Genomic DNA, 144,179 nt, shown 5'->3' on the forward strand with positions numbered 1-144,179 from the left:
GGAACCCAATCAGAAAAGTTCAGATTGTTAATGGACTCTTTGAGAGCACCTGAGAGCATCCTAAGTTTCAAGTGGGCTTCGTTTTGCTAAGTCTTTGGTTCCCTATATTGTTTGATGTAATGTTGTTTGTCTGTTTGTCCTATTCTCCTTTTTTTGTTATGGTGATATTAGTTTAATTTCGACTGATGAGTTTCAGTTTCTCTTTTGTATCTTTTGTCTGTCTATTGAAATAACCGAACCGAATGAAGAAACAAAAACCAAGTTTCACGCAAAATGTTATTTTATTTTGAGAACATTCATTTAGAAATTTTAGCACAATTTATTTGTTTTACAAATTAATTAAATGGTTCACATTTCTTAAGATAAATATGCACAATTGTAATGTATAACAACATATTCTACACACACAAGTATTTAATCTAATACATCCTAGAAATAGCTTTATTGTGAAATCTTAAATATTCAAACATCACTGGTATTAAAGAGATAATCGTAAAGTTCTGGAATTACGACTATCCCAATATGGCGACGGCAGATATAGGTCGAATCGTTACAGTCATTTTACTCAAATATAGCATGTTTTTGTCAATAGTTACTCAGCTGCAAGGTTTTTCTATACCACTACATAATAATTGAATCATCCCGGATTTTTCAACGGCTATTTTCAAAGCGCTTAGACAATTCCAGTGCACCGTTACGATTCAAATATGATGTAATAGTATAGAGAAACTTTGCAGCTGAGTAACTATTGACAAAAACATTAGATTTTTCATATTAAGCTACTCGCTTGAGATGGAAAATTATCACTAGAAACTAAGGAGCCACGTAACGTCGTTATAGGTAAAATAGCGATAAACAGAATGATTATCATTCGTCATCTCAACTCGATTGATTTCCTGACCTGCTCAAGTGAGAAAATCTATGTCGTTGAGATAACCAACGATAATCTATAAATATACAGTCCATTTATATCAATATCAGGGAAAAGATAAAAATATAAAGCCGACCTTTTAGTTTACTGCCTTGTTCACTGGGACATATGAGATGCAAGCACTCACTAAAAAAAGATTGTCGAGAGACAGGACGTCATTCATACATCTGAAGTAACGAACACGAATAATTAGTACACACGATAGTGTTACAGTATCGATCTATAAACCTAAACAAATGTTGTATTTCAAGTTGTCCATCGCTTGATGATATCATCGGTGTATTTGTGTTTACATGTTTCATTCTAGACAAATTGCCGAGTTTTATTTCTGGACAAGACTTACTTTCATACGATATTGCATTATAATATTTGAATTCTTGATTAAATCAACGATTACTGTTACTTAAAACATGGTTACTTTTTCGTTAGGTATATTTGATTTAAGAGTAGGAAAAGAACATGTCTTTACTTTTAGGATCACAAAATCTACAAAAATGCCATTTGACATAATTATTGCACATTTTGATGATGACTGGAATTTGACCTATACTGATTTACTTTTATAAATTATGATTTGGGTGGACAGTTGTCTCATTGACACTGATACCACTATCTTATATAGATTCATTACACTAAATACAATTACCTTTCATTCCCAAAAATAAGATTCAAAATGACCTAATCACAGAAATGTACCATCAACAGCCAGTCATTGACCAATAAATATGTTAAAAGCTAACTAGTAACTCCTTTTTATCCATAAATACATACAAATTGGTTTTCCTCTTTGAATGGTCTACATTAGTCATTTTTGGTATCCTTTATAGTAAGGTTAAGTGTGAGCCAAGGGTCTGTGTTGAGGGCCATACTTTGACCTATAATGGTTTACCTTTACAAATTGCGACTTAGATGGAGAGTTGTGTAACTGGCACTAATACTACATTTGTTATATCTATAAAATATGACTTTTTCAGTACATTACATCTCTTAATACAGCAAGCTCAAATTGTCTCAGTCACTACCTGACCAGCGTTGTATAGTCTTGAAAGTGAGATATAAACCACTCTATAACCAGATGCTCCACAGGGCGCAGCTTTATACATTGAATATTAATCCTCTCAAAAATGTTTGAAGAATTGTTTTTTTTTATTTATGAAATCTGAAATGAGAAAATTGAAAGCATCCCCCCCCCCCCGCCAATTTTTTTTTACATCCCCCTTTCCTTTATTCCAAAACTGATCTCCATTTAAATTTCTAATGGAGTTTGCAACAATAACTACTCATCTAAATACATCATAAAATACATCATAAAATATTAAAATATAAAAAAAGTGCTTGTTATCACTGAATGGTAAATATTTTTTTAATTCATCAGTTGGAAGTAAAAGTGAATGTACATTGTATGTTGTATAAAACAATGATTTAAGTTGATTCAACTACTATTCTGGACAAAGAAAGATAACTCCAATTGAAATGTCTTGCTATTGTACAATATGGTGCAATTAGATATTTCATGCTATTCTGCAATATTGTGCAATTGAAAATACGTGCTATTGCACAATACTGTGCAATTGAAAATTTCTTGCTATTGAACAATACTGAGCAATTGAAAATTTCCTGCTATTGCTGAATACTGTGCAATTGAAAATTTCTTGCTATTGCTGAATACTGTGCAATTGAAAATTTCTTGCTATTGAACAATACTTAATATAATAATTTATTAAATTATTTAATTTTTGTTGAAATCAAACAAAGTTTAACTATGGACCATTTGTGGCCCATATTCCTAAACTGTTGGGACCAAAACTCCCAAAATCAATCTAAACATTCCTTTTATGGTCATAAACCTTGTGTTTAAATTTCATAGATTTCTTTTCACTTATACTAAAGTTATGGTGCGAAAACCAAGAAAAATGCTTATTTGGGCCACTTTTTGGCCTCTAATTCCTGAACTGTTCAGACCTCAACTCCCAAAATCAATCCCAACCTTTCTTTTGTGGTAATAAACCTTGTGTTTAAATTTCATTGATTTCTATTTACTTATAATTAAGTTATTGTGCGAAAAACCAAGAATAATGCTTATTTGGGCCCTTTTTGGCCCCTTATTCCTAAACAGTTGGGACCCAAACTCCTAAAATTAATCCCAACCTTCTTTTTGTATTCATAAATCTTGTGTAAAAATTTTGCAGTTTTTTATTGACTTAAACTAGAGTTATAGTGTGAAAACCAGAAAAATGCTTATTTGGGCCCTTTTTGGCCCCTAATTCCTAAACTGTTCGGAACAAAACTTCCAAAATCAATCCCAACCTTCCTTTTATGGTCTTTAACCTTGTGTTTAAATTGTATAGATTTCTATTGACTCAAACTAAAAGTATTCGGACGACACAGAGGACGATGCCAACGTGATACCAATATACAACCAAACATTTTTCAATTTTTGCAGTCCTATAAAAATTAACAACATTCAATTGGTTTATCGTTTATTAATATCTCAGCAACAAAAAACAAAGGTATATTAAAAAGATTCTGATAAATAAACTATAAACTGTAACTTCAGAAATTATTGAAAAGTTTTTATTGATTTAAAAAATAACATAGCAACAGGTTCACAACAATAAATTGTGTCCATAAATTCTAAAATAATTAACTTTCATCAAAGTTTGGTAATTGCATGATTTTCATTTTATGATTTTGCCAGCGGTCAAGGATTTTTCAATAATAAATACACACATTCTTTTCTGAAATTACAGTTACTGTATAACCATATGTAATATAAATATATTTTTTTTTATGTGATTTGTTACATAAAACAAGGAATTGAACATTATAGATGATGATTTTTATTAAAAATATGAAAATGTATTTAAATTATATAAATCTTACTGAAACAAAATAAAAATGTATATCAGACCAATATTTAAATAATTGGTAAGAAACGGGGAAGCAATAAAATAAAAATATCATTTGAATTAAAAGATTGTAAAGATTGCATTAAAATTTAAGGGCAAACTATACAGTTTTGATCCTGTATTTACCTTTTGATTAAAATTTCCCTAAAGACCTTTTTTTACCTAAATAATCAAATATGTAACTAAAATTTTTTTTCATGAGCCACTTTTGAAGTAAAATGAGGTTGAAATTGTATATTTGCCCTCAAATTTCGGATTTGTGGCCGTATTTTCCTTTTGAAAGAAAGCCATAACTTTTTTGAATAAAAAGATAAACACAAATTGTTTTTTGTTAAATAATTTGTAATTTCTGTATTTTATAAGTATTTTAAAACTTTATACATTTTTTGTTCAGAAATAACTCATATTTATCAAATATTCATGAATGTAGAAAAACACAATTTTTTGCTGTATATTTATCAAATTAAACGATAAAAATCAGTAGAAAACTGAATCTTTTCCCGATAAGTTATAGTTTGATGTTGCGAAAATAAAAGTTTACTGTAGCAACGTCATTACCTCCCCTGTAACTGTATTGTATGCCCTTAAGGAGTAGATCTGTGTCATAGGATATATTCCCAAAAATCGGTAACGTGAATGTTTGAAACATGCTATTGATATAATAAGAGGCAGGTGGTACTTGATGAGCTTTGACAGATTATTTATGCCTGTTTGTTTTATTTATCATCAACATACTTTTTGTTAATCAAATATACAAATTTGAAAGATACCCTTTGAAAAGTGGAACATTTTATGAAAAATTTGTAAAAAGGACGAAAAAGGGATCAGGTTTAACCAACCATCATGTTATTGAGTATTTCAGTTTCTTATAGGTATGAAGTAAATCCACTTTTTAAATGTTTTGAGGGCATATAGTCTACGTTACATAGAATCACATATTAAAGATGGCATCAATTTTACTCCACAATATGTCCATTTAGATCACAAAAGTCCCATCAGTGATGCTCCAAGCTTAAACAACAAGACAGATCTTGAGTTTTAAAATTCTGTAATAATCCCCAATTTTACAGTGTATGCTTGCTGAGAACCACTTATATATCACATTAAATTTGTAATCATTATATACCAGGTAATTTTGATAGTATTTTTTCAAAAGAATAATTTTTGAAATGCAAATCAACAGTACTACTGTAAATTCAGAAATTATTGCAAGGTTTTTTTTATTGTGAAAATCGCGACAGAGTTATAAACACAATAATTCAAACTCGCAATTTAAAATATTTTATATGAATTAAGCAGGATTTTTCCAAAAATCGTAAAAATTAAAATGGCATTTAAGTCTAAAATAACAAAATCTCAATAATCAATGCACGCAATAGTTTCTGAATTTTACTTCCAATCCCCAAACTAAATGAATAGGAGTTTATAATACAATGGTAGGAATGGAGATGGCAGAGCATAGCTTAGAGAATTTTTAAACATGTAAAATACTGGCATTTTTATATGGACACATTACATACAATTTTATTTACAATCCTTCAAATTATAATTGACTTTCCTGAACAATAATCTAAAAGCTTATATACTTTACAATCTATTCAATAATTGGCTGTTTCAGAATCTAAAGCATCATGGGTAATTTCATTGTTCGTACCCCAAAGCGAAAATAATGTTATGTCACAGGTTGAATATCTGTTGTTTATAACGTTTTAAACCAATCACAACGCTTTGGGTGTACACTTTTGAAAATATTTCCCAGGATGCATTAGATTCTGAAACAGCTAATTGACTAAAAACTAACGTGTTCACCAGAAACATGAAATATGATAATAGTTTATTTGCACATGAGAATTTTAACATAACTCTTAAGTTCAGATGAAGTTCCGATACTCTTTTGCTTTCAAAAATAAAACATGATATAGATATATCAAAATAAGAAGAATATTTATGTATTGATGTCATATTAAAATTTTTTTATTAAAAATTAACAATATGTAGTTTATTCAACTGAAGATTACCTCAACTTCTAGTACTAATAAAACGTGGACCTTCACTAAGATAGCTATGTCAGTAGAGTTATTGTTGATAGAGTGTGCAATAAGAAGTTCTTGCATAATGGTTGCACTTGGACCTCAAATATATACACCTATCTTTATTTTTATCAACATTGGACACACAACATTAAACAGCTGACCAGGATTGTTTGCATTTGTATCAATACAGCTATGATAATAGAATAATTGGTGGCTTGTCCAGTAGCAAATATAACATATTATATGTAAATATATAATGAAAAACATGACAACAAGAAAAAAATAAAATTAAATAAACACAAATAAGGTCTATCTTTAACAAATATAGCACTTTCATTAACATATTAGCTACATTACAATAATTAAAGTTTATAGATATAAAAAGATATGGTATAAATTGCAATAAGAAAACTCTCCATTATAACTATTTTCTAAATTTTCTTTTAATTGTTCTTTCTGTATACATTGCAACTTCCATCTCATGCTACTCCAGTGATACAACTTTTCCTCAATGGAGTAGAAAGAGAATGTATAACCTCATCTATTTCTGACATTTATTTTGTTGAGTAAAACAATGTATTACAGATAATCAATTCGCCTTTCAAACTCAAGGATGCTTCTTGGCTACATCAGAAACACCATCTTGCTACACAGCTACTTTTGCATAGGTACTATTTCATGTATTTCTGTACTAAAAAAATGCAGTACTGGAAATTTACTTTTAATATCTAGTACTGTTTCTTTACTTAAAAACTATTGTAATATTTAGGTACTTGTATTTTACAGTACTTGATTTGTACTAAATATTTTGGTACAGAAATAATTCAATATTCAATGTTTGAAAATCATAACTTTAAGAGATTTGAAATAGAAAAACTTTCAAATGTTGAAAACGTAACAGTAGTAACCAAAAATCTGTAGTAACCTAAATTTCAAGTACAAATAAAGTACTGTAAAATACAGGTACCTAAATATTACAATAATTTTAGTGTAACAAAATAGTACTGAAATATTAAAAGTAGATTTCCAGTACTACAAATTTTTAGTACAGAAATAGTACCTATGCAAAAATGGCTGTGTAAGAAAAACTATTAATTTATAACTATCTACACAAAGTTATCTAATAAAATAACTATTGACCATAAATACAATTATTTACATCATATACAAACTCATAAACATAATAACTCTTCTGATCTTTAATTAGTAGCTAAATATATAGTGTATATCAAAACAAACTACAGTCATACGACACAAGTGAGTTCTCACTCCAAAAATGACCTATCAATTCAACTAAAATCAGTATTTTTCAAAAAATTATTACCAAGTAAATCTATGAGCGAGTTTTATAAAATAGATACCATGAGATGCAGAAATGTCTAAAGTTTTTTTTGTTTATTTGGCAATAATTTTGGTGAGGTTTGGTTTCATTATATAATGGGTTAAACACAAATGTAAATTTTTACGATTTTAATATGACTAAAATACATATATAGTAAACTTTTCAAGAAATATTTTTGTAGAAGTATGTGAAAAATCTATGACAAAACTATATGTATTAGTATTAGGGCTGATTTAGAAAGACATTTATGTTAAAGGAATGGATAAATGAACATCATTATTTTCAGCATTGTTGATTTAAAAAAGATTATAACACATACCAATATGAAAATCTTCTAGAATCTTACACCACTATTGACAAAAAATAACTAAAAATACTTCAATCTAAAGAAATTATAATTAGTGAGCATATCTTTGGTTTGATAAAACATTGAACAGTTTGCTCGATATCAACTCTACATTTCAATAAATGATGCCACAAAACAGCTAAAAAGAAGGTGGGACATTTTTTTTAGTCTGAAAATTCTTTATTAAGGAGACTGCAATATATATCTCACAAAAAAGAGGAATATACAACAGGCTCACAAAAAGCAATTTGTCCAACAAATAGACCTCAAAAGGTTTATCAACAGTCAGTAAAACACTTCTCAAAAATATAAAGATACAAGAGACCATACAAATCATGAGTTTCTTTCTAAGAAGTTCCTGTAAGAAGTCAGCCTCATAAAAATAAAGAAACAAAAATGTCCATTGGCAAATTTTCGATGCATTAACGATAAAAGATATATTATATTACTATTAGTTCAATATTACAGACAAATTTATGGTGTTTGATCCTTAAGAATAAATCAAGTGGTACATTGAGGTAAAAATGTTTTTATAACAGAAACTACTATCAGAAATGAATCTGTTTAATAACCTCAATCTGGAGATTTCAAAACATTGATTCTTTGTACAAATGTAGAATGAAAAACCAAATTTGAAATTTGATTTATAATTTAAAAATATCTTTCAATTTTTCTTTCTCACATCAATTGGACCAAGAGAGAAATTTAAACAACATACAAATGTATACCAAAATAATCTGACTTTTGGACTGGAAAGTTGTTGCCTTGACAATAAACTTGATTTGTTGCTATAATATGTACAAATGTTATGTTCTATGGGTCTTTGTCTTCCTTGTATCAGTCCCTACTTGGTGCTTTTAACTCAGTTTAGACATCATTCACTGGACTAACATACGATCTGTAATGAAATATAACAATAAAAAATCTTAAAAGTTCCAACAGACGAAGAAATTGATGATTAAGATTGAAATAAATTCATAAAACACATTTAACCCATAGAAGTTGTTATTGTTGGCATCTGTTTTTGAAGAATCAATGGAAGTATTTTCTTAATGCTAACAGTATTGAAGACTTGCTCATTTTGAGAATCACTAGTCTTAATTTCACACGTTCAGATATCGATAGTCGGTAAGATAATTTGTTACATATTGTGCTAGTGATGTAATACGGTATAAATGTGGTCAGTAAATTCCATGTGGGGATTCCAGCTTCACTCTCACCTCATATGGAATTTACTGACCACATATATACCGTATTACATCACTAGCACAATATGTAACTAATAGTATTGTTCAAAGTTAAGTGAACTGTTAGCCCCTTAGGGTATCACCGGGCTATACCAGAAGACAGTACTTCTTAACCGGCATGAAATTCAAATACAGTCAAGTTTTCCCTTTTGAATGGTTTTACACTAGTAATTTTGAGGTCCTTTATAGCTTGTTGTTCCGTGTGAGCCAAGGCTCCGTGTTGAAGGCGGATCATTGACCTATAATGGTTTACTTTTTTTAAAATTGTTATTTGGATGGAGAGTTGTCTGGCATTGGCACTCACACCACATCTTCCTATATCCAAACCTGTATTCAAGGGAGAAAGCAAAAGTGGTCTCTTTATACAGGTGATCTTTAAATCCAGGTTTCACAATTTCAATAGAAGGAAGTTTTTATGTACATTATAACTTTGGAACATACTAGTGTAAGTAAACAATTCTGTATTGGTCTCGTTTGTATATTGACGATGATTTACTGTTGTCTGTTCTATGGTTGGGTTGTTGTTGCTTTGACACATTTTCCATTTCCTTTCTCAATTTTATATTTCTAATGCATATTCATAAAGATATTACACCAGTTCAGCAGATACCATCAAAACAGTAAACCTTTATTCTTTCAATTCCAGTTCGTCCACAAATGGTTTAGACAAAGACATTTAACTGTTGAACTCTTTTGTCATGTTTGTTGTATAGACGTGCCATCTTTTTTTATCATTTAAGATATCAAATAAACAATACCTTGGAACATTCATTTAATTTTTTTTACAAGTTTTGGTTTATATGTGTGCAGATAGATAAAAAAAATTAAGTTAAAATGTGCACTCCACTTACTGAAATGTTTGAACTAATTCTGAAAAACTTGGCCGTTGATTTGGTTCCATTTGCCAACAATTTTTCATCAGTAGATATACATGATCAGGGCATTGTTCTGGCTTTTCTAAATGACATCCCTTATTTATAATGAACTCTGCAATTTTATTCATCTCTGTGTCTGTTTTACAAATGTTTGGATGTTTCCCGTACGAAAATATCTCCCACAAAACAATCCCATAGCTCCATATATCTGACTGAGTCGAGAGTTTTCTTTCTTGAAAAAATTCTGGAGAGCACCTATGGAAAGAATATAAATGATTTACGAAATACATTAGTAAAACAAAATATGAAAAAAAATACAGTTAAATAAAAAAAATAATGTTGATTCAGAGATATGTCTTGCCTGTGTGTAACTTTGCAAAAGTATGCTTTTACATGTAACCACACATGGATTAACAGATGTATTGGAAGTTGATGTGACTGTCATACAAGTGAGAGGTTAAGCCAGCTATAAAACTTGGTTCAATCCACCATTTTCTACATATTAAGAAAATACCAGTACCAAGTCAGGAATATGGCAGTTGTTATCCATTAGTTTGATGTGTTTGAGCTTTTTATTTTGCCATTTGATTGTTGACTTTCCTTTTTCAATTTTCATCTGAGTTCAGTATTTTTATGAGTTTACTTTTTTTAATATTCATTTGCATAATGTAAATTGCTATCAAACGCAGCTTATATTTTAAACATCTACTTGTATTCATAATACATGTAATAAATTATGATACATAATTCTATCATTGTGTATCAATATAAATATAACTTCATACCAGTGTTTGTATTCATAAGACATGTAATAAATTATGGTTCAGAATTCTATCATCTTGTATCAATATAATATATAACTTCATACCAGTGTTTGTATTCATAATACATGTAATAAATTATGAAACAGAATTCTATCATCGTGTTTCAATATAATATAACTTCCTACCAGTGAACATTCATTTTCTTATCGCCTGATCGTCTGTAATAAGCCTTCTCCTGCAGTAGTTTGGCCAAACCAAAGTCCGATATCTTGGTTGTTAGATCATTGGTCAATAACACATTTCTCCCAGCTAAATCACAATGGATAATGCTTCTCTCAGCTAAATACTTCATGCCCTGCAAAATAAAAATCTTAGATGTTAATCAATATAAAATATGGGTCTCATTGGGATCAAAGCGTGATATGGGATTGCCGATTTTTTGTAAGTGTGAAATGTGAAAGTCAAATTAATGAGCCGTAAAAACGTAGAATAAAGTCTAGCAGGACAGCAGAAACTCTTAAAAAGGGCAATCTAACAAAAACAAATAGCGGGATATGGGATCAGAGCCCCCCTATGAGACTCCCTTAGAAGAATAGAAGTTTAGCCAACATAGCTACAACAAATCCAGCTCAAATTAACTTTTGTATGCGTTTACTTTTCAACATTGGCTAGAGGTATAGGGGAGGGTTGAGGTCTCATAAACATGTTTTACTCGATACATTTTTGCACCTGTCCCAAGTCAGGAGCCTCTGGTCTTTGTTAGTCTGGTATTATTTTAATTTTGGGTTTCTTGTGTACAATTTTGAAATTAGTATGGCATTCATTATCACTGAAATAGTATATATTTGTTTAGGGGCCTGCTGAATGAAGATTCCGGGTGCACAAATTTCTTGTTACATTGAAGACCTGTTGGTGACCTTCTGCTGTTGTTTTTTCTATGGTCGGGTTGTTGTCTCTTAGATACATTCCATATTTCCACAATTTTATTTCATTTTTGATAATCACTTAAAACTGTTAAACAAAAACATATATTTTTTTTTATTAAAAAACTCTTCATTCTAAAAATGTATGCTAATGTCAACCATGTCAACCCTATTGCAACTCTTTAAAATTACAAAAAAGAAGCATTCAATACTTATAATTTCATTTTTTCACTAGAATCATGAAATTTTTTTTTCTTTAAAGTGTTTCTTTTATTTACCTGTGCACTTTATTTTTGAAGCTTGTGTAATCATAAATGTAACATTTCGCTTTGATATGAATATCAAAGTCAGAATGACGCAAGATTGCTGTTAGTCAATCAAAATAAAGTATTATAATAAAACATACATCTGATGTAATTATTGAACCTTACCTCAGCGACACCGAGACATAAATTTAGAAGTTTTTTTGTTTCCAAATCTTTTTGCTCAAATTTACATTTCTGTAAATATTTAACGAGTGTTCCATTATCCACCAGTTCCATCACGAGTAAACAGTCTGTCCTGCAGAACCCATAAAACTTGACGATATTTGGGTGGTCAAGATCCTCTAATATTTTAACTTCTGTCTCGATTTCTTCCTTGCTATTGACACTCTTTTCTTTTAAAGTTTTTATTGCTACGTTTATGTCCCGACCATTCTTCCTTAAAGTTCCTTTGAACACCACACCAAAATTTCCCTATAAAAAAATATTATTACCATCATCATTTTAAACAATGCAACAGTCTAACAGACTTTTAAATATTAATTTATGTTTTATTAGCAGAATGACATGAATTATCATTGATATAGTTATATTAATAAATTGACAGATGTGTTCGATAAGGTCCTAAAATGGCCCCCTTTTTTAGCGTAAATTTCAAATTCGGATTTATCGACCAATATCACGATAAATTATAGCTAATACATTGACTGGCTAGGATATAAACCATTTTGTTGAAAATTTTACGTTTCTGCGTTTCATTATGACGAGAAAATCAATGAAAATGGGGTGAATTTCTATAGATTATTGGACAGGAAACATCATGAACATAGAGCGCATACGTCGACAACAAAGATCTTTTAAAATAATGTTTGTGAAGACATTTCACATGTCTTTTTTTAATCTTATGCTGGTTGACGCCTGCGCTCTATGTTTCCTGGTCGGTTATTTTCGCTAATTTAGCTAATTTTGTCAAATTTCACCAAAATCCCTTATTTTGACCTTTTTTGGATGTAAAAATCAACGTGTTAGAATTAAACTTTGACAAATACAGTTCTGTTTAACTTTCTAACATGTCTTTAAGGCAACTTAAAACATTTATTTTCTTATAACTATGAACTTTATAATTGGGGCCATATTAGCCAAATATGGCCCTTACCGAACTTACTCCTTTAGAATTATTGAAATACTAAGGCTTTTTTTTCTACCTCAGGCATACATTACCTTAGCTGGATTTGGCAAAACTTTTAGGAATTTTGGTGCTCCGTGCTATTCAACTTCGTACTGTATTTGGTCTTTTGAACTTTTTTGGATTTTAGCGTCACTAATGAGTGTTTGTAGACGAAACACGCTCCAGGCATATATGAAATTTAGTCCTGGTATCTATGATGAGTTTAAATAACTTATAAGTAATTTTTTTTAATGGAATTTGTTTTCAATATGCTGCACTAGTATGAAGATTACTGTATTGTATTTTAAGCTTGGCCTTGGTAAAGCTTGATTTAAGTGTCACAAATACCCATCAACTTAGCTCACAATGAGTCGCTGGGTAAACTCAATTTGCCAAAAAATTTACATTTGATGAAGGCCAAGCTTAAAGTACAATAAAGTTATCTCAGGATTATCAATCATATGCATTGATGGACAAACAGATTTAAACTGGGGGCAAGGAGACAAGTTACAACAGGGCTCTTCACAATTAGTTTGGCAAAATTGGATAGGGGGCATATTTTCATTATAGGGGTAAAAATGGTATAAAATTACGGGAAAACATCATTAAATCAGAGCAGTTGCTTGGAAATATGCATAGGATTTCCCATACTTTCATACTGTTTCCACCCCTTTCAAAAAAATCTGCCCCCCATTCCAATATGGCCAAACTAACCATGAAGAGCCCTATTCTCTCCTATATATAGAATACAGATACATAACAAAGGTAACTTCTATCAAAAAAAATCCTTGACAGTCTTGACAGGTCCCTATCTTATTAATTACCTGGCCTTGAAGTCATAAAACTTTTGAGTCAGTTTTTTGTACTCATACCCCAAAAATCAACCAATCAAAATATTGGTTTTCATGTTTCTATCCTGATTTTTGGGCTCCAAGCACTAAGTAAAATATTATGACCTCAACCCCAGGTCTACAATTACTGTTACATTTTAAATGTTGGCGTTCAATTCAAATGTCTATAAGAATAATTTTGTGTAGATCTGACCCAGACTGTTAGCTCTATCTACAGGTTTCACTGTAAATACCTATATTGTATACTTACAGCACCAAGTAAGTTATGATCATTGTAGTGAATACATTTTTTTTCCAATAAATAGTTGAGAGGAATGGTGGCTGGCGGCATCAGTACCAGTGGTGTTGGTGGCAATGATGTTCCTACCACGCCAGTATGGTGGCCTGCAACTGTTGGTCTTGGTGGACTTTGGCTAGAACTAGCAGGTCCAGTCTGATGGCTAGGTGTTGCTGAGTTTGGAATACTAAGACTGAGTGGTGCTTTAGAATTATGAGTCACAGTCCTTGTTTTAGTTTCTGGTGAGCAAGTTATGGGTCCTGGTATTTTTTCATCAGAACTGTTGGTGTCTTTTGGTGCATTGTCAATTGGCTTTTTATTTAAAAGTTTTGCTTGACTTGATAAGTTATGAACAGTTTCCTGTTTTTTGTCTTTATGTTCCAAATTCACTTCCTTTGCTTCTGAGAGTTCTTCTGATTGGTTGGAAGAATCAGACACAACTCTCTGAGAGCTTCTATCTGATTGGCTTGAATTAGATTCTGTGTTTCGAGAAGATGACTGTGACTGATTATTTGAGGACACTGAAAAGATATATGAATACTGTTTAAACATTTATTTTCGTGGGGTTAAAATTTCATGGTTTTGTATCCAAAAGTGAAATCGTGGGGATTAATTTTCCTGGTTTTTAAATTTTTGAAAACAATCATGAAAATGTCACTTTATAATTGACAATACTCAATAAAACTGATCATATACAATCACTATCAGAAAATGTCATTCTAACATCAGAATGATATGTTGTGAAAGATTTTAAGCACTTTCAAGGAAGTTTTAGGCTATGAAACTGAAACTTATTTTTCAAGTGACAATTTATAAAAAAGAAAACATTAAATAACATATATACGTCAGTAAAAAATTGTTCAAATACAGAAAATTCTTGCTTGTCTATGTGTGAGGACTTTTAAGAAAATGAAACAATGTAGTGTTTTCAAAGTCCACTTCCACAACTTTTATTTTGGACGAGACAAAACGTAACTTAATTTATTACCACCACTTGGTCCATGCCTCTGCTGGTGGACTTATTAGTCCCCAAGGGTATCACAATCCCAGTAGCCAGTACTTCAGTACTAGCATGACCATACCGATTTTTTGTGTTATTAAAATTTGCTGTTACAAAATATTAGAAATTATTATAAATTAAGGAACGTATCTCCCTCATGCAAAGCTCTGATTCCTTTCACGTATTTGGCTATACTTTTAGGACCTCTTGGATTATAGCTCTTCATCTTTTATATAAGCTTTGGATTTCAAATAATTTGGCCATGAGCATCACTGAAAAGACATGTATTGTCGAAATGCGCATCTGGCGCAGGAAAATTGGTACCTTTAATTTTATTGAAGTGAAGTTTACCTGTTTCTCTTGTAGCCACTGCTGCTGTTTCTTCCCTGTTCTGTTGATGTATATAGATCAATTCCCTATAAAAATAATCACTTCACTATAAAAATAATCACTTTATTATAAAAATAATCACTTCACTATAAAAAATAATCACTTTATTATAAAAATAATTACTTCACTATAAAAATAATCACTTTTGTAAAAAATTAAGTCACTTATCGTAAAAAATTAGTCACTGTGACTATAAAAAGTCACTTTTACTAAAAAAAAAAAGAGACTTTCACAATAATAATAAGTCACTTTCAGTATACAAATAAGTCACTTATCATGCTTATTTGAATTTCTTTGTCAGCTTAAAAGTATTCTCATAGTCAAACTCACTGGAACTCCGAATGTTGACTTAATGATTAATAATCCTTTATTATTTTCAGGTTAAAGATTAAAAAAAAATAAACAAAGAGTGTGTACATGGCACACAGATGATGCTTTCACTTGTATGTAAATTAACAAAAAGTAAAAACACAAAAATACTGAACTCCGAGGAAAATTCAAAAAGGAAAATCAAAAATCAAAAGGCAAAATCAAAAGTCCAAACACATCAAACGAATGGATAACAACTGTCATATTCCTGACTTGGTGCAGGCATTTTCTAATGTAGAAAATGGTGGATTTGCACCTTATCGCTATTTGTCCAACATTAATAGATATCACACAGGTTCTTGTAAAATTTTGATGTCATAAAACAAAATATCTGAAGCCACAATGGATAAGTGATTGTGTATGACATCAAAACTTCTAGACGATGGGTCAGCCGCGATTAGCAATAAGGTGTGTGGAGCATAACTTGAGAATGGTAAAGGCAACATCACCAAAATTCATATTTGATTTGTGTTTTGTGGTATATATGCCTTGTACATATGGTGATCTATATTTATTAATTTCTGCGTCATTTGAACTCTAGTGTAGAGTTGTCTCATTGGCAATGCAATCATACCACATCTTCTTTTTAATATTGTGTATAAGTTTGAGGACATACATACAATGTAAAGAAGGACAGACAAAGCAACAAGCCAAGGGATACATTCAATGTCCCCTCAGGTGGTGAGAGGAGCAGAAACGAGGACATACATATAGAATCACAGACAAAGCACCAAGCCAAGGGATACATTCAATGTACCCTCAGGTGGTGAGAGGAGCAGAAACGAGGACATACATATAGAAGGACAGACAAAGCACTAAGCCAAGGGATACATTCAATGTCCCCTCAGGTGGTGAGAGGAGCATAAAGAACACAAATTTTTGGGGAGATTATTTAGCAAATCATAGACTTTGTTTGGTGTATATCTTTACAAATAGAGGGGTATAAATTTGTTTAGGTTTTCTCAATTGTTTATTTAACCATATCAATGTGTTGAAACCAAATCTATATTTTCATCCCCACACCGGTCTGTGTTAGACGTATCGATAATAAAAGTGAGTAAACACAAAAGGGTCTTCAATGTTTCGTATGCTTTACTAGAGTCAAAGATATACAAAGAGACATTGGCATGTGACCACGTTGCAAACCTATTGTGACTTGAAAATGGCAGTAAAACATTAGCAAATAAAAGAGTAAAATACTAAACTGAAACTATAAATAATTCACAACAGGGTCATTAAGTTTTACCCACGTAAGTCTGTATGTCCTTACATCCCAAAATTGGCTGACTTTATTTTCAAATATTACATCATGTTCATCCTACCTGCATCTTTTATGGACCTCACTAAAATCTGGTCGTTCTTCAGGCTTATGCTTCCAACAGAGATTCATTAAAGAATAAACATCTGCAGGACAGAGATCAGGCTTTGGCAGACGCTTTCCTCCAATAATGGAGGACATAAGGTGCTTGACCTCGGGACAAACTTTTGGTGAATCACTGTGCGTAAATCCTTCCCATAATACAACACCATAACTCCAGACATCAGCTTTGTGGGAAAACTTACGATGGCTGAGTGCCTCAGGAGAACACCTAAAAATCACAAATATTGTTAAAGGTACAATAAAATGTCTGCAATTCAATATCTGCACATGCTGAAATAGCTCTTCTTAGTTTTAATAATAAATAGTACTGTAAATTATTCTAACATTTAAATAGAATATTTTGTGTCAGATTGTCCGAAATAAATATTATCTTATCTTATGATTGAATTAATGTTGAAAATCTGTATTATGAGGATTTTATACAAGTTTCACATGCACATAACACATTTCATAATCCTGATCTTTGTAATAAAACTGCTATCCTGATCTTTGTAATAAAACTGATATTCTGATCTTTGTAATAAAACTGTTATCCTGATTTTTTTAATAATACTGCTATACTAATCTTTGTAATAAAACTGCTATTCTGATCTTTGTAATAAATCTGCTATCCTAATCTTTGTAATAAAACTGCTATTCTGATCTTTGTAATAAAATTGTTATCCTGATCTTTGTAATAAAACTGCTATCCTAATCTTTGTAATAAAACGACTATCCTAATCTTTGTAATAAAACTGCTATCCTAATCTTTGTAATAAAGCTGCTAACAATTATTTGTTATACCAAAAGGAGTAGGTCCGGTAAGGGCTGGTATTGGCCTCAAATTTCAAGTTCATCTGACGAAAGATTTCAAACACTTTTTAAACACTTCAATGTCTATTTCAATTGATTCAGTTATTTTGTGTGAAAGATTTTAAGTGATTCAATCATTTAAAACGCTGCAATTCCAGCTTAAATATGCCAAATCTATCAAATATGCCAAAAACTGTCACTTTTCATATGTTATTTGTCAAAAATGAAAGTGGCCGCATCCCTGTTCATCCTCGACCTTTATATATGTTATGTATTATCATTAAACACAACCTACATTTCAATATCAAGAATGAACACGAATGCGGCCACTTTCATTTAAGACGGAAACCGTCTAAAATTTAACTAAAATTCTAAAATTGTGAAGATGTCAGTAATTAAGCATGTCTTTATGATGCAAGTACCCAATATATGTGCGTTGTCATGCCAAAATAAGCCCATATTTGTGTAGCAGAGGCATTATACCTTCCAAAAAATAACTAAAAGTATACATTTAAACAACTTTGTAAAACTGCTATATTTTGGGGCCAAAAAGGGGTCTTACTGGACCTACTCCTTTATTAAACATGACTTACCACCATGCTGGTAAATTCTTATTTTCTGATCTTCTATAATAATCTTTTTCTTTATCTAACAATTTGGCCAATCCAAAGTCTGATATCTTGGCTCGAATTTCTGAGCTCAGGAGCACGTTTCTTGCTGCCAGGTCGCAGTGTAAAATTCTCTTAGAGGCTAAGTATGCCATTCCCTAAAAAACAAATGTTAAATTCTTTTAAAGGATAAGTATGCCATACCCTGCAAAATAAAAGTCAAATTCTTTTAGATCGCTAAGTATGCGATACCATACAAAACAATATGGCTCTTATTTTATATGTATAATTACTTCCCTTGAAACAGTGGCATGGATGTTCCACTGATTATAACATAAGTGAACATGAAACAAAATACAGAGGAAACAAATTATTTTTTTAATTGTTATTATCAATGTTATTTCAACTGAACGGGCGGAGCTTCATTTTAATTTGCATAAAGACAGTCTATTTGAAGATGTATGTGATACGGATGATGGCAGTATATTTATTATAGATTTCTAATCACCTATCAATGTCACAAAACTGAATCAGATATACAAATGAACTGAGTGTATAATATTGGACGAATAACTGGACACTTCATTGATGAGTTTATCCCAAAACACCTGTCTATAGACGGACTGGTCTTAAACAAGCCAACCGCTTACACCCCACCCAGTCAAGTGAAATAAATCAAGTACTAAATATCTATCACAACACTCACATCAGCTATATCAGCACATATCCTTAATATCTTAGTGACCGACAACATATTTTTCTCCTTCTTTTTCTTTTTCAGGTAATCTCTCATACAACCTTTCTCTATGTACTCCATTACCAGCACTGAAACAAAAAGACCAGTGTATAAATAATACATAGCTGAGAGGGTGATAGAACAGATTGATGTAGGATAAAAAACTTAAATCAAATAGTTTGGGGTGGGGGTCAACATTGCTGCAAGTTTTGTTAATCCAAAATCGATTTTACATATATCCATATACTAGGTAAATGATTTTTTTTTTCAAATTAAGTTAAGAAAGGGGGGGGATAGGGGGGTCAGTGAAAAAACTATGTGAATTAAGTTTTTTTATCCTACATTGAACTTTTGATGTCGTCCCTTAATAAAGTGCGCTATTGATCAAGAGATTATGATTATGTGAATAGTAATGAGTATTCATGCCTGTAACCAGCAGATTTGAGGGTTTCTTTTTATCCCACTTTTAAAACAAAAAAGGCAACATAAAGTGGACATTGTGATATTGAACTTTATCTTAATTAAAGTTGAGATTTTATTTGTTGCAAGTCTATGTGTCCCCTCTTAAAATGTTTTTCAAATAGATATATATCCATCAGATATTAAAAAGAAAGTTCTTATTACTGCAGTGAGATTTATAATAAAAAAAATCTTGCAAAATGTCTGAATTTTCAGTATCAATTGTATGTTTTGTAGGTGTAACATGAATTCAAGTCACAATGTTACCTATATATATATTGACTCTTAAAATTCAAGAGTTTATCTAAAAATGAGGGTACTTTTTATTTGGCCTTCCAAATACCCTTTAGATCCCTAACATCACTGAAGAGACATTACACCGGATCTGGTGTACTAAAAAAATATTGACACCTAATGTTTGTGGCATAACATCGTGGCCACAAGTATTTTTTTCTCTGTTTAGTATTAAATTTATATTAAGATCCATTTTGGAAAATGTTGTTTGTGCTGTTTTTAGACCCTTTTACAACGAAATTTGTTTTACATGCACACGTATAAAAATTGCGGTTTTTATCCAACGCAATCATGGGTTTGAACGTAGTTTTCAATTTAGACTTGTGTATATATATACCAGTATCATTACACTACAAGTACTTGTAACTGTTTCAAGAATTGACCCTCATGCAAATCATAGAAGAATAAAAGTAAAAGATCTTTGAAGTATACATACTGTTGTCACTGACGCCTATAAAACGAACAATATTATCATGTCGTAGCGTTGACATTAGCTCAGCCTCGTTTCTAAATTCCTCATTTTCCATGACAGACTGATAACGGTCCTCCTTCAGGATCTTGACTGCTACTTGTTGTCTTTGGGATAACGTGCCCTGGGCACTGGTACTCAGATAGCCTCTTTTAACTTCTCCATAATGTCCCTGGAATCATTTTAAAATAAGATTTATAATTAGGTCAAAGCCAGTAAAATGGATGCAGTCAGCATCTTTATGATTAGACAATAGTCGAATGCCTCAAGACTAATAAAATTTCATTCAGATTAGTAAGAATTAGAAGTAGTCAATTTCAATGGAACAGCTCTTAAACATAGTCTGCACCAAAAATGTTTTCAACTTCTGGTCTGAAGACCAATATTTCAACATTCTGATTGGTCCAAATAAATTTTTGCAAAAACTTACTAGTCCGAATAAATATCTTTAGTCTGGGGCATAGGACTAGTGGCTAACAGTGCAGGCCATAGAACATATCTTTATTATCACTGATTATGTAATCTTGAATTATGTCAACTGAACATGTTCATGATGTTTTAAATTGTCAATTCAAAAAAATTGCGCTTAATCAGTTGCAAACTGTCTTATTCAGCAATGTTCAGTGATTGTCCATAATTCTGCCTATCATATTTGTTTCAGGGTTATTGTTTATTTGAACAATCAGATTATTGATTTCAAGTTTTATTAATCATTATATATAATTATGTCAAAACCTTCTATAGCTTAAATACTATAAGTTATATGGTTCGCTACTGACCCTGTACGGATCCATATAGAGGGTTAGTAAAATCCAAAGGGGGTCAGTAGTGAACCATATAACAAATTTATCACATCTGCTACTTATTCTGTTGTGTTTTGTAGAAAATTAAACAATAAAACACAACATCATTAATAGATGACATCATCATCAAACATTTACTAACCCCCTACAGATTCATTTGAGGTCACCATGTGACGGTGTTAAACCAATCACGACATGATAATTTACCTGTGGTGCGATAATACACAATATCATGCTTTTGTTCATTATTGAAAGCAGTGACCTGTTTCTGAGTAAAATTACAAACAAACAAGAATGTGTCCTCAGTACACAAATGCCCCACTCGCACTATCATTTTCTATGTTCAGTGGACCATGACATTGGGATAAAAACTCTAATTTGGCATTAAAATTAGAAAGATCATATCATAGGGAACATGTGTACTAAGTTTGAAGTTGATTGGACTTCAACTTCATCATAAACTACCTTGACCAAAAACTTTAACCTGAAGCAGGACATACGGACGGACGGACGGACAAACGGACAAACGGACGCACAGACCAGAATACATAATGCCCCTCTACTATCGTATCAGCATAAAAATCATTGGACAAACATTCCAAAGATAGGCAGACTACAGATGTTACTCCTAGAATGGGGAAGTAATACCATTATAATATACAGAAAACAATTCCTATGTCAATAATTCAACACAATAAAAGCACAAATACTGAACTTACAGATCCTATTCTTCCTTGAAGTTTGAGCCGCTTGCTGTCAATTAGGAATTTAAAATCCAGGAGTTTGTTATTGTGAAAGATTTTGTCCCGGCAAGGTTCAGTGAAACCTCTCCTCCCAGCAGGCGGTGGTGATGTCTGATTAGCCTTTAAATTTACTCTCATATCTACAAAGGGAGATAATACAACAGTAATATATGTCAAACATCATCATATCCTGTTTTTGAAAATGGTTGGGTTTTTTTAATATTGCAGAAAATTGCTTGTGTCCCGCACCTTGGTTTTTGTGAATATTAAACAAAGGACACAGATGGCTTCATGACAAAATTGTATTTTGGTGATGGTGATGTGTTTGTAGATCTTACTTTACTAAACATTCTTGCTGCTTACAATTATCTCTACCTATAGTGAACTTGGCCTAGTAATTTCAGTGAAAAATGTTAGTGAAAATTTACAAATTATATGAAAATTGTTAAAAAATGACTATAAAGGGCAATAACTCCTTTGGGGTAAATTAACCATTTTGGTCATGTTAACTTATTGTTAGGTCTTTCTTTGCTGTACATTATTGCTGTTTACAGTTTATCTCTATCCATAATAATATTCAAGATAATAACAAAAAAACTGCAAAATTTCCTTAAAATTACCAATGCAGGGGCAGTAACCTAACAACGGGTTGACCGATTCATCTGAAAATTTCAGGGCAGATAAACATTTTTACCCAATGTCAGATTCCCTCTAAATGCTTTGGTTTTTGAGTTATAAGCCAAAAACTGCATTTTATCCCTATGTTCTATTTTTAGCAATGGCAGCCATCTTGGTTGGTTGACCGAGTCACTGGACACATTTTTAAAACTAGATACCCCAATGATGATTGTGGCCAAGTTTGGTGTAATTTAGCCCAGTAGTTTCAGAGGAAAAGATTTTTCAAAAAGATTACTAAGATTTATTCTTCACATGCCACTTTTTTTAACAATGACTTTCTCCCCTTACCTCCCATTACAACATTAATTAAAATATGTTTATTTTTTTCAAATATTGAATTGGATGGAGAGTTGTCTCATTGGCACTCATACAACATCTTTTTATTATATATATTATAAGTACCTTCAGCTGTCCAGTGTGTATTGGTGTCACATTCTAAATACTGCATAATGTTAGGAATGTCTTTCATAAAGGCTCTTTCAAACTGGTCTGGTGAAGGGGTAAATGATTCCATGTCACTTTCATTAATCTCTGAATATTCACGATGGTACTCTGAAATGGAAAAATAAACTCTGAATATTCATGATGGTATTCTGTAATTAAATATATTGTTCATTAATCTCTGAATATTCACGATGGTATTATGTTATGGAATATATTGTTCATTAATATCTGAATATTGATGATGGTACTCTCAAATGGTATATATTATTTATTAAAATCGGAATATTCATAATGGTATTATATAATGGAATACATGAATATATTGTTCATTAATCTATGAATATTCATGATGGTATTCTGTAATGAAATATATTGTTCAATAAACTCTGAATATTCATGATGGTATTCTGTAATGAAATAAATTGTTCATTAATCTCTGAATATTCATAATGGTATTATGTAATGGAATATATTGTTCATTAAAATTACCTGCCTGCCTGGTCTGTTTACAAAGAGTAGACCCGGGGGAGGGGAAACAGACATTCTTTTAAATGTGGCCTGAAATTAATGTTTCACTAGCCAGTTACAGGGCAGATTTCCTACCAAAGGTTCCAAAAACATAAATGGTAAAGATAATTAATGCATTAACATCTACATTAAAAATAGTAAAACTAAGCATACCATGGTCTACATAACCAGAATGTACATTTCTCAGATCTCGTAGAATTATATTAGTTTCTATTCTATCCTCTGCTTTTGCCCAACATTTTGCCATAATGTCTGTGACAGTTCTTTTAATCTTTATGTTTCTATCAGTGCTACTGGTACTACTGTATCCTGTACTATAAATATGTTCATCTGGATCTAACACACTACTGGTTCTCTGCCCATTATTGACCTTTGAGTAATCTGGTAATTTAGCCTCACTTTCATTCTCCTCACAATCGTTAGTCCTGACTTCATCAGAATCTCTGTTATAAATAACTTCTGATGGGTTCGTACATTTTGTATTTCCATTATTACTGGAGTTATCAGATGAATGTGTTGCTCTACTCCTTCCCTCGTCTCCTCTGGTGATCAAGTCTTCAGGAAAATCAATAGTTTTACCACTTAGGTAAAATTCTTTAATCTGAAAATGGAAAGAAGTTATCTAATTGAAGAAGTGACCATCTAGAAATTTTCATAAGTTGGGGCTTACTGGCTGCCTAAGAGGAGGCCTGCTCCCGTCACACTTCAGTGATTCCCTATATAATCAACCAAATTTTTTTCTCAAAAGGAAGGGGCCCTGGACACCCCCCCCTAAATCTGCCTCTGCTTGTTCCTTATAGTGTGACAGCTGTCATGACTTTATTTTTTGCGATCATACTACTGTGAATTCAGTCATTTTCGTGGGTACTAATTTTTGTGGTTTGAGAAAAACTTACATATTTATGGCTATCTAATTTCTTAGTTTTAGCACCTCTGCATACACGTAATTTGTTAAACATTTTTTTCATGGTTCTCCTTTAATCACGAAATCTACGAAAATTGGTATCCCAATGAATAATAATGAATCCACAGTATATATATATGCCTTTTATTAAATTGATGGAATTCCATTGTCTGTTTTCCTTTAATGTTCTTACCTTATCACTATCAAGATCGAAGTCTTTGAGGGGCTGTACTTCCAATGGATTTCTTCCTAACGTAGCACATTCCCATAAAGTTGTACTGAAGGCATAAACATCACCACTAATTGTCATCTTTGACATGTCTTTAAATAACTCTGGTGCAACCCATGGAAGTCTGCAAATACATATATAAACAACGTGATATTTTGGCTAAAATATTAATTATAAATAAGAAGGTGTGGTATGAGTGTAAATGAGACAACTCTCTTTCCAAATCATAATATATAAAAAGGTTACCAATTAAAAAGGACAAAGTACAGCCTTCAACACAAAGCATTGGCTAATAGGTAATAGCAAGCTAAAAAGGACCCCAAAATGACTAAGCGTAAAATAATTCAAACAAGAAAATCAACAGTCATGACGGTCTAATATATACAATAAACAAGAAATAAGAAACAAGAACTATTTGTGTTTTTGTTGCACAGTGTAAAGTAAGCATTCAAGTTTTTTGTGTCATTTTATTGTGTTTTCTACTTATATACTACTGTAACAACCTATTGCTCCTTTGATATACATTGTCTCTGTCTTTTTTTTTTATCTATCACATTTATTATTACAACATGTACCAAGCAGATGGATTGACATGAACTATTAGCCGCTGGACACTGAGCAATACATTTTTAGCAAAGTCCTGAATTTTTACTTAAAAATTGAGTTTTTTTCTATTTAATTATTCATTGTTGAGGGGGGATAGGACCTTTATGACACCGTGATCGGGTGTTTTTAAGCTCGGGATTTCTTGTTTTTAAGCCTGGGAATTCGGGATCAGGACCCCTCCTACCCTCCCTCATCGTTAGAAGTTCAGATATCAAACCTTTTTGTATTGAGTACATAACCAATTGGCAGCTTGTTATAAATATTTAACATCCCACTATCAGCCAGCTTGATGAAGATATCTCCAGCATCATACTTAAACACCATCACATTCTTACAACAGATACTACCATGATGCAAACTCTTCTCATCCTAAAAATATATTACAACATATACTGTAATTGTACTTTTTTTCGCAGTGTATTTATTTTCACAATATTAGGGGATGGTTTATTATCGTGAAAATAAATACAGGCAAATTTAAAACCTTTCAACTGAAAGGCAAAAATTTAAAAAATCGTGAAAATAAATACCCATGAATGTGTTTGAAATACACAATTCGCGAAAATAAGTACCCGTGAAAATAAGTACAAGTACAGTATTCAAAAGATGCAAATTTTTTCATCTTAAAAATACAACTAGAACTTGAGCATTGCAATTAACTATTGGATGTAAATTCAAATTATTGTCCTTCAAATTGTCAACTTTTGATTGGTCTGTAGAAGAGGTGACATTAAAAAAAAAATATTGTCTCCCACTCAGCCATAGCATAGAGTAAATTGTCTCCCTCATATTAGCAAATTAAAATCTGGCATTTTAAAGTGAAATATAATAATATAGGGTTATTGCATGAATATTGGGGAATATTGTACCGAATAGAATCTTATATTACACGAGCTTGCGAGTGCAATATATGTTCTATGAGGGACAATATTCCCCAATATTCATGCAATAACACTTTATTGTATAGCAATATAATATTTGAAAGTAAAAATTGGTTTAAACTAAGATTTTGTCGTTGATGACGTCATGAATTTTGAAGATTTATTGCACTAGTGCAATATTAGAATTTATTGCACGCTAACTTTTGGTTACTTTCTGTGGGAAATATGATATTGCTATACAATAATATTATTTATTCGTTGAAATAATATTCCAGAATACTTTTTTTCATTTGGAACTTATATCATGAAGGAATTTTTATTTCGTGACAGTACCATCAAGATAATATGGGGACGAAGTCCCCAATTACGGTAGAAAAATCAATAAAAAAAAAAAAAAAAAAAATAGGGAAAATTTTCCTGAATTTTTCATTCTACTAATGAACTCAAAATCATTAACTTATTTATTCAGATCTACTTCCTGTTCCGGTCTTGTTGCTTCCTGTTTCAGTCTTGTTGACATGAGACTTTGAATGAAATGTATATTTATCAACATATCATCAAATATAGGAAGGAATTCAACACCCAATCATTTTTAATAATTGTTTGAAATGAACAAAAAAAAACGTTACCTGATCACAGCGTTTCTTTGTTTACATTGAATATGACCTCATAACTAAAATAACGTCACAACTAACTCCCTAACAACAGAACCAATATCGGAAACGTTAAGGTATATCCGTTTCTTTTATCAACATGTTTGAATAAAAAAAAAACAGACTTCGTCCCCATTCACAGGTAATGCCTGCCTCAGATTAATGTTCTCAAAATAAAAATACATGATTCTGATAATTTTGCATTGTAATTGATAAGAATTTACTTGACTACGACTTGAAATACAATAAACAAGGAAAATAAGAATAATGTCCTTGTTGATCATCACAAGAATAACATTTTTATATATGAAAGAGCTGAGAATTGAAATTTCTCTATATAATAATATGTAAATTTAAATGGTGATAATAACAAGGGAGACTATTTCATAAACGGGGAGAAAATCTAAAAATAGATACTGTAAATTCAGAAATAATTGCAAGGTTTTCATTATTGCGAAAAATGGGACAGAGTTGTAAACGCAATAATTAAAACTTGCGTTTTGAAATATTTTATGTGAATTAAACAGGATTTTTCTCAAAATCGTAAAAATAAAAATCGCATTTAAGTCTAAAATGACAAAATCGCCCAAAATTAATGCAAGCAATAATTTCTGATTTACAGTATTCTAATATAGAAATAATATAAGAAAGAATATGTGGTTTAATTGTCAACAAGACAACTCTCCACAAGAGACCAAATGACACAAAAATTATAGGTCACTGTATTTATGAAATCAATTATCTCTAATATATGTATACACATCAACAGTGTTAGAAAATAACAAAAATATACATTGCCAAAAATCATGAAAAGAGTTAAACATATGAGAAAAGTTTCAACAAAAATCAATAAAGTTATTTGGAATTTTAGAATTAAAACATTCGTAAAAAACAAAAATAAAACATTTCTGCCAGAACATTAATGTCCAGTAATTAATTACTGACCCAAACTAAATTACTCATAATGCCTTAAAAATTAACATATATCATGTAAAAGAGGATGGATAAATAATTTCTAATAATTCCAAACTAATCAAAGAGCTGAAAGCTCTGAAGAAAAATGACGCCACTGTCTCTAATATTGGGATAGTTTTTATGCAAGTCTTGATTTTCACATACCGTAATTTGTTTAACAATGCAACATGTCTCGTAAGCATATAATTGATATTCGTATATGTGTGTGTGTGAAGTGAAGGTGCCAACTGGCTGGTTTTTTTTTTAAGACAAATGAATAGGTCAAGACTACCTGAATTGTACAAATAAATCCCGTGGAAAGGCTTCTATATTTCTCACTGGTACAAAGGCTGAATCCGGGTCCATTCGCGCCCATTCACGTTTGCGCCAACTCATGTTCGCCCCCTTTCACTTTCACATCCTACATGTTCGCAACTAATCTTAATTGGTTTTGTGTTTAATAACTCTGTAAGCAAGTGTTTTCTTATAAGTATAATTGTTGTCATTGTCTCAAAATAAAGTGAGACAGCATTTTTTTTTTGTGTTGAATAAATCTTAATCATGTTTTGGATAGCGTATTGTTAAAGAAAATAATAATCCTTTCTAAATAAAGTGGTATTTTGTCAACGTTTTATTTAGCGTTGAATAACTCTTAATCATGTTTTGGTTAGTGTATTGCTATACTTTGTTTCATTGACCTCTTTCATAATGAAGTGAGATTCTGACTATTTTTTTTCTGTGTGTTGAATAAATTTTATCATGTTTTGGTTATAATAGTGGATTGCTATATTTTGGTTCCTATATTTTATTGTTTCGTTGTTTCAGATCAAAGGGCTTATAAACAATTATCTTTTGTGTTTTTCCTTTAAAATCTTCAATGTTTTACTCATACCAAGCTATAAATACATTCAGTATTTACACCAAAGCAATTTAAAACAACAATCATGATTTTCCAATTATTCAACTTGAATTTGAATTAAAATTGGGCGCGAATGAGTAGAGTGCGAACGAACCTTGGGTGTGAACGTGCGAGGTGCGAAAGTGTATTGGGCGCAAACAGACCTGATACCACATAGTCTGAACCCCCTTCTCCCACAAAATATGAAGTAAATTAAAAACAAATTGTTCAGAGAACAATTGAAGTCTTTCCACTAGAAAAGATCTATTTTTATATTGAAATATGAAAAATCAGTTTAAAATGTTGGTTCCTATGGCTTTATGACGTCCTATTAACCTATGACCTTGACCTCAATTTCAAGGTCACAAACCATGGACCTTGAATCAAAATATCCTAGGTCTTTAATATGTTTGGTTAATGAGTACTACCACTTGACGCGTAATTTTAAATGTAAGATGGACAAAAACTCCCTTTTATTGTATGCGCAGCCTTTCAACCAAAATATACAAGTAAGGACATGTAGCAACTAATAATTTATGAAAAATTAATTGTCAAAATGTCATACAGTATTTGAAAAGAAGTGAAAATAAGCCAAAATCAAAATTTATAATATGACCTTGACCTTTGACATTGACCTCATTTTCATTTTTAGTACCAATGACCTCATGAAGACCTTAGGTCTCTATCAGTTATGGTTTACCAGTTGAAAATGCATATCGCTTGAATCAAATGAAAAAGGGGGAATAACTCTCATATGGAGTCCCCATAGAGCTATGGTTCAAACGAATATTCTTATCCTAAATATGTAACGAGCAATTTGGTAAAATAAAATCTTTTACGGTTACGAAGGAGAGGTGGCCACAAGAAAAACAGTGTTTGGGGAGATAACTCTTACAACATAATGTATTTTGTTATAATTACATTTGATATATGTTTCATTATAATACTTTATTCTGATTGGCTAACTGCACATCACATGTTATTCCTCAAGCAATTGCATCACTCAATAAAACTTTTCATTCATGATAACACGTGGTCCCACAATAAAGTGCACAGATGAATTGAATAAAAAAGTTATAAAATTCGTGTTTTCATGATCCTAGCTAAAAAAAGTAATTATAAGTATTCAATGTTTCTTTTTGTAACCTCATAGGGTTGCAAAAGCGTTGACCGTGTGCACATTTTTAGAATGAAGCGCTTACGCTTACGCGTTTCATACAAAAAGTACTTCGGTCAACGCTTTTACACCTCAATGAATTTACCAAAAAAAAGCTTTCAATACTTAAATGCAGTTGTAAATTTTTAAAGCAAAAAGAGTTAATACTAACTTTCACTTTTTTTGGATGTTCATGTACATTTTGTATGTATTTATTTTTCTCAACTACATGAATTTTTTTGGTGTATTTTTAATGATATATATGAGTAGTCCAAATAATTATTACGTCTGGCAAGGCTTTTTAAATTTTATTCTGGGACACCTTCCTATGACCACAAGGCTATGTTAATTTTTTTCTGGGACGCCTTCTTAGGAAGCCTTCCTACGAACGTCTTAGGAAGGCGTCCCAGAAAAAAATAAAATAGCCTTGTCAGACGTCATTATTATTTGGACTAATACATGAGATATTGGATATTTTTATACTAGTGTCAAGCTATCCAGCAATTCTCATCCTGCAATTCTGTTTATAAAAATCTATCCTGCAATTCGTCATCCTGCAATTGCGTTTGGTAAACTACTTGAGCGACATTTTTTTTTCTTTAAAATTATAGTTTTTGACTTTTATGTTCACTGCAAGATTTATATAGAAAATAACTAAAGTTTTATATCCCATTTACACACTTTCAAATTAAGTTTGCAAATTTCTAACTCATATTTACAGTTTTGTAATTAGCATTTACATGTACCATAATATCATGATGACAATTCAATTATCTGTTAAGTTCGGAATGTGATGAACGCATGTTTAATTCACATTTGTGGTTTTCAAAACTCATATTAACGACCAAGAATAGAATTTTGATGTAAAATAAATTTGTCATAATATACTAAACTAGTACCAACAACACAACTTCTTTTTTAAACAGGGTCACCTCACTTGTTCAAACCCAATGCCCCGGCAGTTCTTTATGGCTAGGGATTATACACTCTGCTCTAATAAATAGCTATTGGGTAGTACTACAACAAGGGGGCAACTAATTTCTGGGGTAAGCATTTCTAAAGGACGAAAATTGCGTCCGAAATACGGAAATAAGCCTTATTTTGATAAAATACGCATTGGGGGGCGCCCACTTTCCGACCCATTGTCTCGGTAGTTCTTTATGGCTAGGCATTATAGCAGCTACTCTTATGAATAGCTATTGGACAGTACTACAACGTGAGGGTAAAGAATTTCTGGGGTAAGCATTCTTAAAAGCCGAATTTTTCGTCCGTAACACGGAAAAAAAGTCAAAATTGATAAGATATGCACTGGGGTCACCTCACTTGTTCAAACCCAATGCCCCGGCAGTTCTTTATGGCTAGGGATTATACACTCTGCTCTAATAAATAGCTATTGGGTAGTACTACAACAAGGGGGCAACTAATTTCTGGGGTAAGCATTTCTAAAGGACGAAAATTGCGTCCGAAATACGGAAATAAGCCTTATTTCGATAAAATACGCATTGGGGGGCGCCCACTTTCCGACCCATTGTCTCGGTAGTTCTTTATGGCTAGGCATTATAGCAGCTACTCTTATGAATAGCTATTGGACAGTACTACAACGTGAGGGTAAAGAATTTCTGGGGTAAGCATTCTTAAAAGCCGAATTTTTCGTCCGTAACACGGAAAAAAAGTCAAAATTGATAAGATATGCACTGGGGTCACCTCACTTGTTCAAACCCAATGCCCCGGCAGTTCTTTATGGCTAGGGATTATACACTCTGCTCTAATAAATAGCTATTGGGTAGTACTACAACAAGGGGGCAACTAATTTCTGGGGTAAGCATTTCTAAAGGACGAAAATTGCGTCCGAAATACGGAAATAAGCCTTATTTCGATAAAATACGCATTGGGGGGCGCCCACTTTCCGACCCATTGTCTCGGTAGTTCTTTATGGCTAGGCATTATAGCAGCTACTCTTATGAATAGCTATTGGACAGTACTACAACGTGAGGGTAAAGAATTTCTGGGGTAAGCATTCTTAAAAGCCGAATTTTTCGTCCGTAACACGGAAAAAAAGTCAAAATTGATAAGATATGCACTGGGGTCACCTCACTTGTTCAAACCCAATGCCCCGGCAGTTCTTTATGGCTAAGGATTATACACTCTGCTCTAATAAATAGCTATTGGGTAGTACTACAACAAGGGGGCAACTAATTTCTGGGGTAAGCATTTCTAAAGGACGAAAATTGCGTTCGAAATACGGAAATAAGCCTTATTTCGATAAAATACGCATTGGGGGGCGCCCACTTTCCGACCCATTGTCTCGGTAGTTCTTTATGGCTAGGCATTATAGCAGCTACTCTTATGAATAGCTATTGGACAGTACTACAACGTGAGGGTAAAGAATTTCTGGGGTAAGCATTCTTAAAAGCCGAATTTTTAGTCCGTAACACGGAAAAAAAGTCAAAATTGATAAGATATGCACTGGGGTCACCTCACTTGTTCAAACCCAATGCCCCGGCAGTTCTTTATGGCTAGGGATTATACACTCTGCTCTAATAAATAGCTATTGGGTAGTACTACAACAAGGGGGCAACTAATTTCTGGGGTAAGCATTTCTAAAGGACGAAAATTGCGTCCGAAATACGGAAATAAGCCTTATTTCGATAAAATACGCATTGGGGGGCGCCCACTTTCCGACCCATTGTCTCGGTAGTTCTTTATGGCTAGGCATTATAGCAGCTACTCTTATGAATAGCTATTGGACAGTACTACAACGTGAGGGTAAAGAATTTCTGGGGTAAGCATTCTTAAAAGCCGAATTTTTCGTCCGTAACACGGAAAAAAAGTCAAAATTGATAAGATATGCACTGGGGTCACCTCACTTGTTCAAACCCAATGCCCCGGCAGTTCTTTATGGCTAGGGATTATACACTCTGCTCTAATAAATAGCTATTGGGTAGTACTACAACAAGGGGGCAACTAATTTCTGGGGTAAGCATTTCTAAAGGACGAAAATTGCGTCCGAAATACGGAAATAAGCCTTATTTCGATAAAATACGCATTGGGGGGCGCCCACTTTCCGACCCATTGTCTCGGTAGTTCTTTATGGCTAGGCATTATAGCAGCTACTCTTATGAATAGCTATTGGACAGTACTACAACGTGAGGGTAAAGAATTTCTGGGGTAAGCATTCTTAAAAGCCGAATTTTTCGTCCGTAACACGGAAAAAAAGTCAAAATTGATAAGATATGCACTGGGGTCACCTCACTTGTTCAAACCCAATGCCCCGGCAGTTCTTTATGGCTAGGGATTATACACTCTGCTCTAATAAATAGCTATTGGGTAGTACTACAACAAGGGGGCAACTAATTTCTGGGGTAAGCATTTCTAAAGGACGAAAATTGCGTCCGAAATACGGAAATAAGCCTTATTTCGATAAAATACGCATTGGGGGGCGCCCACTTTCCGACTCATTGTCTCGGTAGTTCTTTATGGCTAGGCATTATAGCAGCTACTCTTATGAATAGCTAATGGACAGTACTACAACGTGAGGGTAAAGAATTTCTGGGGTAAGCATTCTTAAAAGCCGAATTTTTCGTCCGTAACACGGAAAAAAAGTCAAAATTGATAAGATATGCACTGGGGTCACCTCACTTGTTCAAACCCAATGCCCCGGCAGTTCTTTATGGCTAGGGATTATACACTCTGCTCTAATAAATAGCTATTGGGTAGTACTACAACAAGGGGGCAACTAATTTCTGGGGTAAGCATTTCTAAAGGACGAAAATTGCGTCCGAAATACGGAAATAAGCCTTATTTCGATAAAATACGCATTGGGGGGCGCCCACTTTCCGACCCATTGTCTCGGTAGTTCTTTATGGCTAGGCATTATAGCAGCTACTCTTATGAATAGCTATTGGACAGTACTACAACGTGAGGGTAAAGAATTTCTGGGGTAAGCATTCTTAAAAGCCGAATTTTTCGTCCGTAACACGGAAAAAAAGTCAAAATTGATAAGATATGCACTGGGGTCACCTCACTTGTTCAAACCCAATGCCCCGGCAGTTCTTTATGGCTAAGGATTATACACTCTGCTCTAATAAATAGCTATTGGGTAGTACTACAACAAGGGGGCAACTAATTTCTGGGGTAAGCATTTCTAAAGGACGAAAATTGCGTTCGAAATACGGAAATAAGCCTTATTTCGATAAAATACGCATTGGGGGGCGCCCACTTTCCGACCCATTGTCTCGGTAGTTCTTTATGGCTAGGCATTATAGCAGCTACTCTTATGAATAGCTATTGGACAGTACTACAACGTGAGGGTAAAGAATTTCTGGGGTAAGCATTCTTAAAAGCCGAATTTTTCGTCCGTAACACGGAAAAAAAGTCAAAATTGATAAGATATGCACTGGGGTCACCTCACTTGTTCAAACCCAATGCCCCGGCAGTTCTTTATGGCTAGGGATTATACACTCTGCTCTAATAAATAGCTATTGGGTAGTACTACAACAAGGGGGCAACTAATTTCTGGGGTAAGCATTTCTAAAGGACGAAAATTGCGTCCGAAATACGGAAATAAGCCTTATTTCGATAAAATACGCATTGGGGGGCGCCCACTTTCCGACCCATTGTCTCGGTAGTTCTTTATGGCTAGGCATTATAGCAGCTACTCTTATGAATAGCTATTGGACAGTACTACAACGTGAGGGTAAAGAATTTCTGGGGTAAGCATTCTTAAAAGCCGAATTTTTCGTCCGTAACACGGAAAAAAAGTCAAAATTGATAAGATATGCACTGGGGTCACCTCACTTGTTCAAACCCAATGCCCCGGCAGTTCTTTATGGCTAAGGATTATACACTCTGCTCTAATAAATAGCTATTGGGTAGTACTACAACAAGGGGGCAACTAATTTCTGGGGTAAGCATTTCTAAAGGACGAAAATTGCGTTCGAAATACGGAAATAAGCCTTATTTCGATAAAATACGCATTTGGGGGCGCCCACTTTCCGACCCATTGTCTCGGTAGTTCTTTATGGCTAGGCATTATAGCAGCTACTCTTATGAATAGCTATTGGACAGTACTACAACGTGAGGGTAAAGAATTTCTGGGGTAAGCATTCTTAAAAGCCGAATTTTTCGTCCGTAACACGGAAAAAAAGTCAAAATTGATAAGATATGCACTGGGGTCACCTCACTTGTTCAAACCCAATGCCCCGGCAGTTCTTTATGGCTAGGGATTATACACTCTGCTCTAATAAATAGCTATTGGGTAGTACTACAACAAGGGGGCAACTAATTTCTGGGGTAAGCATTTCTAAAGGACGAAAATTGCGTCCGAAATACGGAAATAAGCCTTATTTCGATAAAATACGCATTGGGGGGCGCCCACTTTCCGACCCATTGTCTCGGTAGTTCTTTATGGCTAGGCATTATAGCAGCTACTCTTATGAATAGCTATTGGACAGTACTACAACGTGAGGGTAAAGAATTTCTGGGGTAAGCATTCTTAAAAGCCGAATTTTTCGTCCGTAACACGGAAAAAAAGTCAAAATTGATAAGATATGCACTGGGGTCACCTCACTTGTTCAAACCCAATGCCCCGGCAGTTCTTTATGGCTAGGGATTATACACTCTGCTCTAATAAATAGCTATTGGGTAGTACTACAACAAGGGGGCAACTAATTTCTGGGGTAAGCATTTCTAAAGGACGAAAATTGCGTCCGAAATACGGAAATAAGCCTTATTTCGATAAAATACGCATTGGGGGGCGCCCACTTTCCGACCCATTGTCTCGGTAGTTCTTTATGGCTAGGCATTATAGCAGCTACTCTTATGAATAGCTATTGGACAGTACTACAACGTGAGGGTAAAGAATTTCTGGGGTAAGCATTCTTAAAAGCCGAATTTTTCGTCCGTAACACGGAAAAAAAGTCAAAATTGATAAGATATGCACTGGGGTCACCTCACTTGTTCAAACCCAATGCCCCGGCAGTTCTTTATGGCTAGGGATTATACACTCTGCTCTAATAAATAGCTATTGGGTAGTACTACAACAAGGGGGCAACTAATTTCTGGGGTAAGCATTTCTAAAGGACGAAAATTGCGTCCGAAATACGGAAATAAGCCTTATTTCGATAAAATACGCATTGGGGGGCGCCCACTTTCCGACTCATTGTCTCGGTAGTTCTTTATGGCTAGGCATTATAGCAGCTACTCTTATGAATAGCTAATGGACAGTACTACAACGTGAGGGTAAAGAATTTCTGGGGTAAGCATTCTTAAAAGCCGAATTTTTCGTCCGTAACACGGAAAAAAAGTCAAAATTGATAAGATATGCACTGGGGTCACCTCACTTGTTCAAACCCAATGCCCCGGCAGTTCTTTATGGCTAGGGATTATACACTCTGCTCTAATAAATAGCTATTGGGTAGTACTACAACAAGGGGGCAACTAATTTCTGGGGTAAGCATTTCTAAAGGACGAAAATTGCGTCCGAAATACGGAAATAAGCCTTATTTTGATAAAATACGCATTGGGGGGCGCCCACTTTCCGACCCATTGTCTCGGTAGTTCTTTATGGCTAGGCATTATAGCAGCTACTCTTATGAATAGCTATTGGATAGTACTACAACGTGAGGGTAAAGAATTTCTGGGGTAAGCATTCTTAAAAGCCGAATTTTTCGTCCGTAACACGGAAAAAAAGTCAAAATTGATAAGATATGCACTGGGGTCACCTCACTTGTTCAAACCCAATGCCCCGGCAGTTCTTTATGGCTAGGGATTATACACTCTGCTCTAATAAATAGCTATTGGGTAGTACTACAACAAGGGGGCAACTAATTTCTGGGGTAAGCATTTCTAAAGGACGAAAATTGCGTCCGAAATACGGAAATAAGCCTTATTTCGATAAAATACGCATTGGGGGGCGCCCACTTTCCGACCCATTGTCTCGGTAGTTCTTTATGGCTAGGCATTATAGCAGCTACTCTTATGAATAGCTATTGGACAGTACTACAACGTGAGGGTAAAGAATTTCTGGGGTAAGCATTCTTAAAAGCCGAATTTTTCGTCCGTAACACGGAAAAAAAGTCAAAATTGATAAGATATGCACTGGGGTCACCTCACTTGTTCAAACCCAATGCCCCGGCAGTTCTTTATGGCTAGGGATTATACACTCTGCTCTAATAAATAGCTATTGGGTAGTACTACAACAAGGGGGCAACTAATTTCTGGGGTAAGCATTTCTAAAGGACGAAAATTGCGTCCGAAATACGGAAATAAGCCTTATTTCGATAAAATACGCATTGGGGGGCGCCCACTTTCCGACCCATTGTCTCGGTAGTTCTTTATGGCTAGGCATTATAGCAGCTACTCTTATGAATAGCTATTGGACAGTACTACAACGTGAGGGTAAAGAATTTCTGGGGTAAGCATTCTTAAAAGCCGAATTTTTCGTCCGTAACACGGAAAAAAAGTCAAAATTGATAAGATATGCACTGGGGTCACCTCACTTGTTCAAACCCAATGCCCCGGCAGTTCTTTATGGCTAGGGATTATACACTCTGCTCTAATAAATAGCTATTGGGTAGTACTACAACAAGGGGGCAACTAATTTCTGGGGTAAGCATTTCTAAAGGACGAAAATTGCGTCCGAAATACGGAAATAAGCCTTATTTCGATAAAATACGCATTGGGGGGCGCCCACTTTCCGACCCATTGTCTCGGTAGTTCTTTATGGCTAGGCATTATAGCAGCTACTCTTATGAATAGCTATTGGACAGTACTACAACGTGAGGGTAAAGAATTTCTGGGGTAAGCATTCTTAAAAGCCGAATTTTTCGTCCGTAACACGGAAAAAAAGTCAAAATTGATAAGATATGCACTGGGGTCACCTCACTTGTTCAAACCCAATGCCCCGGCAGTTCTTTATGGCTAGGGATTATACACTCTGCTCTAATAAATAGCTATTGGGTAGTACTACAACAAGGGGGCAACTAATTTCTGGGGTAAGCATTTCTAAAGGACGAAAATTGCGTCCGAAATACGGAAATAAGCCTTATTTCGATAAAATACGCATTGGGGGGCGCCCACTTTCCGACTCATTGTCTCGGTAGTTCTTTATGGCTAGGCATTATAGCAGCTACTCTTATGAATAGCTAATGGACAGTACTACAACGTGAGGGTAAAGAATTTCTGGGGTAAGCATTCTTAAAAGCCGAATTTTTCGTCCGTAACACGGAAAAAAAGTCAAAATTGATAAGATATGCACTGGGGTCACCTCACTTGTTCAAACCCAATGCCCCGGCAGTTCTTTATGGCTAGGGATTATACACTCTGCTCTAATAAATAGCTATTGGGTAGTACTACAACAAGGGGGCAACTAATTTCTGGGGTAAGCATTTCTAAAGGACGAAAATTGCGTCCGAAATACGGAAATAAGCCTTATTTTGATAAAATACGCATTGGGGGGCGCCCACTTTCCGACCCATTGTCTCGGTAGTTCTTTATGGCTAGGCATTATAGCAGCTACTCTTATGAATAGCTATTGGATAGTACTACAACGTGAGGGTAAAGAATTTCTGGGGTAAGCATTCTTAAAAGCCGAATTTTTCGTCCGTAACACGGAAAAAAAGTCAAAATTGATAAGATATGCACTGGGGTCACCTCACTTGTTCAAACCCAATGCCCCGGCAGTTCTTTATGGCTAGGGATTATACACTCTGCTCTAATAAATAGCTATTGGGTAGTACTACAACAAGGGGGCAACTAATTTCTGGGGTAAGCATTTCTAAAGGACGAAAATTGCGTCCGAAATACGGAAATAAGCCTTATTTCGATAAAATACGCATTGGGGGGCGCCCACTTTCCGACCCATTGTCTCGGTAGTTCTTTATGGCTAGGCATTATAGCAGCTACTCTTATGAATAGCTATTGGACAGTACTACAACGTGAGGGTAAAGAATTTCTGGGGTAAGCATTCTTAAAAGCCGAATTTTTCGTCCGTAACACGGAAAAAAGTCAAAATTGATAAGATATGCACTGGGGTCACCTCACTTGTTCAAACCCAATGCCCCGGCAGTTCTTTATGGCTAGGGATTATACACTCTGCTCTAATAAATAGCTATTGGGTAGTACTACAACAAGGGGGCAACTAATTTCTGGGGTAAGCATTTCTAAAGGACGAAAATTGCGTCCGAAATACGGAAATAAGCCTTATTTCGATAAAATACGCATTGGGGGGCGCCCACTTTCCGACCCATTGTCTCGGTAGTTCTTTATGGCTAGGCATTATAGCAGCTACTCTTATGAATAGCTATTGGACAGTACTACAACGTGAGGGTAAAGAATTTCTGGGGTAAGCATTCTTAAAAGCCGAATTTTTCGTCCGTAACACGGAAAAAAAGTCAAAATTGATAAGATATGCACTGGGGTCACCTCACTTGTTCAAACCCAATGCCCCGGCAGTTCTTTATGGCTAGGGATTATACACTCTGCTCTAATAAATAGCTATTGGGTAGTACTACAACAAGGGGGCAACTAATTTCTGGGGTAAGCATTTCTAAAGGACGAAAATTGCGTCCGAAATACGGAAATAAGCCTTATTTCGATAAAATACGCATTGGGGGGCGCCCACTTTCCGACCCATTGTCTCGGTAGTTCTTTATGGCTAGGCATTATAGCAGCTACTCTTATGAATAGCTATTGGACAGTACTACAACGTGAGGGTAAAGAATTTCTGGGGTAAGCATTCTTAAAAGCCGAATTTTTCGTCCGTAACACGGAAAAAAAGTCAAAATTGATAAGATATGCACTGGGGTCACCTCACTTGTTCAAACCCAATGCCCCGGCAGTTCTTTATGGCTAGGGATTATACACTCTGCTCTAATAAATAGCTATTGGGTAGTACTACAACAAGGGGGCAACTAATTTCTGGGGTAAGCATTTCTAAAGGACGAAAATTGCGTCCGAAATACGGAAATAAGCCTTATTTCGATAAAATACGCATTGGGGGGCGCCCACTTTCCGACCCATTGTCTCGGTAGTTCTTTATGGCTAGGCATTATAGCAGCTACTCTTATGAATAGCTATTGGACAGTACTACAACGTGAGGGTAAAGAATTTCTGGGGTAAGCATTCTTAAAAGCCGAATTTTTCGTCCGTAACACGGAAAAAAAGTCAAAATTGATAAGATATGCACTGGGGTCACCTCACTTGTTCAAACCCAATGCCCCGGCAGTTCTTTATGGCTAGGGATTATACACTCTGCTCTAATAAATAGCTATTGGGTAGTACTACAACAAGGGGGCAACTAATTTCTGGGGTAAGCATTTCTAAAGGACGAAAATTGCGTCCGAAATACGGAAATAAGCCTTATTTCGATAAAATACGCATTGGGGGGCGCCCACTTTCCGACCCATTGTCTCGGTAGTTCTTTATGGCTAGGCATTATAGCAGCTACTCTTATGAATAGCTATTGGACAGTACTACAACGTGAGGGTAAAGAATTTCTGGGGTAGGCATTCTTAAAAGCCGAATTTTTCGTCCGTAACACGGAAAAAAAGTCAAAATTGATAAGATATGCACTGGGGTCACCTCACTTGTTCAAACCCAATGCCCCGGCAGTTCTTTATGGCTAGGGATTATACACTCTGCTCTAATAAATAGCTATTGGGTAGTACTACAACAAGGGGGCAACTAATTTCTGGGGTAAGCATTTCTAAAGGACGAAAATTGCGTCCGAAATACGGAAATAAGCCTTATTTCGATAAAATACGCATTGGGGGGCGCCCACTTTCCGACCCATTGTCTCGGTAGTTCTTTATGGCTAGGCATTATAGCAGCTACTCTTATGAATAGCTATTGGACAGTACTACAACGTGAGGGTAAAGAATTTCTGGGGTAAGCATTCTTAAAAGCCGAATTTTTCGTCCGTAACACGGAAAAAAAGTCAAAATTGATAAGATATGCACTGGGGTCACCTCACTTGTTCAAACCCAATGCCCCGGCAGTTCTTTATGGCTAGGGATTATACACTCTGCTCTAATAAATAGCTATTGGGTAGTACTACAACAAGGGGGCAACTAATTTCTGGGGTAAGCATTTCTAAAGGACGAAAATTGCGTCCGAAATACGGAAATAAGCCTTATTTCGATAAAATACGCATTGGGGGGCGCCCACTTTCCGACCCATTGTCTCGGTAGTTCTTTATGGCTAGGCATTATAGCAGCTACTCTTATGAATAGCTATTGGACAGTACTACAACGTGAGGGTAAAGAATTTCTGGGGTAAGCATTCTTAAAAGCCGAATTTTTCGTCCGTAACACGGAAAAAAAGTCAAAATTGATAAGATATGCACTGGGGTCACCTCACTTGTTCAAACCCAATGCCCCGGCAGTTCTTTATGGCTAGGGATTATACATTCTGCTCTAATAAATAGCTATTGGGTAGTACTACAACAAGGGGGCAACTAATTTCTGGGGTAAGCATTTCTAAAGGACGAAAATTGCGTCCGAAATACGGAAATAAGCCTTATTTCGATAAAATACGCATTGGGGGGCGCCCACTTTCCGACCCATTGTCTCGGTAGTTCTTTATGGCTAGGCATTATAGCAGCTACTCTTATGAATAGCTATTGGACAGTACTACAACGTGAGGGTAAAGAATTTCTGGGGTAAGCATTCTTAAAAGCCGAATTTTTCGTCCGTAACACGGAAAAAAAGTCAAAATTGATAAGATATGCACTGGGGTCACCTCACTTGTTCAAACCCAATGCCCCGGCAGTTCTTTATGGCTAGGGATTATACACTCTGCTCTAATAAATAGCTATTGGGTAGTACTACAACAAGGGGGCAACTAATTTCTGGGGTAAGCATTTCTAAAGGACGAAAATTGCGTCCGAAATACGGAAATAAGCCTTATTTCGATAAAATACGCATTGGGGGGCGCCCACTTTCCGACCCATTGTCTCGGTAGTTCTTTATGGCTAGGCATTATAGCAGCTACTCTTATGAATAGCTATTGGACAGTACTACAACGTGAGGGTAAAGAATTTCTGGGGTAAGCATTCTTAAAAGCCGAATTTTTCGTCCGTAACACGGAAAAAAAGTCAAAATTGATAAGATATGCACTGGGGTCACCTCACTTGTTCAAACCCAATGCCCCGGCAGTTCTTTATGGCTAGGGATTATACACTCTGCTCTAATAAATAGCTATTGGGTAGTACTACAACAAGGGGGCAACTAATTTCTGGGGTAAGCATTTCTAAAGGACGAAAATTGCGTCCGAAATACGGAAATAAGCCTTATTTCGATAAAATACGCATTGGGGGGCGCCCACTTTCCGACCCATTGTCTCGGTAGTTCTTTATGGCTAGGCATTATAGCAGCTACTCTTATGAATAGCTATTGGACAGTACTACAACGTGAGGGTAAAGAATTTCTGGGGTAAGCATTCTTAAAAGCCGAATTTTTCGTCCGTAACACGGAAAAAAAGTCAAAATTGATAAGATATGCACTGGGGTCACCTCACTTGTTCAAACCCAATGCCCCGGCAGTTCTTTATGGCTAGGGATTATACACTCTGCTCTAATAAATAGCTATTGGGTAGTACTACAACAAGGGGGCAACTAATTTCTGGGGTAAGCATTTCTAAAGGACGAAAATTGCGTCCGAAATACGGAAATAAGCCTTATTTCGATAAAATACGCATTGGGGGGCGCCCACTTTCCGACCCATTGTCTCGGTAGTTCTTTATGGCTAGGCATTATAGCAGCTACTCTTATGAATAGCTATTGGACAGTACTACAACGTGAGGGTAAAGAATTTCTGGGGTAAGCATTCTTAAAAGCCGAATTTTTCGTCCGTAACACGGAAAAAAAGTCAAAATTGATAAGATATGCACTGGGGTCACCTCACTTGTTCAAACCCAATGCCCCGGCAGTTCTTTATGGCTAGGGATTATACACTCTGCTCTAATAAATAGCTATTGGGTAGTACTACAACAAGGGGGCAACTAATTTCTGGGGTAAGCATTTCTAAAGGACGAAAATTGCGTCCGAAATACGGAAATAAGCCTTATTTCGATAAAATACGCATTGGGGGGCGCCCACTTTCCGACCCATTGTCTCGGTAGTTCTTTATGGCTAGGCATTATAGCAGCTACTCTTATGAATAGCTATTGGACAGTACTACAACGTGAGGGTAAAGAATTTCTGGGGTAAGCATTCTTAAAAGCCGAATTTTTCGTCCGTAACACGGAAAAAAAGTCAAAATTGATAAGATATGCACTGGGGTCACCTCACTTGTTCAAACCCAATGCCCCGGCAGTTCTTTATGGCTAGGGATTATACACTCTGCTCTAATAAATAGCTATTGGGTAGTACTACAACAAGGGGGCAACTAATTTCTGGGGTAAGCATTTCTAAAGGACGAAAATTGCGTCCGAAATACGGAAATAAGCCTTATTTCGATAAAATACGCATTGGGGGGCGCCCACTTTCCGACCCATTGTCTCGGTAGTTCTTTATGGCTAGGCATTATAGCAGCTACTCTTATGAATAGCTATTGGACAGTACTACAACGTGAGGGTAAAGAATTTCTGGGGTAAGCATTCTTAAAAGCCGAATTTTTCGTCCGTAACACGGAAAAAAAGTCAAAATTGATAAGATATGCACTGGGGTCACCTCACTTGTTCAAACCCAATGCCCCGGCAGTTCTTTATGGCTAGGGATTATACACTCTGCTCTAATAAATAGCTATTGGGTAGTACTACAACAAGGGGGCAACTAATTTCTGGGGTAAGCATTTCTAAAGGACGAAAATTGCGTCCGAAATACGGAAATAAGCCTTATTTCGATAAAATACGCATTGGGGGGCGCCCACTTTCCGACCCATTGTCTCGGTAGTTCTTTATGGCTAGGCATTATAGCAGCTACTCTTATGAATAGCTATTGGACAGTACTACAACGTGAGGGTAAAGAATTTCTGGGGTAAGCATTCTTAAAAGCCGAATTTTTCGTCCGTAACACGGAAAAAAAGTCAAAATTGATAAGATATGCACTGGGGTCACCTCACTTGTTCAAACCCAATGCCCCGGCAGTTCTTTATGGCTAGGGATTATACACTCTGCTCTAATAAATAGCTATTGGGTAGTACTACAACAAGGGGGCAACTAATTTCTGGGGTAAGCATTTCTAAAGGACGAAAATTGCGTCCGAAATACGGAAATAAGCCTTATTTCGATAAAATACGCATTGGGGGGCGCCCACTTTCCGACCCATTGTCTCGGTAGTTCTTTATGGCTAGGCATTATAGCAGCTACTCTTATGAATAGCTATTGGACAGTACTACAACGTGAGGGTAAAGAATTTCTGGGGTAAGCATTCTTAAAAGCCGAATTTTTCGTCCGTAACACGGAAAAAAAGTCAAAATTGATAAGATATGCACTGGGGTCACCTCACTTGTTCAAACCCAATGCCCCGGCAGTTCTTTATGGCTAGGGATTATACACTCTGCTCTAATAAATAGCTATTGGGTAGTACTACAACAAGGGGGCAACTAATTTCTGGGGTAAGCATTTCTAAAGGACGAAAATTGCGTCCGAAATACGGAAATAAGCCTTATTTCGATAAAATACGCATTGGGGGGCGCCCACTTTCCGACCCATTGTCTCGGTAGTTCTTTATGGCTAGGCATTATAGCAGCTACTCTTATGAATAGCTATTGGACAGTACTACAACGTGAGGGTAAAGAATTTCTGGGGTAAGCATTCTTAAAAGCCGAATTTTTCGTCCGTAACACGGAAAAAAAGTCAAAATTGATAAGATATGCACTGGGGTCACCTCACTTGTTCAAACCCAATGCCCCGGCAGTTCTTTATGGCTAGGGATTATACACTCTGCTCTAATAAATAGCTATTGGGTAGTACTACAACAAGGGGGCAACTAATTTCTGGGGTAAGCATTTCTAAAGGACGAAAATTGCGTCCGAAATACGGAAATAAGCCTTATTTCGATAAAATACGCATTGGGGGGCGCCCACTTTCCGACCCATTGTCTCGGTAGTTCTTTATGGCTAGGCATTATAGCAGCTACTCTTATGAATAGCTATTGGACAGTACTACAACGTGAGGGTAAAGAATTTCTGGGGTAAGCATTCTTAAAAGCCGAATTTTTCGTCCGTAACACGGAAAAAAAGTCAAAATTGATAAGATATGCACTGGGGTCACCTCACTTGTTCAAACCCAATGCCCCGGCAGTTCTTTATGGCTAGGGATTATACACTCTGCTCTAATAAATAGCTATTGGGTAGTACTACAACAAGGGGGCAACTAATTTCTGGGGTAAGCATTTCTAAAGGACGAAAATTGCGTCCGAAATACGGAAATAAGCCTTATTTCGATAAAATACGCATTGGGGGGCGCCCACTTTCCGACCCATTGTCTCGGTAGTTCTTTATGGCTAGGCATTATAGCAGCTACTCTTATGAATAGCTATTGGACAGTACTACAACGTGAGGGTAAAGAATTTCTGGGGTAAGCATTCTTAAAAGCCGAATTTTTCGTCCGTAACACGGAAAAAAAGTCAAAATTGATAAGATATGCACTGGGGTCACCTCACTTGTTCAAACCCAATGCCCCGGCAGTTCTTTATGGCTAGGGATTATACACTCTGCTCTAATAAATAGCTATTGGGTAGTACTACAACAAGGGGGCAACTAATTTCTGGGGTAAGCATTTCTAAAGGACGAAAATTGCGTCCGAAATACGGAAATAAGCCTTATTTCGATAAAATACGCATTGGGGGGCGCCCACTTTCCGACCCATTGTCTCGGTAGTTCTTTATGGCTAGGCATTATAGCAGCTACTCTTATGAATAGCTATTGGACAGTACTACAACGTGAGGGTAAAGAATTTCTGGGGTAAGCATTCTTAAAAGCCGAATTTTTCGTCCGTAACACGGAAAAAAAGTCAAAATTGATAAGATATGCACTGGGGTCACCTCACTTGTTCAAACCCAATGCCCCGGCAGTTCTTTATGGCTAGGGATTATACACTCTGCTCTAATAAATAGCTATTGGGTAGTACTACAACAAGGGGGCAACTAATTTCTGGGGTAAGCATTTCTAAAGGACGAAAATTGCGTCCGAAATACGGAAATAAGCCTTATTTCGATAAAATACGCATTGGGGGGCGCCCACTTTCCGACCCATTGTCTCGGTAGTTCTTTATGGCTAGGCATTATAGCAGCTACTCTTATGAATAGCTATTGGACAGTACTACAACGTGAGGGTAAAGAATTTCTGGGGTAGGCATTCTTAAAAGCCGAATTTTTCGTCCGTAACACGGAAAAAAAGTCAAAATTGATAAGATATGCACTGGGGTCACCTCACTTGTTCAAACCCAATGCCCCGGCAGTTCTTTATGGCTAGGGATTATACACTCTGCTCTAATAAATAGCTATTGGGTAGTACTACAACAAGGGGGCAACTAATTTCTGGGGTAAGCATTTCTAAAGGACGAAAATTGCGTCCGAAATACGGAAATAAGCCTTATTTCGATAAAATACGCATTGGGGGGCGCCCACTTTCCGACCCATTGTCTCGGTAGTTCTTTATGGCTAGGCATTATAGCAGCTACTCTTATGAATAGCTATTGGACAGTACTACAACGTGAGGGTAAAGAATTTCTGGGGTAAGCATTCTTAAAAGCCGAATTTTTCGTCCGTAACACGGAAAAAAAGTCAAAATTGATAAGATATGCACTGGGGTCACCTCACTTGTTCAAACCCAATGCCCCGGCAGTTCTTTATGGCTAGGGATTATACACTCTGCTCTAATAAATAGCTATTGGGTAGTACTACAACAAGGGGGCAACTAATTTCTGGGGTAAGCATTTCTAAAGGACGAAAATTGCGTCCGAAATACGGAAATAAGCCTTATTTCGATAAAATACGCATTGGGGGGCGCCCACTTTCCGACCCATTGTCTCGGTAGTTCTTTATGGCTAGGCATTATAGCAGCTACTCTTATGAATAGCTATTGGACAGTACTACAACGTGAGGGTAAAGAATTTCTGGGGTAAGCATTCTTAAAAGCCGAATTTTTCGTCCGTAACACGGAAAAAAAGTCAAAATTGATAAGATATGCACTGGGGTCACCTCACTTGTTCAAACCCAATGCCCCGGCAGTTCTTTATGGCTAGGGATTATACACTCTGCTCTAATAAATAGCTATTGGGTAGTACTACAACAAGGGGGCAACTAATTTCTGGGGTAAGCATTTCTAAAGGACGAAAATTGCGTCCGAAATACGGAAATAAGCCTTATTTCGATAAAATACGCATTGGGGGGCGCCCACTTTCCGACCCATTGTCTCGGTAGTTCTTTATGGCTAGGCATTATAGCAGCTACTCTTATGAATAGCTATTGGACAGTACTACAACGTGAGGGTAAAGAATTTCTGGGGTAAGCATTCTTAAAAGCCGAATTTTTCGTCCGTAACACGGAAAAAAAGTCAAAATTGATAAGATATGCACTGGGGTCACCTCACTTGTTCAAACCCAATGCCCCGGCAGTTCTTTATGGCTAGGGATTATACACTCTGCTCTAATAAATAGCTATTGGGTAGTACTACAACAAGGGGGCAACTAATTTCTGGGGTAAGCATTTCTAAAGGACGAAAATTGCGTCCGAAATACGGAAATAAGCCTTATTTCGATAAAATACGCATTGGGGGGCGCCCACTTTCCGACCCATTGTCTCGGTAGTTCTTTATGGCTAGGCATTATAGCAGCTACTCTTATGAATAGCTATTGGACAGTACTACAACGTGAGGGTAAAGAATTTCTGGGGTAAGCATTCTTAAAAGCCGAATTTTTCGTCCGTAACACGGAAAAAAAGTCAAAATTGATAAGATATGCACTGGGGTCACCTCACTTGTTCAAACCCAATGCCCCGGCAGTTCTTTATGGCTAGGGATTATACACTCTGCTCTAATAAATAGCTATTGGGTAGTACTACAACAAGGGGGCAACTAATTTCTGGGGTAAGCATTTCTAAAGGACGAAAATTGCGTCCGAAATACGGAAATAAGCCTTATTTCGATAAAATACGCATTGGGGGGCGCCCACTTTCCGACCCATTGTCTCGGTAGTTCTTTATGGCTAGGCATTATAGCAGCTACTCTTATGAATAGCTATTGGACAGTACTACAACGTGAGGGTAAAGAATTTCTGGGGTAAGCATTCTTAAAAGCCGAATTTTTCGTCCGTAACACGGAAAAAAAGTCAAAATTGATAAGATATGCACTGGGGTCACCTCACTTGTTCAAACCCAATGCCCCGGCAGTTCTTTATGGCTAGGGATTATACACTCTGCTCTAATAAATAGCTATTGGGTAGTACTACAACAAGGGGGCAACTAATTTCTGGGGTAAGCATTTCTAAAGGACGAAAATTGCGTCCGAAATACGGAAATAAGCCTTATTTCGATAAAATACGCATTGGGGGGCGCCCACTTTCCGACCCATTGTCTCGGTAGTTCTTTATGGCTAGGCATTATAGCAGCTACTCTTATGAATAGCTATTGGACAGTACTACAACGTGAGGGTAAAGAATTTCTGGGGTAAGCATTCTTAAAAGCCGAATTTTTCGTCCGTAACACGGAAAAAAAGTCAAAATTGATAAGATATGCACTGGGGTCACCTCACTTGTTCAAACCCAATGCCCCGGCAGTTCTTTATGGCTAGGGATTATACACTCTGCTCTAATAAATAGCTATTGGGTAGTACTACAACAAGGGGGCAACTAATTTCTGGGGTAAGCATTTCTAAAGGACGAAAATTGCGTCCGAAATACGGAAATAAGCCTTATTTCGATAAAATACGCATTGGGGGGCGCCCACTTTCCGACCCATTGTCTCGGTAGTTCTTTATGGCTAGGCATTATAGCAGCTACTCTTATGAATAGCTATTGGACAGTACTACAACGTGAGGGTAAAGAATTTCTGGGGTAAGCATTCTTAAAAGCCGAATTTTTCGTCCGTAACACGGAAAAAAAGTCAAAATTGATAAGATATGCACTGGGGTCACCTCACTTGTTCAAACCCAATGCCCCGGCAGTTCTTTATGGCTAGGGATTATACACTCTGCTCTAATAAATAGCTATTGGGTAGTACTACAACAAGGGGGCAACTAATTTCTGGGGTAAGCATTTCTAAAGGACGAAAATTGCGTCCGAAATACGGAAATAAGCCTTATTTCGATAAAATACGCATTGGGGGGCGCCCACTTTCCGACCCATTGTCTCGGTAGTTCTTTATGGCTAGGCATTATAGCAGCTACTCTTATGAATAGCTATTGGACAGTACTACAACGTGAGGGTAAAGAATTTCTGGGGTAAGCATTCTTAAAAGCCGAATTTTTCGTCCGTAACACGGAAAAAAAGTCAAAATTGATAAGATATGCACTGGGGTCACCTCACTTGTTCAAACCCAATGCCCCGGCAGTTCTTTATGGCTAGGGATTATACACTCTGCTCTAATAAATAGCTATTGGGTAGTACTACAACAAGGGGGCAACTAATTTCTGGGGTAAGCATTTCTAAAGGACGAAAATTGCGTCCGAAATACGGAAATAAGCCTTATTTCGATAAAATACGCATTGGGGGGCGCCCACTTTCCGACCCATTGTCTCGGTAGTTCTTTATGGCTAGGCATTATAGCAGCTACTCTTATGAATAGCTATTGGACAGTACTACAACGTGAGGGTAAAGAATTTCTGGGGTAAGCATTCTTAAAAGCCGAATTTTTCGTCCGTAACACGGAAAAAAAGTCAAAATTGATAAGATATGCACTGGGGTCACCTCACTTGTTCAAACCCAATGCCCCGGCAGTTCTTTATGGCTAGGGATTATACACTCTGCTCTAATAAATAGCTATTGGGTAGTACTACAACAAGGGGGCAACTAATTTCTGGGGTAAGCATTTCTAAAGGACGAAAATTGCGTCCGAAATACGGAAATAAGCCTTATTTCGATAAAATACGCATTGGGGGGCGCCCACTTTCCGACCCATTGTCTCGGTAGTTCTTTATGGCTAGGCATTATAGCAGCTACTCTTATGAATAGCTATTGGACAGTACTACAACGTGAGGGTAAAGAATTTCTGGGGTAAGCATTCTTAAAAGCCGAATTTTTCGTCCGTAACACGGAAAAAAAGTCAAAATTGATAAGATATGCACTGGGGTCACCTCACTTGTTCAAACCCAATGCCCCGGCAGTTCTTTATGGCTAGGGATTATACACTCTGCTCTAATAAATAGCTATTGGGTAGTACTACAACAAGGGGGCAACTAATTTCTGGGGTAAGCATTTCTAAAGGACGAAAATTGCGTCCGAAATACGGAAATAAGCCTTATTTCGATAAAATACGCATTGGGGGGCGCCCACTTTCCGACCCATTGTCTCGGTAGTTCTTTATGGCTAGGCATTATAGCAGCTACTCTTATGAATAGCTATTGGACAGTACTACAACGTGAGGGTAAAGAATTTCTGGGGTAAGCATTCTTAAAAGCCGAATTTTTCGTCCGTAACACGGAAAAAAAGTCAAAATTGATAAGATATGCACTGGGGTCACCTCACTTGTTCAAACCCAATGCCCCGGCAGTTCTTTATGGCTAGGGATTATACACTCTGCTCTAATAAATAGCTATTGGGTAGTACTACAACAAGGGGGCAACTAATTTCTGGGGTAAGCATTTCTAAAGGACGAAAATTGCATCCGAAATACGGAAATAAGCCTTATTTCGATAAAATACGCATTGGGGGGCGCCCACTTTCCGACCCATTGTCTCGGTAGTTCTTTATGGCTAGGCATTATAGCAGCTACTCTTATGAATAGCTATTGGACAGTACTACAACGTGAGGGTAAAGAATTTCTGGGGTAAGCATTCTTAAAAGCCGAATTTTTCGTCCGTAACACGGAAAAAAAGTCAAAATTGATAAGATATGCACTGGGGTCACCTCACTTGTTCAAACCCAATGCCCCGGCAGTTCTTTATGGCTAGGGATTATACACTCTGCTCTAATAAATAGCTATTGGGTAGTACTACAACAAGGGGGCAACTAATTTCTGGGGTAAGCATTTCTAAAGGACGAAAATTGCGTCCGAAATACGGAAATAAGCCTTATTTCGATAAAATACGCATTGGGGGGCGCCCACTTTCCGACCCATTGTCTCGGTAGTTCTTTATGGCTAGGCATTATAGCAGCTACTCTTATGAATAGCTATTGGACAGTACTACAACGTGAGGGTAAAGAATTTCTGGGGTAAGCATTCTTAAAAGCCGAATTTTTCGTCCGTAACACGGAAAAAAAGTCAAAATTGATAAGATATGCACTGGGGTCACCTCACTTGTTCAAACCCAATGCCCCGGCAGTTCTTTATGGCTAGGGATTATACACTCTGCTCTAATAAATAGCTATTGGGTAGTACTACAACAAGGGGGCAACTAATTTCTGGGGTAAGCATTTCTAAAGGACGAAAATTGCGTCCGAAATACGGAAATAAGCCTTATTTCGATAAAATACGCATTGGGGGGCGCCCACTTTCCGACCCATTGTCTCGGTAGTTCTTTATGGCTAGGCATTATAGCAGCTACTCTTATGAATAGCTATTGGACAGTACTACAACGTGAGGGTAAAGAATTTCTGGGGTAAGCATTCTTAAAAGCCGAATTTTTCGTCCGTAACACGGAAAAAAAGTCAAAATTGATAAGATATGCACTGGGGTCACCTCACTTGTTCAAACCCAATGCCCCGGCAGTTCTTTATGGCTAGGGATTATACACTCTGCTCTAATAAATAGCTATTGGGTAGTACTACAACAAGGGGGCAACTAATTTCTGGGGTAAGCATTTCTAAAGGACGAAAATTGCGTCCGAAATACGGAAATAAGCCTTATTTCGATAAAATACGCATTGGGGGGCGCCCACTTTCCGACCCATTGTCTCGGTAGTTCTTTATGGCTAGGCATTATAGCAGCTACTCTTATGAATAGCTATTGGACAGTACTACAACGTGAGGGTAAAGAATTTCTGGGGTAAGCATTCTTAAAAGCCGAATTTTTCGTCCGTAACACGGAAAAAAAGTCAAAATTGATAAGATATGCACTGGGGTCACCTCACTTGTTCAAACCCAATGCCCCGGCAGTTCTTTATGGCTAGGGATTATACACTCTGCTCTAATAAATAGCTATTGGGTAGTACTACAACAAGGGGGCAACTAATTTCTGGGGTAAGCATTTCTAAAGGACGAAAATTGCGTCCGAAATACGGAAATAAGCCTTATTTCGATAAAATACGCATTGGGGGGCGCCCACTTTCCGACCCATTGTCTCGGTAATTCTTTACAACTAGAACGGGATAGTGCTAAATCATTTTTTTTTTTTGCTTGCCATACATTGATTACAAAAAATAAACCCACCGTCTTATTGAATTTAAACGCAATTAACTTGCACGAAAAAAGCGATAATCACTTTTTCTGCTTTGTTTTACAAGACTGATGCTGTAATACAGATAATATCAGGTATTCATCTTACACAGGCATATTCTTTTTGTTTAGGAACTACTTTACAGGATGCCGAGAGTATGGAGGGCCATTTCACAGTGTCAAAATGTATATATATTGAACAAGTTATTTATTAACACTACATTTAGATATAATCGGATGCGAACATGCGAATCTTTGAAATTTAATATGTGTTTCATGAAGATCTAGCACATTAAATGACATTGAGGTAGTCGTAAGTGATACGGAACGCACGATCGGAATAATCTGTTTGCTGTCAACGAAACAATTAATGAACAGTGCCAAATGTTGGTACAGTATGATATGTGGTCTTCTTTTTAAAATAAATACTTTCTCCTTTTAGATACGTCTTTTATTTTAGTGTCTTACATATATGTTAAGTTTAAACTAATAGTAATGTTCAGATTTGTTTGTATATAATAAATTCTTTCTCCTTTAAATGCAGATGAATAAAAGGTCCGCTGAATTATGACCTCATGTAATAGACGCCCTTAGGTAATGTAGGGGATTGTTCATCAATTAATTTGCACGAAAATATACTTCCCTATTTTGTTCAATCTTAATTACAATTTTAATTTGGCTAAATACCAAAGATATTAACCAAATTGCCAGGCGATTTAATCATTTTTTTACCTATTGCAACGATCATTTATCTTAATATATGCGTGTGTGTTGACTGGGGTTGGATGGTAAAATTAAATAGGATTTTCAGGGAAAATAAGATTATAAAAATGACCTGACCGTATGGGTTATGCAAAAGTGACCTGAGATAACCTGCCAATGCACAGTAATAGAGTGATGACAGTTGCTGATCCAGAACTTAAAAAAAAAGAGGGGGTGGGGTCTGACTGCCTTGATAGACCCGCTACAGTCATGCTTAAGTGATTTCCGCTAAACAGTTTTCCCATGAAAGGGGATTTGGACTGGATCAGCCAATGTTTGAACTGGATAACCTGACCACGCACAGAAGTAATACAATGCTGACCTAAGATAACCTGAAAATATTTGTGAAAGCTTGTATAGAGTAGTATGCCTATGTAAAGTATTACAGTCATGACAGTGGTGACCAGAGTTTACCTGAACATGTACAGTATTTTAATGGTGACCTGAGATAACCTGGTAATATTTGTGTTTTATATAACTGTTTTTGGACAAAAAGGTGACCTTTGAATAAAATGACGATGTACTGTAAATGCAAATTAGGCCTGTGGTAACCCTAATAGCAAGGATATTGTAAAGGTGACATTAAGGAACCTAGTCTAATTTTACATTACAAAAGTATATTGAGTAACACGATCAAATACTGTATTACAGTGACATTAGGTAACCTGACCATGCAAATGTATATTTTGCAATATTGACCTCAAGTAATCTGAATATACAAGTGTATTGTAAAAGTGACTTGGGGTAACATGACTATGTACATGTACAGTATTGCAATGGTGATCTGAGGTAACCTGACCATGTACAGCAATACAGTGGTGACAAGAGGTAACCTGAAAATATTAGTGTTTTGTAAATCTTTCATGGGTCACATGACAACGTACAGTATTGTAGTGGTGACCTGATGTACGTTGATCATGTACAGTAATAAACAGATGACCTAAGGTAACCTGGAATAATTTCTGTTTTGTTGAGCTGCCATAAATTAACATATGACCATGCACAGTATTGTAATGCTGACCTAGGGTGTGCTGACCTAGGGTGTGCTGACCTGATGTAGCCTGATCATGTACAGTAAAACATCAACCCCTCTCTTTTTTAAACACGATACAGTAAAACAGTGTTGACCTGAGTTAACCTGAAAGTATTACTGTTTTTTTTAAGCTGACCTCAGTTAAAATTGTCATATTCAGTCATTATGAGTCTTACTTCATACTTGAAAGAGGGACGAAAGATACCAAAGGGACAGTCAAACTCGTAAATCTAAAACAAACTGACAACGCCATGGCTAAAAATGAAAAAGATAAACAGACAGACAAATAGTACACATGACACAACAAAGAAAACTAAAGAATAAACAACACGAACCCCACCAAAAACTAGGGGTGATCTCAGGTGCTCCGGAAGGGTAAGCAGAATCTGCTCCACATGTGGCACCCGTCGTGTTGCTTATGTGATATTAAATCCGGTAAATAGTCTTATTCGGTAGGTCACATTCATGAAAGGGAAGGGGCTTGTAGTTAAGACGTAAGGAACTTAAGAAGAAAGGAAAGAAGTTAGCAGTATCCTTTTACTTTACATTCAGCTATATATATTATGTTCTCTTACTAAATAATTCAAAATTTAGTGACTCTGTTGAAACAACAGATTCAGTTAAGTTTGCCTCATATCTTGAAATACATCTAGATGTTAACAATAAGGGTCGTTTGAAAACAAACCTTTATGATAAAAAAGATGATTTCAGCTTCCCAATTGTAAACTTTCCATTTGTATGTAGCAACATTCCAGCTGTATACGGAGTATATCTATCTCCTAATTAATACGATATTCCCGGGCTTGTTTTTTTTCTATCATTATTTTTTGGAAAAAGGGTCGCTACTCACACAGTACCTTTTAAACCTAGAGTTCCAAAAGTTGAAATTATCCTTTCATAAATTGTACGAACGCCCTCACAATTTGGTTGACCGTTATGGAATATCCGTTTCACATATGAGATTTTAGGCCTTTTAGGAAGCTTATCCCAGAAATTCGTTATTCTCCCGATGTATTATTATACAATAGCTGTTCAGTAAAGCATAGCCTTTAAATTGTAGCCATTAAGAACTACCCAGACAATTAGTTGGAAAGTGGCTGACGCTAGAGCGTATTCTATCGAATTTTGGTTTTAATTTCGTGTTTCGAACGAGATATTTGTGGCATTTAAAAAAGTTTACTCCAAAAATTCTTTACCCTCCCCATGTGGTTCAATATAATAACTATACATTGAAGCAGAGTATATGATCCCTTGTCAACTAAGACAATTGGTGGGAAAGTGGGTGACCCTAGATCGCATTTTATCGAATCTCACATTAATTCCTTATTTCGAACGATATTTTCGGCCTTTAAAAAAAAGTTTACCCCAGTAATAATCTACCCAAACGATGTAGCACTATATAATAGCTATCGATTGAATCAGAGCATATAATCCGTAGCCATTAAGAACTACCAAGACAATTGTCTGGAAAGGCTAGCGCGTATTTTATCGAATTTGGCTTTATTTCCGTGTTTCTAACGATGTTTGGCCTTTAACAAAGCTTACCCCAGAAATAATTTACCTGTAGTATGATGTAGTATAATATAATAGCTATTTATTAAACCATAGCATATAATCCGTAGCCGTTAAGAACTACCAAGACAATTTGCTGGAAAGTTGGTATCCATAGCGCGTATTTTATCGAATTTAACTTTAATTCCGTGTTTCGAACGATATTTTGGGCCTTTAAAAAAACTTATCCCAAAATTTATTTATCCTCTAGATGTAGCACTATATAATATAGATATTCAGTGAAGCAGAGTCTGACAATTGGGTGTATTTTATCGAATTTGTTTTTTCCCCGTGTTTCGAACGAAATTGTCGGCCTTAAAGGAAGCTAACCCCAAAAATTAAATTCTTTTAAGATGTAGTACTACATAATATCTTTTCAATGAAGCAGACTCTCTAATCTCTCTAATCTCTTGCCACTAAGAACTATCCAGACAATTGGTTTGAAAGGAGGTGACCCCAGAACGTTTTTTTTTTTGTTTTTTTTTTTGTTTTTTATAGATTTTGACTTTATTTTCATGTTTTGGGCGAAATTTTTGACCTGTAAGAATACTTACTCTAGAAGTTCTTTACCCTCCAGATGTAAAACTATCCAAATCCAATGGCTATTTATATACGCACAGTCTATAATCCTTAGCCATAAGGGTCGGAAATTCGGAACCCTGTGTATTTTTAAGAATTTGGCTTTATTTTCGTGTTTCGAACGAAATTTTGGGCCTTTAAGAAACCTTACCCAAGAAATTCTTTACTATAAAAATGTGTTACTTTATATCATAAACGCATTGAATAACTATTAAGAGTCTTTAATCCCTAGCCATAAAGAACTACATAGACAATTGGTTGGAAAGTTAGTGACCCCAGAGCGTATTTTATACAATTTGGCTTTAATTCCAAGTTTCGGACGAAATGTTCGGCTTTTATAAGAATGATTACCCAAGAAATTCTTCACCCTCCCGTTGTAGTGCTATCCAGAACCTGCATATTAGAGCAGAGTTTCTAATCCCTAGTCATTAAAAATATAAAGAACTACCAAAACAATGCCGGAGTCGGAAAGTGGGTACTCGTATTTTTTTAATTTGTTTTTTTACGTGTTTCGAACGAAATTTTGGGTCTTTTAGAAAGCTTACACAAGAAATTGTTAAACGTGCATACATGTACATACGAATCATATCTAGGACTGTAAAAATATATAACTCTATATGAATCGTCATGATTTTTCTAATTGTAAATTCTAGTTATAAAACTGTGAAGATGAGTTAGAAATATGTAAACTAAAGTTAGAAATGAGAATTGGATATAGAAAAAAATGTATATTTATTTTTTTATTTTTTTATTAACAAAACAAGTTAAAACCATGATTTTGAATAAAAATAAAATTGTCACTCAAGTAGTTTTTTCGAACGCAATTGCAGGATGCCGAATTGCAGGATAGCTTTATTGCAAAAGAATTGCAGGATGAGAATTGCTGGATAGCTTGACACTAGTTATTTTTATGCATTATTTAACCAGTTGAGTCTTTTACAGGATTGTTTGTTTAATGCTGTTTAAACATTACTGAAAAAAAAACCACCTTAAATTTGCTAATTATTTGGCATGAAAGTTTGATTTATTGAAAGGGACTCATAGTTTTCCATTTAATTTTAATAATTGTCTAATGGTTAAAACAATAGCTTCGTTGTTTACTTTTATACACAACAACATATTCACTTTGGTTTCGTTGTTTGCCTTATATTCACTATGTACTTGGTAACAGTTATTAATTAATTGAATAGAAAATATTATAATAAATATTATTGGAAGCCGAATTGACGTCAAATAGGTGCCGATTTGACTAGATGCCAATTTAACCAGGTGCCGACTTGACTTGTACGTTTCAATTCCTCTGCGATCGTTTGCGGTATTTTCTTGAGAAAACCTATTTTCCATCATCAAAGAGAAGAAGAAATTGCTTGAAATGATTCCCGAACGCTTCGTGATTGTTAAAATAAGTTTAATTCACTCAAAAAACAATTTTAAAACTTGCGATGTTTAAACAGGAAGTTTCAAAAGCACGTGTAAAAGAAGAAATTAACCGGTGAGAGTGGAAATCCGTACATAACATATATCACTATAGTACGACTTTTAAAGCAAAACAGTTTCATCCTTTTGTAAAACAGTCTTAAATATACCTATCACATTAATGTTTGAAGGGTCTTAAGCTTATTCAAACCATATAAGTCGGTATGAAACACCAAAACGGAATGATAATAACCGATTACGTTTTGTAGTTTACAAAATTCTGGACTGGTTCCTGTCAAACTACAACACTTTGTTCGACTGTAGTGGAATACAAACAGAAACCAGTTAGTTTGTAAACTGGTTCCTGGCTGATTACTACACAATGCTCATGCATAATGATAACACAAGCACATTCCAGTTTGTATTGAAATTAGTAAATACGAAACCAAGCGCGGTAGGCAGAGAAATCAGGTCGGCAGTTATGGAACAATGACTGCGTCATTTTCCAAAAATAGACTTGAAATGTAAATCCATTGTGACCTACCATATATAGTAAAGCCTCAGCCAGTTGTATTGCTATGTAGATAAAATGTTGCAAAAACATTTTTCTCTTCAGCGCATGGCAGATCAGCGAAGTAGTGTTTGTTATACTCATTTTCAAAATGAAGTTAAATTTATCTGAATTGTCATTGAAAATCCATTTATTTTTTATTTTTTTCATTGTGACCTACCATATATAGTAAAGCCTCAGCCAGCTGTATTGCTATGTAGATAAAATGTTGCAAGGTAAACGGCTTTCTCATGTCAAAGAACTTTGCCAGGGACCCATACTGTGCATACTCCTCAACAACTTGTGATGGCGATGTCAAACAAAGACCTTGGATACCAACAAAAAACCTGGTATCTTCAAATCCTAGCTGTCGACAAACTCCCATTTGTAGTGACTGGAAAAAAAGAATATTGTATACTGTGGATTAATTTTTTTTTTTTTCGTGGGTACCAATTTTCGTGGATTGAAGAAAACTTGCATTTTCATGGATAATAAATTTCGTTGTTTTGGCAAAGTTTGCAAACATTCCTTTTGAAAATTTGTAATTCGTTGAACATTTAAATTCGTGGTTAAACTGTTCCCACGAAATCCACGAAAAATAGTATCCAACCAATAATAATGAATCCACAGTATAAGGCAAATAAACAGGAAATGTGTCCACAGGACACAAATGATGCCACCATTTTAATAAATCATAATAAATAAAGGGTCATAACTCAAGAATTGTAAAAGTGAGGATATCCTGTATTATCGTCCTTCCCTACGCCTATATCACTCTCAGTAATTCTTGTATCAAGACTTCAAATTGAGACCAGGCTTTATCAGCGACGTCACAATATGAGAGAAGTTATGAGCAACGTCAAAATGCGAGAGGAGACGTTATTAAGCTTGCTTTCGACAAGCATAGAACTGTCTTAGAGAGAAAAAAAAGACCAGTAATAGAATGATAAAAAGATAATCGGTTTTCTTCGTATAGATATCGTAAAATATCAGCTGCTGGACACAATGTGAAACTTTTCAGCTTGTTCGCTGCGCTCACCAGCCAAAAAGGTTCACATTGAGGCTCCAAGCTGATATTATACGATATCAGACCTACCAACTTTTGAAAATTTCTTTGGGGGCTTTAGTACGTGACCAGATTTTTAAGGGACAATTTTTGCAGCGTTTCTGTGTACACTGTTTTTTTAATCTTAAAATAGTCTCAGGTCTCTTCTTTTTCTTTTAGTATACTAATATTGATCTTAATAGCCTTGATTTCTTTTGTTTGCATGATTCTAGTACTTATTTTAAAATTGCCAAATAACTGAAGAATAGAGAACAAGAGTGCACACACTGAAATGTCTCGCCTTCTTTACTAATCCTTGATACTATTTTGATAGACCTAAATATAAAGCTTTATTACAACTGTCACATAAACTCAACATTAACCAAGAAAAGGAAACATTGATCAATCAACCATGAAAATGAGGTCAAGGTCAGATGAACAATGCCAGGCAGACATGTACAGCTAACAATTCTTCAATACAACAAATATAGTTGACTTACTTATTGCTTATAAATAAAGAAAAACAGACCAAAACACACAAACACTTAAAACTTAGCAATGGACCGTGAAAATGAGGTCAAAGTCAAATAAAACCAGCGTAACCGACATAAAGATCATAAAATATGTCCATACACCAAATATAGTTGACCTAATGCATAAAGTATTAGAAAAATAGACCGAAAATAAAAAACTTAACTTTGACCACTGAACCATAAAAAATAAGGTCAAGGTCAGATGACACCTGTCAGCTAGACATGTACACCTTACAATCATATTATAGTAGATCTATTGCATATAGTATAAGAAAAACAGACCAAAACACAAAAACTTAACTATAACCACTGAACCATGAAAATGAGGTCAAGGTCAGATGACACCTGTCAGTTGGACATGTACACCTTACAGTCCTAGATATACTAGACCTATTGCTTATAGTATCTGAGATATGGACTTGACCACCAAAACTTAACCTTGTTCACTGATCCATGAAATGAGGTTGAGGTCAAGTGAAAACTGTCTGACAGACATGAGGACCTTGCAAGGTACGCACATACCAAATATAGTTATCCAATTACTTATAATAAGAGAGAATTTAACATTGCAAAAAATCTTCACTTTTTTTTCAAGTAGTCACTGAACCATGAAAATGAGGTCAAGGACATTGGACATGTGACTGACGGAAAGTTCGTAACATGAGGCATCTGTATACAAAGTATGAAGCATCCAGGTCTTCTACCTTCTAAAATATAAAGCTTTTAAGAAGTGAGTTGACACCGCCGCCGCCGCCGCCGCAGGATCACTATCCCTATGTCTAGCTTTCTGCAACAAAAGTTGCAGGTTCGACAAAAATGGCATTAAAAAATAAAGGATATTAAGTGAATAGAGATTTTGATTAAGTCTATCAGGATTAATGAGAAAATGGATAACATTTGAGTTATCGTTCTTTGAGTTCGGAGGTGCTCTTACCGGCGGAGGTTTATTCACAAAATAGAAGAATACAAAATGGCAGGGTTTGAAATAAGCGCTATCCTGCTTGCCAGAGGCAAGTGAAATCCGCAGCGGGCAAGTGAAACCAATCACAAAGTTGTCTGCCGGGCAAGTTGAAATATTGTGTTTGTTTTTCATTCTATCATGTCAATTAATATAATTATATACAGCGATATATGCAATAGGTCCTAACCATTTATTGTTAATCAATTTGTGCCAATAAAATATTTGTATTTGTATTTGAATAACTATGTCAGACGTAATTTTCTACGATGTACAGTGTGTATTATTGTATTACTATTTTTGTCGTCTTTATTTATTTCATATGCGCATGCCAGGAAAATCGTAAACATCGTAGTTTATCCCAAATAATTCTATTGGTCAATTCCTATGCGTAAGCCAATGAGTGCTAGCGTTTAAGAATGTTCAGTCGTAACTGCTCGGGGATTTCTGCTACTAATCGTGAAAGGAAGTCATTACAATGATCCAATCAGAAATTTTTTGTCACTTTTTTGGTAAAAGTAAAAGTTTTTGTTTAAAAAAGGGTGTATGGAAACTTGAAATCATCTGCCAGGAGAGGTCTAGAATGCAGGATTTGGCACCATTTACCCCAGAGCTTGTGGGGACCTTCATGTAATATGTCCCCAGGTAAAGATTTTAAAAAATTGATCAGAAAAAATTCAAAATCGAAAACCAAATAATTTTTTCGGGTATATTTTGTGAAAAAACAGGATTTTTACTTGTTTTACGATCCCGATATCGGGATTCGGGTTGAGGGATGAAAATCCGGATGATACCGCAAAAATAGGGATAGTTGGCAGGTCTGCAATATCAATGCGTAGAAAACCCGATAATCTATACATACTTGACCAGTTGCAGTTATTCTCATTAATAAATACCTAGCAATAATTTCTGAATTTACAATTATATTTCTTTTTCAATATGATTGTGACATGGGAAATCATACAATACCTCATAACAAAGTAACTCCTGATTTCTTTCTTTGGATCGGTGACGTCTGATCTGTTTTACAGCTACAAACTTATCACTTCCTCTCACACGACCTTTGAACACCTCAGTAAAGTAACCATTGCCTACAAAAAGAAACAGGCCATTAGGATTACTTCTGACCTTACCTACCAACACACTTCAGTAAAGTAACCATTGACTACAAAAAGAAACAGGCCATTAGGATTACTTCTGACTTTACCTTCCAACACACTTCAGTAAAGTAACCATTGACTACAAAAAGAAACAGGCCATTAGGATTACTTCTGACCTTACCTTCCAACACACTTCAGTAAAGTAACCATTGACTACAAAAAGAAACAGGCCATTAGGATTACTTCTGACCTTACCTTCCAACACACTTCAGTAAAGTAACCATTGACTACAAAAAGAAACAGGCCATTAGGATTACTTCTGACCTTACCTACCAACACACTTCAGTAAAGTAACCATTGCCTACAAAAAGAAACAGGCTTTTAAGATTACTTCTGTTTTTACCTACCAACACACTTCAGCAAAATAACCATTGCCTAAAACAAACAGGCAATCAGGATTACTTCTGACCTTTCATAATATAGCTACCATTACATTTCACGTAAAATAACCATAGCCTAAAACTAGCTGCAATTAAAATTTCCTATGAATACCTATCAAGAGGGGGGTTAGGAGGGGTCTTGATCCTGAAATCCCAAGCTTAAAAACACGAAATCCGGAAATCCTGAGCTTAAAAAATATGAAATCCCGAGGTCATGAAAGGGGTCAATCCCGAAATCCCGAGCTTAAAAACACCTGATCCTGGAGTTCCCATAAAGGTCCTATCCCCCCTCTATCAACACATCAGTTCTAAAAGTGTGATTACCTACCTCTTTTTCCTTTAAAACATTTTTAAATTCTCGCTTTTCACCCTGTCACTTGTTAGGTAGGATTCAATCTACCATATTTTCACCCCCTTTTGTCCTCAATACTCAACTTCCTTCTTTATTATGCCTTTTTGCCTTTTTTTTATTAAAGTGTCATTGATGATTCTTTTGAAGACGAAAAGTGTCTGGAGCATATACATGATATACAAATTTACAATCCTGGTATCTATGATGAAATTAATTATTATCATTTGAACCATTAGAAGACGTCTTATCTATCATAATATAGGGTTATCATGCATGGTTATTGCAAGAATATTGGTGAATATTGTCCCGAGTAGAATTTTATACTGCACGAGCTTAGGAGTGCAAAATATGGTCTACGAGGGACAATATTCCACAATAGTCATGCAATAACCCTTTTATTGTATAGCAATATAATATTTGAAAGTAAAATTTGGTTTAAACTCAGATTTTGTTGTTGATGACATCATGATTTTTAGGATTTATTGCACTAGTGCAATATTGGAATTTCTCTAATTCTATGGGAATTTATCCCTTTCTGAACCCATTGTGTAAAAAAATTTAATCAACGTGTGGTTGCTGGTGATCTCAAATGATCATTGGATGATTTTAAGGGTCATGACCTTTTTAGCTAACTGGAAGAATCAAAATATGATAACAGGTGTTAATGAAATTGACAACTTCGTGCAATGTGAAAGGCACTCGAAGGGGATTTTCGGTTAACAAAAAAAGAAAATGTCTTTTTAATCATTAGTGAAACAGATTCTTACATAGTTACTCGTGGATTATCTGATTTATCCAATCTTGATAGTTAAATTATAAATTTTAAAGTCCTCGCCGAGGTGGCTTGGACTTTAAAATTGATAATTTAACTATCTCGATTGGATAAATCCGATAATCCACTGGTATCAATGTAAGAATCTATATTTATTAATGCACCCTAACGTTTGGTTACTTTCTGTGGGAAATATTATATTGCTATTCAATAAACAGTGATCATATATTGTTAATTTAATTTTATCCTTTTGTTCATATTCTAGTTTAAAATATCAACTGAAACATGGATGTTTAGTTATCTTATCTTCTTTTTCAGAACTGAATTTTGACTAAAACCCTAACATTTTCTGCAGAACGGAATTTTCAACAGATCCCAACATTTGCTGCAGAGCTAAATTTTCGCCAAACCTTACATATGCTGCCGAACAGAATATTTCATGGACAAAAACATCATACCTGCCAACTGTCACTATTTGTGAGGTATTTCCCCCATGGAGGCTCCCAAATTGCAATTTTGAAAGAGCAATTTTGTCCACAATTTAAACAAAACAACTAATTTTATAATGACTTTAGGCTTATAAAAGTCTGAATAAGCCAAAAAACAACATTAAAATGTATTTGCAGGCCCCCTTGAAGGTTTTTTAGGACTATGACAGCCATCTAGATCTTGCACGCAAAACCCCATGGGCATTTGAAAAGTTGGCAGGTATGAATCATGGATTTCAGCAGTACCTAATTTTTCGTCTGTCATGATGTCCCCCTGCATGTAGACTAATGGCTGCTTTTTCTTTGCAATAACACCAGAATCTTCGTCTTCTGTATTGGGGGTATCTGATGGGTTAACAAACAAATTCTGTAGAACTTCACAGCATTCTGAAAAAAATTAACACACTTTTCATAATTTATTTATCACATTTATCAGTCAGGAGTTGGTTTCATGTAAAAATAGTGTAAGGGAGAGCTCAAAATACGACAATTTCACAAGAAACACAAAGGAAATGTGTGAAAAAAGTGTATAAATTCAGTGCATTCATTTTATATCTCCTTCTCATCAATCTGAGTAAGATTTTTGGGGGGTTTTCCAAACCAGAAACACAAAATGAATGACGTGAGGTATGTCAATCTGGCAAACCCCATAGGGGATATAAATAAATAAATGACAGCTTGAAGCCGTCTTTCCTCAAAAACTTACAATTAAGATTGATCATAAGTCATGAACAATTCAGTAAACTTACAATAAATCTTAGTCATTAGTATTTTTGTGTAACTAAAAATACTTATGTGTTAAATAAGTCATTTTAGTTTAGTGTAAGCATTGTTTTCAAAATAAGTTTCAAGGTTAGGTTTAACAAATTAAATGTTCTGTAATGTAAATTTTCAATGTTCAAACTTTAGTTTCAATTTTCTTGGTTACATAGTTTATCCATATTGTGTTCTTTAAGTGATGTTGCGAAAAAGAAAGATTATACAGTAGACTCCCCTTTGCTATAATAATGAATTATTCCTACCGTTCTTTGGTCTGACTATAATAGGATTCTTGGCTAGAATACCACTCTCTGATAAAGCCTTGAACAGTTCCCTTGTTATGTTATATGAACCCCTCAAACCCCCACTCCTCCCCCTTTTCTATAATCAATAGTTCCTACCGTTCTTTGGTCTGACTATTATAGGATTATTGTCCAGAATACCACTGTCTGATAAAGCCTTGAATAATTCCCTTGTTATGTTGTACAAACCCCTCAAACCCCCCTTTGCTATAATAATGAATTATTCCTACCGTTCTTTGGCCTGACTATTATAGGAGTCTTGGCTAGAATACCACTCTCTGATAAAGCCTTGAACAGTTCCCTTGTCATGTTATATGAACCCCTCCCCCTTTTCTATAATCAATAGTTCCTACCTTTCTTTGGTCTGACTATAATAGGATTCTTGGACAGAAAACCTCGCACTGATAAAGCCTTGAACAGTTCCCGTGTTATGTTGTACAAACCCCTCAAACCCCCCTTTGCTATAATAATGAATTATTCCTACCGTTCTTTGGCCTGACTATTATAGGAGTCTTGGCTAGAATACCACTCTCTGATAAAGCCTTGAACAGTTCCCTTGTGGTGTTATATGATGGTGATGTATCTCCCTCCAAAAAGAACTTGTCATCGTCTCTAAAGAAATACTTTGTCCTGATTTGTCCTTCATTTGTGTAGACAATAGCAAACTTGTCCTGTCTATGAATATCTTGTTTCACAATAAAAAATTCATGGTCAGATTTCTTCAGTTTCTCTACTGCAAGCTTTTCACTAAAAAATGAAAAAAAAGTGTTCAATAAAAGATAAAAAAAAATTGATGTAATTATTCAAACTCATCATAAAATGTTGTATGCCTGATGCATGTGTTGTCAATGAACACAGAAAAACACACGTTAATAGAGTTGTCTCATTGGCACTCACACCATTTCTTCATATATCTATATAAGGATGAAATAAGGTACAAAGTTCAAGAGCATTGAGGGCTCAAAATTCTAATTGTTTAGCCTTTACAGCTAAGACTCAAAATTATAAATGTTTAGCCTTTACAGCTAAGGCAATGAGTTAAAAGGTCAAAATAAAGTATGAAGTTGAAAAGTATTGAGGACTAAAAATTCCAAAAGATTTGCAAATTACAGCTACTGTAATCTAGTCTATGGGAGAAAAAGCCTAATTTTTTGGAAAGTTATATAAACAGTTAATCTATAATTATGACCATATGAATGAAGTTTCATATCAACACAAAGTGCTTTCCAATCAGCATTAAATCATGTTCACATATTTTGAATAAAAAATATGGATTAAAATGTTATTCCATCTTAATGCTAGCCAAGGGTTATGATCCACTCTTTCCACCCTTGGCAGATTGAGTTAAAATTTCAAAGACACAAGGTACAGATTTTTATTAGTTGCAGTCGAAACTCGCTGCATCCAATCAACAGGGGCCTTTAACATGATCATGGGTAAATGTAGAAAGTGTTTGTAAACAATTGCCACATGTTTATTGTGCAACAAGTCTTTACATCCCTAAACATTCGACCACATTCAATGAAAATGTTATATTTTTAACTGACTAATAGAAGTTCCTTTGTACATGTTGTATACTTCTTGCACAAATGCATAATTGTTGATGTATATTTTTGTTTCCAGCTTTACCAAGTCATTGCAAGTGTGTAGAATCTGGCCGCTAACATGTTTTAACCTCCAAATTGAAGAGTTCAAGTGCTATCATTGGTCAAGAATAATGTATTTGGACTAGTACTGGATGTGACTTTAAACTTCTGGTAGATGGCGCAACATTGTAATCACAAATGTTGGCTTAATCCCCCAAGGGTGAAGAGAGCGGGAGTGGATTGTAACCCTTGGCTAACATGGCTAACATGGCTAACAAAGATAATGTTATTCCTGATATATCAAATTTTTAAGGATGTCGTGGGTATAAGCTAGGTCAATCACAAATCAATTGATCAACAAAGTTTTAATTTTTTTTAAGCTTGTATGCCATGTATGCAGACTTTTACAAAATTAGGAAATAAAATACCACTATCAATGAAAACATAATTTTCCCCCAATAAAAGAATTATTTTTTTTATAATTTCATGATGCTATACTATAAAATTTAAGATTACCTGATAGGTCCATGACATTTCAGGTTGGCAAGTTGTTTGAGTGAATGTGGTGCCACCTGGTCACAGAGTATATGATGGTAGTTGTGTATAACTCTATAGTAGCCATCTAAGCCAGAAATGAAGGATTCTGCAGTTTCCACTGTGTCAAAAATCAGCATCTACCAATATAAAAAATAATAAATTGATGACTTTTTTAATATGTTGTACATACAATGTACACTGAATACACTTTTGTTAGTGAGTAATAATTAAAATTGACTGAAGACTGTTTTATTTTAGTATATACTTTTATTTTCATTTTGTGATTAAGCAAAATTTGCACACAACATGCACAAGCAGTAACAAGCCTATGAAAATGTAACTACGATACACAGGGTTCACCTATAATATATACCCATGAAATTCATTAGTTACCCAGACAGTCCAGGATTATCATGTACTGACCAATGACATATAGCATTAGTCCACTTGACTGTGTATTCAAGACTCCAGGATAACAGTATACTCACCAGTGGTGTACCATTAGTGCTGTGTACTCAAGACTCCAGGATTATAATGTACTCACCAGTGGTCTACCATTAGTTCTGTGGACTCTAACAGTCCATGATTATGATGTTCTCACCAGTGGTGTACAATTAGTTCTGTGGACTCCAGACTCCAGGATTATAGTGTACTCACCAGAGGTGTACCATTTGTTCTGTGGACTCAAACAGTATACTCACCAATGGTGTACCATTAGTGCTGTGTACTCAAGACTCCAGGATTATAGTGTACTCACCAGTGGTCTACCATTAGTTCTGTGGACTCAAACAGTATACTCACCAATGATGTACCATTAGTTCTGTGTACTCAAGACTCCAGGATTATAGTGTACTCACCAGTGGTGTACCATTTGTTCTGTGGACTCAAACAGTATACTCACCAATGGTGTACCATTAGTGCTGTGTACCGGTACTCAAGACTCCAGGATTATAGTGTACTCACCAGAGGTGTACCATTAGTTCTGTGGACTCTAACAGTCCATGATTTATTCATGTTGTTATTTCCAGTTTTCTTGTCTGCCATCATATAGTTATCATGATGTATATCAATTGACTGGAGCTCTTCAATTGAGCAGAACAAAGATGGGACACTGCGATCTGATTGCTACAAAATTACCAAACAATGTCATGTATAATATTTACAAGTAGCATGTAGGTTCAATGTCTTTGCGTCGGAACTAAACACATTTATTCTAAAAACAGTTGTTGGCATGACACGGGTTATGTTCTTCTCATATATGTTATGATGGTATGATACTAAACCCCTTACGGGAAGGATTGTGCCTGATGTTCATATGATGAAATCATAATCTTTCAGTCAGTTTAATTGAAGTCTGGAGCTGGCATGTCAGTTAACTGCTAGTAGTCTGTTGTTATTTATGTATTATTGTCATTTTGTTTATTTTCTTTGGTTACATCTTCTGACATCAGACTCGGACTTCTCTTGAACTGAATTTTAATGTGCGTATTGTTATGCTTTTACTTTTCTACACTGGTTAGAGGTATAGGGGGAGGGTTGAGATCTCACAAACATGTTTAACCCCGCCGCATTTTTGCGCCTGTCCCAAGTCAGGAGCCTCTGGCCTTTGTTAGTCTTGTATTATTTAAATTTTAGTTTCTTGTGTACAATTTGGAAATTAGTATGGCGTTCATTATCACTGAACTAGTATATATTTGTTTAGGGGCCAGCTGAAGGACGCCTTCGGGTGCGGGAATTTCTCGCTACATTGAAGACCTGTTGGTGACCTTCTGCTGTTGTGTTTTTTTATTTTGGTCGGGTTGTTGTCTCTTTGACACATTCCCCATTTCCATTCTCAATTTTATTTTTTACAGAGTTTGTCTTTAGTGCCGTGTGGAGGCAGTAGAGTGCCTCCCCGTGCTTCAGGTTTATGCTCTTATAATATACTAGATTATGGAGTGTGTGTCCGAGCGAGAACTGCTCTAGTTCATTACTTTAGGAATGTTTATCAAAAAGTAGTATTTCAATATTCAGCCCCATTCTACTAATTGGTCAGCCATCAGTCATACCCTGATATACACTATCTTTCATACCCTGATATACACTATCTTTTTCGGGTACTAGTAATTAATGCTGATAGCGTTCGACATTTTCAGCCGAACAAATTTATCACTTTTACTTAACTTAATTATTGTATGCTGGTTCATATTCTGGACGCCAATCTTTGCTCCTTTATTATGTAATTCACTAACAAAACAATTATGAAACTAAGAAACGGAAAAATACTAAATACTAAACTTGTTCAAAGGGTATCTACACGTCTCAATTTTCAAAATCGGTTATCTAAAAATACTATCATCGCTAACATTTTTAACAATAAAAATCGTGGTTACCCTTCTATCGATAAGTGTCATGCCAAAAAATGACTTACATGTCCCCGTCTTTCCACCAACAATACGGTAAGGTCCACGTTTAATGGTCGCACATTTTCTTTAAATTTTGAAACTGATATTACTTGAAAAACAAACAGTATTATTTATTTACTCACATGAAACAAACCGGGATGTGGTATTCAGTACGTAGGAGAAACTGGAAGATATTTATCAAAACGCACTCAAGAACATCTGTATCGTTTTAAAAGACCTAATAAATTCAAAAGTATCATTTACCAACACCTTAAGAAGCACAACCATCCTTTTAAATATTTAGCAGTTCAACCTTTAGAAGTAGTAAATAAGCAGCCTGGTGAATCGCATTCAAAGTTTGTACGATCACGGAAAATAATTGAATTAAATTGGATTAAAAAATTACAGACAGTTTACCCTCTCGGTCTAAATGATAATATCATGGGAATTGGTAATATATCTAGAACCAATTCCGTTAACATTTTGGATATTGTTTCTAAAACTGTTCGTAAAAACCGTTCTCACGGTTGTAGAACAAATCGCAATCAAAGAAAATTTAGGGCCAATCATACCAATATTTCGGACCTAATTTCTATTTCAAAAAACAACGGCAGACATTATCTGTTAACAAAACTCTGTTCGTTACCGGTTAATAAGTTAAATAAAATTTTGGAGGATTGCAACACAATTTCATATAGCAGTCCTAAGTATGAAATTGTTCAAATTATTATGGCATATTGTTATTCTAAATTATTTCCCAAAATTGATCGCCCTGAAGATCATAAAAAACATTTTATTAAAATTAAGTATGTCAATAAAGGCTTTGATTTTGTAAATATTGCCGGTATATTTAACGACCATTCTGTTAAAGAACAAATTCCTGGATATTTTGACAATACTGAGCTACCTCTTATTTGTTATATTTATAAGAAATCTACCCGGAAATTTGTGTTTAATTATAGTCAATTGTGTAAAGATGTTAATATCAGTGAAAATACACCTACTTCATGTAATTGCAGTAATTCCGAATATATTTATGGACCCATTTCCCATGTTATAACAGGAGATCTTAACATCGTTCAAGACCGAGAGTTAAAATCATTTCTCAGTAAAGGACCTAAATATCGTCCCCCGTCAATTATTAATTGGAATGAGTGTCGTAATATCATCCACGACTCACTTCATACTTACTGTATGAAATGGATAAAACGGGAAAAAGCTGACAAAAAATCTTTGGACTCTTTTTTTAATTCAGTAATGAAGATAGTTGATATACGTATTCAACATTTTAAAGAACATTTTACTATTAACAATAACCACAATAAACCTATTTCTCGTATCAAACATAAACTAAAAGAACTAGCCAAGGAATTTGTTTTTGTCCCGGCCGATAAAGCTGCTAATAATATTATTATTGTTTGACGTAAATTTTACATCGAGGTTCTGAAAAAGGAAATCACCAATTCACCAACATTCCAACTGACTCCATTTTCAGAAAACGAAATCTGTAACAAACATAAACTTTTAGCCACCGCTTTACAAGCAGAGCCAAATACAATGAAAGTTCCAACTATGTATTGGCTTCCGAAGCTACACAAAACCCCTTACAAATATAGATTTATTTCGTCTTCAAGCCATTGTTCAACTACTAAATTGTCTATTATTCTTACCAGCACACTTGGTACAATTAAAAACCTTATAATAAATTGTTCAAATAAGGCCTTCGAAAATAGTGGAATAAATTACTTTTGGAGTGTCAAGAACTCGTTGGAAGTACTTGATAAATTGCATGCTTATATTGGTGATTTTGAATCTGTTCAAAGTTTTGATTTTTCTACCCTGTATACCACATTGCCTCACATTCTCATTAAGAAAAAATTCACACACCTAATTAAATGGGCATTCAAAAAATCAGAATGTGAATATATATGTTCAAACTCTTTTAGGTCATTTTTTAGTAGCAATAAACAAAAAAACTATGTTAATTGGACATGCTTTGATACTTTATATGCCCTTGAATTTTTACTAGATAACATTTTTGTTCGCTTTGGGGATTCCGTATATCGTCAGATTATCGGAATTCCAATGGGGACTAACTGTGCACCACTTATTGCGGACCTCTTTTTGTATTGTTACGAGTTACAATTTATGACAAAAATAAGCAAAGACCCATCAAAACAACATCTGATAAACAAATTTAATAATACTTTTAGATATTTGGATGATATTTTGGCTCTCAATAATGACGACTTCAGTATGTATATTAATGAAATTTATCCTGGTGAACTCACTTTAAATAAAGCTAATACTAACAATGACCACTGCCCTTTCCTCGATCTTGATATCTATATCACTAACGGAAAGCTGAATACTAAAATTTATGATAAAAGGGATGATTTTTCATTTCCTATCGTTAATTATCCGTTTTTAGATGGTGACGTTCCCTTGTCACCATCTTACGGTGTTTATATATCTCAACTTGTACGATTCGCTCGTGTATGTAACAATGTTTTAGATTTTAACGAGAGAAATTTATGTATTACTGAAAAATTATTACACCAGGGTTTTCGATATCACAAACTAGTCAAAACATTTACTAAATTTTATCATCGGTATAAAGACATCATTCGTAAATATAGCTCAACATGCAGACTTTTTATACGTTCAGGTATTTCACATCCAATTTTTTATGGAAATATTCTTTATAAAGCACAAAGGTGTCAGTATTCACCTCATAAACTTACAAAACCTTTGAATAGACTTATTAAGAAGGGATATAATTACGATACTGTTGTCAAGTCATTAAAGATTGCATATTTTGGAGTTAATATTGAGTCACTGATAAGGTCTTTGCGTCGGAACTAAACACATTTATTCTAAAAACAGTTGTTGGCATGACACGGGTTATGTTCTTCTCATATATGTTATGATGGTATGATACTAAACCCCTTACGGGAAGGATTGTGCCTGATGTTCATATGATGAAATCATAATCTTTCAGTCAGTTTAATTGAAGTCTGGAGCTGGCATGTCAGTTAACTGCTAGTAGTCTGTTGTTATTTATGTATTATTGTCATTTTGTTTATTTTCTTTGGTTACATCTTCTGACATCAGACTCGGACTTCTCTTGAACTGAATTTTAATGTGCGTATTGTTATGCTTTTACTTTTCTACACTGGTTAGAGGTATAGGGGGAGGGTTGAGATCTCACAAACATGTTTAACCCCGCCGCATTTTTGCGCCTGTCCCAAGTCAGGAGCCTCTGGCCTTTGTTAGTCTTGTATTATTTAAATTTTAGTTTCTTGTGTACAATTTGGAAATTAGTATGGCGTTCATTATCACTGAACTAGTATATATTTGTTTAGGGGCCAGCTGAAGGACGCCTTCGGGTGCGGGAATTTCTCGCTACATTGAAGACCTGTTGGTGACCTTCTGCTGTTGTGTTTTTTTATTTTGGTCGGGTTGTTGTCTCTTTGACACATTCCCCATTTCCATTCTCAATTTTATCAATACATATAACATTGTAGTTATAATTTACTTAACAAAGGAATATAATTCACATGTTTGATGTTGGTTTCTGTATGGTCTGTGTGTAATATTGTATGTTTTTACTAGTTATGTCAAATATTGAGCCATCTGTTTTGAATTATTCAACATTTTGTAATGCTTCTTTTTTTAAAGGCAACTTAATATGGTTTTGTTCATTATTGAAGACAGTACAGTGACCATATTTTGCTTACAACCATTTACTTGGTGGATAAATACTGTGCAAGCTCACTGAATATTAGAAGAAACATTATATAACCATGATCATGATGATCACATTTATGTATTAACATGATTAGGGGGTAAATTACTTTCAAACTATGTTTCCAATTTGCAAACATAATATTTTTATGAAAGTCTGTTATTTTTACCTCATGTTATATAACACTTCTTATCATGTCAAAACAGTAATGCCTTATATATATATACCTCTCTAATAAAAACACCAAACCCATTTTGCGTATTGACTGTAATTTCCACTTTTCCCTCCATTTCAGCCCTTTTTGAAATATATCTCTCTCTAACGTCCATCATAAGTTCTTGGATATAATGTACCATCAAATCAACTGTAGTCGCAGCACGATTTTCCTTGCTGTATTCTGTTAACGTTGCCTTCATATTTTTTTCCAGTTTATAGTCCTTCCAACAGTTGTTTCGCTCTCTGCTAGGTAACACATGATTCAAGCTGGAATCTATTCCATTCATCTTACCGAAATAACAACAACAGTTTGAGTTTTTTTCATGGTCGATATGATCGAATACATTCTCCGGAGAATCCAGACCATACAGCCTGGACATGATAAGTAAGTCTAACACTGCGTTTCCTCTTGCTTTGCTTGATTGTACAAGCTCACCGTAAAAAGTATTCAATCTATCAGAAACAAAGTCGTTTTTGACTTGGAAGAAAAGATAATGAACCAAGTAATTAACATGATTAGGACAAAGGTCTTTGTCATAGCATAAACTCTGTATGATATGGCCTTGTAGTTGACTTTTAACAGGCAAAAATCGTATTCGAAGGTATAAATTATTTAGTCCTCTGAATCCATCTTTCATACTGTCACTCAAACTCTTTCTTGGATTTAGCCATGTGCAAGTTTTTTTATCTTGATCGAAACAGGCCAGTCCAAATAGATGTATAGCTGCTGGCCCAATAGTCTCGCCAGGATATCTTTCCCGAAGAAGTTTGTAACACAGATCTTGTACAGGAAGTGAGAAATTCTCTGTTGGTACATTGTAGTTATCGGTTTTTATTCCGTGTAGTTTTATGTTTACTGACTGGTACTGGTCATTTCCAATCCCTCTCATATATATGTTACCAGATTGTCTTAAACTACTATGATGATTCCCCATTGATGTTGTTTGATGTTGTTATGGTAACTCAAAAGTGTCAAGTGAATTCCGTTCTCTCTCATTCATTTAAAATTTCTACAACAAAAAATCTGGATTATTTAAAAATTTATATTTTTACACCAGGCATGCCATGCCAGGCGCTGTTAATTATGTGTATTGGTATATATACTATATTTTTACACCAGGTGCTGTTAATTATGTGTATTGGTATATATACTATATTTTTACACCAGGCCCTGTTAATTATGTGTATTGGTATATATACTATATTTTTACACCAGGCACTGTTAATTATGTGTATTGGTATATATACTATATTTTTATGCTTTTACATTTTTCTCACTGATACACATAGTTAATATGGCTTCTACTAATGAAAGTTCCATTTGGAGCTAATGTGTTTAGAGACTACTGATGTCATGGATGTCAGTACACCTTTCCTATATTGCCTAAAAAATCTGTTATTAGTGATCATGAACCTGTTAAAGGTATGACAACACATCAATTATTCTATTAAGAACTAGTTTCTCTTATTGGATAGCAAGACATCACATGAATATTATTTGTATTCTTCAGTAAAAAATTTAATCTGTCTTTCAAAAAAACAAAACAAGAATGTGTCAATAGTACATGTAGTACACGGATGCCCCACTCACAATATCATTTTCTATATTTAGTGGACCATGATATTGGGCTAAAAATTCTTAATTTGGCATTTAAATTAGAAAGATCATATCATAAGGAACATGTATACTAAGTTTCAAGTTTCAAATTCATCAAAAACGTAACCATGACTAAAAACTTTAACCTGAAATTTGCACTATCATTTTCTATGTTCAGTGAATTGTTAAATTGGGGTCAAAATTCTAATTTGGCTATCATATCATAAGGAACATGTATACTAAGTTCCAAGTTGATTGGACTTCAACTTCATCAAAAACTACCTTGACCAAAAACTTTAACCTGAAGTGAGACAGACAGAAGGACAGACGGACAGATGAACAAACGGACGCACAGACCAGAAAACATAATGCACCTTTACTATTGTAGGTGAGGCATAAAAACAGACAAACAATCCATCTGTTTAAGAATTGTTACATGGAAATGACCAGTGGGGCATGGTTTCTCTGTTAGTGACGACAATTTTATATCAAAGTTGTCAGGTTGTTGGAATGCTTGCCGTAGGCTTTTGTTAATTATAAAATTATAGAAAACTTTATTTATATTCCTATATATACTGACATGACTGAAATGTTGCACTAAAATTAATGGCAGTACCTTATAGTTATCACTATGACTGGTCTTCAGTCTTTCCTAAAGAAATTGTATGATAACTCCAGTGCTTTAAACAAATTGAATTCATGAGAATTTTTCAAAACATGGTAACTGAATGAAATAAACCTCACCTTTTTTTGGGGCCAATCATGCATTTGAATGGGGAAATATAGTTTGAACCACCCCTTTGTCCTGGGTTGAGGACCCCCCCCCCCCTTTTTTTTAAAATGGTTGTATTGGATTTGAATATGTCTTACCTGTAAATTTAAGGTCCATTCAATCAGTTGAATCAAGAAATTTTCATTAAAAATAGATTCTATCAAACATTAATCGTTACATTCATGACATCTGTTAAATTCCTTTGTTTATTAAAGTCATGAAGTCAAATTATTTCCAAAAAATCTGAGCTGTTTTAGCAAGTACTGGACACAATTTGGAATAAAAATCAAAGACATAATATCTCTTTATTAGCATATTTTTTGTTTGTATTAGTAAATGTTGCAATTGTTCTTCATTAATTTGATAAAGTACTCTGTTTTAGGGATTGGCAACCTATAGCCTCTCCCAAGTGAATTTTAAACAATGTTTTCATAAAGTTCTATTTAACATGGAGAACAATGCTTAATTTTTTAAAAGGAAATCCATTGTATTTGTTATTGAATTATATCAGTTATTTGTCAATTTAAATGATTATTTATCACAGTGATTTTTACAACAATGTAAAATGAGGAAGTAAAAAGTAAACTAGTCCAAATGACAACACTGAAGGAAATCGAACAAGGTCAACTATAAATAGTTTATGAATTAACTGACTGTGAGAACAATAAATAGCCCCCTTATTTGTTCTGAATATTTATTTTTTTTGGGGGGAAGGGTAAACATTATAAATGTAAGAAAAATTATAAATGCATAACACTTAGTTTTTACTTTTTACAACAAACATGACAAACATGCAGGCTATTATTTAAACTTGAAATTATTTTTAATAATTGGCAATGATGGACATGATGGAATTTGCATAATTCTTTGTGCTTGAAATTTAAAAAATTCTATGTTTATTCTGTATTTTAACATGTTTAATGTTCTCTGCTGCACACAACACTTTCTTTTATAAAGAAGCTTTAAGATAGCACATTTTCAGTAGAATGTACTGTGCTGCGCACAACACTATCTATATATATATACAAAATATATTGTATTGAAGGTATATTAACTATTACATGTATTATGTGCCACTCAAAACATTATATCATACAGAAAAAACATGGAATTCATTGATTAGCATGGATACATGTAGAATAACCATACATTGTCTCGAAACATAAATGTTATTTGTACAAGACTTAGAAACAGGTAGATAGCAAGGCTGTGCCAAGCATTTCTACCTGTTTTGAGCTGAGTATGAAAATAATATTTCTATTTCAAGACAATATACATCATACTGCAACTCTCATAACTGGTCTTCTTCTTTTGGTAACAATTTGGTTTCTAGCGATCCTTCAATTATTGAAGATTATTCGCCGGGCGTCGACTATAAAATTTATAATTTACACTAATTTAGCAACAAAAAATCAAAAATAACAAAATCAAAAAATCAACATAATGTATGTACATTTGAAAAAAAATAAATTGTGATAAAACTATATACATTTGATAACAGAATAGTTAGGGATAGAATATGGGGATTAGAGCAGATTCTGAGATCATACTCTTGAATCCCTCTACCGTACTGCATGATACTATTTGTTGTGGCAGATGATTCCAATTTATAACTGTTCGTGGATAAAATGAATATTTATAACTGTCTTTAGATGTTTGTATTTGCCTAAATGAGTGTGGCAGTAACTTATAGTTATCACTATGACTGGTCTTCAGTCTTTCCTAAAGAAATTGTATCGATCATAATTAACTCCAGTGCTTTGAACAAATTGAGTTCATGAGAATTTTTCAAAACATGGTAACTGAATGAAATAAACCCCACCTTTTTGGGGGGCCGATCATGCATTTGAAATTGAATGGGGAAATATAGTTTGAACCACCCCCCTTTGTCCTGGGTTGAGGACCCCTCCTTTTTTTTAAATGGTTGTATTGGATTTGAATATGTCTTACCTGTAAATTTAAGGTCCATTCAATCAGTTGAATCAAGAAATTGTCTAAATGAAGTATTTAAGGTAAACACCATCATTTCTTATTTTTGAGCCAAAGACTGAAGACGTTAAAGGAGTAGGTCCGGTAAGGACCGATTTTGGCCTCAAATTTAAGTTTCATCTGACGAAAAGATTTTGACCACTTTTTAAACACTTAAGTGTCTATTTCATATGATTCAATTAATTTATGTGCAAGATTTTAACTTATTTAGTCATTAAAAACAATCCGATTCAAGCTCAAATATGAAAAATCTACCAAATATATGCGAAAAAACGTCACTTTTCAGATGGTTTTTGTCAAAAACGAAAGTGGCCGCATCCGTGTTCATCCTCAATCTTTACATATGTTATGTATTATCATCAAATACAACTTCCATTTCAATATTTTGGATGAACACGAATGCGGCCACTTTCGTTTTACCCGGAAACCGTCTAAAATTTAACTAAAATGCTGGAATTGTGGAGATTTCCGTAATGTAGCACGACTTCATGGTGCTAGTACCCAATATATGTGCATTGTATTGTCAAAAACAGCCCATATTTATGTAGCACAACCATTCTACTATCCAATAATTAAAAAAAAGTTTAAATTTTAACAATTTTGTAAAACTGCTATATTTTGGGCACCTACTCCTTTCCGCGAACCTGATTGTTTTATTGACGTCATAAATAAAAATCTATGGAAATGCATTGTCAACATCATAAACATGATAAACAATGGGATATATACAGTCAGTGACTGTCAGTGAATATACCATGTATACAATCAATGCAATTTGACTGCTCCAATTGCACAGCTCCCGTATATATATATAGAATTTTACATACACATAACTATATATATATACAATTAGACTGTTAAATAATAAAAACCCATGGTTTATCATGGTTTATAGCATATGATATAATTATTTGAGAAACAAGTGAACCTGGATGCATGGATGGACGGTTGGAAGGACCGACAGACAGGGATAAAACAGTATAACCCCACAAATTAGGCTGTTAGTTTTCTTGTTTGTTTTAGAATGCCATTTCAGGCCTTTTAAACAGTCCAACAATTTACAGATCTATAAGAGTGGCGATTTACAGAAAAGAACCGAAAAGGACCAAAAAGAACCGAAAATAACATACCGGTACATATTTATTTTGTAACCAAATTTACTACAATGTACGTCTTTTGATTGAGTTTTAACATTCATTTCAATTAATATTTTATAGTGTGTCTTTCCATGTCATTGTATGTTGTGATGCCACACTACTGTTTCAGATAAGGTTGAAAGTTTGGTACCATTAAAACATTTAAACCCAGCAATTGTTTGCATCTGACCTAAGTCCGGAATCTGATGTTCAGTAGTCTGGTAGTTGTAGTTCGTTTGTTGATGTGGTTCATAAGTGTTTCACGTTACTCGCTTTTTATATAGATTAGGCCGTTTGAATGGTTTTACACTAGTAATGTTTTGGGCCATTTATAGCTTGCTGTTCGATTTGAGCCAAAGCTCCGTGTTGAATACCATTATTTGACCTACTAGCAATGGTTTTCTTTTATAAATTGTGACTTGGATGGAGAGTTGTGTCATTTGCACTCTGACTCATGCCACATCTTTATATATCTAAATACATGAAATATAAACACGAAATTTTGATTTTGTTTACAATTCCTCAAAAAAACAAATTTTGGTTTTATTTGCCAAAAAATCTCCAAAATCCCCTTTTACTCTATATGAAATGCAATGAAACAATAAATATTTATGCATTGGACGAAGTTTCCCTTTGGAATGGTATATGTATTATTTGGACCAACTCCGACTATATTATATACTATCTTTGCTGTTTTGATACTATTTTAGTTTGAAAATTTGTAACAGGGCTACAGAATGGGTCATAAACATTAAGTTTCAAAGCATACAAATTGTAATGTACTGTTATACCACTTTCCCAGGTGAGGGGGAGGGTTGGGATCCTGCTTACATGTGTTACCCCACCACATTATTTAAGTATGTGCCTGTGGAGATTACCACAGGATTACGACATTCCTATAAGTTTGTACAATACCATTGGCGATGTTGGTGGCTTCAGTGATGTCGCTGTGGGCTCTTTGAGTTGTTATTAAAAGTCATGGCTGAACAGATGTATTTGTTATATTAGCGAAAATATCCTACTTTTAACCTCCACATTTATGGTACCGTGACCAATGGATTTAAGGAAGCTCAAATCAATAAGATCCGGGAACAGAAGTGCTGTTTCAAAACTTTTTCGTAAGATAGATGCAGCGAAGCAAGATACAGATTTCGATCCAGAAGAATTGAACGCAACATTTGAAAACCTTCTTCAGAAGCAAAAGATACTGAACAATTTGATTGAGCAGATACTCAACCTAGCCACAGGAGAAGATATAAAAGTGGATAACCAATGAAGACCAAAATGATAAAGAAGACTAAAACTTTAACAATTTTAAAATTGACTTTCCAAGTTAATTCAATTTTTCATTTATGTGAACAAGAACTTAGTTAATTAAGAAATAATTCCTTCCTGTCATGCTCTATGCTCATTTTAACATGGGTAGGCATTATTGTTGTCGATATTTTACACTGAGCATGCTGAGCATTAGTGAGGTGTAAAATGTGGTCAAATATAATGCTTACCCATGTTAAAATGAGCATAGAGCATGACATGCAGGAATTATTTTGATTCTCATAGGACAAATTCAGTATATTTATAGGTCGAAGCGTACGAAAATACCTTTAAAATGATTGACTGTTCCTGTTTCCTCCCCGAGGAGTCTGTACATTGCATTTCATATTTGATAAGTTTAAAAACTATGAGCAGGGTAAATATGTTGTTTTATAAAAATATATAATAAAAGTTTATGTTAGCTGCTTAAACATGTTAAAGGTATATATTTTAAAGGATAACGGTGGAAATTACGTTAATATGAACAGTAAGTTCGTGGGCATGTGTCAAACATATTTTGTGCTCATTAAAACACGGCTTTGTTTACAAAGCGTGATATGGACGTCATATTAGAATTCAATTTATTTCATACATCAGTCAGGGATATACATGTAACTCTATAGGGTTATTACAGGAAAATATTATACATTTGTTATAAAAAAAAATCAAAGAACAGTGATAACATATTATGTATGTTACATGTTTCAAAGGGACAATATATATCATTAGTTTAGTTAAAAAGTATAAAAGTTCTATTGATATTACTTTTTTCTATATTTTTAATAAACTATTTAAAGATTGTACAGTTCATAGTTTGCGAATTCGGCATAGTACACCACAGTGCCTGTCTCAAGTCAGGAGTCTGTTATTCCGTGGTTGTTGCTTGTTTATGTCTTACATATATATTTGTTTTTCGTTCATTTTTTTATATAAATAAGGCTGTTAGTTTTCTCGTTTGAATTGTTTTACATTGTCATATCTAGGGGCTTTTTATAAATGACTTTGCGATATGGGCGTTGCTCATTGTTGAAGGCCATACAGTTATTTTTGTCTCTTGTGGGCAGTTATCTCATTGGCAATCATACCACATCTTTTTTTTTATATAATGATATATACATTTGTAAATGAAAATATCTTTTCAAAAAATTTGCAATTTGCTATTCCACTTTTGTAACCAAAAAATTGCAGTTTGCTTTTCCCCTTCAATAAATAAATCAATGTCCTTTTACCTTCTTTCCGGGCCCTTCTTGGTTCTTTTCAGTTCTTTCCTGTAAGTCGTCAAGACTCCTTTTAAAGGTGAATATGCGGTATAGGATTTGCTCATTGGTGAACAATTGGTCTCTTGTGGAGATTTGTCTCATTGACAATCACAACACATCTTCTCTTTTTTATATTTCATGACATCATAATTTTGGGCTTAGGTAAACACTGCATGATCATGTCCATAATGATGATGATGATGATGTCAGGTTTCGTTTTTTCTTTAGGCCTTAATATTTTCTAAAGATAGTTGTGTCAACTTTACTTCATGCACCAATGTATTAAAACCAAAGTATATGTACTATTGATGCTGGTTAAACCACACCTTCTATTTTAAAGAAACATCGTAATTCTGACACTTGTTGACAAATGAAAAGTTTGTGTTTATCACTGTTGACAGTTGAATTTATTCAATAAATATCAAATTAGTCAATGACAGTTAGTATCAGATTTAAATTATGGTACTCACATCATTCCTTTACATAGAAAACAGTCTTAAAGACTGAGATTCACAGTCTGTCAGTTGTTTTCTTAAATTTTCATCGCTTGTTTTCTGAAAGTAGAATTCCTGGAAGTGCATGATCTAAAAAGACAAAAAGCTCAAGACATTCCGAACGGAAAAGTCTGGGATCCGGTCGTATCAGGTTTTTGCAACCTTCGTGTGGTGAGTTAGGGTCCCAGACTAATATTAAGATTACCTATAATAAGTGGGTGATTCCGAACCAGATATGCACAACCCGTAAATTGTTATGTTACTTGTACAGCTTACGACGAAATTTCAAAACCTCTAGCAAAAGAAAGTTAATAATAATATTTTATAATTACAATAAAAACAACTGAAATTATAATAATATACTAGAAAAAAAGAAAAAAAACAAGCACCCTAAAATAAATACACTGAAAGAAAAAGAAGCCCTTTTTGCAAATAACGAAGAGCAAAAAAACAGACAAATGAACAAAGAAAACATCCAAAACAAAAATCTCGATTACTTTGAATCATTTTCTTATAGTTTTAGAAAAAAAATCATCGCCCTTGTCACCCTTGGCTTATAGAAGATTCGGCAAAGTTAGTTTTGAAATACTGAAATGTCAGTTCTTTGCATTCTGCACTTTTTTTAAGATAAAAATTTGAGTCTATATATTGTTTTCGTTTCGAATTAAACCCATCCGAAGTTTCAACCTTAAACACACAGGAATAGGAATCACTTCATTCAGTGTTAAAAGTAACTATAATGACAGTAATTAGGTTAGGTGTGTAGTTAATGTATCAGGTCCGTTCGCGCCAAATACACTTTCGCATCCTACACGTTCGCTCACCGTATTTTCGCACATATTTTGTAACATATCAAGCTGCAGAGGCTGACAGAATCATGATTTGATAGCCTGACAACTGTTTGAGAGACAAACGAAAACTCAAATATGATTCCACCAGCATATACAATTGTATCCATTAAAGCTGATAATAACCACTCTCATGCAGAAATAAGTTCACAAAATCTTGATAAAAACATGTCTGTCAAACAAGCTCGTTCATTTCAAGACATAAATGAACTTATTCCAAAACATATATACAAGATCTGTATTCAAGGACCATTAAAGGTATGGCACTGTCCGAAAGTAAGGGCATAGCAGAATTATTGATTCAATTTCAAGACGTGTTTGCAAAAGGGGATATAGATTTGGGCCTATTCAAAGTGGAAATTAAACACCGTATCCACACAGGAGATGCTACTTCAGTGAAACATCGTCTGAGGCGGACTACATTAAAGTTTGAAGGCGAGGAACAAACACATTTACAGGATATGTTGGATAAAGGGGTTATTCAGCCATCAATATCAGATTGGGCGGCATGTCCTGTCCTAGTACGTAAAAGATATGGCTCTATCATGTACTGCTTAGACTATAGAGGGCTCAACAGGGCTACAACAAAAGATTTATTTCCTATACCGAAAATAGAAACCTGTCTAGATACTTTGCTTGGAAGCCAATACACGAGTACGGTGGATATGGCTGTAGGATACACTGATATTATAAAAAAGAAGATGTGGTATGATTGACAATGAGACAACTATCCACAAAAGACCAAAATGACACAAACATTAACAATTATAAGTCACTTGGCAGTTTTAGACGAGAGAGACCGCTATAAGACCACTTTTGTGACTAAGTATGGTTTGTTCGAGCACGTCAGACTGCCATTTGATCTCTGTAACTCTCCAGCTACTTTAAAGTTTTAGTAGAGTTGTTCAGTTAGTTTTGTAGGGTTTAACTTTGGAAGAGTGTTTGGCATATCTGGATGATGTCATCATTTTGGGTTATAGTGTTGAGGATCATTTTACAGAAGCTGTGGCTTGTATTAGAGCGATTCCAGCAGTATAATTTCAAGTTGAAACCATCAAAGTGTAATCTGTTCCAACAAGAGGTAAACATTTTAGGTAAGATTGTTAACAAGGATGAAATCTCAATAGATCGTAAAAACATTGATACGGTACAGAAATAGCTAGTTCCAAAAAGGAAGAGAGAACTAGAATCATTTTTGGGATTTGTTAATTACCACAGGGAGCATGTCTTTTTGTGTCTCATTATTGCGCTTTGACCGCACCTTTACATGTCCTAACAGGGGGAAAAGAGTTTAAATGGGAATCAGAACATCAAGATGCCTTTACTAGTATTAAGAAGGCTTTAACTACACCACCTGTATTGGGATATCCTGATCCTAACTTTCCATTCATTTTGGATACTAATGCCTCTGAAAATACTATCGGAGCAGAATTGAGTCAAATTCAAAACGGCAAGTGTGTTACGGTAAGCTATATCTACTTGGTAACCAGTTTACTATACGCACAGACCATAACAGTTTGAAGTGGCTCATGAACTTCAAAAACATAGAGGGACAGTTAGCTCGCTGGCTAGAAGATTTATCACAGTATAACCTGAACATTCAACACAGACCAGGTAAGAAACATTCAAATGCAGATGGTCTATCCAGGATATCTAATCACCAAGACCTTTGCTCACACTACAGCTCAGAGATACCACTTAATTTGCTACCTTGTGGATGATGTAAGTACTGCACTCGAGCAAGGAACCAGTTGCAGACATTTGAAGAAGATGTTGAGTGACTTTGTGGTACCTTTGACAGCAAGATCTGTCAGCAGTACTCTACCAGTCGGTATCATGGGATTAACCATTAGGTCAATAAGAAATGTAACATCAGACAATGATATAAGTATAATTGGAATGCCTACCAGTTATTCAAATGATGACTTGAGGACATTTCAAAATCAGGATAAACACTTTAGTACTATTATTACATGGTTAACACTGAATTATACTCACTCATTTCCTAAGCAGGAATTACAGATGCAGAGTCCAGGAGTAAGACATCTTTGGCAATGTAAGTCACAACTTAGATATAAAGACAATATACTGTCTTATATCTGGGAGGACTGTGAAGGATAAAAAATAGGTAGCATTCTGTATGTACGTGCCTGTCCCAAGTCAGGAGCCTGTAATTCAGTGGTTATCATTTGTTTATGTGTTACATATTTGTTTTCGTTCCTTTTTTGTACATAAACAAGGCCGTAAGTTTTCTCGTTTCAATTGTTTTACATTTGTAATTTCGGGGCCTTTTATGGTTGTCTATGCGGTATGAGCTTTGATCATTGCTGAAGGCTGTATGTGGATCTAATTATAAGTACTTTAGTACATAATATGAACATGTATTTTGAGATTGATCGTTTCTGGTAACGTTTGCATATTTTAAATCAAAGAAATAAATAACACAAACTCTGAAAAAAAACCCCATTTATTTCATCCCTTTTGAATTTCCACATGAACCCTCTCATTGGTTGTCTTTTGTAGTAGGGTTTAGAATTAGGGTTTATGGTTAGGGTTCAGGTTTACGGTTTATGGTTAAGGGTTTAGGTTTAGGGTTAGGGTTTAGGTTTAGGTTTAGGGTTTAGGGTTTAGGGTTTAGGGTTAGGGTTTATGGTTAGAGTTTAGGTTTATTTAAATAATCATTAATTTGTTGATTGAAGTGTTGATTGAAAAGCTTCTATCAATATCTTTTACATCCCCAGTCTGGCCATGTCGCTTTTGGTTTTGTTGAAGAAAATGTGACTTCGTGTAACCTTTTAATTTCATATATATTCTTATTGCATCAATTGATGTTCTTTCTGAAACCAACCTTTGCATGGTGTTCTCCCAATGCCAGGTATTGCACACACAACATATGTGTTTGAAGAACATGAGTCTTACAAAATGTGTTCTACGATAATGTCCAAGGATTTATGTATCACTATTGATATTACACTTATTTACTGTGCGCGTGGTAAACCAGTGACACTTTACGCAATGATGAACACAAATAAGAAGGCTTGACAGATTGTTTAGTTCCAAAAGTTTCAGACGAGAGAAAGTTATAAAACGGAGAGTCTATCTCATATTTTGAAAATACAAATGTAAACTGAATATGCAAACTTTTTTTATCGTAAGTTCAACAATAAAGATTCTGAATTTCAACATCTGCATGGTGCGATTACAATGACACGTTTTACAACAAAAGTAAAGACACATATTTAACACAATGACTTTTTTGAAAATTACAATACTGTTTAGCCTAAACGTAGGGTAACAAATATTGAATGAGCAACTCTACGTCACAACAATACGACACATCGAAATAAACAAAGGAATATTCTAAATCATAAGTATAAAATAAAATGATAACGCCATGGCTTAAAAACAAAAAGACAAACAGAAAACCAATAGAACATGTACACTGAACACATCATAGAAAACAAAAAAAAAGAGCAACGCGAACCACGTCTAAAACTGGGGTTGATTTCAGGTACTCAAAACAAATGCGCAGATACTGCTTCACATGTGGCATTCAACTATTTAATTAAAAAAAATGCATCCATTTCATTGAACAAGACATATTGGCATGATAGTCTTCTGTCCTCTAACATGTCTAATTCCAATTCCAAAAATGAGGTTTTTTTTTTATTTTATATCTCGATCCTAAGGCTATTCAACTGTACATGTGGATTTGATAATATTAATTAAAGATTAAAATAATTCAAGAAATAATGTGCAGAATAAAACCGACCGCATAAGGTAAATGTTTTGCTCATTGTTGAAGATTGTACGGTAACCTTTAGATGCGAATACCAACGTTATTTGTACAATTTTATACTGATGGGCTCAACTTTAATAAAGAATTTGAATTTGAATTGAGTTGTCTCATAGGTAACCCCTTAAACTAAATAATTCAAGAAATGTTAAGTGGAATAAAATCGGCCACAGGGAAAATACAGTAAACGAGGTTTGGCAAGACGATACAAACCGCCGGTATTTTTAATATTGGCAAGTAGGGGTGTTCTTCTTGTAACAGAAGAAACAAAAGTTCTTCTAAGGAAAATTAGAGTAAACGAGGAGCACGACCCCACACTGACGCTAGGCCATAACTTGAATAAAATTAACGTTTCCACGGTACTCGGAGGATAAAATTCAAAACTGATAACAATGATGAACCGGCCGCTCTGGTAAACAAGAGAAACCCGTTTATAAAAAAAACTATTAAAAATAACAGCAGAAAAAAATAGAGGCTCTAAAGAGTCGCTCACCTTGGCATATGTGAATTAAACAAAGGAAGCAGACAGTTCATGACAAAATTGTGTTTAGGTGATTGTGATGTGTTTGTACATCTTACTTTACTGAACATTCTTGCTGCTTACAATTATCTATATCTATAATGAACTTGTCCATGTAGTTGAAAATGTTAGTAAAAATTTACAAATTTTATGAAAATTGTTAAAAATTGATTATAAAGGACAATAACTTCTTAGGGGGTCAATTGACCATTTTGGTCATTTGACTTATTTTTGAGTCTTAAATTGCTGTACATTATTGCTGTTTACAGTTTATCTCTATCTATAATAATATTCAAGATAATAACCCAAAACAGCAAAATTTCCTTAAAATTACCAATTTATGGGCAGCAACCTAACAACAAGTTGTCCGATTCATCTAAAAATTTCAGGGCAGATAGATCTTGACCAGATAAACAATTTTACCCATTGTCAAATTTGCTCTAAATTCTTTGGTTTTTGAGCTATAAGCCAAAAACTGCATTTTACCCCTATGTTCTATTTTTAGCCGTAGCGGCCATCTAGGTTGGTTTGCCCGGTCACAAAACACAATTTTAAAACTAGATAGCCTTATCATGATTTTGGCTTTGTTTGGTAAAATTTGGTCCAGTAGTTTCAGAGAAGAAGTTTTTGTAAAAGTTAACTAAGATTTACGAAAAATGGTTAAAAATTGACTATAAAGGGCAATAACTCATAAAGGAGTCAACTGACCATTTTGGTCCTGTTGACTTATTTGTAAATCTTACTTTGCTGAACATTTTTGCTGTTTACAGTTTATCTCTATCCATAATAATATTCAAGATAATATCCAAGAACTGCAAAATTTTCTTAAAATTACCAATTCAGGGGCAGCAACCCAACAACGGGTTGTTCCATTCATCTTAAAATTACTGGGCAGATAGATCTTGACCAGATAAACAATTTTACCCATTGTCAGATTTGCTCTAAATGCTTTGGTTTTTGAGTAATAACCAAAAACTGCATTTAACCTCCATGTTCTATTTTTAGCCGTAGCGGCCATCTTGGTTGGTTGGCCGGGTAAAAAAAACACAATTTTTTACTAGATACATCAATGATGGTTGTGGCCAAGTTTGGATGAATTTGGCCCGGTAGTTTCAGAGGAGAAGATTTTTGTAAAAGATCATGGAGATTTACGAAAAAAGGTTAAACATTGACTATAAAGGGCAATAACTCCTTAAGGGGTCAACTGACCATTTTGATCATGTTGACTTATTTGTAAATCTTACTTTGCTGAACATTATTGCTGTTTCCAGTTCATCTCCATCTATAATTATATTCAAGATAATAACCAAAAACAGTAAAATTTCCTTAAAATTACCAATTTAGGGGCAGCAACCCAACAATGGGTTGTCTGATTCATCTAAAAATTTCAGGGCAGATAGATCTTGACCTGATAAACAATTTTACTCATGTCAGATTTGCTCTAAATTCTTTGGTTTTTGAGTTATAAGCCAAAAACTGCATTTTACCCCATGTTCCAATTTTAGCCATGGCGGCCATCTTGGTTGGTTGGCCGGGTAAAATATAGTGAAGAGAAAAGCTCACTGGGCCATTTAGGCCAGGTGAGCTAATAATACAAAATAAGAGATTGTCGGGGTAGGTGGGTGGGATTGAATAAGCGTCCCGTTCAAACGTTAGAAAATTTGGAAGTGACGTCACAATACGCTAAAGTCACGTGACATTCACGGTCAAAGTTCAGAATGGAAAGAAAAAAGGGGGGGGGGACTCCAGAATAAATACGGAATTATAACTTTGATTAAACCTGTATTATCAGTAAACCGATAAAGATTATATTATCGGTACCAATGTTTCGGAATATTCTGACTTATGTATGCCAGGCTTATTTTATATTCAAAAGTAAAATTGCTATAATATGTAATTATCTATATATATATAGTCAGATAATATCTTTGTAAGCACTCTTCCATGGTTCCACTGTTTCATTACGTCAGTCTTTCAGTAACAGAGAACACATTTGCACAGAAGCCTGATGTAACATACATGTACAAGGATTTCTAATATATATATATATAGAAAATATATTATTACACAACTTTTCCATGTTAGAGGAGGTTCCCGCCTTCAAACTAGTTTCACTCCTTAATATGATGTATGTTCCTGTCAGAAACTGTGTAAGTCAGTGGTTGTCTTTCGTTGCTACGTCTCATATTTGATTTGCGTTTATTTTTTTACTTAAATCGCGCCTTTAGTTTTCCTGTTTGAATTTGTGTTACATTTTTCAGTTTTGAACGCCATCACGAGTTGGTTGACCGTTATGGAATATCCATTTCACAGATGAGAACGGATATGTTCCTTATGTCGCAACTACAATCCCGTTTCCATTTCACGAATATGACCTAACAAATAAGACATTAACCGGGTTTGTTATAAAATTAACGGTACCAATTTTCTTGCACCAGATTCACATTTCGACAATACATGTCTCTTCATTGATGCTCGTGGCCAAAATATTTGAAATCCAAAGCTTATATAAAAGATAAAGAGCTTTAATCCAAAAGGTCTAAAAAGTATAGCCAAATCCGTGAAAAGAATCAGAGTTTTGCATTAGGGAGATACATTCCTTGATTTATAATAATTTCTATCATTTTGTAACAGCAAATTTTAATAACACAAAAAAATGCATATTTTCATGCCAGTACCAAAGTACTGGCTACTGGGCTGGTGATGCCCTCGGGGACTAATAGTCCACCAGCAGAGGCATTGACCCAGTGGTAGTAATAAAATTGTATTTACAGGAGCAACACGACGCGTGCAACATGTGGAGCATGATTTGATTAACCCCCACCCCAGAGCACCTAAAAGGACATTAATTTTTAGTGGGATTCGTGTTGCTTCGTCTTTATTTTTCTATGCCGTGTTTTATGTACTATTGTTTGTCTTTTTCTTACTTAGCCATGGCGTTGTCAGTTTATTTTCGATTTATGAGTTTCATTGTCTTGAGATATCTGGTAACCTTCGTTCTTCTTTTATAGCTGATAATGCGGCATATGTTTTGTCTATATCTCCTCAGATCTCTATATACATGTAGTGTTCTTGTTATTGGTATATACTATATACAAGTACCTGGCCACGTCCACTCTATTTTGTTCGTTAGATGAATTCTATTTGTGTCCATCTGACTAGTTGAGACTTGTTCAACTTATTTTTAAAGTTCGTTCTTATGTCGTACTGTAACACCACTAATCCAGGTAAGCGGAGGAATATAGAATCTGGCGAACATGTAAATCACCGCCTCATGATGTATGTATGCATGTGTCTATCCCAGGAGGTATGTATCAGGAGGCTTGTAATTCAGCGGTTGTCGTTTTTTCCTGTGCTACATTTTTGTTTTTCGTTCATTTTTTTTGTGTACATTAATGAGCTCGAGGCCGTTGATTTTCTCGATTGAATTGTTCTAATTTGTTATTTTTGCTCGTTTTATAGTTGACAATGTGTAATGGGATTTGGTCTTTGTAGAAAGGCTGTACCTAAAATTGTTAACTTTGTGTCATTTGGTCGCTTGTAAAGAGTTGTCTCATTGGCAATCATACCACATCTTCTCTGAATACTATAGTTGTTACTTTTCATGTCATTTCTTCTCTTGTAGAAAGTCGTTTCATTGGCAAGCATACCACATATTCTTTTTATTACAGTATTTAATGTTTTTAAAACCAATTGAAATTCAAACTGATCACACACACGAAACACACGCACGGACGATACATGCACAGTGATTGTACGCTGAAGCACGATGAATCCACGATTCATACACGATGAACGATGCGTGTTACACGGAAATTTAACGAAAAATAAATGACGAATGATGAACGCACGATACACACACGACGTTGAATGATGAACGCACGATACACACACGTTGAATGATAAACGCACGATAAACACACGTTGAATGATGAACGCACGATAAACACACGTTGATTGATGAACGCACGATAAACAATTCATTGACGAATGAACGATAAGAACTTAAAACACCCGACTTGTAAAGCCATTTGTTTTGAATGGCATTAAAAAAATTGATATACATGTATGATGATTTTAATGTGTAAGGGTAAACCATTTTAGATATCGCGCTTTCAGTGTTGATTGGTCCGTAATGCATGTTACTAAACATGTAATGTTGTAAAATTTAAGTTAATTGTTAAGAGCATTTTCAATATTATTGAGTGAACTGTAAAATTTTAAAACTCGTCGATTTTTATAATTCAACTTAGTATCAAATAAGATAAAAATATTATCTATAAATTGTTACATTTTAAAGATGGACGGATCCAGCCTTTGTTTTTAAAGGGGGTTCTCAACTCAGTATAAAAGGGGTAGTTCCAATCATATATCCTCATTCAAAACATTTATCATCAATAAAGGGGGTTCCAACCCACAGAACATCCACTTTTGAGTATGTACCTTAATTCGTTACCTTATCTTAGTTTTGATCATTCGTTTTCGTTCAGAAATGTATGAAATATTTGCCACTGGACACTACACAAATATTGATCCCGGTGAGGCAAAACAGTTATTTTCTTCCTCAAATTTACACATAAAACATTGTTGTGCTGATATTTAAAGTAATTATGTATATGTATTTATATGCAATGAATAGTGAATGCAATATATCTATTTAAAAAGGGTCGTTTGTTCTATAAAAAGAATACTGAAAAATGTTGCCATTCCCATACTGGCAATCCAATAGTTGTCTTTTTCCCAAACCAGTTTATGGTACAAATCTTGTATTTTTTAAGGTATAATACCGGAGATAGTCTGTCTGGTGCACCTGTTCTTTGCTTTTCTATGTATGAACGTTATCTGTCACGAGATTGTTTTATTTAGTACTTAATCATTCTTTATACGAAAAAACAAACATATTGTTTTTACTGTATTTTTAATTGAAAAAAGTAGGACAAATCGAAACTACAATCTTAACGTAAAATAGATATTGAATCTTTTGTTAAGAAATCAGGCCAGGAATGACGAAGGATCTCATGTTCACTAGAAGTGGTGCTGTCGGATGAAAACAGCAAATAGGATGTAGAAACATAAAATCAAGTTCGATTAACTTTTTATTCACCGTGGCAAGGTTCCACTTGTATATAACATAAATAAAGCATGATTTTTTTGTCTATATATATGTATTAATTTTCAATAAACATTTGTTAAATATCAGATACATTTTTATTTTGAGTGTAAGCATATAGAAGTCATGTAGAGCTGTCATTAAAAAAAATGAAATCTTAAACAAGAACAAAAGAATCTGGACCTGTTGCTTTGTACACCAATGATCGACATTTTGCAAAATCTTTTCCCCAAATATCAAAATGGTAATCCCATATTTTTTTCATAACAAGCGGAAGTGCTTTAGATTTACCAGAAATATCCGAAAGTTCCTTTATCCATTCCCACTGGTTATCTCCTCCTATTACACGTTCGGAATCCTTCGATATTATTCGGTTCATTTCTTCTTGATCCGGTAGATTAGCCGACCCTTCTAATACAGATTTTATGAACAAAGCTTGATACTCGCTTGTAGGAAAGAATGCAACTTCTCTTACGATGCCCATGAAGAAAATCGTAGAATAGTTTGGTGTAAGAATATATTTGAATAGGTTGCAGATGAGGTTACCCTTGCCAAGTTTTAGTAACCCTTCCGGTAGAATGGAGAAGTTGTATTTGTACCCAGTGGCATATATGACTGTGTCAACTGGTAGTTCCTCACCGTTTTCCAGAACTACAGAGAAGGGTGTGTATCGTTTAAAACCGGACGTCTTCTGAACGATGTTTTCCGGCAAACGTGTTTCTAACTTTGGTCCTCTGTGACACAAATACACCTTCAAAATATATCAAAATTATGACATATTATGCATCAGGAAATTTTTAACATTATCGTTCGTACGTGGCATTAATTGTACTTTAGAATTAAAGACACCAGTCAATACAAATACATTATAATAGTACCTTGAATTTCCTTTTATATTATTGTTTGAACATGCTCTTTCATATCTGAACTAGCTCAAGGACCTTCAGGGGAAACAATACAAATAATTCTTATTACTTATAAATTGCAACAAAACAAAAAAATATTTTCATTATCAAATTACTTATAAACAAATGCAGTATGGGTTATTTTGTAAAAATGTGTGCATTCCAGATTTGTACATGTTCTTTAACGTAAATACATTGTACCATTGCCTTTTTTGTTTTGTTTTAAAAGATGTAGACGTTAAACATTGCATATGTATTATGTAGCTACGATAAAACACGTTTGTTTTTAAACTTGAACAAGATAAACAATTGTGTATGGTTATTATTTGTAAAAGAACAGATGATTCAAAAACGTTTTATGAAACGATAAAACATACCTTTTTGGCACACTTAGAAAGATCAAAACTTATGTCTATTCCTGAGTAATGTGCTCCCAAAACGGCAACTGTCTGCCCGGCAAAACATTCTGGATGTCTGTACCGTATACTGTGAAGCACAAAACCTTCAAAGTCCTGTTCTCCATCGATGGTTGGATAATTTGGAGTTGAACAATTTCTACAGAAAAAACATCAGAACATGTCTCAAATAAGAGTGTAGCAACATAATATGCCAAATCATATAAAACTTTTCGTGATAATGGTATTCCATATGTGCATTACATACACATACGGGGGGTATCGGCAGTTGTTATTTCCTAAACAAACACTAAAATTATACCAAAAAGAAATGCATTATGCAGGGGCGGATCTAGCCATTTCAAAAAGTGGGGTTTCCAACCCAGGACAAAAAAGGGGGGTCCAGCTATATGTCGCCATTCAAATGCATTGCTGGTCCCAAAAAGGGGGGTTCCAACCCCCGGAACCCTCCCCTGGATCCGCCAATATTATGGTTATTTATTCCATATGTCTCACGTTTAATGATCATGCCGCACCAGTCAACCTGTGTGAAAGAAGTACATGTCATAACCTGCATTGAAGAAGAGAATCTCAGATGACATCGCGGATGGACTTTTATCATTTTAATTTTAGAATTTAAATTAAATTAAATCAAATTACTCCTAAACATTTTCACAAGGCTATAACTTATTTAATGAAATTATTTATCATTTCAACCCATGCCCCACTTACCCAACCTCACTGTTCTTTATATTAAACCCTTAAACCACATGTTATGGTTTGTGAAAGTTAGGTAGTAGACTCTGCTTTTAAATGTCTTTATATTAGCTGATATAATAAAAAATAGTCATAAGAAAAAAAATACATGAAAACAAGAACTATCTTTAAAAAAGATATCCGATCTAGTTTCAAATTGTTTTGTGAATATTTCAGTTATATCTAAATAAGTGATTTATCATTTAAATAACGTTTTCTTTGTTTGTGTTCAGTATTCCCGGCCCTCGCATCTTTCTGTTTATATTCACAAAAAAACAGGAAATCTCATATGCGTAGGTGCGTTTAAAGGTCATGTCTATCGGACAACAAAGTTTACATTAAAAATTATATAATTGTCCCGAATAAACAGCTGCCATGGATGCAAAGAGCTATTGGAGAAACAATTATTTTAGTAAAAATATAAATCTTTGTAAGATCTAGTTCAAATATTTATAGTTTTTCACTTGCTTTCCATCACGATATAATTAACGAGACGTTTCTTCAAACACAACCAAATCACCCACCATCACAGCATTTTGTCCAATCACAGGAGGGATTTTCGAACATGCGTATTCTGTTGTCATAGTTAAGCGCCCTTAAGTTCAAAGGGCACAAACCGAAACTATACCGACTACGTCGGAAAAAAAATCTTAATATATAACTTACCCAAGACACACAATAACATCATCAAACTCTTCCGTATGACTATCGCTCTTCTTTCTGATATCTCCGTAAGACAGCAACCATTTGGTATCTCTTGAACTTGGGTTGGCAGGTTTAACTTGTTTAACATCCATGTTAAACTTTGGAAATAAAAAAAAATACAGGGATCAGTGGCCAATAACGACTACACAATGACCTAGAGGAGAGACATATTTTTTTCACTCCCTCTAATAGAATGGTTTCGCTTTTAACATCTATCAACTTAGATAGTACGATGTATGTAAAGACCATTCTCCTCTTTACTTTGATAAAAGAAATTGGGACAATTCATGTATTTCCCTGTATAGATTTTTTTCAAGGGTTGTACATTTTCGCGGATGAAAAAATCACCAAAATAAATTCCGCCAATTTAACAGTGCCCATGCAAAAGTATTGATAAAAGTGTTGAATCTGCTAAAATTATTTCAGTAAAAATCACGAAATTTCATACCCGCTGTGCGGTAGTATAAAAATCCACCGCAGTACAAATTCTTTAAAAAGATAACATGCAGGAGTAGAATATCAATATCCATCATATTTCACATTTTTCATATAAAGGCATTTTAAATTAAAAGTTCTTTGATATTAAAATTTGCATCTTTGTTTACCTTAATATATTTTCGGATACCACATTGATCGACAACTTTGTTCAGATACGCTAACATCTCAGTTCGACTTGGAAAAGATGGATAGCCGTCCATTGGGAAACCATCAATCTCCATCAACTGTTTTGGTATGTTCGTTCTGGAATAATTTATAATGAATAATTCAATTTTGGATGTAACGCGTCTTCTGATTGGCTGACGTTATTTTGTTATGAGCCCATAGACATACTTTAGTCATGTGACCGTGACGTCATCAACGTTTTTTCATGGTTTTCTACGGTTTAATAATTAAATTATAAGTAATGACTGTAATATTTTTTCTGTCTATTCAAAATAACATGTGGTGCACACTGTTAAATAACCCGCTACGCGCGTTAGTCAGTGTGCACTAATTTTTTTATGTTATTTCTTCATAGACAGAAAAAGTATAACAGTCATTCCTTAATCAAAATATGTTTTATTTGAGGTAAATAGGGATTTAAAATAAAATGAGAAAAAAAATATTCTTATAATTTGTCAAAAGTTGATATCAAGCGGTCCCCCCCCCCCAAAAAAAAAAATATGATGAAGCATATGGGTCACCGAACTTTTTTTTACGCTGCAAAATGTGCAAAATTGTTAGATTTTGTAAGGATCATGCATGGATAACTCTTTTTTGTTTGATAAAAAGAAACTACAACATAATATGTTATTAAGATAAAATATGAGAAGATAGTTCTAATAATATACTTTAAGATGCCGCATAATTTAATATGTAAATTCACTACACATTATATTATAAAAGTTACTTAATGTTAGTCATATCCTGCTGTGAGGCAAAGTTTAAAAAATGAATCACAGCAGATTCCATTAAGTGTGTAGCAAAAGGTAATATTTTTGGTTAGCTTGCTTGTAAGCCGAACCGTGAAGTCATTGTTAGGTTAGGTAAACTATCCTACTTTAAGAATAGACTAGTCCAACAGAAAACCAATTGATCTGTCTGTTGGAATATGCTACTTCAAAAGGAGGGTGGTATATGATACCTGACCTAATAATGACTTCACGGTTCAGCTAACAAGCAAGCTAACCAAAGATATTACATTTCAATACACAATCAACGGAATCCGCTGTAAACAAAAATCTTCTTTCTGTAAATAGGATATAACACACAATTTTCTATATCAAAATTAAAAGTCTTACACTTGAATTACATACTACTATCGAAATTTGCATATTTTCATTTTAAATATCTAGACCGATTGTTATCTTCTATGTTAAAGTCCAATATGGAGAAAGACACACAAGCTACTTTAATGAATGACTGTAATAAGAATTTTAAATTTTATTATAAGAAATGACTGTAACATGTATTCCAACTATAAAGAACTAATTTAAAAATGTGGTGAAAACCGATTAACCAGCGTAGCCAGTTATCTGAAACTGTGCACCACATATTTGAGGTTATTTCGAAAAGATAGTAAACGTCTAAGCCATTCCTTGACACAAAAACAAGATTTTTTTCGTATTTTATGGATGCCCACTTGCACCATCATTTTCTGTGTTCAGTGGACCATGAAATGAGGATCAAAACTCTAATTTGGTATTATATGGGAAAGTTTATATCATAGGATTGATTGATTGGTTTATTGTTGGTTGCTTAGTGGCAAATATTTCATGCATATTCAGGACGAGAGCATGGTAGGTCTTGTAACAATTGAGGCCATTTGGGAAAATGGTCGCGGAAATTTGAACTGCCACTGGAAAATGAGGTACTAGTATTTTTGATAGGGACAGAAATTGCACCTAGCAACAGGCCACCTTAGGTTAATCAATATCCAAGGTAACATGTTTCAAGCTTCATCAAAAACGACCTGGACCAAAAATGTTGACTTGAAGCGAACCACACAGACGAACGGAGTGAGTTATATGATGAGGTAACTTACTTTAGATTGCTATACACAGCTGAATGAATTGGATTTCCATAGTCATCCTTTGATGTCTGGTCTGTGTAAAGCCAAAGCCCTCCAATATCATAATTCCTCTCAAAACAAGTCAGCTTAAAATTCTTATTTTCGGAGAGTCGTCGTAGAGCAGCTAACCCTGTCAATCCTGCTCCGACTACGGCTATTTTCTTAATTTCATTTGACGCCATTGCATATATTCGTATGAGAAAGGCTGTAATGAATGAAAATTATAAAAACATTAATAAGGTTTATACACAGTTTCGAAATATGCGCTGCTGTTCTTATATATACATTTTTTATGATTAGACATCCGAAAGCTGAATTTTTGTTCAGTATAGGTGGCTGAGTGGTCTGTAGTGCTGGACACACAGCAGGCGTTGTTGTCTTGATCATGTGTTGATATCACAATAGCATGAGTTCGAATCCCGGCGAGGGAAGAACAAATATTTGCTTCCGCAAATTTGCAGATTTAAAATTGTTGTTCTGATATTTAGAGTAGTTATTACTACAGGTGTGACTATAGCTATGAGATTTGTAGGCTTATCTACTAAGTGCAAATGTACCTTGTCTAAAATGGTATTGTATGCCCTTATATTATACAGTAAAGGGACATATTTAGCTTGTGGGAGAGCTCTCTACTAATAGTTTTTATTATGATTTTTATTAAATTCTTTAAATTTTAATAATGGTTTTCATAATTTACCACTTCTAAGGTGTGTCGAGGCCTGTCATACCCTTCTACACTGTATGGGTGCATTCATTGTTGAGGGTCATACGGTTGCTCAGTGTGAATTATTGCTTACATTCACTTCATATCAACTTCGGTGCATAGTTTCCAAATTGGCAATCACATAACATGTCCGTTTATTTTTATGTATTTTTCATATTCGTCTTATACATACTGAGAAAAAAAACATGTAAAGTTATGACAGATTTGGTGAAACTACAAGGAAATGCGTTTTTTTTTTATATATTTTCATAATAATTATTCGATTCGATATTGTAACTAACGAACGTTTTGTTTTAGCAGACACATTATTCATTTCCTTGACCCTTAGTAATATAGATCTATCGGCCTATTTATACACAGGTGAAAATATACTAACTCCGAACGAATTGCTCTTATTTTAAATCTAATCTTAACCTGCAATAGGAAAAGTTTAAAATCTGTCAGGCGGAGGTTTTTTTCCCCTTTCTTTTAAAGTGTCCGTACCAAACATAGCTTGAGAGGCGTTAAGATTTATATAAAATGCGTAGTTTTCTAAATGACCTGTATTTATTATAGTATTATAATGATCCAAAGGTTATGATCAATTTTATTTATGAAACTAAAAAGAGCATATTATTCTAGAGTTTTTAAATTTCGAAATAACTAAAGGAAACCAAATATTTGTTGAAAACTTAAACTTGGCCTGGGTGGTGATATTCTTATTTTATCCTTAGCGTAAGCTAGGCCATTTGTAAATTTACATTATATCTTTGGATTCCGTGAATTATTTCGAATCTTCTACGACAAATGATAAGATATTAAAAAACCCTGAAGCGAGGGTGGGTATGCCGTGTGTGTAGCTATTTAATTTCTAGTTGACCCCGTTTCTGATAAATCGAAAACATTAATTGTTAGTAAAATGTGTTATTCTTTTTAAATGTCAAACTCAGTATTTGCCATCTATAGTTATTTTTTTCTATTGTGAGCAACAGTAAAATTCACTGTTGATATTTTGTAACGAAGGAGCCGCCATGTTGACTTACTGAAATCATAAGATGTTCGAATAATGAAATATAATAGAAAAACTACCTACCTCAAAACGTCATTTCAATGCAATATTATCCGAATTTGGAGAGTTAGCGCAACGGAAAACCCTTCACCTTTGACGCTTTTATTTGTATGACGTCAAGTTTAAAAAAAACAGTGAAAGCCACACCAAAAAATATAAATGGAATTTGCGAAGTTGTATATTATTATAGTATACCGAGCATGGTATTGTTTAAAAGCGAAGGAAGCACGTCATATAATTTAGAATTATAAACTTTTACGCTTCGCATGATATGTGATGTCAAAATAAACAATTTAAAAAAAATGTATACCTTTTGTACTTGAATTTTAGTTTTTAAGTCCCTTTGCATATAAAAGGCAAATCTCACAATACTGTATGCAGTTGCTATTTACTGGCTATTTTGGCTTTCGAAAAATGTTTAAATTAATCCGATGTAATACAATAATATTACGTATGTGTTTCACGTGATTAATCACGGAGGAAACGTGATATATAACAACATATATAGTAATTGATAGTCAACCATTGGGTTAATGCATATTTTGCATACTTTACACTATTTTTGCTGATTATGAGGACTAAAAACTTACTATATTTAGAGACAATTTATCATAGTTATTCTTGACGACTATTTCCCGTAAAAATACTATAAACCGGTTACTTATAGTCTTTTCAGACAAATTCGTAAAAAAATGATTGATTTGTCTATTTAATGAATGGCTATTATTTATTTTGATTTTATTGAACCATAAAACTAATTTTTGACTCTTCACATTGAATAATCCGCGAAGCGGATTATGTAAAATGTGAAGAGTCAAAAATTAGTTTTATGGTTCAATAAAATCAAAATAAATCATTGCCATTCATTATAAATAAATTTCTATTAAAAATAGGGCTCAAAGGAGTTTTTATATTATTTACATTAACAATAACAAGCGTACACACATGTTGGCGTATGAATACTCAACGTCAGAGTGGGCGTGTCGCCATCAAAATTGACAACATTGAAAATAAAACTAATAATTTTAACCAATCGGAAGACAGTAAAAACACCAAATTTATTTATAATGCAATAAAGAAGATACAATGTATAATAATAATAATTATAATTAAAATAATAATAATTGATTACGAGTTCCTAATCCGTAAAGCGTAGTCAATATGGGTAAGACAATACAGTCATGGATATTTGATATTTATTCCATTGAGACATTTATCCACCTAATTACAAATACGTAGATCGATGTTAGCAACTTTATCCTCACGTTGGGCAAAAGCCAATACTGTAACGTCGTATATGTAAGCCTCCGAAATCAAAAATGTCCAACAACCTTACTAGAAAAAGCAACGACGTGTAACAAAAAACTTTAAGAACATATTTACAACCGACATCAACGAAACATACAAAGCAAACATAAATTAAAATTTAATATATCAGAAACCATACATAGTTTTGAAAATATAGTGTATTGAATTGATCTAAGGAAATGGAACACGGATATGAATGACATTAATGACAAATAAACCTACATTAAAAATCCATTAGGGTGCGGTTTTTTTCTCTCGCTGCGTTGAAGACCCATTGATTACCTTCGGTTGGGTTGTTGTCTCTTTGACATATTCCCCATTCTAATGCATCGTCTAATGTATCGTAACGTTCATTTTGATTGGATAACGTCATAAATTTTCATGGCATCAAGTTGATGCCATGAAAATGTACATACAAGCGCAGACGACGTATGCCGGACATTATATGTATAATTTGACGTTGTTTTCTGTCAGTTACATTAGAAAGGAGATAAGATCATTGTATTTTACGGAATAATGCTAACGCGTCACCAGTAAACTTAACTTGCTACCATCAAATCACCAATTGATGACGTCGGACCTTAGAATACAAGACAGTTATCTCCTAATTTTCATTCTCAACTCTATGTCACAAATTTTGGTATTACTTTGCATATAACTTGATTATATCAGAAAATCGAAACATGAATACCTTTATCTTTTCTTTGTCTACAATGTTACTAATCGCATTCTATTATAAAAAGGTATATACGACGTTACAGTATGGGTTTTTGCCCAACGTAAGGACAAAGTTGCTATTGTCGATCCATGTACATATTATAAGGTAAATATTTGTAAATAAAGCACATGAAAGTGACGAAATAGTTATTAAAGGTACCAGGATCATAATTAAGTATGCCAGACACGCATTTCGTCTACTTACGACTCATCAGTAACGCTCATATCAAAATAATTGTTAAGGCCAAACAAATACACAGTTGAAGAGCATTGAGGATTCAAAATTCTAAATAATTGTGCTAAGTACGGCTAAGGTAATCTATTTCTGAGATAAGAAAAATCATTAGTTTTTCGAAAAAAATCAAAGTTTTGTAAACAGGAATTTATAAAAATGACCACATAATTAATATGCATGTCAACACCGAAGTGCTGACTACTGGCCATGGACTGGAGATAAACTCGGGGACGAAAGTGCACTAGCACTGGCATCGACCCGGTGGTGTAAATAGTTCTCAATAGTACCAGGATTATAATTTAGTACGCCAGTTTCGTAAACAGGAAATTTAAAAACAATTACAACAAACTTGATATTCAAGTTAACACCGACGTTCTGACTTCTAGGCTGGTGATACCCTCGGGGACGAAACGTCAAGCAGCAGTGGCATTGACCAAGTGGTGTAAATAGTTATCAAATGTATCAGGCCTAGGATTGTAATTAAGTTCGCCAGGCGCGCGTATCGTCTACATAAGACTCATCAGTGACGCTTATATAAAAAAAGTTGTAAAGCCAAACAAGTACAAAGTTGATGAACATTAAAATGTTCACGGATTCACCTCAAATACATCCAATTTTCATGTTTTACTCCTTAGATTTTTTCAAAACTATATGTTGTTGATACCAACTTTTCCCTTCTAATGATATCAAATAATCATGTGGTCGCCTACTTATTTTTTTTGGGGGGGGGGGGGAGGGGGGGGTGTATTGTTCAATCGGTTCCCTTGTAGGTAGTGAAAAACGTCGAAAATCGTCGTTTAACGATATATAACGCAATGGCGTTACGATTATTTTGACGTTTTCTTCACAATGTACACAATTTTGATTTAATGTACATCGTAAAAATCGGTGACTTTATAGTTATATTTATTCATAGAAACGGACTTTTTGACCATGGACTTAAGTTTTTAAGAAAAATCTATGGAGTAAAAATTCAAAAAGTATGAGTTAAAATCAAATTTAAAAGAGTTTGTCGTCGATTTTGTGTGCATTCTATACAGACGTTACGCACGATGCTGGTGTCACTTCTTACTTTGACGTGTATTAACATTTGGATGGCGAATATGTACTTCAGTTAGTAAAACAAAACTGTATCATTATATACCAAAATATTCCGTTTTAATTGTATTTTATCATTATTAAATTAGATAGTCGTTTTATAAAATGGGTGTTTGTCAATCCGCCTGTATAAACCAAAATTGTTATGAAAATAACTTGTAAGATGTAACAAAATTTTACCGTAATCACTCTAGTAATCTCTTAAAAACATTGCAAACATTGCATAAATTCCGCCAAATTTCACTCAGTAACGTCATAACTAACAAATAAATTGTGACGTCTTTTTTGGCGAAAAAGTCATGTCAATAGGCAAAATGGTGGCGGAAAACAATAAAGGTAAGCATTGTAATCATTTGAATTTAACGTCACTAGATTTGCATATAAAAGTTTCTTCTCTAAATAATTGCAATATTTTAAATGACTAACACTATTTAAAAATATAGAAAGACGGCTCATAAACTATACTTCAACGTATAACAGTTTGCTCAAAATCGTGTTTGTTTTGAAAACCAAACAAGCCATATTTTCTCAGTCTTACAAAATGTCCCCTTATTCTACTTTCAACGTTTCCTTGCACATTTTCTTAGATTGTGTCATCTCAGTTCAGAATGCGAAGCTTTCACACTTTGTACTTTATGCTTATCAGATTGCTCATGGATTAAGCTTTAAAATGGTACCCATTGTATTGGTATAGCCGTTTAGTTAATTAATAATATTTCTAACTTTCTGAGACTTACAAAATGTCCACTACGTTTTTTTTCGTATTTCAACGTAAATTTATCTTTTTTTAACGTCACCTTTCTTATGCGTCAATTCGACGTATTTAATTTGCGATGTGTTTTAAATTAAAGATATTTTGTAACTGTAGGTTCAATCATGAAATCAAAAGGTAAAATTGACAAAATGAAAATGTATAGAGAAAGGAAAAATCAACAAAAAAGTGTGAGAAATAAATCATACTACGAAATGAAACAAAATGAGAGAATAAAAGAATACAAAAATTCCATAGCTGCTGTAAAAAAAAGAGAAGACAAAGGGAAAAACACAACTCACTTAATCAAAAAGCTGAAGCTAGGAGATTAAAAAACTTGCATAATGTAAGAAGGTTTAGGGAAAAAAGAAAAGGTGAAGAAAATCTTGAAATTGTAGAAATTGAAGATGTAACGAATTTTACAAATAGAATGCAAAAATCCAGAGCAATGAAAAAACTTAAGAGAGCACTTCCTCAGACTCCTAGAAAAAAGGCTGAACTTTTGATAAACCTTTTGACGGGGAAAAAATCTAAGCAGTCACCCACAATGGCAAAATTAAGGCAAATGAACATTGTTAAATCCCCTGACGAAATTGAAAATGATGAAATAGCAAAATATGTCTTAGTTGATGTTAAAAAAAGTCCTGACTCATACAAAAGCTCAAAGATAAAAAGATTCCTTAGTGACCAAACACATAATTTTAGCAGCTGGAAGTGGTGAAAGCGTGACGGAAAACTGATGTAAGAAAAAACTCGCTTCTAAACTTGAAGTACCGATAAGGCGATTGTCAGGGGGTAAGCGGATACGGACAAACGTTCTCTGTTCAGAGCAGTCCTGTTGAACAATAACAAAACGAAAAGTGCGATGAAGGAGAAGACTTTTATCTAATGAAGGCAGGATCATGTAAAAAAAATGAAAAGTTCGGAAACTGACGATTGGCAGGGTCAGTACCCAGAAGGAACTACCGTTATTCGTGGATTATATTACAGAAAAACAGGACCTTTATCGTACAGTTTAATTAAACGTAAAAATGTAATTGTGAGTGTCAAAATATGTCTTATATGTAACAAATGATATTTTGACGGACTCCGTAATTGATTTGTCCTTGGCCATTCACGAAGAAATAATTGGACTGGCAGAGCAAAGCAGTTTATAACAGACTATTCGGAATAAAATTGAACGAGTTATTTTGTCTTTGAATTGCTCTTATGTATATTTCTTAAAAAGTAAACAAACAAACATTAAAAAAAGACAAACTAAAGAAACAATTAACGTAAACTGAAAGGGAAATAAACAAAACAAACATACAATCGAATTAAAAAAACATCAAATTCAGTCTTTCAATGCCGTCGTTTTTCAACGTTTCATTTTTCCATGTAGAAAACGTCGTAATTCGACGTTACGTTTGGTGACACCAGTATCGTGCGTAACGTCACACCATCGGAATCTATTTTGAAACAATTTAATCAATAATATCTCATAAAAAAGAAATCAATTTATAATTGTGTTTGCAAATTTTAGATGCAGTTCAACCAGCTATAAGTGTGTGTAAAATGTTAAAGAAAATCTGTGACATTAGCCATTTTCTAAAACTTGACCTTAATTCATTTCTAGTGATTGATATAGAATAAGATTTTAAAAAACACGCTTTATTTGGATGCCATGATAATGCAATTTGATGTTACTCATAACAAAGGAACCTTCACTTTTATTTGGCGTTGTAATGCACTTCCCTCATTTATTTTTGTAAAGAAACAAAAGAAACGATAAATCCTTGACATATATCCCCAGTCGCTGAACAAACATTCGACCTTTATATTAGGTTACCACCTTTACATACCCCAGTCTCTGGATAAACGATCGACTTTTATATAAGTTAACCACCTTAAATTGTTTTATAAAATATTTAACTCACGTTTCATATCTTACAAATGTTGTAAGTTCACTGACATATGAAGCTAAATTTAATAATAGTTCATACACTGGATGCACTGACTGGTCAATTAATTCATACACTTTATGAACTGATATTCACTAAAAATGTATAAATGTTTCCACAGTGATACAACAACATTTGTGTTCCAAATGGCTAATCGGGTGGAAAATAAAATATAACTTATAGTAATTGATAGTCTCACAGTCTTATTCTTTAGTTTTCTATGTTGTATTATGTGTATTATTGTTTGTTTGTTTGTCTTTTTCATTTCTAGCCATGGCGTTGTCACTTTATTTTCGATTTATGAGAATGACTATCCCTCTGGTATCTTTCGTCACTCTTTTAATTACATTGGCTTAATGCATATTATACACTTTTTATTGGCTATGCAGACAATACATTGATTTACTAGTTATTGTCCTCCTTCAAAGTAAAACAAGTGTTTTTCTTTTCCAAAAGAAACTAGAAGATATTTTGAGACATTGTATTAAAGTTACTACCTTCGAAAAATTCCAGTAAAAATACTATTAACAGGACAATAGTCTTTACTATTAACCTTTCAATAGTCTTTTTCAGAGAATTTGTTAAAAAATTATTATATTCGTCTTTAATATTATAAAGAAAAAGAAGTACAAACTTAGGTATAATATGAGAAAATATAACTCCATATGTACACAGAACTAAATTTGTTTGTATATGAACTACAGTAAACCGGAGATTAACTGATAAAGTTTTTTTACTGTCATTGAAACGAGAGTTTTTTTTGTTAGAAACGGATATAATTCAAACCTATTCAACTGGGTAACTGCGGACCTTTAATTTGTGGCTCTCTAATTACATATGTTACAAGAGGCATGGCATTTAGCCAAAACAACATTTCTCATAAAAGTCCACGTTCCATAAAATATTTTAAAAGGGTGGAACTAACATCATATGAAGTTGTGATATTTAAATACCAAAAATACTACTACAGTTTTAATTGCAAAAGTTGATACGCTATTCGTCTTACTATTAATATAATCAGATGAACAGTTTTTAAGGGAACAAAGGGTACTTAAAAAGAGTAAAAAAAATGTATTGTCCGCGTGTTTTTGCTTTCGTGATCTCAGTTATATATTTATCTTACTGAATCCCAGGTTGTTATGTTGTTTGGAATGTTGTGTCAAATTTAAGGATTTAATTAATAAAAAAAAAAAAATAGAATTTGCATTTCGGACTTAATTCAGAAATTCATTAAAATAAACTACATGAAAGAAGTAAATTGCGAACGTATAGAATGTTTAAGCAATGTTTTAATAGAGAAAAATATTTATGTATTAATATGCCTGGAAAATATAAGAGTGCATATGCTAAATTTAGATGTGGTGTTGCACCTCTGAGAATAGAAACTGGCCGATATGAAGGCATTATGGTTGACAATAGATTATGTTTTAATGAGCAATGTAAGAAAAATAACTTTATTGAAGATGAGAAACATGTCTTAATTAACTGCCCAGTATATGCAGATTTACGAGCTATTTTATTTAGACATGCTAGCTCTTTTAATTGTGATTTTGTTAATTTGTCTGATGATGATAAATTCAAATTTTTATTCACTGATGAAAATGTGTGTTACTTTTTAGCCAAAATCTGCTATGATGTATTATTAAAAAGAAAAGGTATTTTATATAATTTTAGATAATAATGTGTTTTGTAGAAATTTTATAGTCTCTCATAACTCTTTTTAGAGTGGCTCATGTTGTTTTAAATATTACTGTAATTTTATAAATGTATAAATGTATGTCAATTTTGAGGTGAGACTCTAATAAAGTATTTGTATGTCTTGTCTTGTCTAGGTTGCATTGTTACATACAATAGTTCAGTAATTATCTTTTTAATGAGGGAACAAAAGCTAACAAAATCACTGTAATTGTGTGATTCAATCTTATATTAGAATACTAATTACTCTACAAGTCTGCTATCAGTTTTATTTGGAGCTACATATTCTCCATTTCTTTTTAATGCAGTTGTTCAATAACAATTAGGTGAACATACATACATGTGAATGGACTGATGCTATACGGAAGGGTCTTATAATGTGGTATATAATATATCTGATATGGTTATATAATTTCTTTAAAGTAGTTTGTTCCCTTTTTATATATTATATGAATATATCAAAAAGAGATCAAACGTTTAAGAAATTATTAAAATTGTTCTTCTAATTAGTGGTGAAGAGTTAAGCAATACACCCCTGCTTGGAACACACTCATTAAAAAGATCACACCTCCAAGAGTGTATTAAATTCTAATTAAAATTCCTTTAAAATAAAAACATCATGTTAAGGCCATACGTTACTGTTACAGGGGAGGTAATGACGTTGCTAACGTACTAATATGTTGTTTTGGCGTCGTCAAACTGAGACACATTTTTTACATTCCTAAACATTTGATAAATTTGAGTAACTTCTAAACAAAATATTTCATAAATTTATAGAATATCTATATAATAGAGAATTTATAAATAATTTAGCAAAAAACAGCTTGTGTTTATCTTTTAAAAACCCAAAAGATATGCATGTCTGTCGGGAGTTAAATACGTCCACAAATCCGAATTTTGAGCAATTATCTGAAATTTCTACCTCATTTTACTAAAAAAGTAGCACATGAAGGTATATTTTTATTACATATTTAATTTAAGCAGGTAAATATATAGCCGTTATATTTTAAAGGGGAAAAATTCTACGGTGAGACATAACTGTTGGATATGCCCTTAAACTTAAATCTCAAGGCCTTTTGAGTTCACAAGATACGTAATACAAGAGTTAAATACCTGTAAGACACGCATGCACGGAAGTTATTTAATCTTATTAAAGTACTTCTTGTGTGCCATGACATATATAAATTTGAATAAAATAAATGTTGACCGAACTTTGGTACTCATTTCTTTTTTTAAAATGTTATCAAGGATGTTTATGAAAGTTCTATTATCAGGATTACACTTAATTCTTGTTTTATCAAAACAAAGGTATCATTAGCTTACCGGGGCCCGACAGGCTCCATGTGAGCTTAAGCCATCACTTGGCACTTGGTCTGTTGTCGTCATCTATCGACGTCTGTCGTCGTAAACTATTAAAAATCTTTTCTTCTGAAACTACCGGGCCAGTTACTTTCAAACTTGAACTAAATGTTCCTTAGGGTATTTTGTTTATAAATTGTATCCAAAGTTTTGATCCATTGACAAACATGGCCGCCATGGCTAAAAATAGAACATAACGGTCAAATGAAGATTTTGGCTTATATCTCAAAAACTAATCGAGTACAGTTAAGTTCTTTCGAGAAAAAATAGTGCTCAATTTTACTGGTCGAGCACAAAATCTGGTCTTTTCAGACTCTAAGCTGTTTGTAGTGCTACGGATACCAGCGAGGTGTGTGTATGCATTTTTGTGATTGATTACGAGTTGCCGGTCTGTGAATCGTAAAACGGGTTTATAAAATAAAGTCAAGAAGATGTCGTGTTAATTCCATTGAGACATTTATCACACATGTGGAGTAGGATCTGCTAACCCTTCCGGAGCACCTGCGATCATCCCTAGTTTTTGGTTGGGTTCGTGTTGTTTATGCGTACTGTTATTCGTCTGTTTGTCCTTTTCACTTTTAGCCATGGCGTTGTCAGTTTATTTTCGATTTATGAGTTTGACTGTACTTCTGGTATCTTTCGTTCCTCTTTTATCCCCAGTGTCCAAATGTCTTGGATGCTAGAAAGTGTAAGTCTTATATTGAGCAAAGCCCATATAGTGAAGTTGTATATGTAAGTCGCAGAAATGACAAAAATGTAGAACAATCACACGAAAAACTTATGACCAACAAATATAAACGACCGACAGCAACCAAAGACAACCACTGATAGGCTACATATTTCAGTTCTCAAGGAATATGTGGGGGTTAACATGTTAGGTAGTTATTAAATTTCCACCTACAACAACACTGAAGCAACTGTATCACAAATACTAAATATTACGAATAATCTTTAAAAAATATCGAAAATGGCCCGGCTCATTATATTGACACTATTTCGCGGAATAAAAGGTTTAAAGGTATTCAAAGTTAGCACATAGCTGATTACTTATAAAAAGACATGTTCTCTCAAACTCAAATATCAATACGTACACATACCCCGGGACTACTATTCAGACGTCGAACACAGTCTCTTACAAGCATGTACAATGAAGTCAATTGTAGCCCCTGGATGTAGTATAATAAGTTTGCATAACTGTATTGCAATACATATTTTAAATAAATTTAAAATTAAACTTGATATAAGCACCAATTAACAACTCCAAGATCTGACGATATAGAAAACATAATGACCCATGTGACCGTTAAAAAAAATCTATGAAAAAAGAATTCGAAATATATCAATTTTGTTTTCGAATTCTTAAATGGATAGTCAAACAGAATAAAATATAGCAAAAATAAAACCAGCCTATCAAATGATAAATTTACAAGTGAATAACCCCTCGACCAGAACCTAAAATATTGCGTTATGTAAAAATCCGATTGCTGTTTAACATTTTTTTTGCTGATTGCACATTCGTATCTTCCGATTGTACAGTGTCACATATCTTTTAATTCATTCGATATACTTTTCATTGATTTTTTTAAAATACTTTTCTCTTTACTTGGTTATTTATTAATATATGCATGCACATGCATACACATATTATCTATTATAAATATTCAAAATATTTGGGATACTTATGATAGATATGAACTATCTTTAGACACTAATGATTCATAAAACATTAACGGAGCATTAAAGTAGAAACATAAACCTATAAAGTTTTTTATGCATGACTTTTTTGTACCAAAAAATGTAGCTAAATAGATATTTAATGTAAATGTTACCAGTGACAAAATTACTGGGACTTAATTAAACAAGCGTCTTGTAATTTTACCTACTTGGGTTTAAAACAATGTATGCCGTTTGCTCTGTCATTTATTATTTCATTGCTTGATATATATATATAAGTCTGAAAAATACATCCATCAGTGTTCTCTACTGATATATCTGAATACATATATATATATATAGCGTTTTACAGTTCAGTGGCAAATATTAAAATATTACATAAAACAATTTCGTAATATTCAGTCGTGTATTGACAATGTATATACATATACAGAGGTCAGTGTATGAAAAGTACGAATACAGTTACAAAATGTAGTTTGTTTTTACTGTCATAGGCGGGGAATAACTGTTTAAGAATAAAGGATTATGCGAAAACTGCGTTAATTAACGTTTTGAAAATACCAACAAAATAATTGAATGTATTTTTAAACACAATTTCATTAAAATAGAGCTTTTTGGTGTAAAATAAAAGAATTAAAGTCCAAAACAATGAAACTAAAGCAGATGAATTCATAATCCCCCCTATAGTATTAATAACTGAATGCGATACTTTTTTTAAATATAAATGTGATGCATTTTCACTGTAAGTGCAATCATTTCTGCTGTGCAATGAACTTTAATTTTTGTTTGAAAGATAGTAATACATGCAACAATTTATATATGGAAATTTATACCAATTTGAAAATCAAATTAGTCGTAAATGTTTACTTGAATTAACTAGGGTATAACCAACGTATGGATGATTCAGGACGTTGTGCGTTGTATACCGTTCGTTGATTTTTGTTTCTGTTATGTGTTTTCGTCATAGTGCTGTAGTGTTCGTTAGTAAAATATCGATATCATACTTGCTTTTTCCATTGATACATGTATAACCATCTCTTGCTATTGATTATCAAAGTGCGAGGTTTAGATACCGCTAAATCTAGGTTTGAACCACCTTTATCAACATAAAGAAATGTCTGTTCCAAGTAAGGAATATAACAGTGTCGTATTTTTTTTTATTTCTGTCTTTTTGTAAAAATCAAACATAGATTAAAGTGGCTCGGGAATATTCGACTGCGCATAATTTATAATTTCACGCATGAATTACAAAAGTATTTGTAAACAGTTGTAAATTCGATATAATTTTTAAAAAATATTTTGATTGATTAAAAATGTTAAATCATTTTCGTTCTGTGACAAATAGAATATTTTCGTTGATATCCGTATTTGTAAATGACATTTCACCCATTTTCACCATTTTCCAGCCAAAATTTGGGTTTTAAGGCAATTTTTTTTTTCCTTTATCGGTGACTTAGGTTTTTCATTTGATCATTCTTTGAAGATATATTTCAGTTTTTATAGCAAATTTTTGGACCAAGTGTCATAGAACGATTTTTTGATATTCCACTAAAAATATGTCAACACTTCTATTTCCCTATATCATTACATTGAAAAATGGTCCCTTTTACATACCTTAAATGGTCCGTGACCCACTATTGTTTTCGACCAATTTGATTCACTTTCTGTAAAGAATAAAATAACCAAAAAAAAAATACGGCACTTCTGATAGAAACTTCGAATAGTCCCGAGCCACCTTAAGTTAAATCGAGTGTTGCTCGAGTTTTCTCTGACTATAAACATGATATTCGCAACATGAATTACCCAGTCATCCAAGCGTCAAAGTAAAGTATTTGTTTTTGAGTGCTAGTTGAAAAGTCACTAAATTGTGAATTAACGAGCTCTATTAGGTCTTGAATACATATACCTATATCGTAAATTTATAAAAAATAATAGTACATATTACATAATATTTCTTACATAATTAAACAAAAAATTCTTGCATTTGTCGTCTGTTTATTTTAGAAATGGATACAGCAATTATATATAAGCATTACATCATAGGAACCACACATTTTATGCACTGGAGATATTTTCTTACAAATAACTTGAACTACTTTAGGTAGTCCGATTTCAAACTTCAATTTGATTGACTAACAAGCATTTCATTTTAGGAATTTAAATTGATATATAAAAATAAATATATAGCTTTAAACATGTTTATAGTGATTGATGAAAGGTATTGTACTTACTTAATACAAGGAAATGAACAACGAATATTAATGCTATAGATAACACAATTACCTACATAAGTTGACTCTTGATGTTTTATTTTGAGATTTATAATACAAATTATGTAATAAATGACTGTGTCGGAACATCCAAGGAAAGGCCCATGAACTAACATGCATTCCATTCATGACAAAGGAATATAAGCTATATTACGTGCATTTTTATTTTGGCGTAAACAGTACATGATATATTCGTATGCAATGTTTCAAATGTCATGATAACACCTTTACATATATCGCTAGACAGGCAATTTACTAGAAATTCCCTTGAAATTCATCTCATACGAGCTAATACGTTAAACACACACGTTTAATCAGGTCATGTGAGTTTCACGTGACTCTAGGTGAAATTCACTTGAAAATCACATGTCATATTTATCACGCGAAATTCATGAAATGTTTTAAAGTAAAATAACTAAATTAATATTTCTAATTTTCCAAATAAAATTCAATCATGTAAAAGACCTTTTTGTTTGCAATGTTCACGTGAAAGTCGGGTAAATCTTAATTCACGTGAAATTCGGGTAAATCTCGATTCACGTTATATTCATGTAAATCTAAATTCATGTGAAATTCACACTAACATTTTTACATGAGCTTCATGTATAAACGCGTTTGAGGTATATCTTCAATTGTGATCCAAGTAAGTTCTTAACAATACAGATGTTGTTAATCGAATATTATTTAGATAACTCTAGACATATCCATACATTACATGCTCTTTTTCATAGTTGTTAATAGTAGACGCACAACATAAAAGGCAAGTAATGCGCATTTAATATGATAGTTCTGGTGATTCCCCTTGAGACAGCTATTCAAATGATGGAGTAAACTGTTATAGGAAACCGTAAGGCCTTTTACAATAAAAAAAAAAGACGTATACCGTTTTGTCGGCTATAAGAGGCCCCGTCATGAAAATATGAGACAATTACATTAAGAAAACTTGAACTAACAACAATCACTGAACGATAGGCTTTTGCCTTGGGGCATGCGAATAAAGAATGTGGTGGTGTTAAACATGTTAACGAGCGCTTAAACCTCCCCTAGCAGGTCTTTATATGTTCCAAGCAGTGAGTGGTATAATTAGCTGTGTCAAAATCATTCGAAATATACACGTTATATTGTAGTGCAAGAAAACAAAACTTTCTTCCATCAATCGGTTTTTGTTTTGTCCCATGTGTAACCATACATTTTAGCAACAAGACTTAATTTTATTTCGCTTTCGAGGTTACAAAATTGTATCAAATTTGATTCATTGAGAATATCAAGCACAACCAGTCACTATAAGAAGAGGCACTAACAACCACAGAACAACATTATTCTGCAGTTGGTTATAATTTGATAAAGTACTGGCCCCAAACAGTTCAAATAAAAAGCAAATAACACATATGAATTGATATAATACCTCTATCTAGCTTTATTTATACTGATGTCTCATTGTAGGAAATTTACGCATTTAAAGCATTATCTGAAAAATAGACAATAGATAAAACGAGAAACGAGAAACACGTATATAACTGAAATATATAAGGGCATACACTACAAGCACGGGGACACATTCTACTGCATCCACACAGCACGAGTAACAAACCCTGCAGTAAATAGATAAAACGAGAAACGAGAAACACGTATATAACTGAAATATTTAAGGGCATACAATACAAGCACGGGGACACATGTCTTAGTCGAGCGATTTGTATGCTTCTATAATGCCTGCAAATAAACAGTACAACAAAAGTGTGTTTTTTATCACATACCGGAGCACCCATTATTCAGCTGATGAGCTACATGTACATGTCCTAAGGTAGATATCCCTGCGCTATCAAAGTTCATCAAGCGTCTTTGTGATCGTTAGTATGCAGAATAAACTAGAAAAACATATTTGTTCCGTAAGTACTCCAGCACAAATCCCTTTTAAAGGAGTGCTGAATATCAATTATACGAATTTAATTTGATAAAAAATTCGTGCAATAGATCATTATCGTTTTAACCAATAGCTCATCATAGGAACGGAAGTCACGACGCCATTAAACGCATGATCGATGTTTACTCAAATCAAAGTTTTTTGACGGTAATGCACCAAACTCAAAAGTTGTCTATTTTAGCCAATTAGTGAAGCATATTTGATAGATAAATAACTTATAATAAGAAACAAAGATTCGATAAAAAAAAGATTAGAAAAAAAGTATTTTGATTCGTTTACAAATTTCTGTAAATTTAGAGTTAATTGTGAAGTTATTATTATTGCGAAAAACGCGACAGGGTTAGAATCAAAATAACTTAAACTTACTTTGAAATATTTTATAAGAATTTAACAGGATTTTTCTTAATATCGCAAAAATCAAAATTGCTTTTCAGTCTAAAAGCTACATAATCGCAATAATAAAACAGATCTGTATTTACTATACTATATATAAAAATATTAATTTTCGCGAACCATTTAGGTCACGGAAATTCCAAAATATGGCATCAATAAGGAGAGTTGTGCAAATAATGTGAATACACAGAACCCCCATCCAAATTATCTTTAGCTAAAAGTATTCATCATTTTCTATTTTATATGTACCAGCAACATTCCATTTTTCTATAATTTCGATTGAAATATTCCAAAATCTGAGTTAAAATCGATCGAATGCCCCAAATAAACATTGTCTGATTGGTTGAAGTACTGTGGCGTCAATGATTAGCAAAATAAGCCTCGATGTAAAGAATAAGCCTCGATGTAAAGCACACGCTTCACATGAATAAGGAGAGTTTTACAAATAATGTGAATATACAGATCCTCCATCGTATTTATATTTTGCTGGAAATGTTGCAGTGTTCATCATTTCTGTTTTGATTCTGCTCACAACATTCCATTTTTTCTATGATTCCGATTTAAATATGTGGAACCCGCAATAAAAATAGATGGCCTCAATGATCTAATAGCAACGCAAAAAATTCCGTTACCCTGAGTTCTACGATTAGCCTGGGATCCGGCCCAATCTAGCTGCGCGTCGTAAGGTCAGGATTAGCCAGGATCCCAGTCTAAATTATGTTACATAAACCAACCAAATCACACATACAGAAATGCGCTCAAATATAATTCTTGGTGAAGTATACGGGTAACTTCGTTTACGAAAATTTATACACACTTTATCATTAAGATATTACCTGGCTTTTGCATATTCACGTTTTTTTATTCTGAACTGTAGTCGAATTCAATTCTATACATTTTTTTTTTACATGAAGCAATAGGAGTAAGAATATTTATTTAGCGCCAATTTAACCAGCATCACAACAAAATTATTTACCGGTATTTTTGTGAAATTTCAGTTCTATAGGTTATCAATTAGAGAAATGTTGGTAAGTATTACTTATTTATGTTAAGGTTCTACTGATGTGCTTCTCTAGACCTTTTTGACGGTCCGTTTTATCCCATTTATCTCAATACTATCTCCGATGACAGGAATGTCAACTCGACCTATTCGTGTCGAAAGTGAAAATCCAATCTATTTGATGAAATAATTTCTTCTTCAACGGTTCATGCATTATTTTTGTATTATTTGATAATCAATCACATTCACGTTGCATGTTTGCATGAAAATGGTTATGTACATGTATTAGTGAATTGTAAGGGCGATGCAGCATGCGAGGTCAGTGCACGATCACGTGACATTATTATTTGTAAACAAACATGCTCCCCATGTAACACGTGTCTGAATTATTCTTTCAAAGTGTTATGAATCTTTCAATCACTATTTTATGATATTTTTCTTTTTGTTTTTAGGTATGCATATCAGTAGTCCAAGACAATATTTTATTCGCACAAACACATTTACATTAAATGGTTATGGCATACAAAATTAAGACAATAAACTTACAATAGTTAAATTGATTACAATTATAGACAATAGCTATAGACAATAGGCAATAGACAATATTTTATTCGCACAAACACATTTACATTAATTATATTAGAGTGACAGTGGTATTCACAGCAAAGAAGAAAAAAGGCTATAAATATCAACAGTTAACACATTATTAATGTTCATGAACAATTGAAAAAAGAACACAAACAAAAAATTAGGTTGGCATTGCATATTAAAAGAAATACAAGTTATACAGATGTTCTTAATAAAAGACAATCATTAATATACTTTATGTTGATTTTTATAATGACTGGTAGACTGCTATTTAAAAGTACAGTCAAATGCTTAAGTGTTATAGTGAACTGCAATTTAATAAAATTGAAATTAAGATTTTTATTAATATTTTGTATATAGGTATCCCTTAATGATGAATAACATGGACAGATTGAGAAGAAATGGTATTCATCCTGCAGGTGTATAGGTTAGTCTGTACTCAGAGTAAAATTTGGGGTGTAAATATGGCCATTTTAGCCAAAAGGTTATGATGAACCTTAAACAGCATTTGCTCCCCTTGAAAGCTTATTTGCCCCTTCCCCGTCATTTCCCTTTAAATTTGCTCAAAAGTCATACTTATAGTCCATTTACATTAACGGCTGATTTGTGATTTTACCATCTTAACTGAAATTTTCATATTGAACACATTTGACCATTCAGTATGAGTTCCCATGTTTTTTGTCTTATATGAAGGAGGTTTTAGGTCATGTTTTCCTAAACACCTTATTGCTATTTGTCTGTCTGGATTGTTAAAACCACAAAATCAGATAGTGATGAATATGCAAGTTTTCAACAATCCCGGAAATTACACTTTATTTAATTATCGCTATTTAGTCCAATCTGGGAAAAGCAAAAAAATAATGTGAATACACAGAACCCCCATCCAAATTATCTTTAGCTAAAAGTATTCATCATTTTCTATTTTATATGTACCAGCAACATTCCATTTTTCTATAATTTCGATTGAAATATTCCAAAATCTGAGTTAAAATCGATCGAATGCCCCAAATAAACATTGTCTGATTGGTTGAAGTACTGTGGCGTCAATGATTAGCAAAATAAGCCTCGATGTAAAGAATAAGCCTCGATGTAAAGCACACGCTTCACATGAATAAGGAGAGTTTTACAAATAATGTGAATATACAGATCCTCCATCGTATTTATATTTTGCTGGAAATGTTGCAGTGTTCATCATTTCTGTTTTGATTCTGCTCACAACATTCCATTTTTTCTATGATTCCGATTTAAATATGTGGAACCCGCAATAAAAATAGATGGCTTCAATGATCTAATAGCAACGCAAAAAATTCCGTTACCCTGAGTTCTACGATTAGCCTGGGATCCGGCCCAATCTAGCTGCGCGTCGTAAGGTCAAGATTAGCCAGGATCCCAGTCTAAATTATGTTACATAAACCAACCAAATCACACATACAGAAATGCGCTCAAATATAATTCTTGGTGAAGTATACGGGTAACTTCGTTTACGAAAATTTATACACACTTTATCATTAAGATATTACCTGGCTTTTGCATATTCACGTTTTTTTATTCTGAACTGTAGTCGAATTCAATTCTATACATTTTTTTTTTACATGAAGCAATAGGAGTAAGAATATTTATTTAGCGCCAATTTAACCAGCATCACAACAAAATTATTTACCGGTATTTTTGTGAAATTTCAGTTCTATAGGTTATCAATTAGAGAAATGTTGGTAAGTATTACTTATTTATGTTAAGGTTCTACTGATGTGCTTCTCTAGACCTTTTTGACGGTCCGTTTTATCCCATTTATCTCAATACTATCTCCGATGACAGGAATGTCAACTCGACCTATTCGTGTCGAAAGTGAAAATCCAATCTATTTGATGAAATAATTTCTTCTTCAACGGTTCATGCATTATTTTTGTATTATTTGATAATCAATCACATTCACGTTGCATGTTTGCATGAAAATGGTTATGTACATGTATTAGTGAATTGTAAGGGCGATGCAGCATGCGAGGTCAGTGCACGATCACGTGACATTATTATTTGTAAACAAACATGCTCCCCATGTAACACGTGTCTGAATTATTCTTTCAAAGTGTTATGAATCTTTCAATCACTATTTTATGATATTTTTCTTTTTGTTTTTAGGTATGCATATCAGTAGTCCAAGACAATATTTTATTCGCACAAACACATTTACATTAAATGGTTATGGCATACAAAATTAAGACAATAAACTTACAATAGTTAAATTGATTACAATTATAGACAATAGCTATAGACAATAGGCAATAGACAATATTTTATTCGCACAAACACATTTACATTAATTATATTAGAGTGACAGTGGTATTCACAGCAAAGAAGAAAAAAGGCTATAAATATCAACAGTTAACACATTATTAATGTTCATGAACAATTGAAAAAAGAACACAAACAAAAAATTAGGTTGGCATTGCATATTAAAAGAAATACAAGTTATACAGATGTTCTTAATAAAAGACAATCATTAATATACTTTATGTTGATTTTTATAATGACTGGTAGACTGCTATTTAAAAGTACAGTCAAATGCTTAAGTGTTATAGTGAACTGCAATTTAATAAAATTGAAATTAAGATTTTTATTAATATTTTGTATATAGGTATCCCTTAATGATGAATAACATGGACAGATTGAGAAGAAATGGTATTCATCCTGCAGGTGTATAGGTTAGTCTGTACTCAGAGTAAAATTTGGGGTGTAAATATGGCCATTTTAGCCAAAAGGTTATGATGAACCTTAAACAGCATTTGCTCCCCTTGAAAGCTTATTTGCCCCTTCCCCGTCATTTCCCTTTAAATTTGCTCAAAAGTCATACTTATAGTCCATTTACATTAACGGCTGATTTGTGATTTTACCATCTTAACTGAAATTTTCATATTGAACACATTTGACCATTCAGTATGAGTTCCCATGTTTTTTGTCTTATATGAAGGAGGTTTTAGGTCATGTTTTCCTAAACACCTTATTGCTATTTGTCTGTCTGGATTGTTAAAACCACAAAATCAGATAGTGATGAATATGCAAGTTTTCAACAATCCCGGAAATTACACTTTATTTAATTATCGCTATTTAGTCCAATCTGGGAAAAGCAAAAAAATAATGTGAATACACAGAACCCCCATCCAAATTATCTTTAGCTAAAAGTATTCATCATTTTCTATTTTATATGTACCAGCAACATTCCATTTTTCTATAATTTCGATTGAAATATTCCAAAATCTGAGTTAAAATCGATCGAATGCCCCAAATAAACATTGTCTGATTGGTTGAAGTACTGTGGCGTCAATGATTAGCAAAATAAGCCTCGATGTAAAGAATAAGCCTCGATGTAAAGCACACGCTTCACATGAATAAGGAGAGTTTTACAAATAATGTGAATATACAGATCCTCCATCGTATTTATATTTTGCTGGAAATGTTGCAGTGTTCATCATTTCTGTTTTGATTCTGCTCACAACATTCCATTTTTTCTATGATTCCGATTTAAATATGTGGAACCCGCAATAAAAATAGATGGCTTCAATGATCTAATAGCAACGCAAAAAATTCCGTTACCCTGAGTTCTACGATTAGCCTGGGATCCGGCCCAATCTAGCTGCGCGTCGTAAGGTCAAGATTAGCCAGGATCCCAGTCTAAATTATGTTACATAAACCAACCAAATCACACATACAGAAATGCGCTCAAATATAATTCTTGGTGAAGTATACGGGTAACTTCGTTTATGAAAATTTATACACACTTTATCATTAAGATATTACCTGGCTTTTGCATATTCACGTTTTTTTATTCTGAACTGTAGTCGAATTCAATTCTATATATTTTTTTTTTACATGAAGCAATAGGAGTAAGAATATTTATTTAGCGCCAATTTAACCAGCATCACAACAAAATTATTTACCGGTATTTTTGTGAAATTTCAGTTCTATAGGTTATCAATTAGAGAAATGTTGGTAAGTATTACTTATTTATGTTAAGGTTCTACTGATGTGCTTCTCTAGACCTTTTTGACGGTCCGTTTTATCCCATTTATCTCAATACTATCTCCGATGACAGGAATGTCAACTCGACCTATTCGTGTCGAAAGTGAAAATCCAATCTATTTGATGAAATAATTTCTTCTTCAACGGTTCATGCATTATTTTTGTATTATTTGATAATCAATCACATTCACGTTGCATGTTTGCATGAAAATGGTTATGTACATGTATTAGTGAATTGTAAGGGCGATGCAGCATGCGAGGTCAGTGCACGATCACGTGACATTATTATTTGTAAACAAACATGCTCCCCATGTAACACGTGTCTGAATTATCCTTTCAAAGTGTTATGAATCTTTCAATCACTATTTTATGATATTTTTGTTTTTGTTTTTAGGTATGCATATCAGTAGTCCAAGACAATATTTTATTCGCACAAACACATTTACATTAAATGGTTATGGCATACAAAATTAAGACAATAAACTTACAATAGTTAAATTGATTACAATTATAGACAATAGCTATAGACAATAGGCAATAGACAATATTTTATTCGCACAAACACATTTACATTAATTATATTAGAGTGACAGTGGTATTCACAGCAAAGAAGAAAAAAGGCTATAAATATCAACAGTTAACACATTATTAATGTTCATGAACAATTGAAAAAAGAACACAAACAAAAAATTAGGTTGGCATTGCATATTAAAAGAAATACAAGTTATACAGATGTTCTTAATAAAAGACAATCATTAATATACTTTATGTTGATTTTTATAATGACTGGTAGACTGCTATTTAAAAGTACAGTCAAATGCTTAAGTGTTATAGTGAACTGCAATTTAATAAAATTGAAATTAAGATATTTATTAATATTTTGTATATAGGTATCCCTTAATGATGAATAACATGGACAGATTGAGAAGAAATGGTATTCATCCTGCAGGTGTATAGGTTAGTCTGTACTCAGAGTAAAATTTGGGGTGTAAATATGGCCATTTTAGCCAAAAGGTTATGATGAACCTTAAACAGCATTTGCTCCCCTTGAAAGTTTATTTGCCCCTTCCCCGTCATTTCCCTTTAAATTTGCTCAAAAGTCATACTTATAGTCCATTTACATTAACGGCTGATTTGTGATTTTACCATCTTAACTGAAATTTTCATATTGAACACATTTGACCATTCAGTATGAGTTCCCATGTTTTTTGTCTTATATGAAGGAGGTTTTAGGTCATGTTTTCCTAAACACCTTATTGCTATTTGTCTGTCTGGATTGTTAAAACCACAAAATCAGATAGTGATGAATATGCAAGTTTTCAACAATCCCGGAAATTACACTTTATTTAATTATCGCTATTTAGTCCAATCTGGGAAAAGCAGTCATACACTGTATGTACAACTTTCTGTTTGGGTCATGCGACTGAAAATAAAGGTTTTTTACTAGAGAGCTGAGGGAGGAAAAACTTTAGAAAGTGATCATCAAGAAACTTTAATAGAGTATGATCCACTATTTTTCAAAATTGAAAATTGAAGTAAAAAATTATTTTGTTTAAAGTATTTACAATAAGTTAAAACGGGTCTCATTAAAAAGTATTGTGCATGGTGAATTGTTTCAACGGCCCCCAGATAGCTTCAACTGGATAAAAAGTTGTGTAATTTTAGAATTTATCCGGTATGGAATAAATAGCGATTAGGTGTATTGACATCCACGAAAAAATATAGGAAGTAAGATACATGTAACTCCCCTTTAGGTTTTGATAAATATTGGATATGACATTAAGAAGTTATAAAACTTTATTCTTTGAATATGTTTCTAGCGTAACATGCACGCTTTGTACTGCTTTTTATATGTCCGTCAAAGACGGGACGTATTATGGTATACAAATGTCAGGTGTCCGTCTGTCTGTCCAGCGTAAACATGTGGCACCGTAACTTGAGAACGACTTATCCGAATTTCATGAAACTTAATATAGTTGTTTCTTATGATGGTCACATGATCTGTATACTTTTTGGTGAAAATAAGATTAAAACTTTTTGAGTTACGGCACATTGTAACTTAAACAGGGGGGTGTTTTTTTTCACATGTCACACCGTATCTCAAAAACAATTCTTGATTATGGCTTAAAACTTTAAACACTTCTTAGTTACATTAATCTTAATATCTGTATACTTTTTGGTGATGATTCAAAATTTCATATTTGAGTTATTGAGTATTTATCATGTTTTTTCCAAGTCCGGATCCATAATTAGTTTCAAAAACTGGAAGTGTGCCATTTGGCCACAGACCACAATTAATTTCTCTATCATTTCTTTAGAACATTTTGTATCATTAAAAAAATTGCACCATGCACTTTTGTCAAATTTTTTGTGTGTCTTACATGGTCTTATGTATAGCACTAGTCCAAGAATATATCCAAAATTCAGAAAGATTGAAGCAATCACTTTTACAAATTTAGCCAATATACATCCATACCCCTATGGACAAGTCAAGAGATGTTCCGAAAACTGTAAATATGACCTTTTTGCACTTGGCCTAATCACTCATTCCATATCAAAATGAGTTTAAATACAACATCCAAAAAATTATTTTACCTCTCATCTTTCATTTCCACCCAATAAAATCTAAGAAATGAATGGGGAACCCTTGCGAAAATGGTGCAGGATATCACAAGATATCCCCAGGATATCTCAGGATAATCTTGAGAAAAATCACAGGGCAATCTTGAGATATCCTGATCCTGAGATAGGGTTAAACATGGGACGGTATTGGAACAAGGATATTCCAGGGATATCCAGAGACAGTCCAGACCATAAATATCCTAGTAGAAAATCCTGTGATAATCCTGTGCTCAGGATGCCTCAGGTCCTGGTCTCAGGAAATTATCCTGATGTCAGGATTTACAGATTTGCTTGCATTGAGTAAGCCCTGGGATAATCCTGGTATATCCTGTGAATATCCTGACAATGTCCTTAGTTTGTCAGGATTAGATTTGCTTGCATTTAGTTGGTCCTGGTATATCCTGAGAATATCCTGTGAATATCCTTAGAATGTCCTTACTTCAGGACCAATAAATGTCTTGCATGAATTCTATTTATAAGAAATTACAAAATTTGAGTAAAATCCTTTTTTAATGCACATTTTTCTTCTATTGCAAATATTTTCTTAAATTAGTTTGAATCTATATTCCTTATTTAAACAAGGGCAGATCCAGCCATTTCAAAAAGGGGTGTTCCCAACCCTGGATAATAAAAGGGGGTTCAACTATATGTCCCTTTTCAAATGTATAGATTGTCCACAAACAAAACCCAGAACCCTCCCCTGAATACACAACTGATAAGGTAGGTGTTTGCCCTGGTATCATTTTTAAATGCACATTTTTTTCTATTGCAAATATTTTCTTAAATGATTTTAAATCCATATTTAATTATTCTAATCAAGGACAGATCCAGCCATTTCAAAAAGGGGGGTTCAAAACCCATGATAAAGGGGAATCCAGCTATATGTCCCTATCCAAATGCATTGATTATCAAAAAAAAATTAGAACCCTCCCCTGATTATGCCACTGATAAGATAGATGTTTGCCTTGGTACACAGGGGCTTGTTTAGTGAGTCGAACGAGGTTTTACTGTCAATGGCAGTCACTGTCCTATTAAATGAAGATATCAACCCCAATTGACTGTTTGAATTACGTAATATAGTAAATATCAATTTATTTATTTAAAGCAAGAATTGTAGTTGTATAAAAAATAAGTACAAATGAGTATTTGTATTGGCCATGTTAAATAGCTTATTTCAAAGGCTGTTGAAGTTCAGATTAAAAAAAATGCCTTGTATTTAATGATTATTTAACTATTAAATTAGATTCTAGTACTAATAAGCAAACTTGTTGGTCATATTTAATTGCTTAATGCCCATATTGTTATCTTAAATTACCAATAACAACAATGTGTCCAAAGTACACGGATGCCCCACTCGCGCTATCCTTTTGCATGTTCCATGGACCGTGAAATTGGGTAATAATCTAATTTGGCATTAAAATTAGAAAGATTATACTATAGGGAACATATGTACTAAGTTTCAAGTTGATTGGAATTCAATTTCATCAAAAACTACCTTGACCCAAAACTTTAACCTGAACGAACGGACGCACAGACGGACGAACGAACGGAGCCACAGACCAGAAAACATAATGCCCCTCTACTATCGTAGGTGGGGCATAAAAATGGTACGCCAGTGGAGGATCAAGGAGAGGATTCTGGGGGGGTTGGAACCCACCTTTTTTTAGCAAGATCAATGCATATGAAAGGGTTTATAGTACATAGTTTGAACCCCACCCCTTTTTTAAAATGGCTGGATCTGCACCTGTACCCACCCAATATTAAAACTAAAGTAACTATGCGTCAGATATAATAATATAAAAGGATACATGTAAAGTTTCTGCTTCTTTCTGTAATATTTTGTTGTCTCTGTTCTTCCAAGTAGAATCGCTGAATAAATGTAACTGAAATCTCCACGGAATCTGTTTTACTATCAAAACTGGCAGCTCCATTTTGATATTTAATCATTCAATCCCCTAAAAGTATAAAAAAAAATCCACAAAGAATCAATTGTTCTAGATGTTTTAAAGCAATAAAATTCAATTGAAATGTTGTTGCCTGTTTATACACTACATCGGAAGCTGTTAAGGAATCAAATTCATTTCAAAACCCTCCCCCTTTTTATCCACTGAAGATTAAAAAAACTATACTGTATTTTCAACTTTTATATTTTATATTAATTCAAACAATTCAAAAACTATAAATTTTAGGTAACTACCAATAATCATATGTGGAAACAATTATTCATTTTGTTTATATAATTAAATAAAAATAAAATTTTCAAATATGCTTTCAGACTTTCTGATGACGTGATGTTGCTTTGCTCAAAGAAACCATAAAAAAAATCATAGTTCCTCAACAAATTATATTTTATAATAATATACACATGTCTGTCATGTTAAATTAAATTTGTAATGCACTTATCTGAAATCTTTCTGCCTGGAAATGTCTTTTCCGTGTTTCCATCAGCGTAATCTCCATTTTGATGACGTATTACCCAAGAGTGCACTTACGCTGACGTTGAGACTGTGACAATCTCGCCCCAGATAATATCGGCCAGAAGTTGATCTGTGCCGTAACGGAAGTATGAAAATAAATCAAGGGTGTCGCAAACAAATATTTATTAATATGCAGTTTTATTATTTATAATAAAAAAAATAATCTTAAGTTTAAACGGCACATGGTGCATGTGAATAAACAAGTGGACTCAGTTGGAAGGTATTTTTAGGGCCGAACTGTTCAGTACGATTAAAACCACGAGGTCAAGGTTTGTTTACATTGTACATACGTTGAGAAACGTCTGTCGTGGGGCCTATCTATCATTGATCTGATATTTTTCTAAGTTATTTATATGCCGGACGACAATTAATAGAAAGGCACATATGTGAACTTGGAGAAAATCAGAATTTACATCTTTAGGGAAAGGAAGAGTAAAAAAAACCTTCTTGCAGTAAACCAGTAACGGCAGTGACAGTCCCACACGCAGTGTTACCAGTTTTAAAACAATAAAATGTACCACCTGTATTGTAAATAAAACCAAACACTTTGCATATATACGGCAATGACTAAATTATGTGTTTTTCAACACTTCCAAAATAGTTCGGAATGTGATTTATTATTGATGTGTCATTTAAATTATAATCTGAACCTGCTTAGGCTAATAGACCAATGATTACTCTGAAGTAAATTGGCTGTTATGATAGACAAGCTTTGGAGTTTCTCGGACACCCTGCTGTTTTTATTGCAAACATCTATTACTTTGGAATACTGTCCTCGTTATGCTTCCATGAACAGGAAGAATAGCAGTAACTGTGTAAATAAGTTAATTGTCAAAATATGTTTAATATCTTTAATTTACACCAATAATCTTTGCACTATGCCATTAATAACTTGTGTATTTCAAAAATGTTTGACAAAATAGTTTAAGTTTCTTCCCACTATATAATGACTATTCTCTAACCCTACACAAATCCTGGCTAAAACACTATTTTCATGTGAATATTTACTTTTTTTAACAAACAACAGATAATTTTAATCCCAAAGATTTTCTTTCTTATTTAGTTGAATTTGTGATATAGATTGTATTATTTCTTATATTTAAGTCTCAATACCAGGAATCATCCAGGACTTTAATTTTTTTTTGCATTCAGAAAGAATTTGTAAAGTACATGTATCTGAAAGTTGGATGAATGTTGAAGGAAAAGTCCTGACATATCCTGGTCTATATTATATTTATTTTTTAAAGTCTTGAGATATCCTGAGAATTCCCCTAGTTTAAAGCTGCTTGATTTGAAAGTCCTGACATTTCCTGAAATTCTCCCATGATTTTTTTCCCTAGAAAAAGGGCTAAATGCTTTACAGGATATTTTCAGGATATCCCAGGATAATCTTGAGATATCCTGATTATAAAAAATGTCGGGATTTATTTCTGCAAGGGTAGGGAAAGAAAAAAAATTAAGGAAAAATACACTCTAATTAAAAGGAACTACATTCGTGAACAACGAAAAGCGGGGTCATTAATTGTGGTCTTGGGCCATTTGCAATGTTTTTGAAGCACCTGCTGTGCAAATTTCTTGGATTTTAACCTATTTGGAATACCTTTTGACATTAATAAAATGTTTTACTGGCTTTCTATGCAAGAGGAAGCAAGAGAGAAAAAATATTATGTCATTTATCCGAAGCCTGTGTCAAAAACAGGGTCGGTTGATAATTATTATTTTTTTTTTTTTGAAAGATCCAATAAAAAAGTTAGGGTCGGGGCTAAAAAAAGGGTCGGTCAGGTTACCTGAAACACGGATCTTTTTTTTCTCGGCCCAAGGAGAGTTGTTCAAATAATGTGAATACACAGAACCCCCTTTCAATTATGGTTATTTTTGGAAAACAAAAAGTGTGATTTGTCAAATTCAGCTGATTTTTTAATCGTCTTGAAAAAAGTGTACATTTTATGAGGGGGGATAATCCCGAGCTTAAAAACACCCGATGCTGGAGTCCCGATAAAGGTCCTATCCCCCCTCTTTTATGGTCATGTCTAAGAATTACTGTTTAATCTTCATTTGGCAAGAATACTTCAATAAGATACCCCCATTTCTATCCTCATACATGTATATGGACAGATCATATGTTATCCTATGTCATTTGAAATTGTGACGCCAGAATGCATTCCCCCCCCCCTCCCCCTTCTTCATGACCACCATCTTGACCATCTTGTCTTGACCATCTTAAATGAAAAAGTTGAGACGTAAAACTATGCTTGAAACACGCGTGTCACTCAAACGACTTTAAAGTAGTCTCCCTGATCAATTACTTACATCAAAGTCAAAGGATAATTCAAGTTTTAAATCGGAGATTTTTCTTGCCCTTTAACATTTATTGTCACAACAACAGCTTTCTTTTCTAAACTATCTTTACATGGAGAGGAGACGTCAAAAGAGTTCTTCAAAAACGTGAGTCGAAAAGTGGTAAATAACTCCTGTATGTGACATTCAGTGGAAGCCATTCAACCATATCATTTTGTCAAACAATTCAATCAACACCTTTATTAATTAGTCCTTTGTTGTTGATAGCTGTAAATTGCAATCAGCTAATAATTGATTTTCTGTCAAAATCTTAATGAGGTCAAGGTGAATTCCGAGTATTGTCTGATAAGTTAAAGTCCGAGAAACTCGAAAAAAGTAAATAAACAAGAAGGAGGAAAATAAATCTTTCTATATATTTCTTTCGCCAAATTCTTTAGCAAATGACGAATTTTTATCACCACAAGTATTATTTTTTCGCAAATTGGGAAAATGGCGACCGCCAGCGGAAACCCTGTGTGAGGACACCCTATCAAGCTTGTGCTCATGTTGTGTTAAAACATTTTTAGTATGCTGAAAAATACCAACATTAGAAAAATAAACAAATAATCGATATTGTAAAATATCATTGGTTGAAGAGCCAATGATTTACATACATGTATATACATAAATATATCAACCATAAAATACAACTAATTTAATTTACACCACAACTGTTGGAAAAAACCTGTATGTCTATCATGTATATAACTTGTCTCATTCTAGTCCATTCAACTGACAGAATCAGTGTAAATTTCATGAATTCTTTAATATCATGTACATGTATAATCATGGACTATTCTTTTATATAGCAATATCTGTTAGCCATTTAGAGGTCTTTTGCATTTAAAGTTCAGTTTAAGTGGGCTTATTTTGGGAAAACGAAGTCAATTTCCAGATCATAGTTTACATTTTCTTTATATTTTGCTGTGTCAAAATAACCTCAATATCAAGGATAAAATATAGACCCAAAAACTGTTTATCACATTCTACACATGAGATTTTAGCAGGAAAGACTGTGATTGGAGTATTTAACCATTGCAACTTTTTAATTTGATCTCCTCCACTAATTGAAGTAGAATATTTAATGAAGGTGTGTCCACAATTTAGAATATGTTTATATATGTATAGAAATGATGTTGAACCTGTTTTATAAATTGAAAAGGTTACATTTTCCCCCTTTTTTCAAAATCTAAGCTTGAACCTCTGCGGTCTTACAAAGTTGCCCCCTGCCGGGAATCTGGTTGTAACATGTACAACAATCAAAGATCAACCCACACTAAACTGAATGTAATTGAAAGACATCTAGAGATTGATATCAGAGGCGGATTTAGGGGGGGGGGGCTGCTTTTTGAGAAAAAATTTGGTTGCTTATATAGGGAATCACTGAATCATGACTTGAGCGAGCCCCCTCTTAGGTCAGTCAGTGGGCCCCCACTAAGGAATATTTCTGGATCCGCCACTGGATATACAGTATCTAACAGAAGATGAAAAAGGGAACAATATGGTGAATTTTAGAGATTTATATTATTTCATGTACATGCATTTGAAATATATCAGATATATTGTTTGATTTTTTTTAGTTCTAAGTTCCAAGGTGACCTAGCTTCCATTTTAGAAATCGGATTTAAATGCTAGTCTATCAGAGGGATTTTTCCTTTTAATTGGTTGTAGATATGGAATCTTATTTTACCATGAAGTCAGATTTGAAAATGACTTTGGGAATGAAGATGTTGTAAAGACTGAATGTCAGTTTTAGTCTTATATACAAACATGTATGTACTTTATAATTTTAGTCTTGCATGTATATAATTATGTGTACAATACATATATCACTGATTCAGTGGCAATGGTAAATAGACACTGACAAGTCTTAGATCTATAATATTTTATAGTTTTGAATGTTTTGTCCATTGACTAAAACTAGGTGGAGGTTTGTGTGTTCTTATTTCCAACAGAGGTACACTCAACATATATCACTATGTGCATTAAGCAAATTGATAGTTGCTAGATACGGAATGATTATACAACAAGAAAGTTTTAACCTGTGTATATATATACTTAAAATATGTTAAAAAAAATCATGTCTTTTTCAGGACTTCCGAATCCAACCATGTAGTATGGAATGTCGTTGAGATATGGTTTTGGTCAATGGATGTTAATGAAGGACCTGTAGTACAAAGTATATCACTGGATTTAGCTCTTTGTCTAAGTGTATTATTAAAGTACTTTGCTTTGAGCTCAGTTCATTGTTATGCAATTCATTCTTTGTGAAATAAAGATTTGACAGAAAACTCTCATGTACAAGGATTTGTCAAAGTAGTACCACCTCTATTTACAATGTAAGTATTAGGGATATAAAAGCATTCTATTTTGATTTGAACCAAACATATTATAAAAAAGAACAAATTTACCCGAGAATGCTACTCCCACTACTAGCAATATGATGCTAGGTTGTTTTAATACATCTGTAGAACGTACTGCCTACTTATGACTCGGTCCTGAGTGTAAATGGTCCTTCAACTATGTGGGGAAAAAATAATAAGGCCTATCTAGGCTTATCAATTTTGAAACTATATTTCATTGTACATATTTGAAATTTTTATACAACCACAGAGATTTTTGCAGTTGAAATACATGTAGGTATCCTGTCGTCGTCTTCCCAAGAGGGATGGTTTCCAGATAATAATTTCAGTATAAGTAAAAAGGAAGCCATTAAATTATAACATAATATTTATAATCATAAAAGGAAGCTTGGGATTGTTTTGGGGCGGTTATATATATATAGTCCCTAAGGTTTATGAATGAGGGTTCCAAAGGTGCCCAAAACAAGCATTAATCTTGTGTCAGTACAAAAAGTTGTGTATAAGTATTTCAATTGTTCTGAAACTGTACCATAATATTTAATACCATAAGTAGAAGTTTGGGGTCTATTTTGTGGGTTATGGGGCAAAGAGGAATTGAGGGCCAAAAACAAATGTTTTTGTAGATTCAAGACAATAAATTGGAGTTATCTTTCTTTGTCCAGAATGGTTGTTGAATTAATATTACCTAAAACCATTGCTTTATGAAATCATCTTTGAAAATTGAAGTTATCTTTCTCTGTCCAGAATAGTAGTTGAATCGACTTAAAATAATGCTATATATACAATATACAATGCAAAATTCACTTTACTACCAACTGATAAATTTAAGCAGTCTTTAATAGCCATTCAGTGATTACAAGCACTTTGAATATCACTCTAGGGTTATCCCCTTTCACAAATGGAAAAATTTCTCAAGTTTGTCTCAACTAAATTTAGTGAAATGTGTATACAATGCTTTTTACTGGTACCTCTAAACTTGGTTTAAGTTCAATTTTTGGCAGCTTAACTTTTACAGTTCTTGATTTATGTACCTTTATAACGTTATATGCTAGTGGAGGCATCATCACCATGACTGTATGACATTTACACTTTAATACTTTATGATGTATTAAAATGAGTAGTTGAATAATTACTGTTGCAAACTCCATTAAAAATTTGATTTGACATCCTTTTTATACAACCGCAAAAATTGAAAACTTTTTGGTTGTACATTGGTATCACGTTGGCATCATCGTCTTCATCCAAAGACATTCGGTTTTCGCACTCTAACTTCAGTAAAAGTAAAATGGAAATATATGAAATTTAGACACAAGATTTATCAGGCCCGTAGCCAGGAATTTCCAAGAGGGGGTTTGTTTGACTCACAAACTTGACTTTAACAGTCACAATTCGAACAGAACATAGACTTTAACAGTGCTTATTGGTTTTCAAGGGGGGGTTCGTCCGAACCCCCCTGGCTACGGGTATGTTTATGACCATGAAAGGAAGGGTGGGATTGATTTGGGGTATTTTGGTCTCAACAGTTATGGAATAAGGGGCCAAATTAGCATTGTTCTTGGTTTTTGCTCTATAACTTAAGTATTGGTAAACAGAAATCTATGATATTTTAACATAAGGTCTATGGCCACATAAGGAGGGTTGGGATAGATTTTGGTAATTTTAGTTCCAACAGTGTAGGATTTACGGGCCAAAAACAGGCCCCAAAAAAAGCATTATTCTTGGTTTTTGAACAATAACTTTAGTATAAGTTAATAGAAATCTATAAAGGTTTATTACCACAAAAGGTAGGTTTGGATTGATTTTGGAGTTTTGGTCCCAAAGAATAAGGGGCCAAAATTAAACTTTGTTTGATTTCATCAAAAAAATGAATTACAGTATTGTGCTTCTTTGATATGCCAAATCTAACCATGTCCAAATTCTTAATTTTAGGTCCTGTTTTCTATTTGGTCTACAATAAAGTCCAAAGGGTCCAAAATTAAAATAAGCTTGATTTTAATAAAAATTGAATTCTTGGGGTTCTTTGATATGGTGAGTCTTAACATGTACTTAGATTTTTGATTATGGGCCCAGTTTTCAAGTTGGTCCAAATCGAGGTCAAAAATTATTATACTAAGTATTGTGCAATAGCAAGAAATTTTCAATTGCGCAGTATTCTGCAATAGAAAGAAATCTTCAATTGCACAGTATTGTTCAATAGCAAGAAATGTTCAATTGCACAGTATTGCACAATAGCAAGAAATCTCCAATTGCACAGTATTGTGCAATAGCAAGAAATTTTTAATTGCACAATAGCAAGAAATATTCAATTGCACAGGATTGTCCCTTTTTCAAATTGGTCTACATGGTCAAAAATTGAACTTTGTTTCATTTCAACAAAAATTGAATTCTTAGGATTCAAACGCATTGATCTCAGGAATTTCTTCACTGTCGTTCCCTCAAAAACTGCATTAAACAGTTTCTAATCATTATTCATTCCAAACCATTTTATTATACCAATGTCTCACACACAACATAATATAGTATACTGTTGTCTAACAGTCCATCATCCACACTTCAGACAATAACTAGAAAACACTTCCCCCTACTTTCAAGAAAATTTGTTGAAATGTTTATATCTATTGACATAAGCTCCACATCGATTTTATAAATTTTAGAATTTTCATTTCCATGTTATGAAGAGAGATTTTATCCTTAAAAAAGAGAGAATTTTCCAATTTTGAACAATAACACAAAAATGCATCCATCACCTTTAATTAAACTTTGGTGAAATGTTTACACTATTGACCTAAGGTCCCTTTTGATTGTAATAAATTTCAGATTATACATTTCTGTGTTATGATTTTTTATATATGCTAAAAAAAAGAAGGGATTTTATAGTTTTTGGACACCTCTAAGTGCAGGAGTTTCTGGCTACATTGAAAACCCATTGGAGGCCTTCAGCTGTTGTCTACTCTATGGTTGGGTTGTTGTCACTTTGACACTTTCCTCATTTCCCATCTCAATTATTCACATAAACACTTCCACATCATTTTATAAAACTTGGGTGAATTGTCTATGTCTGTTGACTTCAGCTACATTCCAAAATTTAGAACAAGATTAACAACTACAGGTCCCCAAATAGCCTTCAACAATGACAAAAGCTCATACAGCACAGTCAGCTATAAAAGACCTTAAAATGACAAATATAAAACAAATGAAATGAGAAAACAAATAGACTAATATTTGTACAAAACAAAATAGTTCAACCTTTAAGCAAGCTTAAAAGGAATCAAGACGTATCATGCGCTTACAGTGCAGCTATTTATTAACAAACTCCATATTCAAACACTCAAACAACTAATTCACAGAGAGGGGTGGAAGTTGAAGCCCCCCTTTTTTTTTTATCAGTCAATGCATTTGAATGAAGACATGTACACATCAACTCAATTTGTTAATACACATTTCCAGTCTAGCTTTCAATACATTTGTAACGACCTTTAACCCCACTGACAATTTGCGTCTGTGTCCATACTTGTTACAGTATACAATATAAGTACTAAGGAGCTTTTAACCTAACCCATAACGTTATTGACACATGAAGCTCGATGGATTTATTTAATCAAGTATCATAATAAAAACGTTCCAAAAGTAGTGTGATGATGTTGTTTCATAGGTTCAATGCTTTACCTAAGTTACAGTTCTGCAGAAGTCTTATCTTATATGTTTGCATAAATTTTTATTAAACATTGAAAATAATAAGATATTTCATAGATGTTTAGCGGGTAAATGTTTGGTCAGGTCAAATTTGACGGGGTGTTTCAAAGGAAAGTCTTATACTGGTAACGAAGCACTTTGACATACCGGTAATACATCTCCTTTACAAATGGTACGGTTACAATTGTCGTATATACACGTACAGAAAAATTGACATACGTCTAAGAATACGAAGACTACCAAATACGGTACGTTGATATTTGAGATCATTGTCTTTTATATGTTGGATACTATTATAGACAGCGTAATAAATAAGAGGTTGTGGCCTGTTAGAAACACGGACAGGTACAAATTAGAGCTGCGTCGTATTGTACAAATGTGTTTACTTGTAGGGTTCGAACTTAAATCAATATACAAGTTGTAAAGACATAATTCGTGTTTCAAATCAAAAGGGTTCCCATTGTCAACAAAGGGCGATATTAAACATACAACTGTCACGTGTTCTTACTTTGCCTTTATAAAAAAATAATACAACATTTAGTTATGTTTGAGATGAATAGGACAAATACACAAATAAAAAATATAAGTACATTTTCCTACACTGATCACTGAGACAACAATGCCATTGAAATTAAACCGTGTAAATATGACGATAAAACACCATAAAAGGACTATTTTGTAACATGAAATTTGTGCATTTATAAATACTTTTAAAAAGTACGTTGTTCTCTCTGAGTAAACACCGCACGTACTGATAACATTGTTTATCATTTGAAGAGGGTTTAAAGCTGGAATAATCTTTTTCTGATCAATAGATTATTACATAACGGTTACTTCCGATACGTGTGTCATACCGCCATCATCATACGTTGTCAGTAATGGCAAGGTTTACTTAGAAGAAGGTCAAAATTATACGTCCTGATCTTGGTTTGTTTTTTCAAAAGGAAATGCCGTAAACGACATGTTACTTTGAATGCTTATTTGTTTGTGAGCTCGATGAAAATAGGTCACAAAGATTTTAATAAAAATACACAAAAAGGTAGTCCGGAAAGGAGCCCTTCATATCTTAAGCCAGTTGTTTGGATAAATAATTATACTAATGAATAAGTTTTTGTTCATTATTTAATTTTTAATAACTTTCTACAGTTTTGTAGGTATAAACTCAAATAACACCAAGGATGTCGGAGAAATGGGCATGTGTTTTCTGTACATTCTTATTCAGTAAATAGGAATATAGGGATAACTGTTTAGCTATATGTGCAGGTTCAAGGCTATTTTGAAAATATGTAGGTTGCCTGTACAATACAGATTAAGTAAAATAATAATCTCCTGAAACATATAAAAAGGAAGCATGTAGATACGATTGAAGAGGATAAAAAAGTAATGAGTTTTTTTGACACTTCTGATATTATTGAGTCTTAATTCCGAACTTGAAAGACGTGATCAAATCAGCTTTGGGAACATATTCCAAAGGAAGAGAAGAAAGAGAGACGGAAAAAATGACATCAAAATAACTCCAGAGAAGGAAATCTCATCAATTAAGAAAAAAACTATTTCTAATGATTCGATAAAAGCAACATAACAAATTGGAATGACAGCACCAGGAAAGTTGTTTTCCGTAATGACGACACTAAATTAATCTGGTATTCAGTTCAAAAAGGCAAAAACATACCGTAAAATACTTTACCAAGGCTACCTGGAAAACTGTCCGAGGCTGGGAAAAGAAATATTAAACCCATTTCTATATGACAATATCTAATAAAACTGTGAATATGATCACTGTGGTTCAAGAAGGAATAATAGATTTTTGAATCGACACAACTGAATCTTTGGTTCAATGGTGTTGTAGAAGATATTTGCATTCAGCAGACAAAACTATGTCCTTCTGGCTTCGTTAGAGAACACAACGAGCAGTAAATACTGTAGTATATATTTGTGTTGATGCCAATTTATAAATATTACGTATGTTCCGGATGTTTTATCCCTACTATATTCATATATGTTATTTTTGTAAGGTTAATGTATTTATAATGTATATTTTACAGTCTGTCATAACTCTTGTTATGTTTGCTGTTTTATAGTAGCAATTTTACCTGACCATATCGGGAAATAGGTATTTAGTCGGATCTTAACACGTACGTGTGATTTGTTTAAACCGGTTTTCGATAAAAATATACAAAGAAATGTCAAAATGTTTAGGACTTAATTAAATCCGTATTTCGGTAAGATTGTGCAAGCATACGATTTTTATTGCGTCTTACACTTTAAGAAGCGAATAATCTGTAACTACTTTATTCAAATATTCTGTACACCACATTGTTTTAATGTTATTTCGAATAGACAGATAAACTATACAGTTATTTCTTATAATTTAGTTCTAAATTCCATTTTAAACTAAAGTAAACCATGAAAAAAACGTTGATGACGTCACGGTTACATGACTAAATCATGTCTATAAGCTGATCAACAAATAGACGTCAGAAAACTAAAAGACTCGTTGCATTCAAAATTAAATTATTGTGTTTTATATCAAATTTTCAAAAAGGTGAATCAGATACTGAAATAAAGTGTGTTATTGTTGTTGTTTTTATTATCCCTTTGTTGTATTAAAAATCATAAAATTTTAAAACAAATTTTAATTCATAGTAAGGATTTTCCATGGCAGTCAAACGATTTATTCCCATTGGGATCCCTTTATATCAAATAAAGGCATTCTCAAACATATTAAATCTAGTTGTAAGAAATCATGATTTTGACTTTATTCTAATTGAGTTACGGAAAAAAATGATGCATATGTTTTTTTTTTATATATCTAAATGGCTAGTTTTTATTATGAAACTTATGTACATATACTTTTTTAATCGAGACAATTCTTTAATATGTCCAAATTAAGAAGATTTATCTTTTAATTGTTCGAACCCCTTCTTGAATATGTGCAAATCTAGAAAAAAAACTAAATAATACTTGTTTTGTTTTGTCTTTTGTGGCCTTTTATAGCTGAATACGCAGTACTGGCTTTGTTCATTATTGAAGGCCGTACGGTGACCTAAAGTTGCAATTGATTGTGTCATTGGGTCACTTATGGATGTATTCTTCTGACATTTCAGTCTCGTTCAGTCTCGTTGAAATCTCGTTCTAAAACATGAGATACAAGTTTAAAATATGAATGAATTTAAAAAAAGTAATAATCAAACTCAACTCTGTAAAAAAAATTGGGTATTTCAAATGAGTAGTTTTTGAGTAATACATTTTTCAAATTTTATTACCAATCGAGTCAGTCTTTTTAGCCAAAATATCGAGAAAATAGGTGAGGGATACAAAAAATGATTTTACCAGAAACATGTACATCCCACATCCCTTTTTTCTATTCAAATTTCTCAGATATGTATGTTTTCAATCATTTATAACAAAGAAGTTGAAAAAATATGCAATTTGTACTTAAAACGGAGAAAAATCACAAATTTACAAAATTGACAACATGGTGAATTTGACACAAAAAAGCATCAAAATATGATAAAATTTTCTTATATTAACACTTACCTATAGTTTTTGAAATTAAAATTTATTCAGATTGGTCCCCTTCATCTTTATTGAAAGCATGACAAAAAGTTTAATTGTGGAAATGTGATTTGTTTCATGATAAGAGCCCAAAAATAGGTAAAAACTGATGAAAAATGGGAAAATCATGAAAATTGGGTACTTTCAAAGGGCCGTAGCAAAAATAGAAGTGCACCACCGTATGATTTTTTCTTCACCGATTATTTTTTTACAGTCATATGAACACAAAAAACAGGTTTAGAAAAAAAGTTTAATTCTAGAAATTTTTGGCTCCTCAGAGGTGTACATCCTTATGGAGATTTCTTTCAACTTTCATTACAGTTCAATACGAAAAGTCCCTTATTTAATTGCAAAATTAAAATCTCGAACACATTTAACGAATGGAAAACAACTGATTACGTATTTATGTGGAAAGCAATCGTTTTTGTATGTCAAATGATTTACTCAGGTAAGATCGTTGTACCCACATTTTTATGATATCTTGTTCTAACGACTTCGGACTTGTCATTGATAGAAGTAATAAGCAAGAAAAGATATCGCATTGACATCTTTACGCAAAACCCTTACGTGCTTCACAGAATCCAAGGCAATGGCACACAGGTTAAAACGCTTTTCTTTATCTGTACTTGACCAATTGGAACAAATAACGAACATTTTAATATGGTCCTAGCACAGCCTGTACTTGTGTGATAGCTGTAAGGTAAGCTACACCTGTGCATCGACAGTTACTTACATAGATGCAGTATAAAAGGAACACAATCGTCAAAGTATTTAAAAAGCCGACGAAGAAAATTTACAAAAATGTACCTTCTTTGGCACGTCATTTGGACTAAAGATCGAAATATGTATTTGAACAGTTGATAAATGGATTACAAATTTGATTCAGACAAATTTCATCCCGTTCTAATGAAGTATTTTTGCCGAAACAAACAATAATTTGCTGTAAGCTCTCGAGTCTCGCGAACGTGATAAATATCATCCTCATGAAATAACATGCAACCACCTTAAATCAATGCTTGTCGCCTTTCGATCAGAAAAAAATAAATAATGCAACTCTATTTCAATCTAGATAACGCGAAAGGTCATATGGCATCAATTTTTTTCGGAAGTAAAAGAGCATGGCGTCCGAAAAAAGGACATGACGTCAAAAAAAGGACATGGCGTCAGAAAAAAGGGGATGGTGTCGAGGCATGCTAAATTTCTTAAGATAAAACAAAAATATACTATACTGGGTAAGAAAATACTATTATAATGTGTCCGCCACACATTATCGCCATTTTACAGTCTGCACCGGATTATAAAAAAACCCAGCACCGGTGGAACCAACGACGTCATACAACAATCGCTTTTCAATTCCGGAGTAAGATATTTTGTGTCATGACGTCAAAATTTTACGTGAACCCTTGGTATGTCTAGTAATGTCAGACACATAGCAATGAGGTGTGTGTAATTATATAATACGGAAAACAAAACAAATATTAAGACTATCACAGACCACATCAATACGTTTAGTCTCAAGTCCCGGTCACAACATTTTTTTGTCGTGGAAGATCTATAAAATTGTTGTCATGGCACTGTTGTGCAAAAGGTCAAACAAATATTTCGAGTAATCACACCAGCTACGACATGTCCATGATGGGTACACAACAGAGAAAAAAGAGAACTGTGATTGTTCTGTCGTAGCTAGATTAGTCGCATGTAGATCATGCGGCAGTCGTACGACATTCGTGAGTTGTTTGGGTCAATTTTCAGGGTTTCATGTCATGGGATATGCGTGTAACTGTTGTACGATAGTCGTACGACTGTTTTATCACGGTCTTATAACATGCCAGGCTCCATCCGCATAAATCCAACGAAATCACCTGCAGATTCCCGCTCCAACTTTTGTATCAGTGTATAGTATACTGCTCAAACATCAGGCGCCGTTTAATCCATGGCTTAACCCACTAACGTCGGGCATTTCTCTGGTTCCTATCCTGTTCACGGGTTCTAATTACCGCTAACAAGACCATATTTTGTTCGTGTTGGGGTTCGGCAAGGCGCATATTCAGCAGGACCAAGTTTAAGCGTCCTGGGGGAATAGCCATCCTCTTTAAACGGCAGACAGTATTTTTGTTCAAACCTTCATATACACAAAATTGTATTATTCAAAATAAAACGAAAAAATGTTGCATGACGAACGTACGACTCTCGTATGACAGAAAATCAATGTTGTGCGAGCATCGTACGAGATTTGGTATTCGTAAAACAACCGCGCGACTGTATCATGAGTGTCTTGCGACAATCGTGCAACAGCCGTACGATCGTTTTATTAAAATGGTTTATGTTAGTACCTACGAAAATGTGTTATTGCACGAAAGTCGCACGACTATGGTAAGACACTCCCACGACAGCCACTGGACAGTGACACGACAAAAAACGTAGGGCAAAAAAGGTTCCTCTTCAATTTTCGTACCATGACACACGACATCGCCACGATGCTAAACATATCGTGTGACTGTCGTACGATGATCACAAATAAACTGCAATTTGGTAAATTTTTATGCTGTGGCGCTGTATATATGTGCCGTGTGACTGAAGTGACCAGGTATTTAGATACATGTTTTTTTTTATTAATTGTGCTTAGCTTTGATCTCGATATCAGCTAATGCTACATTTGTAATACTCTAAAATATAGCCATAGTGTATGTTTTGTTATTGGGGTGCATGTGGTTTATAACTTGTTTTTCGGCTTGTGAGTTAAAAGAAAAACAAAATATGTTGATAATGTTTTCATATGTTGTGCTTTTACACCATTGTCCTATGCTCATTGTAAAGAGGAGGGCTAGGCGCCCCAACACTTGTTTAACCACACAACATTATGTTAACTTTGTTCCTGTCCTAAGTCAAGAGACTGCCATTTAGTGGTTGACGTTTCTTTAAGGGATGACAGTAATATTTATTTTTCTGTCTATGAAGAAATAACATAAAATGTGTGGTGCAGACTGAATAACCCGCGTAGTGTATTATTGTAAAGTGTGCACCACATTTTGGTGTTATTTCGAATAGACAGAAAAAAATTATAACAATTATTTCTTTATAATTTAATTCTTAAAACCATTTTAAACTGGAATAAATAATGAAAAAAACGTTAACGAAGTCACGGTCACATGACAAAATTATGTATTTTAAACTGGATAAAAAATAAAAAAAACGTTAACGAAGTCACGGTCACATGACAAAATGATGTCTATGAGCTGATAAATAAAACAATATCAGTCAATCAGAAGACGCGTTACTTTCAAAATTAAATTATTGCTGTGTAGCACAATGATCATTGTTGATCATTGTTTTCAAAAATATATCTATCAGTTAGCTTTTCGTTTATATTTTTGTCATGTCTTGTTTGTGGACTTTTTATAGCTTAATATGCGTATTTGTTAATAATGGAAGGGCGGGCGATGACGTAAAGTTGTTAACGCCTGTGTCATTTGGTCTCTGGTGGAGAGTTAGCTCAGTGACAACCATAACATTTGTATATGTATAAAAGTCCTCTGCACCTTTAATGTTGATCAATATTTGTTTTATTAGGATTAGTTTCAATCATTACTTTGAAAGGTTAAAGCCTTGGCGCCTTTTTTAGGGCACATAGACCAACGGGAATGACCAGACGAACGGTCAGACATAGATTACAGTAGGTGACAAAATTTCCATAGCTCAATGACGTGGAAAAGCCCAAAAAATGTGCGTTAAAACAATCTAGTGACATTTATCTATCATGCATATAGAAATTCTCAAATAAAGGTATTGATGTTTTCTTGGTATCCTAATAGTACACAATTTTAGTATATCTTATGATCATATAATTATAATGGACATACAAAATTAAAAAGAGTTGTACTAAATACATGGCACACTCACACATATCATCCATTTTTTTTAAATTATTTCTAAAAATAAACTATTTAACCATCTAATACTGTGGATTCGTTTCTTTTCTCGTGCAGCGATTTTCGTGGATTTAGAGAATTTGCATTTTCGTAGATATTTAAGTCTCCCAAACAAAGTTTGGAGACTTATTGGTTTTGCTCAGTTCTTATTATTTTTCTTCTTCTTCTTCTTCTTCTTCTTCTTCTTCTTCTTCTTCTTCTTCTTCTTCTTCTTCTTCTTCCGCCGCTTAAAAAAATGAACTTGTCCGCAGCGTTTCTCCAAAACCGCTTGTCAGATTGACTTAGGATTTCGTAAATGGTAGACTAATATGTCTAGGTGAGCCGTCAATCTTTCGTTTGTGCATTGGGGTCTATTAAGGGGTATTTTTTTTGGGGGGGGGGGGGTAGAAAGCAGGGAGGGTTTTACTATAGAACCCTATGGGATTTTATTTTCAAATTTTTTTAAATGAATATAACTTGAAAACTATAAGTGATAGATACATACAGTCTTCAGAAATGATTATAGGACAATAAAATAAATCACATGAAGTATAGGAATGCCCTGGGGGGTCATCCCCACCCCCTTCAATTTGAGAATGTGCTATTATCTTGTAAACGGTCAAGATCCCCACCCCTAAATCATATATATTCTTGTAGGGGACAATAAAACAAATCCAATGAAACAAAAGGGAAGTCCCTGGGGGTCACCCCACCCCTCTTGTTGGAAAACTTTTAAACGGTCCAGATCCCCACCCCTAAACCATATATATTCATGTAGGGGACAATAACACAAATCAAATCTAATAGAAGGGAAGTCCCTAGGGGGTCACCCCACCCCCTCTTGTTTGAAAACTTGTAAACGGTCCAGATCCCCACCCCTAAACCATATATATTCTTGTAGGGGACAATGTAACAAATCACATGTAATTAGATGGAAGTTCCTGGGGGTCACCCCTACCCCGTTCAATTTGAGAATGTACTATTATCATGTAAACAGTCCAGATCCCCACCCCTAAACCATATATATTCTTGTAGGGGACAATAAAATCAATCAAATGAAATAAAAGGGAAGTCCCTAGGGGGTCACCCCACACCCTCTAGGTTGACAACTTGTAAACGGTCCAGATCCCAACCCCTAAACCATATATATTCTTGTAGGGGACAATAAAACAAATCAAATGAAATAAAAGGGAGGTCCCTAGGGGGTCACCCCACCCCCTCTAGGTTGAAAACTTGTAAACGGTCCAGATCCCCACCCCTAAACCATATATATTCTTGTAGGGGACAATAAAACAAATCAAATGAAATAAAAGGGAATCCCTAGGGGGTCACCCCAACCCCTCTCGTTTGAAAACTTGAAAACGGTCCAGATCTCCACCCCTAAACCAAATATATTCTTGTATGGGACAATAAAACAAATCACATGAAATTAGATGCAAGTTCCTGGGGGGTCACCCCCACCCCGTTCAATTTGAGAATGTACTATTATCTTGTAAACGGTCCACATCCCCACCCCTATACCATATATTATCTTGTAGGGGACAATAAAACAAATCAAATGAAATATAGGTTAAGTCCCTGGGGGTCACCACCACCCCCTCCTGTTTGAAAACTTGTAAATGGTGGAGATCCCTACTCGTAAGCCATATATATTCTTGTATGGGACAAAAAATCAAATCAAATGAACATGGGACAATATGAATGGGGAGTTATCGGAGCTTTGTTTGGGAGACTTCGTAACAGCATCCTGTTACAATTACTTCTTGTTTATTTCATGGTTTTGTATTTGGCACAACTTTTTTGGGTCCTAAATGCTCTTCAACTTCGTACTTTAACTTTTGAGTCTTATGTTGATAAAAACGCGCGTCTGGCGTATTAAATCATAATCCTGGTACCTTTGATAACTACTTTTCAAAGTCTGCATACAAGACTATAATAAATGTGTAGTCTGTTAAACGTTTAATGTTATGGATCACCTGCGATAATGAAATCCATAAACAATTTAGTATCCCACGAATATAAATGAATCAACAGTATATAATTTTTTGGTTTTATTTGGCTGACGTTAAAGGTAAAAAAAAATACTGATCTCAAAGAAAATTCGATACGGAAAGTACATAATTAAATGGTAAAATCAAAGATTAAACATGCCAAATGAATAGGCAACAACTGTCATATTGCTGACTTAGTAAAGGCATACTGTTACATTTTTTGTAAAGTAGAAAAAGTCGATTGGTTCTTGTGTTCTAGGTAGCTAAATATCTCACTTGAAGAAAGTAGCATAAAATTCTATTATATTGAAAACAATGGTTAACCAAACAAACAGACACAATTGGAAAATATGGCAAAAACAGGAGCACGATCTGAATTCATATGACAATATACAAATATGTTACAAAGTAGCGCAAAAAGGCATATAGACAAAGTACGTTAACTTAGCAAAACTGAATGACAAGAATACAAACAAAATACCATAGCACAATGACACAATGATGTATAAGTACAGAGCCATGTCGTTAAAAAAAACCACAAAAGTATAAAGCCACGTCATATGGATATCACCATTACAGACTTAACAGTAAATTAATATTCATCAAGATAAAAAAAAATAATGTTGACTATACTACGTTATTAAAATGATAAAAATTGTCAGTATCTAGATTTTTGTTATTTTAATTATTGTAATTTAATTTCAAAAGTAGCAATGTGGTTTGAATTTTGACATATATCCTAGTCTTTAGTTTTCTATGTTGTGTTTTGATTACTATTATTTGACTATTCTTTTTTTCATTTTTTAGCCATAACGTTGTCAGTTTATTTTCAATCTATGAGTTTCACTGTCTCTCCAGTA

At 34.0% G+C, this 144,179-nt stretch overlaps 2 protein-coding genes across 4 annotated transcripts; both read right to left on the bottom strand.

The window, feature by feature from the left end:
- Positions 1 to 6,921: 6,921 nt before the first annotated feature.
- LOC134699854 (uncharacterized) lies at positions 6,922 to 82,161 on the bottom strand. Its single transcript, XM_063561261.1, has 24 exons — positions 82,023 to 82,161; positions 73,497 to 74,495; positions 68,101 to 68,262; positions 67,117 to 67,274; positions 65,499 to 65,761; positions 65,245 to 65,328; positions 64,200 to 64,340; positions 61,771 to 61,892; positions 58,447 to 58,659; positions 25,580 to 25,731; positions 24,721 to 24,880; positions 23,777 to 24,224; positions 23,054 to 23,203; positions 21,950 to 22,113; positions 20,395 to 20,599; positions 19,176 to 19,294; positions 18,455 to 18,627; positions 17,011 to 17,277; positions 15,281 to 15,345; positions 13,903 to 14,450; positions 11,802 to 12,107; positions 10,633 to 10,802; positions 9,660 to 9,938; positions 6,922 to 8,459 (listed from the first exon to the last, which is right to left on the bottom strand). Exons 2-24 carry the CDS (start codon positions 74,418 to 74,420, stop codon positions 8,429 to 8,431), a joined length of 5,304 nt encoding a protein of 1,767 aa, XP_063417331.1. The 5' UTR covers positions 74,421 to 74,495; positions 82,023 to 82,161; the 3' UTR covers positions 6,922 to 8,428.
- Positions 82,162 to 92,166: 10,005 nt separating this feature from the next.
- Positions 92,167 to 105,549, bottom strand: LOC134699785 (uncharacterized). 3 transcript variants are annotated; one of them, XM_063561200.1, is made up of 6 exons: positions 105,430 to 105,549; positions 97,606 to 97,837; positions 95,687 to 95,822; positions 95,043 to 95,179; positions 93,603 to 93,780; positions 92,167 to 93,071 (listed from the first exon to the last, which is right to left on the bottom strand). In XM_063561200.1, exons 1-6 carry the CDS (start codon positions 105,434 to 105,436, stop codon positions 92,478 to 92,480), a joined length of 1,284 nt encoding a protein of 427 aa, XP_063417270.1. In that variant the 5' UTR covers positions 105,437 to 105,549; the 3' UTR covers positions 92,167 to 92,477. The 3 variants fall into 3 exon arrangements, with proteins under 3 accessions (XP_063417270.1, XP_063417272.1, XP_063417271.1); XM_063561202.1 differs by lacking the exon at positions 105,430 to 105,549 and adding an exon at positions 99,429 to 99,554 and having other exon boundaries at positions 92,168 to 93,071; XM_063561201.1 differs by lacking the exon at positions 105,430 to 105,549 and adding an exon at positions 99,715 to 99,847 and having other exon boundaries at positions 92,169 to 93,071.
- Between the last annotated feature and the right edge of the window lie 38,630 nt (positions 105,550 to 144,179).

This window comes from Mytilus trossulus, unplaced genomic scaffold (assembly GCF_036588685.1).
Source record: "Mytilus trossulus isolate FHL-02 unplaced genomic scaffold, PNRI_Mtr1.1.1.hap1 h1tg000085l___fragment_1__unscaffolded, whole genome shotgun sequence".
Classification (NCBI taxonomy): Eukaryota; Metazoa; Mollusca; class Bivalvia; order Mytilida; family Mytilidae; genus Mytilus; species Mytilus trossulus.

Bases quoted from the DNA above. Each gene is read 5' to 3' on its own strand.
- LOC134699785 (XM_063561200.1), bottom strand. The intron at 95,180-95,686 runs GTAAACAAAGAT...TTATTTCCAAAG, and splicing joins GTATCCGAAAATATATTAAG to TTTAACATGGATGTTAAACA. The intron at 93,072-93,602 runs GTATGTTTTATC...TATATTTTGAAG, and splicing joins TTTCTAAGTGTGCCAAAAAG to GTGTATTTGTGTCACAGAGG.
- LOC134699854 (XM_063561261.1), bottom strand. From the start codon at position 74,420: ATGGGGAATCATCATAGTAGTTTAAGACAATCTGGTAACATATATATG. The intron at 68,263-73,496 runs GTATATATATAT...GTAATTTTGTAG, and splicing joins TTGGTGTTTTTATTAGAGAG to CAATCAGATCGCAGTGTCCC. The intron at 15,346-17,010 runs GTAGGATGAACA...TTATTTTTATAG, and splicing joins GAGGTCCATAAAAGATGCAG to GGAATTGATCTATATACATC.